The sequence below is a fragment of the Pithys albifrons genome, chromosome 2, assembly GCF_047495875.1.
Source record: "Pithys albifrons albifrons isolate INPA30051 chromosome 2, PitAlb_v1, whole genome shotgun sequence".
NCBI classification, from domain to species: Eukaryota; Metazoa; Chordata; class Aves; order Passeriformes; family Thamnophilidae; genus Pithys; species Pithys albifrons.
Window position 1 is genome coordinate 55732540 of NC_092459.1, and position 131103 is coordinate 55863642.

The 131103-nt window shown below is 38.3% G+C and overlaps 2 protein-coding genes across 4 annotated transcripts; one reads left to right on the forward strand and one right to left on the reverse strand.

Moving 5' to 3' along the window:
- Positions 1–37504: 37504 nt before the first annotated feature.
- Positions 37505–75873, reverse strand: MED23 (mediator complex subunit 23). 3 transcript variants are annotated; one of them, XM_071549092.1, is made up of 31 exons: positions 75737–75810; positions 75123–75321; positions 74247–74278; positions 74055–74142; positions 73157–73281; positions 72908–73019; positions 72053–72151; positions 71427–71528; positions 70591–70660; positions 67028–67140; positions 65755–65850; positions 65202–65219; positions 58600–58800; positions 57022–57165; positions 55445–55590; positions 54638–54883; positions 54313–54455; positions 53614–53788; positions 52199–52362; positions 50966–51090; positions 50276–50481; positions 48746–48926; positions 47056–47226; positions 45639–45855; positions 44597–44833; positions 43093–43258; positions 42084–42156; positions 40799–41013; positions 40148–40268; positions 39331–39462; positions 37505–38624 (listed from the first exon to the last, which is right to left on the reverse strand). In XM_071549092.1, the coding sequence occupies exons 4-31, from the start codon at positions 74139–74141 to the stop codon at positions 38451–38453; spliced, it is 4059 nt and encodes a 1352-aa protein (XP_071405193.1). In that variant the 5' UTR covers position 74142; positions 74247–74278; positions 75123–75321; positions 75737–75810; the 3' UTR covers positions 37505–38450. The 3 variants fall into 3 exon arrangements, with proteins under 3 accessions (XP_071405193.1, XP_071405191.1, XP_071405192.1); XM_071549090.1 differs by lacking the exon at positions 75123–75321 and having other exon boundaries at positions 75737–75873; XM_071549091.1 differs by lacking the exons at positions 65202–65219; positions 75123–75321 and having other exon boundaries at positions 75737–75873.
- Positions 75874–82070: 6197 nt separating this feature from the next.
- Positions 82071–117628, forward strand: ENPP3 (ectonucleotide pyrophosphatase/phosphodiesterase 3). The gene is made up of 25 exons (XM_071549098.1): positions 82071–82299; positions 84016–84094; positions 86545–86667; positions 87851–87976; positions 89455–89515; positions 91836–91933; positions 94497–94576; positions 95116–95235; positions 96704–96813; positions 98229–98294; positions 99133–99205; positions 100560–100668; positions 100829–100957; positions 102329–102360; positions 104476–104603; positions 106339–106405; positions 107804–107891; positions 108600–108769; positions 108869–108926; positions 109672–109826; positions 111685–111820; positions 112317–112394; positions 113798–113930; positions 115517–115673; positions 117246–117628. The coding sequence occupies exons 1-25, from the start codon at positions 82183–82185 to the stop codon at positions 117417–117419; spliced, it is 2667 nt and encodes an 888-aa protein (XP_071405199.1). The 5' UTR covers positions 82071–82182; the 3' UTR covers positions 117420–117628.
- Positions 117629–131103: the final 13475 nt, after the last annotated feature.

Here is a 131103-nt window from a genome sequence, read left to right on the forward strand (position 1 = left end):
TATATTGATTGTTATCTGTGTCACAGTTTGACATGTTAGGGCATTTTGTCTTGAAGCATGTGTTATCAGCATTATGATGTGCTGATGACACATGCCAGAGTGCTCTAAGGGGAAGAAACTTCCTGGGGAATAATGACCCACAAATGGCTTTTTGGCAATTTCTCAGGGATGAAATGATGCAAGAGAGGACCTTGGACTGGTCTTGTACCAGGTTGCAATTCTTAAATTTTTAGTTCATATCTGCCTTCCTAACAGGGACAAGTTTTTAGGCAGTAAGGATTAGTATTTCAGTTAAGTATTTAAAGATAAGAAAGTTCCTTTCCTCTGGTTTGGATCTCTAGATGTGTGTCAAAATAGCTGTGTAATACTTAGAGAAATGAGCAACTCATGAAACATCATGACTCAAAGGTGGAGATATCTCACTGTATTTTGACTTGCCTGACTGTTGCTTTTTACTTTGAGGGGTTTTTGCTCAGGTTGCTGAGGACTCCAAATTTTTGTTCCCAGAAAAGACCTTGCAATCTGATAAGTACAAGTGATTTGTTCCAGTACTGATCAGACTAAACATGCACGTTTTGTTCTTTATGTTTCAACAATGAAGGCTTTGTGGTAGGCCATGGCTCCTTGCCACTCAGGGAAGAAAGAACAGAGAGAGCAAAGCTCCAGTGCAGCCGTGCAGCTGAATGCCACATCAGTTGGCACTGTCCGGGCACTCTGGGGCATGTCACTGTGCCAGACATCCATACATATTGCACCATTAAAGCTGTAAATCTGACCTACTGCTTGTGTTCAAAGGCAACTCATGAGTTTTTGACAGATCGAAGTGTGATAGGAGGAAACTGTACTGACTTCCTCACAGCAAAATTTTTGTATAAGGAATTGTCAGTGAAGTCTCTGAAATCATCAGACACTGTCATTGTCACCACTGCTTCCAGTTGCTCTGTAGTGCCCCAGTGGAGAACAGCAGACTCCAAAACAGAAGGTTGCTATAGTGAGGGGCATTTACAGCCAAACCTGGGGGAGAATCTTGGTGGAATCAGGCAAAACTTCCCTCCTTTCTACACAAACTGATCAGGTACCATAACATAGATCATTTAGATAGTCATTTGCTGTAGGTTCTAGTCCTGAGGACTTCACTGGCACTGTCCAAGCTCGCTCGGCCGTGGCAGATGAACCTCAGGACTTAAACGGTGGGGCCAGTTCTGTGCACGCTGAGCCTCACCTAAAACATCCACTGCGCAGGCTGGAAAGGCACACCCACGTGGGGACAGCCCTTCCCAAATCTTCGTTCAGCGAAGCTGAGCCACACACACACTGATGGGGTCTGACAAAGAGAGACCATTAAAAAAAATTATTAGCCATGTTATAATCTTTTAAAAAAACACCAAGCAGACCTGCTTATTTTCTTCAGACTCCAAAAAAAGAATCAATGTTTTTCACCTGCCCAAAAGCTTTCTGATGGTGGTAGGAGCCTGACTGGGTTACTCTTCTCTACATGGTGGAGAAGAAGGCTTCCTATGCTGTTTAGGGTGTGCCTGTGGAGGTCCTAGTAGCAGAAGAGAACTAAGGGGGAACACTTACTTCCAGATGTTCAAGAGTCCTCTCTGTTGCTAAGCTCTTCAGGACATCAACCCTCTCAGTGTACACGGGAAGTGTGGTGGACAAGTGCATGCCTGCCCACCCAGGGACAGGACAACTTGCCCAGCCACTGTCGCATCCTTCAGCTGCATCTGTGCTCCCTCTTTGAGGCAGGGAGGGAAATAGGAGATGAAACTCAGAGACCCGCAGGCAAGACATGTTCCTGATTTGCTGCAGGGATCGTGTAGGTGGTCCAGGTGCAGCCCACAGCAAAGGCTCTGCCTGAAGGGGCACCCATCTGGTAGAAGTATGCACGTTAAGAAAATTGTTACTTTGAATGACCAGTCTTCTGAGATGGTTTATGATGTTTGATTTTTGAACATTTACACGAAAAGACAAGGGAAAGGAAGGAAAAGAAGGGAAAACATTTTAATGTCAAGGCTTTTTTGACAACACTGATGAACATCAGCCTTTACTGAGCTTCAAGCTCAGCATCAAAAAAAATATTGATTGCTTGAGTTTTCCTGCTGGAAAGACTAGAACCTTGTAGTGTGCAGGGAGCCTGCCCCCACCTGCTGGTTTGGCAGGAGAGAGAACAACAAACCACACAACAGCATAAATACACTTCTGAAAAGGCTCTTAATCAAAATAAGAAAAAAAAGGATTGTATATTTCATCCACATGACACTGACACATTCCGATTTGTATTATGTGACACATATTTGGAATATTTACATGACTGATAAGCACATTAATAAGCAAAGCTTTGACAGGAAAATATACTTCAAGGCTTGGATTTCTTTGACATAGAGTACTTCTGTTCTGGAGATAATTAGTGCTGCCTGCTTTCCTCTTGTTCACAGCAGAATTTTTTCCCATACTAGAAAGATTATTCTGAGCTTTTAAAAATCCTATTCAGTTAAATGTAACTAGTAAAGAGTGATAGAGCACATGTCAAAGAAGAGACAAAGAGAAAATCAAAATAAAAACTGATTAAGGAATCATTTGAAAATCAACTCTGCATTTTGTCTTGATTCTGAAATAGCTTGTAATGAATATTGATTTTGATGACTACTTTTACTATTTTTACTAGACTATGAATTGTATCCAATGTTCACCTTTGAATAGGAATGAGCCAACCAGCATGGAAAAAGATATGTTTGCTACTCCAAGCAATCTCTGGGTCCTTACTCATTTAGAGGATGATACCCAGATTGTATCCAGCTTGAGAGTCTGAACTTCATCAACCATGGAAGCTTCTGGTTTAGTCCCCATGAACTATATCCACGCCTCTTTATGCATAGCGGCCTTTTCACTCCATGTGCTTAGCTACAAGAAAGGTGGATCTTCTGTCTGTAATCTGTAGGGTGTGATAAGTGTAAATATGTCTTCAGAGACTGAGCTGGGATAGTTCCAATATCTATTGTTTCATCTGTACTAGTGATGAAGGCATCCCACCTTCAGCGTGATTTTTCTCTATTGCAGTGTTGTGCAGTGCGTTAAAGACAGAAGAGTTCCAATGTCGGATTGCATAATTACTTTTGCAAGGTAATCATATTTTCATAGACTTTCTGGCTTGTTTGCTGCAGTGTAGACTGGAAGGGCCTACTCTTGGGTTGTTCTGCAAACCCCAAAGGGATTGTGATGGAAGAAAAGCTTACATCAGAAACATTTCTGCAGGTTCAGGTGAGTATAGATACCACTAGCAGAGTCTGTGGCAGAAATCAGCAACAAGGTGGGAAATCCAGTGGGAAGGTAAAAAGAGTTGTTCTTTTTTAGTAACTTTAAATCAAGTTGACCTAATTGTCCTAGTTCAGTGGGTGGGACCAGTTTATCACTGTGTGGGTGTGACCAAAGCTATATATTCTACACCCAGACTTGATTCAGACTTGATTCTCCATTAATCAGACTTGATTCTTCATACTTCATAAACTTTACTTGCAATGTGAAGGTTCGTAATGCCTTCCTTATTATAAGGTGTAGCCATTTTTTTTTTTTTTTGAAAGTGAAGAGTCACCAGTGTTTTTGCTCATCTGAAGTGTCTCAGGACCATTAGGGCTGGAAGGGACTGCAGGAGGTCTTTGGTTCAATCTCTCTAAATAACCTGCACCCCTGCATGACTGTTCTCATGGTGAAAACTCTTTTCAGCATATACCCATTTTCACTCAAGCTCTTGCCATACACCACTGAAACCAGACTGGATCCCTTCTCTCACCCGTTGCCCATAGGTGCTAGCAGGGCTGCTGTTAGGTCCACCTCAGGTCTACCTCAAAAGCCATCTCTTCCTCAAGTTTAACCAGCCCCAACCCCAACCTTATCCATACAGCACAAGTGCAGCAAACCCAACCAATTACAGGTCCCCCGTCTAAACTTAGTCTGGTTTATTGATGTCTTTCTTGTCATCACATGTCCAAAACTAGGCACTGCATCTCAAGGGAGTTCTGTAAGTGCTGAGTAGAGAGAGCTTATATCTTCTCTTAGACTCATTTCCTGCCAGGGCACACTGCTGACTTGTGATGAGCTCACTGCATAAGGACCCCAGGGTCTTCCCCATAGAGTTGCTCCCCAGCCAGTCTGTCCATAGCCTACACCATTGCCAAGGGTTCTTCCTTCAAGGTGCAGGACTTTGCATTTGTCCTTGACTGATTTCCTAAGATTCCTATCAGTCCATTCCTCCTGCCTATCTAGGTAGGTGCCCCTGAGTGGCAGCTCTCCTTTTGCAGGTATTGATGGTGCCCCCAGTCTGAGTTCATCTGTAGATTTTATGAGAGTGTATACAGTCACCTATTCCAGGTGACAAAACTGCTAAACAGGACAGGTCCCAGGTTAAACTTCTGCAATTTTCCTCTTGTAACTTGCCTCTATGTAAAGTGCAACCTGTTTCCTGCTACCATTTGAGCACAATCATTCAACTACTTTTTTACTCAGTTGCCTGCCCATTCAGTTATTCATAGCCTATCTTGGATGCAAGGTTATTGTGGGAGACAGAAAGTCTTGCCAAAGTCAATGTAAATTACATTCAGTGCTCTCACAGAATCATGGAATCATTTAGGTTGGAAAAGACCTCCAAGATCATCAAGTCCAACCTTTGACCAAACACCACCATGCTCTCACCTCATCTACAAGGAAATTGGACTGTTCAGACCTGATTTATGATTGGTAAATCCATGATGACTTTTCACAGTCATTTTCACATTTGTATGCTCAGAAATGTGTTCCAAAGTTAAGTAAGCTTACAATATAACAAGCAACTCTTCCTCCATAGGAATTAAACGTCCCTCTGTCTTTTCAATAAAGCCTTCTAGGAATCCACCCTGTCCATCGGGTGTTGTCAGGAAGCTCTATTAGCATTTCCAGAAATATTCTTATCCTTAATGTTAATCTTCCAGCTTGGTGCTTTGGTTGCAACTTTTCTAATGCTTTAAATCTCATCACTTGGATTGTCTCCAGACTGTGCAGGAGATTCATGCCAAGGACATGGCAGGAACAGATGTGGCAATTTTTTCATTTGATAGGAACCAAGGTAAGGGATGGCAGGCAGAGGCTGGAGCATGCTCAGTTCTTGCTCCATTGCAGGTCAGGAATAACGTTGATCAAGTTGGATGCCAGGACATGTGCATTCATCCTTTGGACCCTTTGGAGTCCACCAATGTAGGTGTAGGTCCTGTAAAGCCAGATAGCTGAGAAAAGTCCATGTCGGTGCCTGAGTGGGAGAGATTTCAGAACAATGTTGAACCCCAATGGAAAACCAGGTCCACTTCTGGAGAGATACCAAGTCCATGCACAAGGCACGTGCTGTTTCTTTCTTGGGAGACTGACATTAAAATGTGGTTAGGCCCAAGCCTCACACACTGTTAACTAGCCCTTGTCAGGTGAGAAGGTGGGGTGAGTTATATGAATGAAGTAAACAAGATAAAATCTGACCTGGCCCAGTCACAGGGGTTAACAATGTTGACAAAACACATAGCAAGCAGTGGTGGCATAAGAGATCGAAGAACTGTAGACTTAAATAACTTCTGAAGTATGTCACCAAACTCACCAGCAGTGTGAGCCATAACCAGGAGAAGGTAAGAGCACCATCTACTGAATGGCAAAGGCAGTTGTCACTTTTCTTATTCTTTCATAGAATCATTAAGGTTGAAAAAGACCTCTAAGATCGTTGACCATTAACCCAGCACTGTTGAGTCCACCACTAAACCATGTCCTCAAGTGCCACATCCACATATCTTTTAAATACCTCCAGGGATAGTGACCCAACCACCTTCTTGGGCAGCCTGTCCCAATGCTTGACAACCCTTCCAGTGAAGACATTTTTCCTTATATCCAATCTAAAACTCCCCTGGCATTTAAGGCCATTTCCTCTTATTCTATCATTTGGTACCTGAGAGAAGAGATTGACCACCACCTTGTTACAACCTCCTTCCAAGTAGCTGTAGAGAGTAATAAAGGTTCCCTTTGCAACTCCCTTTCTCTGGGTTAAATAATCCCAATTTCCTCATCTACCAGGCCAGTAATTTCATTATATCAAGTTGGTCAAGAATGACTTCCCCTTGGTGAATCCATGCTTACTACTCATGATGATTTCCTTGACTTTAATGTGCCTGAAAATAGTTTCCAGAGTCAGCTGCTCCTTCATATTCGCAGGGATCAAGGTGAGGTTGACCAGCCTGTAGTTATCTTGCCCTTCTTGAAGTCAAGACTGTCTTTTACTTTCCTCCAGTCTTTAGGCACTTCTCCCAGTCTTCATAATTGATCAAAGATTACCAAGACTGGTCTAGCAATGACATCAGCCATGTGGACATATTCCAGCCTTATCAATAGAAAGAAATTACAGGTCAAAGTATCTCCTTATTTAAAGGCAGAATTTTGCTAAAAGATAAAACATTTAAGTGTGTCATAATGTTTTGAAAAGTGATCTGATGCTCAAGTGTATGAGTTTGTGAGCAGAGTAACCAGGCTTTGCAACTGGTCTCAGTGCTGCTCTGTCTACAGTGGTTTTAGAGCTTCAATTTTCCTTCTCATGTTATTAAAAGGAACAGCCATAGCACTTGTTCTATCCAAAGCACCCTGTTCTTCAAGACTAAAAGATTTTTCCTCTCTTCTCCAGAATGGATGGACACTAGATAACATATGGTGCTGGACAGCAAGGTCATCTCATACTTTGCTCATACTTTGCTATAATAGTTAACTCTTATTTGATATGACATATCTCAGTCAACATGTATATCTCATTCCAAACCTGGAAATTTCATGCTGATTTCTCTTTTCTGATGTCCAGTAAAACACAGTGGTGTGTCTGCAAAATGTATGCCATAAATAATTGTTAAGATTCAAGCTTTTCACAGGGCCCACGAGAAAATGAAGAAAAAAAAGGTTTCCTCTAAGGATAGACTTTGTGGTTGCTGCTATTCCTTTTTCACCTAAAATCCTCCTAAAGATCGAGATCTTTCATAGACTTCCCAAAACACAATAGGGTATTTAAGGATAATTTCTTCAGAAAGAATATTTTTCTTCCCTGTAAGGAAAACGTAGTCTTTTGGGATCACTACTGCGTTACCACACTTGTGTGTTCTGTTATCACTTTAGATTCAGCTCCCAGCTGCCTCATTAAGTCATGTCTTCATTCTACTTGCAAGCTCTGCAGAATGTGAGCTGTGGATGGGCCCCAGCTGCCAGCACTGCTGGTGGCAAGGCCCTGCTGGCTCCACTGACCACTTCAACAGTGCTTGCTTGGGTTGTCTTATTTCCTCACTGCTTGTACACAGGCAGGGCTTTCAAAATCAGAGCACAGTCTGCAAATCACTGTGAGCAAAATTTTGGGGCTATTTCCTGCCCAGACCAGCTAGAATCTGTACTTCCAAAATTAATTTCAGTGAACAGCTAGCCATGCTGGGTTTCACACTGAAAGACAAGATCTTGCTTTATAAGGTGCAGAAGTAAGTCAGTTGAGTTAGCTGACTTCTGACTTTGCTGACTTCTGCTGCTGAAGCATGTGTGTTTTGTGTGTGCAGACTCCTGAGACACCAGCTGGCATGGCTCAGCTTTCTCCAAAGAGGAATATCTTTGGTCAAGGCTGATTGCTCTTGGAAAGGTCTTCACTTTCTAGCTCAGACAGGTTCTGGGGTTCAGCATAGAGCCCAGGATGGAGCCTGGTTTTCCCTGTAGTCCCCAGGTCCATGAGGCACTTCAACGAGGGGCTGCATCCTGAGTGATCTTGGACAATAATATCCTGTAACATCCATGCCAGTTCTACCACGTTTGAGTTGTTTCATGTCACTGGTAACTAAGGAAAGATTTGTTGTAACAGAGGGCTCCTTAATTTTTTAAACTGCAGTTTAATCACAAAAACAAAGCAGCTGCAGCTGCAGCTAAGGTGACCACATCACAAGGGGAAGATGCTACAGCAAAGTATCTGTTGTACCTATCAATTACCACCCTCTTAGTGGTAATAGAGGTTAATAGATCCTCTTGCTAGGTCTGTTCTGACTCAGTGTACACTTCTGCCTACATAGATCAATTGCTGGTTCTTTCACAAAAAATATATAGTAATGAAGACACTTCCCTCATCCCTGGAAAGACTTTGGCTTCAAAGGTGCTAATTTTCTTTACATAGAAAGAAAATTACTCACTTCACTGAATTGTTCTTGGCAATCATCTTGAAGAACAGTGGCAACATTAGCAGTTATGTGCCATATGTGTGTGTCTGCTTTGTCTGTGGATGCACATTTATCAAAGTCAGCTCAGTGGCAATGAACAGTAAGGAGACGATCTTCCTGTAAGAATTTTTTTGCTGTGATGTAGCTTCACCTAGTAGTACAGTGAAGTGCAGTACTCACTCCTCAGAAGCAGATGACCGTTTGATTTAGCTTTATGATCAGTCTTTCAGTGCACCTGTCAGTGGAAAGGATGGGAAATAATCTTGCGGAAAATTTTCAACAGAGAGACCTTCTGTGCCTGTAAATAAAAGCATACAGTATAGATATGAAAGAGAAATTTTGGAGCTTCACAATCCTCCTTTGATGTTTTAATGCTGATACTTTGTCTCCTGGAGACAATTTACTACTTGACTTCTCTGTAGTGAAAGTTGTGAGCAAATTATTGCTTTTTTCTGACATCTCCCTTTTGAAGTACATGAAGACTTGTGTCATATCCTTTCTGCTTCTTTTATTAACCAGGAAAAACAATTTATGTTCCTTCCAACATTTTGTAGGTTGTGCTTTCTAGACCACTGATAATTCCTGTTGCTCTTTGGCTGACCTTCTCCCATTGCTCAGTTCCTTTCCTGAAGTACCAAAAGTGGACTTGGTTCTACAGTTGACTCTCACCAGTACTGAGTAAACCAAAGGAATTTTTGTATTACTGTAGTATAATAGATATGTGGGGTTTTTTCCCTAAGGATGATGGTTATTTTTAACTTGCTCTCAGACTGTGATAAACTCTAGGATGTTAAGTTTTCTGCAGGACACCCTCTAACCAACGTCCCCTACTCTGTACTCGGGCAATTGCTTTCCTGTGTATAATTTTTTGTTTGTTTTCTATTCTTCTCATGTACACCAGTGTGTTTCTACTCTCCTTGTGGTGGAGTTGCTACCTCTGTTCAATCACAGAGTCAGGAGTTTTACTCACCTGAAGTTTCCTGTGAGGGTGGAGAGCATGTGGGCATGTTGCAGGTGTCTGGAAGACTATAAAGCAACTGAGTTTTCAGGGAATAGATCTACTTAGCTTCCACAAGAGAAGAAATTTTGTGCAGATACCAATACAGAAAGGTAAGCTTCAACAGGACAAAGTTAGTTAATCCTCCTTTCCCGTGTTACGGAAATCAGAATATCACAAGTGTTTGCCCCCATCCTCTGAGTGAGACCATCAAAGCCTTGGGCTACTAAGCTATTTGACAACTCCCATACTGGGAGCTGAGTGCCATTTCTAGCCATGTGCTTTACCAGTAATACCAACAAGAGTTCAGCATGGCTAAAGAAATGGTTAAATGCAAATTGACTCAGAGGTTTATCAAAGGAAGAATGAAGTGCACTTCTAGCATCATAGGTTGCAAAGCATAGGTTATACATTCTTCTGCCTCCATATGTTGTTACTGAAAAAACCCAAACTGCTACAATAAATACTTCTGTGGCAACTGCCGGTTTTAATGCAGTTCTCCGGTTTTACAGAAGGCCACATCAGGAGAGGTGTCTACATCTGCCTCATGACCTTCTGCAGATCACAACCCATAAAGATCAGTCAATTTCCCTCCAAAGAGCTCAGAGGCGTGACCTGATACTTCATTCTTTCAAAAATAAAATAGTATGTGCTAAGCTGAGAGCCAGAGACACCAGACGGTTCCAGTGCCCAAAGGCACCTACAGTTGCAGGGGTTTATTGTGTTCAGAGATCCCACAGACACTGTGCCACACTGTAAAGATTTTGTCAATCTAATCCAGAGAAAAATGTGATGTTGGAGCCATTGCCAGCAGTTTGTAAGTTTTGTGTATCCCTGCAGAGAGTTTGTCCGCATAAGGACTTACCTTAATAATCAGAGCACATTTGCTGTCATCCTGACAGTAGAATTGCTGTGTGTGAGAAACACAGTACCCAGCAGGACATGAGAAGAGAGATCACAGGCAACTGCAGAAGAAGGTTGCTTCTCTGTCAGAAGACAATTATTTCTCAAAAGAGTTTTGTACTGGATTGATTTCAACAGAAAGAATAAAACTATTCACCATTATTATTTTTCCTTTCAAAATGGGGTTTTGGTGTAGTTTTTAAAATGTTGTGTACTTGTTAGGCAAATTGAAATTGGAATATTTTGTTAAAACAAAATTACTGATAGCCTTAGGGGGTTGGGTTTTTTGGATTTTTTGGTGTTTTTTAACTTTGATTGTTTGAAGTTTCTTCAGACCTCTGGTCAGACTTGTGTTCTGATTTTGTGTGCAATCTTTGTGCAATGGGAAATTTATTTACTGTTTATCCTTGAACTGACCAGCTGATCAGGCTTTGTCCCTTGTTTGCCTATAACACTTAATCTGATACATTTCTGTACTTTTTAAAAATTTGCATGCATTATGTTTCTGAAAGGTAGAACTTTGATAGAATCCTACTGTTTGTTCCTGGTATATTTTTTTTAGTATATATTTCCAAAGCTAACAAAGTCATCTATTTGGTAATCCTTTATTATAATTTCAAAATTACTTCCAAGTAAAAGAAAAATAAAGTTATCATGTCGTTTGTTGACTTCATTTGAGTCATGGCATAAGTGAATCAGATATAACAATGTAATGTTAAAATGTTCAGTGAAGTAGCAGAAGCTAGAGAAGCACAGAGGTGGGACTTTTGATGTGATTATGCTGTCTTTGGCAATGGTTGTGTTGTAGAGATCAGCACTTCCCACTGTGCAAGTAACACATACAGGCTGGACTTTATAAATAAAATGGTGTCATCTCTGGTTCAAGATCTGTTATTACTTTTTTCCAGAGCTGATAAATCTGTGCTTCTTGAGCTGGCCAGTGTTCAGAAGTGAATTTTCAAGAAGGTTATATCTTGCAAAAACAGAATCAAACCAGTGAGATTATCTCAAGTGTCTTTGTAAAGGGGTAGTTTTTTTCAAAAGACATGGTGATGTGAACGTGCAGTTTTGTCCTGAGCACAGAACTGAGTGCTCAGAGTGTCTTCCCATTTTTAATTTGTAGCCTTTCTTTTCCTTTTGAATCTATTTTAGGTGCTTCAATGCACAGTTCCCACCCCGTGACAGCAAAGGAGTCTTTATGTGGTGTAGGCTGGAACAGACTGCAGTGTAGGAGGATAGTGGATTACTGTAGCTTCATATTACAAGCAAATTTAGCAAGTGCTTTAAAAAGCCAAACTAAGAAATAACATCAATAAAATCATGACCAAAAAGTGCTAGAAATATAAATCTGAGGTTTATTTTATTTTAAGAGCCTACCTAGGTGGAGAGAAAAGGATTGGGGATGAGTGGAAGAGCACACTATTACAATAGTCAAAAAGAAGGTCAACCCAAATGAGTGACTTCCTGACTGGCTCACAAGCCATTACATTAATAGTATTATTGATCAATCTTTAACTAAATCCCCTTTTGTCCTTTGTTATTTTTTTTAATTATTTTAAAATATTTTTACAGTTTAATGAGTTAATGTAGGTAATAGCATGGTGAAACAAGGATTCAGATGTTATGGCTATTGTGAATTTCTGAGTTCTAGAAAGGTCTGAAAGGTTTGAGAGGGATGTAATCCTTTTGTCTCCCTGATACGATCCAGCCAATTGTTAATACAGGTTAAGTATCATCCCCAGTGACCCATACAGTCCCCGGTAACTGCTGGTTTGTCTGTGAATGAGCAACTTCTACTGAAAATGTTCAGTTTTGGGTCCCTCACTACAAGACAAACATTGAGGTGTTGGAGCATGTCCAGAGAAGGAGTTTTGCTGGTGAAGGGTCTGGAGCACAAATCTTGGGAGGTTATTTTCTCCCTGGACTTCAGTAGGAGTTTTGGCACTATCTGCCATAAAATCCTCATAGAGAAGCTGTTGATGTGTGGTTTGGATGAGCAGACAGTGAAGTGGATTCAAAGCTGACTAAATAGCCAGGCACAGAGAGTGGTGATCAGAGACATGAAATCTGGCTGGCAGCCAGTAACTAGCAGTTGTACTCTAGGGGTCAATACTGGGCCCAATCACATTCAACAGCTTCATTAATGATCTGAATGATGGAGCAGAATGTACCAGTTTGTTGATGAAACCAAACTGGGAGGAGTGATTGATATGCCAGAGGGTCATGCTGCCATCCACAGGGATCTCAACAAGCTGGAGATATGGGCTGACAAGAACCTCATGAAGTTCAACAAGAAAGAGTGCAAAGTTCTGCTCTTGGGGACTGGGACATGCTAGAGGATGAGCAGCTGGAAAGTAGCTTGGCATTAAAGAACCTGGGGGTCCTGGTGGATGACAAGTTAAACATGAGCCAGCAATGTGCCCTTGGGCAAAGAAAGCCAGCAATATCCTAGGCTGCATTAGGAAGAGTATTACCAGGAGGTCAAGGGAGGTGATCCTTTCCCTCTACATGACACTTGTGAGGCCACACCTGGCATTCACTTTGGGGTTGCCTAGTACAGGCGAGACATGGACATAGTAGAGGCAGTCCAGTGAAGGGCCTCAAAGATGATTAAGGGACTGGAGTACATCTACCTCAAGGAAAAGGTGAAAGAGCTGGGACTGGTCAGTCTGGGGAAGTCCCAGGAGGATCTTAGCAATGTGTACAAATACCTGAAAGGAAGGTGCAAGGGATATGAAGCCAGGCTTTTTGCAGTGGTGCCCAGTGACAGGATGGAAGGCAATGGCACAAACAGGAAATACAGGAGACTTTGTCTGAACATTAGAAAACACTTTTTCACTGTGAGGATTACCAAGCACTGGCACAGATTACCCAAAGAGGTTGTGGAATCTCATCCTTGGAGATATTCAAAAGCCATCTGGACATAGCCCTGGGCATCTAGCTCTAGACAACCCTGCTTGAGCAGTGGGTTGAACCAGGTGACCTCCAGAGGACCCTTTCACCACAACCACCTGATTCTGTGATTCTGTAGCTCATACTAGGTAGGAAAGATCTCTGCTCTGACCATATATTGGGGAGGACACTTGAACATCGAAGAGACCAAGGAAAAAAAAATCATGTGATTCTACTTCTGCTCTCTGTATGAGTCCCTATGAATGTTTCTGAGGTGTTTCTTAGAGACCAAAAGCCTTTTGTATTACACCAAGGTGTGACAGAGTTGTAACTTGAGTCAGTTCTCACTAATGTGCCTTTTTAAAAAAAGTACTTTCTTGTAAAATTGAAATAATATATTATGATAATAATAACATTATTATGAGTGAGCTGGATGGTATTTTTCAATGTAGAATACTTACTTTAAAGTATTGCTTTCCCCTTTTTGTGTTTCATTGATTGCAAAATCCAAGCTGTTTCTTAAGAACAAAAGTCTTCATGAAGTTGATGGATTTGTTGCTTTAAATTTCTACTGACACCAGCAAAACTCTCTCACACCTTCCAGAGTATGTCCCTTACCAGGTCTTCACTTTCCTTCCTGCCAATCCCCCTACTAAGGTGTTGAATCCTAATACACGGGTGCAAAAATCCATTGCAGAACAGGTTTTGAACAGCAACTATTTCACACAAAGCACTAACAGACACAGGTGACTGAGTAACAATTTTCACCCAGCAGCAGAAGCATCAGATCTGCAACAGAACTTGTGACCTCTGAAAAATTCTCCACAGTTATGCCACCACCAAATGATTAGCCAAATAGTCCCTCCTTTCTTCCATATCAAGAGCATTATCTCCTGATGGAATAATGATCATAATTGTGATAGCAGCTGTGACAATTACAGAAAATGGAGGTCACATTGCATCATTGCTAATTCCCCTGCAGTGTCTGTACTCTCAGTTGTTTGCTTTCATTTCAGAAGCTGAACATCACCCAATGAATAATAAGTATAGCTTTACTACTATCCTCTGCACAGTGAAATGGTTTAAACTGAAATCCCTGTGATCACTGTTTCATTTCAGGCTTTTGACCAAATGCCATCTGAAAGGGCTGGGCAAATATCATGGTTACTAAAGGTAGCATTTGGATGGAACAAAATGTCATTGTATATACACAGAAGTTCATTCAGATTGTCAGCTAACTACATTTTTAACAATGTCCTCAGAGCACTTAGAGTCAAGTTGCTTTTCGAAACCCCCCTTTGCCATTCTATTAAATGAATTTTATATCTTGGAAATGAGTCAGAGTTCTACTTATCTGGAAATAATGTGGCAGAGGTCAACATACTTGTATGAAACTTCCACTTATTAACTCTGACCTCTAAAGCTCTTTTCGGTTCCTTTTGGTGCACCTGCCCAATCAGATTATTTTCAGTCGCTGTGTTTTTGTCCAAGCATCAGTCTGGCTGGATCTGGGCTTCCGCGCAGGTATCTCCCTGGGCTTCTGGGAAGGCTCAGGCCACTCATTTTTTTACAGCAGCAAAGATTAATGAAAAGTATGTGCCTTTGGCTCATCTAGTCTGTTGTAAGAACTTTTCAATCCCACTCTTTACCTTCAAAATTTCTGCTGAGAAATACGTTTCCTTTCTTCTGTTCTCGGTGGTCATCATTCTTTTTGGAAACACAGCTCTGAAAGAGAAGCTCATATCTCCATGCTATGTGCTGCAGCAAGACAATGTGACCCATATAAAATAATATTGTGGCTGGGGGAATTAAGTGTTTGTAGCCAGAACCCCTTTTGGATTGCCATCTAATTGGATGTATTCTTAGCCAAAGAGCTCTGTACTTGGAAATTCTGGGAAACCTTGAAGATTGTACGTTTTCTAAATTAATTATACATTTAGATGTTTACTACTAGTACTTCAATTAAATCCTTCTGGTCTTGACTCCTTTCTCTCTTACCACTACACAGATTGCCCATCAAAACGTAAGACCTGATGATGGCACCATCACTCTGTTCACACAAGTAGAAATGCAGAACTATTTGTGTCACATCTGGGGACTGTGCCCTTGGGCAATAACCCCCAGTGAACTCTCAGCAGTTTGGTGACTCCACACACCCCTCTCATTGCATGTAAGATGTCCGTGAGTGGTATAAATGCTGCACTGGGAGTAGGCCAAAATCCTAATTGTACTTGAAGCAGATGCTGCCAGAATTCGGGGTGGGGTTTTTTGTACCCTGAAAGCTACATCCAAGATTCAGAAAAGGTGCTGTAGAATCTGAGAAGGCTCATGGTGGCTGCAGCCAGTAATAGGATAGGAAATGTTTCAGCTGATGCCAAGGGATGCAAACATGGTGTGTCTGGGCAGGGAATACAGGATGCAGAGTGGGGAAGACTAGGACCCTTGAAGTATCTTGAAATAGCCTGAATTATCACCAGAGTTGTGGGCCATGTAGATATACCTGCAACTGTTCTTGGAGCTATCCCCAGGTTTTGTCCTTTTGGCAAGGTGGATCCCATTGGGAAAAGAGAGTAGCCAACAACTGAGGTGGAGGGAGGGGGAAGGAATGAGAATGAAATAGAAGTGAAATCCATTGTCTCACTGCTGGTTTTGAGCTGTGCAGATGAATTTAGGTTTAAGTTAGTGGTCCCACAAAAGTCCCCAACCTTACCTATAGCAGAAATGTCTGTGTTGCAGATTGCAGTGCTCTAGCTGAACAGCCACTGTTTCACAGACCTAAAGAGGAGAATAGACTCCCTAAAGGTACAAGCAAAGGGTAATGAATTGTGGGGGCCTTGAGAGACCTGAGAGGCATCATACCAAGGGCACCCCAGCATGTAATTATAAATCAGTCAGACAAGTGCAGGTCATGGAAGGGATACAACCTTGAGAGCTGAATAGAACAAATTTTGGGTCACAACAAAGGCAAAAAAAGAACATATATCAAGTGCATATGTGTGAAAGCATCCCTCTGTGGTGTGAGCATTAAGGAAATAACAAGATACTAAAAATGTGAGCAAAGGCAGAATAGGAAGATAGTAAAGGCTTCGGTATAGTCATCTTTGTTAAGGACTCCACTGGTCAATGCCACTACTCACCTGCAGTGAGTCTCCTTCATCTTTAGTAGAGGTAAGGCTGCTTTTTAAATTTTCACTCACCATGTTTTGTACTCTTTGTTGTCAATATGTATGTGAAGTTATATTTTCCTCCACATTTGGGTTAAGTAAATTATAATTTCAATTCTAATTTAATGCCAAAATACCCTTCAGGTACTAGAGTTTTTACCAAGAGTAACACCCTGTTTGGCACGTATTGAACACAACCATCTGAAAATAATCCGTATTAAGTTTACATATACTTGCAGCAGCTGTAGGATCTCAGTCTGTAGGAAGGTTTTTCCCTGGGCAAAGAAGAAACTAATACATTTGTCTCACATGAATACCTTACTAATGGCCATATTTGTAGTGCACCGAAACCAGAAGCCTGAGGGTTACTGGGTGTGGTGGTCTCTGGATTGGGCTTCTAGCTACTGAAGTCTGAGCAACCTGTTGGAAGAAAGAACATCTGAGCCCTCTGAAACCTGCTTTAATAAAATCTTGTAATAGTCAAACCATCATACATACTACTTTCTAGTTTGCACTTGACATCTGCACTTCTAATCACCATGACAATGTAGCAATGTGACCTATTGTAGTTTCTTCTAAAAATTTAGAACAAAATATTTCAGCTTGTTAATTGTCACTTAAACCTTTCTAAACAAAGGGAACAGCAAGGCTTCTGTTTGCTAAACTGAAGGGCAAACACACGGGATTTCCAGGGTTCATGGTAACCAGAAGTCTGCAACTCATAAAAAAAATGTTGATCAATTTGAACTACTTTCTTAAGGGTTTACTTTCTTTTTCTTTCACTCTCTAAAATCATTGCTTTTATTATTTAAGCTTGGGGCTTTCAGTTTCAAAACCATAAAAGAGTCCTGCATGACAGCATGTTGGAAAATATCCATCAGTTTAAAAGACAAACATGCAGTTGAATGATTAATGGGTTTTAAATATGATTTGACTAAAATTATGCAAGATTTAAAGACTGTGAGGTTATTTTTTCTCCCTTGAAGCCTATGTTATGCAATGTGATTTAAGAAAAATATTCTGTTTATTTATCTATTGATGTATATAATAGACAAGTTCCTTTTCAAACAAGGAGACTGACTTCTCAGATGGATTTAGCTACCTACTTGTTCCCAAAATATGTATGATCTTCAAAACCTTCCTTCCTGCAACCTTTCAAGTGTCTCCCATTCCTGGATTTTTTGTGCTTCCTCTAGTAAGTTCCTTGGGCTCCTACATGAGGCATCAAGGCCCCCAAAAGCCCCTCCTAAGGTAGACACTTCCCTCCTCACTCTTTCTCTGGGACCTGCTGGGGTTGGTACAAAGTGTCACTCTGTCACATCTGGTGAACAAAAGCTATTGTGCAGCTGTCATCCTGTCCTATTTCCTCCTTAACCACTTATTAGAAATCTCACCTGAGACAGGAACCAAAATTATTCACTTCATTTTTTGCATGGTATTAGGCCGACTTCTCCGATGTACTTATAGATAACACAGCCATGAGATACTCTGCAGTTTACCAGAGAGTTCCTTAAGCCACATGGTTTGAACTATAACATTTTGCATGGGAAGAGGAATTATAAGTATTAGCTACCTTACAGCTTACATGTTGTATTATCTTGAACTAGGTCTTAGATATTTTATTAGCCCAGTGAATTCAATAAGGAATTTAATGGCCTAAGGAGAAACATGATTAAAAATTAGATATTACAATGATCTGTTTGCCAGAAAAACTTGTAGGTGCAAAACCTCCATCTGGGTTCTTACACAAAGCTGATTTTGTGTCATTCTGGCATCAACAATTCTGCTTTAGGGCCTCATCTGAGGAGTCTGCATGAATCCTATTTCCTGTGTTACTCTACTGCCTTTGAAAAACAAGCCTACACAGGCCCTAAAAATACCTCTGCTTGGACTCACCTGCAAATTGCCTTAAAATTGGGATTAAATTTAGGACAAAGGTTGGACTTGATGATCTTGCAGATCTTTTCCATCCTTAGATTCTATGATTCTGTAATAATGAGTAAAAAATGGATTTATATTAAAGATCAGTGAGGAAATAGTTGAGCTATCCAGTTGTTCATTTCCAGCTGTTGTTTAGTAAAGAGAATGTAAAATAATGAGTGGGTTCCTCAAACGCAAGTCTCCATCTGCCCTGTTGTTGTTCCCATTTTTCTCTCATTTTTACTTTGTGTTGTATCCTCAAATAATATTGTAATATCTCAGTGCTGAGATTTCAATACATATGGATTCACATAGCATGGTAGTTTAATATACAGGAATTTTGAGATTTTATCCAAATAATTCCCATTTCTGGCTGCTAAAATGCATGGCCCACTGCTGAGAACAACAGGCCACAAAAATACCAAAATCCTAAATCATGCCCTATTTACAGCCAAATTCTCATGTCTAATATTTGCCCTGACAGCACAGAGTGAGTCAAGAGGAAATTAATCTGGTGCTTTACATGGATTTTTGTCTTCTGAAATCTGGACCTAAAGTGCTGGACTCAAGTCCCACTTTGGTTCACAGGAGGTCTTTCTGCAGAGGTTAACTCCATGTGCACAGGAGCAGACCACCATCACAAAAAGGAATACAGGATGAGAACAGTGGGCACCACTTTTCTGTGCTTGCCTCAGAAGCTACTGTGCTGGGTTTGTCATTATTCCCTTAAAATAGGATTTCTGAAAGAGACAGGGTACCTGGCACAAACAGGAGAAAAGTGGGTAGAAATGAGTAATGACACAGTCTGGCTACCCACAAAAAGGAACACTGCCTGATATTAGGAAGCAGTGAGAAGCCTGGATGTGTAGGAGTCAGAGCACCGTACTTTTTTAAAAAGCCTGTGAAGAGAAGGCTCAAGGGAGATGTTACGACTGTCTGCCACTACCTGGTCAGAGCATTTAGGAAGACAGAAGGCATGAGACATTCCTGTTAGACATTAGCAAAATCTTTTTTGGCATGAGGGTGGTCCAATACTAAAACAGGGCCCAGGAAGGTTGGGGAAACTCCATCCTTGATGACCTGATTGGATACAGTGCTGAGAAAGGTGATCTGGATACACCTGCTTCAAACAGGAAGTCAGAGTAGATGGGACCTTGGGAGATCCCTTCCCATCTAAACTATTCTGTGATTTTTCTGAAACTATGTTTCAAGACACACAGACCCTGTCAGGGATAAACCTTTGTTCTTTAATCACACATTGGTATGATCCCTCTCTGAGTAATCTGGTCTAATAGAAGGTGTCATTGGAATTAGGTGATCTTTAACGTCCCGTCCAATCCAAACAATTCTATGATTCTTTGATATGTTGAACACACAAATAATTTTCAGTGTCCATATAAACAACTGGACAATTGTGTAAGGGTGTACCTGTACTTCTTTCTAGTTCTCTTTTTTTTTTCTGTAAAATATATGTAGTTTTAGCATAAATGTAGTTTGAGTTTTTTCCCCTTCCCTCTTTTTTTCTTCAGCAGGCAGAAGACAGCTTTTCTCTCTGTACTTGGGGGGAAGGGGGGTTAGCAGTTAGCTAACTCAAACCAAGACAGATAATGGTGGAGAATGCAAAGTTACAAGGCTTCTGAGGCCAATTACACCCCTATGGAGAAGGAAATCTTAGCAGCGCACGAAGGCATACAAGCAGCCTCAGAAGTCATTGGTACTGAAGCACAGCTTTTCCTGGCACCTCGACTACCAGTGCTAAGCTGGATGTTCAAGGGGAAAAGTGCCCCCTACACATCATGCCACTGATGCTACGTGGATCAAATGGATTGCTTTGATTTTGCAACGTGTTAGAATTGGGAGCTTGAATCGCCCTGGAAGTTTAGAAATCATAACCAACTGGCCTGAAGGTGGGGACTTCAGTCTGTCAGAGGAAGAAGGGGAGGAGTCAGTGAGTTGTGCTGAAGAAGCTCCACCATATTATCAGCTGCCAGATGAAGAGAGACACTACGCCCTTTTCACCCATGGTTCTTGCCATATCACAGGGTTTTTTTCCTTTCTGGGATTTTGGTTGGTTTGGAATTTCACTTCTTGGTTGGGGCGACCTCGGTGAAGGTGGTGGTGTTTCCTTTCGTTATGTATTATTTCATATTCTGTTTTAAGTTTTCCTCTTTTCTGTATAAATATAAAAACCTCAACATGTTCAAAGCCTTGTTTCTGGTTTTTTCCCTCACTCTCCTTCTCTGGGAGTGGACTTTTTGACTGGGTACCAGGCAGTTGGTGTTTTGTCAGCTCAAACAATAACAACAATCTAGATAAAATCATTATTTATTTTCTTGAAATATGTTCAGTGGAACTAATTAGGAAAATTTGTATTTCTGACCTTCTGCACAGTACTCCTGCAGACAATTTTGGAATGTTAGTCCACTTTTTGAAGGTAAAAAAAAAGTAAAATTCCCAAGTCTAGATTCCCCAGATTGAGATTTGGAGCCTAATGCAGACCTCATTAATTGCAATACATGGGTTTATCATTATTTTCAGTAGCTTTTTGTTTGAGGAATTTCTAGAGGTAATTTCGATAAGGATATACTCAAGGTGGTGTGGGGACATCAGCACATTATGGATGAACTCCTGGTTATTTTCCAATGACCACTCCCATTTACATGCAGCAATATAGGATTTTGTCTCTTTTGCCTGTTACTTGCAGGTTCTTGTTAGAAGCTTAAAGAAAATAAATTATACTGAACATGATTAAACTGCTACACTTTTGAGGTCTTCTCATTGTTCATATGGACATGCTGCAAAAATCTGATCTAGAGATAGACATCAGTACAAAGAAGGCTGGTACTCACTTTACCCCCAGCCTGTACTATGAAGGAACTTCTAGCCCTGAAAGTGGCTGTGTTGCTTGTGATTCAGGCATATAAGCTGTGCCTGAGCTGTGGCAGACACACAAATCTTCATGCTCTCATCTGTTCCCATTCTGAATTAATAAAGCCTTAATTATAGGAACAGAGGAGCAGAAACTATTTTTGAACAAATTCAAATACTCCATCATGTGCTTTGTGCTTTTTTCTAAGCAATAGAGTTTTTTCCCCTCCTCATTAATGCTTTTCACTGAGGATGCTAATGACTAATTCAACAATGATGCCATTGCTTTTAGTTAATCAGGGTGTTAGCAGTCACTGCCAGTGTCAAAATGAGACCAACCTCGTTGTCTCCCATTGAGTATTATTCACGCAGTGAATTTTAAGCAGTGAAAATGTCCACAACAAAAGGTGTGTTGTAAGGTAGCTTTTACCCAGACACTTTTCTGTTGCAACTATTGTATCAAACTCATGATGAACTATTAATATTTATTCTCTTTATAAAGAATAAAAAAATCTGGATGTTCTTCTCATCTGCAGAGAGAAGCAATTACACAAATAGAAAGGAGTCAACCTTTCAATGAAATGTAGAGAAAAGTTTTCAGTGGACTAATTTACCTAAAGATTATATAGGCCAAGCAAGGAAAGAGGCTACAGTACAACCTTTTAAGGAATTGTCCATTCACATGTTGGTATTGTCAAACTTTGACAGCTAGTCTAGGGATACAGGACTTGATAGTCTCAGTTTTTTGCTGCTGTTTAGGTATCCATTTTCATAATAATTTGTCTTTTGCAAAGATGAGAATAATGTGGGTTTCAGATTACGAAAAGCTTGGATAACCCTCTGACAGAATATTGTGAGGGCAATTGGCAGGTACCGACATCTTGTCTCACTGTCAAGGTAGACAGAGGATGTGAAACAAAAACACAAATCAGTGACGAGCTGACTGAATTTTTGCCATTTGGTTTGTTGGTTGTTATTTCTTTATGTAGATTGGCAATAAACCATTCCGAGTACTGATTTTTACTGGTTCTTTATTTCAGATTTTATTTTTTGCTTGCCCTCTACTGCTGTATTTTGGACACTTTGTGCTTGACTTCTTATACATGTCTTTTCCCATTGAAATCCCTTCTTTGACTCCAAGATGAGGCAGCCAGACAGATTGCCCACAAGCAAGGACACTGACCTGGGGGATACAGAAACTTTTAAGAATTACTTTTATTTTGATCACTCTCTCTTATTAGAGCCAGTGGAAAGACGGCCATGAACTGCATTAGTTAGGAGACTGGGTCCTTACTGAACACCTACTATGACAATTATGAAGACAGACAATTTCTATTTAGCTAATATAAGGGTAAAAGAAGTGTAGCGGACATAGATCAACACTATTGACTCTTTCTTCAGAAAGGAATAAAAAAGGTAGTTTAGCATCTCAGCTTAGGAAGAATTTGGAAACATCAGCTAGAATTCCTCCTTTTTCATTATTTGTGGTTGGCCTGGAGTAGAGGATGCAAGGAGGTATTATAGGAAGACCCTCTGAATTTGTCAGGGCAATTAGCTGAGGTTACAATTTTTACTCAGCTTAATTTATAGTCTTTATGCAGTGTCTGATCAAATGTGCAAAGCATTCTTCCAGACAACACTCTTCTAGAACAGACATATAAGAGACAGGACTGCAGGTTCAGAGAAAGAATAAACAATGTAAGCAATCTCTTCTGAGTTTTGATCTAGTGCCTTAATGCAAGATGATCCACCTCCTCCAACCTGTGCCATGAAAACTTTCACAGTGAAGTTATTGTCTTGCTATCAACTTGATTCCATCTAGATGCGCAGCACTGAAAAAGCATGAAACTGTCTTATCACCCTGATATTCACAGAATCATAGAATATTCTGAATTGGAAGGGACTCACAAGGATCGTCAAGTCCAACAGTTAGTCCTGCACAGAACATCCCCAAGAATAATACCATGTGTCTGAGAGCATTGTCCAAACACTTCTTGAACTGTCAGGCTCGATGCTGTGACCACTTCCCTGGGGAGCCTGTTCCAGTGTCCAAACACCCTCTGGGTGAAGAACTTTTTTCTAATATCCAACCTAAACCTTCCCTGACACAACTTCAAGCCAATCCCTTGAGTCCTGTCACTGGTCACCATAGAGAAGAGATCAGTACCTTCCCCTCCTCTTCCCCTCAGAAGAGAGTCGTAGACTGCAATGAGTTCTCCCCTCAATGTCCTCTTCTCCAGGCTGGACAGACCACGTGACCTCAGCTGCTCCTCACGTGGTTTCCCCTCAAGGCCCTTCATCACCTTTGTTGCCCTCCTTTGGACACTCTGCAATGGCTTAATATCTTTCTTACATTGCCATGTCCAAAACTGCACACAATATTCAAGGTGAGGCTGCCCCAGTGCAGAGCAGAGCAGGACAATCCACTCCCTTGACCTGCTGCTGATGCTGTGCCTGATGCCCCCCAGGACATGGTTGGCCCTCCTGGCTGCCAGGGCGCTGCTGGCTCATATTCAACTTGCCATCGACCAGGACCCCCAAGTCCCTTTCCATGGCACTGCTTTTCAGCATCTCATTCCCCAGTCTATATGAACATCCATGGTTTTCCTGTATTGAAGGAAATAATGAGGAGATTCTTAGCGTCTTATGCAAGCAAGGTAAATGCAATAAAAATTCCTATCTTCTGTGGTATTTTCAAAAGAAGGCATCAGAGAATTAGAGTTCTTCAGGAAAGAAGGCAATTTACACCTGATCTCACCATTTGCAATGGTACTGAGTAAACGAATATATTGATACTTACTGTTTGCAAGAAAGTGTAAATCACTATTTATCACTCAATTCTGTCTGAACTTCCATAAAAAATTCTTTTTCACAACTAGCTTTTGGTCTGCCTGAATCTTTGGAAAAAAAACCACCCCACACAAAAAAGTGCCATACCTAGGGGTTTGTTGTCAGAGCATCCTCTTATACAAACAGGCAAGTCTTATGCACTATTAGGTCAGTTTAGTATAGTTGAAACTATCTATTTAGAAAGAAGACCTATCATGAGGATTGTGTGGGAGCCATTTGTCATCAATTCCTTTTTCTTTACTCAGATACAGTATTTATAGGAGCATTTGGGTCACTAAAGTTTTCTTTCCCTAGCACGTATTATGTTTTCATGCTGGGACTTCTAAAGCATCAGTATGTTATCTATCTTCTTTCACACACTCCTGAACCTCCACACAAAGTTTGTGTGACACCACTCCCAAAACCTTTTTCCCTCCACTACTTGCTCATACAAACAGCTGCTGGTTTGGAAGCTGTAACTTTGAAACGGCTCTTCAGCACTATGCAACCAAGCACTTCTTCTGAATGTTCAGAATGCTCATACGATAGAAGAAAAAGTTTCTCTGCGACAGAGTTTCTGACAAAAAAATCCCATTGATACCTGTTTCTGAACAACTGGTAACAGTGAGATGAGAAGACACTTTGCAAACACAGGTGAAATCAAGTGTCACCTCTTCATGCAATCAGAAGAGATTATTTCCAAGTCACTGTGATCTTGCATATTTGCACGTGGGAAAAACACAAACTCCAGCTGTGTAGGGGGTAAGGACAATGAAAAGGAGAAACAGAAGGGGAAGGGGTAAGATAAGAGGCCTATGTGCCTAAGTTTGCCTTTTTTCCTCCTTGGACTCAGCTGGGAAATACTCACCCAGAAAAAAACACTGGCTGGGGAAACAGGGACAGTGCAAGCCAAAGTGTGACCCCTGTGACCTCTTAGATTCATGTGGAGAAATCCTCTCCTGAATACCTTCTTCACCATAATGCATGATAAGAATACAAGAAGGACTATTATTATCCATTTTAAAAAATCACAATTATTGTGTTGAAATAAGAGTAGATGTCTATATTGTCCAGTTGTGACTGGTTTGGCGGCAGTCAGAGCCATTATGCTGTTCCTATGCCTGACACTGGGAAGGGTCTACAGGGCAGTGTTAAGTCACAGCCTGCCCATGCTCACAGTTCATATCTGCTTGATTGTCCATCTTATTCACTGGACTCCTGGTAGTAGTATCAGAGAGATGTTGCTTACCGGAAAAACAGCTTGATATACAGCCAAGCAAATGATGAGAGTCCAATTTTTCCTCATTTACAGCTGTGATGTTGCGTTATCGCTTTGTAAACAAGGTGGTGAAAGAAGCCTGAAAGTGTCTTGGAACAACATGTGGAAAGACAAGGACAGAAACCTCACTGCAAGGTGGAAGAGCTTAATGAAGGACAGAATGTATCAGCCACTACATGTGTTATGGAGTTGCACCACTGTAACACACAAGCCTGTCTGAATGGTACAAGCTATGCTATAAACAAGCTCTTTGTTCTCTTCCAGACAAATACTTTCTAACAGTTTCAAATGGAGAAGCTTGGCTAAGTTACTACAGGGATGAATTTACTTGTTTGGCTGTAGAGAGGTTGTCAACAGTCTTCCCATAAATACCTTCATGAATTTTTTTTTCTCCCCTCTGGCATTAAGTTTTTGTCTTCCCTCTGTTACCTGGCTGCAGGATAAAGAGCTCCAGAGTGAAGGAGATACCGTGCAGCTCCTCTTGCTGAGTAAGGCTTCCTGTTGCAGCCTGAGGCTGAAGGAGGTGATACAAGTTCTGAGGGTGATAAGTAGGATTGTGGACAGTGATTTCAGCAGCAAATGCCACTCACTTAGATGGACAAGGGGTGTGTAGAACTGCTCATAAGAAAAAAAAAAAAACAGAAAAAAAATCTGTAGAATAAATATGACCCTGTCCTTCAAAGGCTTATGTCTCTATCTAAGACTTCTTTTTCTACCCTCCTTTCTCTGGGGAAAACAAAATCCACCTCCATCTTGATGATCATTCTAAATTTTGACCTACTTGAGTTGTGGTAGATTTGGTATGGGGCACTTAAACTATGATTTCAGATATGATTTCAGATACTACAGATGAAACAACTGAAAATTTTCTGTAACCCACAGAAACCAGGGCAGCAGCTGACAGTTACAGAGGTAACAGCACAGGAGCACAAGTTTGAGAACCTCTGCAGAAGCCGAAGAGGACAGTACCAGGCTCAGGGGAAAAGGATGCACTTAGCAGTTATTTCACAGTTTTCCTTGTTATTTCCCCATGGCTGTCACACAGCTCTAATTACTACTATGTATGTATGAGTACTTTACAGTCTCCATGGCCCAAAAAGGAGGTAGGGAAGAAGTCTTTGCCAAGTTTTAAGGGTGAATTTCAGAGCTTTGCCTAAGGTCATTGGGGAAGTCTGTGACAGAGAAGAACAAATCTAGATTCTTGCAGTTCCTTCATGTAACTCAGCCATGAGCATTGATGGTTTGTCAGCATTTTATAGTTTAATTTCTCAAATACTCCCACTCCGTAATGTTTCATCCTAATGCTTTTTTAATGCTGTCCTACTTTTCTGTCTTTTAGCTTGTCTAATTTCAGGGGAAAAGATAGACAACTGATGCCAAGGAAACCTATAAATCACTTTATATATTCATAACACTACTGAAAAATGTTTGGGATTTATGTCACTGTAAATGAAATATGTCATTTGCAAGCTGCCTTTTATAATTTATTAAGCAAGCTGAAAATGTTTGTTAAAACAAGCTTTGTTAGTGTGTCATCTACTGGAGCAGAAGAAATAGTTTGCTGACATCATAAAAACTGGATTTTTATGGTCTCTCACCTACTTCAAAAGGCTTTCTTTTTTCTGACAGGGTTGACAGGATGCCACTTAAGAAGCATTGCACATGCTCTAGAGGACCAACTCTGTTTTTAATTCATACAACTATCCATCCTGCATTTTCCTCCAGTTAGCCACATACTATATGTTCCAACACCTTAATCTGAAAAAAATAGGTATATAGACACACAAATGTTTAAGGGTAATGTGATGCACACTTGAAAAACTTTAAATAAAGCATTTGTGTCACATAATCTGATTCGGGCACTTAATTGCTGTGAGCAGCTGAGCAACCTCAGTGGGCAAACCTGGTGGCTGAGATGCATGTGCCAGTCTGGGAAGGAGGCTAAATTCCATATCCAGATCCCAGTGAAGTGATATCAAGATTCACCTGGACTTCAGTGAAGCTTGACAGAGGACCTGAAGAAACACATCTGAGCAACCTCTCTATTTCAAGATTCTCTTATAGCCAAAAGATTGGGATGGTGCCCACAGCAAAGTCTATCCCAAGGGATGTACTGCTATTTTGTGATGCAACACTAGAAAAGCCTTCTGTGCTGGACAGCTTGAACACTCTGCATACAGTTTCCAATGTAAATAAGGCCTAGATCAGAAATGTGTATATAGAAATCTGCTTCACAGCTTGCAATGCTGCAGGTTCTGCTTGCACACTGGCTGGAAATGTTATCAAGCCAACATCTTCTTGAATTTTAATTTCTCACACTGAGAGGAAAAAAGAATATAATTATAGCACCCTGTTATTTTCCTTTTGGTGAGGGGGCTCATTTTGAAGAGAAGAAAGAGGTGGCCCAAACTGCATGTGAGAGAGGCGAGAGCACCATCAACACATTCAATATAACCCTTGGCAGGCTGAGAGGTTGGACTCTGCCACAGCTCATGTGACAGCCCATTTTCAAAAAGCTATGGAAAATAAAATTAAATAGCGACATTCCTTTGCAGGTGGCAAATATCCTAATCCTACTCACATGTGAGGGTGACTGAGTGAAGGTAAAAACATGACTAAATAAATAATTTCTATCAAAGTAGCATGGCAAATATGGTTCATTGCATTTCCAGAATTCTCAAGGGATTTTTATATTTCCTCTGAAAAAAATAATGTGAAATTATAGTGACTGTGCTTATTATTTTCTTGATAATTATAATTTCTCTTGCTCTCTTTTAAAGACAAGAAGTCCTGTGTCTTCACCAAATGGTTCCTTCTATTTGTGATATGGCTGCATCACATGCTTTCAGCGGTGATGAGCTCAGAGCTGGGAGAGGATGAATCCAGTGGAAGTCATGGCTGGTGGCCGCTGAGGTTCTGCAAAGGAAAGCTCTGATGACAGCAGTGAGAGTGGGAGCATGGTAAAGTGAAAGATGTGGGATATTGCCAGCATGGAGGCTGTGGAAAACCAAGAAACTGCATTGCAATGGCTCATACACGACAGGGCCACCCTTCGTGGGCTGGTCTGAAGTCTCTCTCTGTTCACTGGGTGAGTGAGGAGAAAGCTCAGGGGTGCAGGAACTGAATGCAGGGGAGCCCAGGAAAGTAGGCATAAAAAAATGCCATGTGTTCCCACTCTGCACAGCCCTCTCTATGTGTGCTTGCCCAGCTGTGCCCTATCCATGCCTGGGGCAGAGCTTTTTGCAAGTACTGGAGCATGGGAATTTTTCTCTGAAATGTAGCAATGCTGTGGGGAATCACAAAAATCCTCTGGCCTTGATTTTGTGTGTCTTTTCCTTCAGAAAATGCTGAGAAAAAAAAAAAAAAGGTTTAAAACCCCCAAGAAGATCTCAAAGGGAATTTAAAATAGTTGCCAGAGTGCAGAGGTGACAGAGTTGTTGTTTGTGAAGGGTTATGCATCGTATTAAAGCAAATGCCTCAGTCAACAGTAAAATTAAGCTGTTAGGAAAAAAAAATAAATGAAAAAGAGAAAGAAAAAAAGATTTGACCTAAATTATAAATAGCAACATGAATCATACTCTGTGAAAGCTTTTTTTGCTTGAGATACTCCAGAGTGCTGCCCAGAATTGTATGTCATGGAAACATACATTTCTTAAAAATTGCTGAAGTAGCACCTCAGTGATATGACAGACTGCAAAACAACAGTCTAAGGAAACAGTAAAACAATTACTGCCTTGCGAGAAGCTCAAGGACAAGAAAACAGTAACTGCTACTGCTGGGCTTGTGCTTTTGTTTTTCCTGTGGATGGAAAGAAAAACAAATTTGTCTTTGCAGCAACTTCACCTCTGTTGCAGGTGTCATAATGAGTGTCAAGCTGAAGCCATGAGCTGGAGTAATTGGAGCTGCTCTTTCAAAAGTGACAGGCAAACTAGAAACACTTTTTCTTAGAGGATGTGAGGCCAAAACCAATTAAATTGCCACTGACTCTGACCTTTCTTCAAGGTTGTTCATTCCTTTTGAGCAAAAACACCAGAGCTTCGTGGAAAATGTTTTAGCCACATTTTTTTCTAGTGGGAGGATAAAGAGTTTTCATAAATGTTTCTTTCAGGATTGACATTTGTTTTCTTTGTTTTGAACTTGACACAGGGGTTGATTGGGGAAAATCAGAAGTTAATTTTGTCCACTGTTCAGGACAATTGAGCCTCTCAGCAGTGTCTCATTGCAGCCCTCTCTTTTGGCTTAATTCTCCAAAACCCAAACGTTGCAGAGCTCAAAACCAGCTATTAAAAGTGTAAAACTGAATCTAAATATTAGAGGATGCTTTTTATTAAGGAAAAAGGGGAAGTGAAAATAAAATTACTATGGTGGCTGTTCTTTCCTATACTTGTTCTAATTAGTAAAGAGAGTTCAAAATTCTCCACTTGAAGAGTGGAGACTGACACACAGCTGCCCTAAGATAATAAAATAAATTCATTTGAGGCTACCTGTTGAACTAGATACAGCACATACAGTGCTTCAGACATATTAAATTTGAGGCCCATAGGACTCCAGACCATAAGGCAAGGTCTGGGTTCTATTCAGGCTTCCCTCAGTTGCTCTGTAATTTTAGAGGTGGAAGGCTCAGAAAGCCTTTGTTCTGAGAGGTTGAAATTTAGCTTGACCTGCAACGTGTGAGGTCTTAGTAAGCTATTCCCTGCACCTGCAGCCTCTCTGCAGTTCCCTCTGAGGAACAAGCAGGGGATAGTCCATCACACAGGAAGTAGCAGGAGAGGTGAAATCCTCTCCTTCCTGTCCTGTCCTTGGGAGAGCCATGATACTCCCAAAGTATCACAGGTTTAAATCTGAGATCATAGATAGGAAGAAGACTATAAGGACTCTGTTTTCAGCTGTTCCTGGTGCTTGCATTCAACATGTCAGAAAAGGGCATTTTGCTGGAAAAATCCAATTCTCCAGCCAAGCTCTCATAAGGAAAACAGGCACAGAACCATCAGAGAAGAGGTGACATGGCTATGTGACCTGCACTTCCGAAGTGTGGGTGCGTGCATGCAGGCTAGCAACCTGTTACCAGTGTGGGCTTGGTCCTTTGCAATTCAACCAGCAACAACAGTCTGTGCTGTGGCATAGTTAGACCAACACTGCACAGCCCCCATCTCCGTTTCCATCCTCCCAGGAAGGGTTCCCTCTTTCCCAATCTACTCCTACAGTTACTATGTAGCCCAAACATATCTGTTCCACACTGTCCTAGTTCAGCAAGCTGGGATTAGTTTATCACTGTGTGGGTGTGACCAAAGCTGTGTATTCTATATCCTGTATGCCATTTCTCATTAACTGTTAACAATGGACAATTTGCAGCAGCTGCCCAGGGCACACCTGACCCCTCAGGATGTAGGGTTTGTGTTAAAGAAGCCTGTGAGATAAGAGCTGTGATAACACCCCTCCAGGAGTTGTTAGCACCTCCACACCCAGCCTGAGGTGTCATGTCTGCTAATGGGCCAGCAACAATTCCAAAATACCCCCTGACTCACAGAGTTAGAACATCCACTATGGAACTCCCTGCCCTGGGGGAGGTAGTGGGTGGTCCCACCTAAACCAGAGGGTATATAATCTGGGGGTTTGGGGATTTAGGGGACCACTTGGTAGTGGATCCATAGGAGAACCAGAACCAAGACATGACTGTGACCACCACTCTCGACCAGACTGCAAGCATCATCTGCACCAACAGGTTTTTCACCTCCTTTTACTTTGGACTCAGGGGGAACTACGTGGGGCTCAGCACAGGGGCTAACTAAGTCCACTGTGTTTGTGTCCCAGGGGGGCTGGGTTATACTTCTGGGTTTTGTGGGTGAAGACCAATTTCTCTTTGTGCCATTGCATTTATTTTAATATTTTTATTAAATTGTAACTCTGACTTATCTCTCTCATGTTGGGTTCGTTTCTCCTGCTGCTTAATGTTTAAACCAGCACAAACACTTAGGACTTAATTTCATGTGGGTATCCCTCCACTAGCACATTCACCGTGTTTACCGCAAGTTGCATCTCCTGCAGTGTGGAGGCTGGGAGATCCTCCTGATGCTGATCTTCCCCCGGGCCCTGGTGCTCATCCAACCTCACCCACAGCAGCTCCCAGACAGGATCCACTTTCAAAACGGAAAAGCCATTTTTATTTTCACAGGGCAGTTCTGCAATTAGGGAGGAGAGGAGTCACTGAGGGCACAAATGAATAGGATAAGTGGGAAAGGAGAAGTATAAGACAGTGTTGCTGCTGAACTTTTTATCATGTAGTTCAATATAGCTTTCACTTACAGAATAATGCTAATTCTGCAGTGGTAGAGAGGATACATTCTCTGTCTTTCCCCTTTCTATCCATAGTCAAAGCACTGCTGCTGCTTAAGTGGATACATGTCTGCTGATGGCAGAATACAATCAGACTCTGCTCTCATGCATGGAGTCAATCTACACTCCTCTAGTCATTTCATCACCTTTTAAAGAAAGACATCACAAAAATAGGAGATTTACTTCTGTAGGGGCCCTTAAGCACTAATTCAGCCAGGGCTTGATAATACAAAACAACAGAAAAGATACTGGTGTGATAAGCTATGGCCAGGACTTCTTTCTGCTAAATTATGTCTTAGAAATAGCATCAAGGAAGGAAGGAGTCTATGAGGATTTTCTTAGAGAATTCAACCTCACACCCCTTCAAAGAACATTAACAGTTTTCTGTTCCCATGTTTATCCCATCCTCACCTCTTAAGGTTCTTCTCTATTTGCCAAATACCTCCATAAATTCACTCAAAGGTATCACACATGCATCCAGCTTTTGCAGCACTCACAGGAAAACTGATATGCTAATAAGAAAACTCAACAAATTTTTTCTTCCTCAACTACACAATTTTTCTCTTTCTGCACCCCTTCATTTATAAGTTGTAAGTTCTTTAATGCAGGGACCAGTTCATCCAGGACCTTGTTTTGTGCTCTATACTTTGACATATTTATTAAATAAGGGCATGCCTGAGTTATAGCTGCAGTGGGAATCAACACTGAATTTCTGAACTTCAATCATACAGATAATGCTACGCTGTCACTTCATACTGAACATGTCAATTGTATTTTATACAACTTTCAGTAGAACCTCACTAATTTTAAATATACTTGCTGTTGATGTCGTGACAGATACATTCCTCAAATTAGTGTGGAACAGGCCCCTGCAAGACTTGTTCCTCAGTGCAAATGTTACACAGGACTGTCACACTGCTCTCTGTCTGCTCATATTCCAATTTGTAGCCATCACTCATCTGTTTAGAATGATATGAGTTAAATAACTCACTGACACTTGTATGTCCTCTCCTTGTTTATCTTGCTGTATTTAACATGTCCTAGAGATCACTAAGTATTATATCCCATCAGCACTAGGCTGGATGGCATTCAGAAATCCAGCATCCTGCACCTAGCTTGGCCAGCCAGTCTTCCTTGACTAAATGAGAAGTAAATGGGGAGTAGCAGGCTCCCTCCCAGAGGCCAGTTCAGAGCAGGAACTAAACCATAGAGGGATGTAGCCATCTCTCCTCTGGCTCCAGGACCCCAACATTACTTCCCGTACTGATTGCTTCTTTAATGCAATACCAACCAACCAACCAACCAACCTGTTCACTCTCATTCATCTGCCTTGTGTCTTATGTCTAGTACTGGAGAGGACGCTTTCGTGGCTAATCCAAGTGTGAGGTCACCTGCAGTGTTGTGTTATCACACATGTTCCAAGGAATGCAATTCAAGCCATAGCCTATACCCACCCAGCAGCACAGATGGAACAATATTCCCTCACAGGCCCCCAACATTACACAGACATACATTAAGAAGGGAAAGGTCCATACTCCTGGGGACCATAAAAATATGAAGCATATGAAAATTGGCTCATACATGTGATGAAGAAATCTGAGAGTGACTGTAAGACTGGCTCTTCTAGATGTGCAGGCTGATTTAAGCTGACTCAGCCTACAATGATCTTGCTTCTGTGGGCTTACAACCCCACAGCTGTTTCGGTCCCCAAGTAGGTCTTACCTCTAATAAAAAGCAGCAGCTTTACTGCAGAGAAATTATTTTTTTCTTTTCACTTTTCTTTCTTGAATGCTAATGTCAGCCAACTGTAATTTGCTATTGCATCAGTATTCTCTGCTTTCACTTTCCAAATACAAATACCACCTCTCTAGTCTTCAATAAACAAATGTGATCCAAACAAAGCTTTACATTAGTCTACATAGCTCTACTCATGAGTGAAAATCAATAATGGAGCCTCACCTTAAATCTGGAACATCAAACTTTCAATTTATTTATAGAACAACAATATGATCAGATCTCTGCACAATGTGTAGATTATATACCTAGGAACTATTTAATAATGTTGGGGTTTTTTCCTGTGTCTGTATGGCCTCCCTCAGTCTTTTATTCTTCACGCAGCTCAGCCTTTTGCTTCAAAGGCATCTGGGTTACTTACGAATTTCTCATGCAGCACTGATGTAGGGCCAATTAGGTGCGGGGACTTTTCAACTTTTAATTAAAGTTAACCTATAAAGCAGCCTGGGCCTGCTTGGGGCTGAAACAGGGTCGGTGCAGAACTATAGATCCTCTGTCTTTGATGGCTGACAGGAACCCACTGCGTTCCTCTCACCAGGACACAGGATTCTCTCACATTTCAGCAGAAAAACATTAGAGGGTGTCCACTTATCTTTACACCAACTCACTCCTATTAAATCTGATATCACATGCACACCACCAAGTCATAGAGTGGTCTCTGTGTGAAACACTAATGAGGTGAAGGACCAGACCTGAACAGCAATACAGTTCATGAAAGGTTATACAGAACAGACATACAGGTGAAGGGAAAGAAAATGGAAAAAAAGAAAAAAAGACAAGGAAAAAAAGACCCCACTTCAGCACCTTTCAGAAAAAAAAAAGAGGATCTTTCTTTCTTTTGACCGAAATGGTTTAAAGAAAGGATACAGAAGCACAGTGGTATCTCTCTGATCATGGCTAACAGCAGATGTGCCAGTGAAGAAATAGGGGGATTGGATGGGAACCTCTCCATGTTGGATTTCTGGATCCTAAACCAGCACTTTACTTGCTGAAGGAACAAAGGCATAGGGAAAGCCAAAAACATTCACCACCTTTTAGACCTGAAGAAGATATTGTTAGTTAAAGATTGCATAGTCATTTTATTCAACTATTCCTTCACTATTGTACCATTACTTACAGCACCTAGTATGGTGGGGGTAAACTCATCTTATGGAGAGTCAGAAGAAAAAGTTAATTCAGCAGCCAAAGCAATGATTCACACTGATATTATGCTTGTTTGGTTCACCTCCAGAGAAAGCTGCACAGTTTCAGGTACATCCTGCCAAGCCACCAGTATCCATTTATGTTCTAAGAAGTCTTACTGCTAAAAGTCAAAGTCAAATACATGGCCCTTACGTATTGCTTTTTTTTTTTTAGGCAATCAAGTACAAAAATCTGTCATCAACTCTGGCAGCTGTTGCATGCATCAACTAATTGGCCTTTTAAAAAAAGTAATCGGTGACATTTTGAAAGATTAAAATATTTGTATATTTTTGGAAGATTTTTTCAAATCCCATAGCTCTGTGGAGTCCTCCAGTAAACTTATGAGGAAGACAAAACACATTTCAAACCTCAAGGACAACAGTGTAATACAGCCTCTAAGTTGTCAAATCTTGAATCAAAATGTTGATAGTTCCAAGGCAGATCTGGGTATTTAGTATGTTGCATTATACTCATAACCAACAGTAGCTCAGATTAAATTTTTTGAAGAAATCTCCCTCCAGTGGTTAAAAAGGGAATTAAAACTTTTCCTAAACTAAATCTGGGGCTTTTTTAGGTTTAGTAATCTACTGACTCTGCCAGTCATATTAGAATACACTGTTGAAATCTTACTTAATAAATATTCTCTATGAGAGTCAGATGAAGTGGAGGAAGCCTGGTATTATTGCATCTATTCCATTCTGGCTACCTGTAATTTGGAATAGAAAACAAAAACCAAAAGCCAAAACCTAAACCTCAGACTTCTGTTATCCATCACTACTCACAACTACTTTGAGTTCCAGCAGACTGACAAACACAGTATTTTGAATTTTAAAACACAACCATATGACAGCCATAATCAATTACAAACATATGTCTGAAATTAGACTGGAATTTCGTCTTGCTGTGCTAGCATTTTAGATTTGGAGGGCAAAGCAAGCATTATTAAGAATTCATTTTTAGACAAGTACTGCTTAAAATGCAAATGTAGATTACTGCAAAAGATACCTCATTCCAACTAGTGAGCACCTTCAGAAACCCAGTGAGTTTTGCATGCGAGCTGAGAGGAAGAGACAGTCTTCCCTTTGCACTTTGTAACATGTAATACATTTAAATCACTAATCCTATTAGATAAGCAAGGGTCCTGATTCACAGCAGTGTTATGTAGGATGTACAGCCATTAAGCTCTAAGTCAAAAGTTCAAATGTAGTCAGTCCAGTATTGATAAAACACAGCTTTTCCAATGATCTGCCAGTCCCAGTCCATCTGAGGCAAATCTCGCCCACATAGTGCCAGACCAGTGCAGTGATACATGGGGCAAAGACACAAAGAGGAATGAGGGAGCTTTAAAGAATTCCAAGCTCTCATGATTTCTTTCTGAAGACAGTTATCCAACTTCCTCAACACTCTCTGAAATCCCAGTGACTGAAAACAGGTGCTAGTTTAAATATTAAAAAGAATAATCTGTGTCCCACATAAAGCACCAGAATGACTTCAATATCAAATAAGACAATTCAGAAATATGCTCAGTTAGAATATGCATGCAGAATAGCCATAAAACATGTTTTTTTACTGGCTTTTCCATAGAAATTTGCAAACCCATCACCAGAATTTTGTATCTCAGGTCTGTCCAGAAAGCCTATGGGAAGGCCTGTACAGAACAGTTCACTGTATTTTTGGAAACTGATTATGTTCATCTTGTTATCAAAATCAAGCCCAATGGCATTAGAGTGACTTGACTTTGGAATTGAATACAGGATGTTTAACAGCAAACACAGAATCATAGAATTATTAAGGAGTGAAACGACCTTTAGGACATCGAGTCTAACCTTTGATCAAGCACCCCCGTGTTCACCACTAATCTGTATCCCCAAGTGCCATGTCCATGTGCTTGTTGAACATTTCCAGAGATGGTGATCCAGTCACTTCCCTGGGCAGTGTATTTCAATGCATGAAGAACTCTTTAGTGAAGGAATTTTTCCTAATATCAAATCTAAACCTTTACTGACACAACTGGAGGCCATTTCCTCCTGTCCTTTCACTTGTTACTTGAGAGAAGAGGCTGATCCCCCTCTGGCTACAGTGCCCATTCAGGTAGTTGTAGAGAGAGATAAAGTTCTTCCCTGAGCATCCTTTTCTCCAGGGTAAACAGTCTCAGCTCCCTCAGACACTCCTCTTTAGGCTTATGCTCCAGACCCTCCACCAGCTTGGTTGCCCTTCCCTGGACACACTCCAGCACCTCAATGTCTTTGTAGTGAGGGGCCCAGAACTAAACACAGGATTCAAAGTGCAGCCTCACCAGTGCTGAGTACTACTGGCACACTTGTATCCTAATATCCTACCGAGTACTGTTGGCAACACCATTTTTGATACAAGCCATGATGCCACTGGCCTTCTTGGCCACCTGGGCACACTGCTGGCCCACAATCAGTCAGTTGTGGACCAGCATGCCCAGGTCGTTTTCTGCAGAGCAGCTTTCCTGCCACTCGTGCCCAAGCCTGTAGTGTTGCATGGGGTTGTTGACCCAAGTACAGGACCCCACACTTGGCCTTATTGCACTCATATCATTGGCTTCAGACCATTGATCCAGTCTGTCCAGATATCTCTGCAGTGCCTTCCTGCTCTCCAGATCAACACTCCCGCCCAACTTGGTGTCATCTGTAAACTCAGTGATGGTGCCCTCAATCCCCTTGATTATTGATAGATACCAAGCAGGACTGGCCCTAGCACTGAGCTGTGGCAAATACCACTTGTGACCAGCTGCCAGGATACAGCACACATAGGCAAACGTGTTTTTCTGTCAGACTACAAGTTCATTCTGTTACCCAAATTACATTTGGCAGAATTTAGGATCCAAATCAAATACAAACGACAGCAAAAAAACCTTCCACCCATTGAATCAGCAACTCCTTTTCATATCTGGTAAATTTTTAGAGAGAGATATAAATCAGACTTGAGCTTACTAATCAGGATTCTATCTGTAATAGGTTAAAACTGTCATTAATGTAAAGCTGATAGAGAACCTAGGACATGGAGGTATACTTGCTATGGTCAATCCTTATTTTTAAGGTAATGGGTATAGAAAATAAATAAACTTAACAATACTAATATGGATTTTTAAAGTGTTCTTTAATTCAAAAATTTGTCTGAAAAGATGAGTATTTACAAAACATTGAGCCTTTCAATTCTGTTATAAAAACCTGCAGAGCCCAGTACACATAAACCTTATAGTAGAATATTATACAAATCCAAAATATAGTAAGATCAATAAAATTCATCTGATTGACCTAATAAAAACCACATCATTTCCCAAATAGGAAAGATCAAATATGAACCAGTGCAGCTTGAAATGAATATGCAGACTTCCAATTGATTCATGAGAGACGGCCTCTGGGCTGTAACCTAACAGTCTAGTAACTGAGACTAGATCAAACCCATTGCTTGTATGTTTAATGTAATCTGTACATACAAAATTTACAAATATTTTCAAAGATTCATTCTTAGTCTTTGAAAAGATGCCATATTTAATTCAATAAAATTAATGCAATCTCTCTGTCTAGGAGTGTTTCTATATATGGGCTTAAATGATCTATCCAAAAGACAAAAAAAAATTAAATTCTTCTGTTAGACAAAAGAACAGAAATGTTTAATGAAGGAAAACCCAAATTTTAAAAGGTCATTGTTTAGCAGGCTACAAACACTGAATGGCCTTTCATATCACAGACAGAAAAAAATAAAAGTCCAGATGACTCAACCCAGGATATGGAGCAGGGTATGGTAAATGTTTCAGAAATCCATGTATTTGCTTGCAGAGAATCTTTACTCAGTTCTTTCAGAGAAAGGCAACATACACTTCATCTAGTGTCTAGTATAAAGAGCTAAAAAGACTGACAGACATAGAGTTAAGCAGCTTCATGACACAAAGGAAATCAAAGCAGAAATCTGTACATGGTTCTCTTTCCTTCTACAAAGCGTATCAGATTTCAGATCAGATGATATTTCACCTTGGTCAGTAACAGAAGGAAGCCTTCACATCAAGGTCAGCCAAACACTTCATTTCACTGGGTTACTGGCAAAGCAACATTGACAGGCACTTGGCTGGGCTGTTGTGCTGGTGACCCATTACTGAGAGGTTGTTGTGAAACAGCAGCTGGTTCCATTTTGCTGATGTGTGTTATGAAGCGTAATCGAAGTTTCAAAGCTGGTCTTAAATTACAAATTATTTTCTCAACCTGTTAAAAAAAAAGGCATTCAGTAAAAAACAGGAGTATTTTTACATCTGTCACTACTGTACACAAACATCACACTAGCACAACAAAAAATGGAAAGAGATAAAGAGAGGCATTTATAATAAAATTTTATTAAACATGCTAACTTTTGGATCTCTTCTGATAACTAATCTTAAAAGACCCTCCCTGGTAGAAGTTATACACCTGTGAAACAACAGGTTAACTCTATGAAATAAGCCACAAAACTGACACTTTTAAATGTACATACTATTATAAACTACACATAAATTGGGTGAATTATTTTTCCCTGAACGTGGATGCAGTCTTGCTTTTGTAACATGTGAAGATACATTAATGAATCAGAAATTATATAAAAACTTACAAGTTATAGAATGAAATGAGGAAAAGTTATGAAACATTCAATAGCTTTATTTCTAGTGATTGTTTTAATAATAGTATTTAGAGCACCCTAGAGCTGTATTTTAAATTTCAGGCTACCTAAATTAATCTTGGAATCTGAGATACCTAGTCTATTGCATCTGAAGCTTTTAAGTTTGTGGAAGTGCACCAGTTTCTTAATTTCTATACAAAGACTAGTTGACTATTAAACAATTGCTGTACTGCTACCTATGAAAACAATTTATAAAAAGATTAAATTACTGTATGGGAAGAAACATAATTGAAGTATCAATATGTACTGTTTACTTACTTGGTCTTTCACACTGTCACCTGTAAACATATACTTCATATGATACAAGAAATCACATATAGGATCCATGTAGTTCAGGTGAGAGCTGTACCGATCTGCATTCAGGAGCATTTCATAAAATGCCACACCAATCTGTTTCCATGGACACAAAGAGCAGCCCAAATGAAAACAAGTTTTTAAAATGCTTTAGAGGAGAAATACAGTTAAAAAGTATGATAAATATGTACTGTTTTTTAGGTATCTGTGATCCCTAACAACTAATTTTCTTACAAGAACAAACAGGCAGGTCTAAGTTATCCCACTATGCTTAATTACATGATTCCTAAGTTAAGCTCTTCTTTCTAGAAGGGCCTCTGCAATCTGATATTTTTCAGCTCATCTGCCTACTGGCCAGCTCAATCTCTTTTCTCCTCCCCTACCCTTATTCACCCTGACATGAATGTAAGAAACAGCTTATATTTGTCCATCCTCGCAACTCAGGTCTTGCACACTTCCTTCCAATGCACAGGGGCTTTCAAAATAGGCAGAAAGTCTGATGCAGATTTTGCATGCAGTTTGAGAGCTGAAGAAAGCACGTACTGCTTGATGTTTCTGCACTGTATTTCTTCTCTTGGTTAAAAGTTCTAGGTCTTTTATCCAACAAGATTTCAGTTAACTGGGTAGCTGAATACCAACTCAGCAATTCAGATACCTGAAATTACTCTTTAATTTGTATAGAATTTAATTCCAAATATTTATTGAAGATTTTTATCACATTCTGCTTCATAATATAATTGCAAAGCTAAAGAAATATATACTTCATAAAGATACACTTTACCTCTATCATGCATCGTGTCCTCTCCTGCTGGAACCGTTGCAGAAAAGGACCAACAAGGTGGTAAACGTAGAGCAACTGGAATTCTGTTTTTACTATGGGTATCAATGATTCTGTGAGGAACCTGCAGTATGTCAAGATATTTACTACTTCAACTGTTTGGTTATTTCACATTTTTTATTTCTTTCCTCTGCTCCAAATGCTAGCCAAAACATCAAATTCTCTCTCTCAGATTTAGGCCTTTATTTTAGAAAAACCAGTATACATCTGTAAATATTAGTTATTTCAAATATTAGTTATATCATGAAAGCTCTAGAATTAAGAATAACATTTACAGTTGATACTTTAGGAATATGCTAGAGTCAATGCTTTAAGAGAAAATTAAATTAATAAAAGCATAAAAGCTAATCAAGACAAAAAAGGCTCACTAAAGGCAGTCACACTCTATATTATAGCCCTGAAACCTACGGACAACAAAAGTCATGCCAGGGTAACAGGGAGCTGGAAAAAAACTTGTGATCCATCTGGCAAGTTTTGAAGCTCCTCTGTACACACTTATTTGCTGGTATAAGTGCTATTAAGTAGAGCTTTGTTACCTTGAATATGTATGGAATTTATAAGACAAATTATATGATCAAATATAATTGCACCTACTTGGGAATGAGAGAAAGCTGTCCAATGCTAGAATGATGCCACACAGCATGTGCCAAAGCCAAAGTGTAGCTACAACTCATCTCAGAGTAAGACTGGTGACACGCTGTGAAGTCAAACAGCTGGAATGGGTAACCAACCCACTCTGTCTCTGATGTCAAGCTGGGACTGTTGATAACATTCACAATGCAATCATGGAGAACAATCCAGTATGGTTCCTGGAAAAAACAACAACCAAAAAAAAAAAAACCAAACCAAAAAGTCAAAATTCCTTCTAAAAAGAACACTACTATCTAAGACAATGTTTCCTCAGCTCTTTCTACTATTATTGCATTTCTAAAAAAAAAATATCTATTTATATGTTATGACATAGTGGTTTATAACCATGTCTGACAAAGGTGAAAGTTGAAGCAGCATGATATAGAAAGCACCTGTGTTAGCGGACTTGAAGGTGTGGCATAATCAAGATATATTTAATGAATTTAATTATTTAATCAGCTAATATAAAGGTCTCCAAAAGAAGCGAAGCAAAGGCAAAAAACCCTCATGGAAGGGGACCAAAAATTTTCTGAGTGCACGCACAGACCAAAAATCCAAGATGGAAACAGGAATAACAAGAGGCAAAGAATATAGACGAAGATGCAAGGAGAGGGAACAGGAAGAATAGTAAGAAATAATATAAAAATAATGATTAAATTTATGTTGGCTTCCTTCCAAGAAGAGGAACCATTTTATTGGGGAAGAGAAGTCACAAGGAAAAGATAGCTGCAGCACATATAAACAACAGGTACAGAACATCAAAATTATTCAGGCAGTCTTGGTCAGGTACCAAGAGTCATGATATTCAGAAGATCAAGGTGTCTAATGATACATGAACTGCAGTACTGTACATGTTTCCTTTTGTGATTTTAGGCGCATCTCATTTATATAGTTCAAGAACTACAGGACATGAAAATGCAAGTATTAATAAAGAATTAGCTTTGCATCAGAACCCTTAAGGATCTTCGTATTACACTGATCCAGTTCTCAATAATACACATAGGGCATTCAGCTGCATATTTAAATAGAAGTGATTTACTTCTTTTCATCCTAGCCTCAACATCTAATAGAAAAACCAAAAAAGTGGTCAATGTTTCCATGAGTACGTTACAAACATGCACATAGCCTTCAGAATAAGTCTCTGTGGAATTTCAGATGTTGGCTATAAATTTTTACAACATACTCTAGAAAGATGATAACCTTTCATGAAAGAAGACTTTTTAATTTAAAATACAACATCCTGACTCACTGGTAAGGCTGTAATAATTAGTCCAATTGCATTCATCCAAGCTGTGATGTTCTCTCTTGGCACCAAGGGTTGACTAAACACAAAAGAAAAAAAGAAAACTAAAGCTCTGAAATACACAATTGCAACTTGTGTTTCTTGTGCATCTAAAGGCAAAGAATATTTCTCTAGTTGAGAGAAGTATAAAAACACACACAGGTATTTAGAAAAGCCAAAAGATCATAAAAAATGCTACTGTGATGTTGTGCAAAACTTTGTTTGTTTTGCATTAGTAGCAGGTTTCCTTCAAAGGCTTCAGACTTTCTTCCTTAAGCTTCAGTGCTTACGAGATTTTGGCTCTTTATTGACTCCTTCCGTCCATGTGCCCCACACAGAGCTACTGAATGAGGCTAAACCTGAATCATTTCAGTTTGTCACTGCTCAAAGGTGTCAACTGAATGACTACAAGAGTACTATGTCCTTTTTCTCACTGCACTTTTCTTCACACTGGCTGAGCAAGAAACAGAGCTGTGGGTCAAATTTAATGCATCATGACAAAAGGTTAGCCTTGGCATACTACTGTTACAAAGCACCCCTGATTTACATGAGCATCTGGAGGATTCAGAGTCCTGTCAATGCTTCTTTGCACTCAAAGATATTAACTGATGAAATGCTCTCCTTTCAGCACAGCTGAGAGAATAACAGACTTTTTCCAGTCTCTGCTACGGAACCCAAAGGATAAGACCTTCACTTGTGTGAGGTTTTCCCTCTAACTTTTATGGGCATCATGCCACATCAACTGTTCCTGAAGTACACACAATTCACTACAGAACATAAATCTAGCACATGATTTTTCTGCTTGATTCCTACAGTCTTGTTTGCCATCCGAAAATACTTTATATATGTAAAACTTAACCTAGGTACACTTACTTTACAATTTAAAAATAAAAGACAATTAGTATAATGGACTACCTTAGCAATCCCTAATTATGTCTGTTATAGTGCAGAGAACAATTTCAGAGAGCAAACATACCTCTTCAGCACAACATTCAGTAGAGCATTGCCCACCTCCTTCCCTGGAACAGCCAGAGCCATAAGCTCCACACAGGTAACATGAAGAGCATGGGCAGCTGGGTTAGGAAACTCATTGAATCTCCAGTCACAGTTTGGAAATGGACCAGGTGATTTGCCTGCCATAGGTGACAATGATTAAGGAAAAAAAAGCTGTCCCAACACAGACTAGTATAAGCAGCACACTGATAAAAAGAATAAAAATTGATGCATATACCACATACTAAATTGAATGAAACTTACTGAAAACAAAGAAAACTGCATTTCATAAAAAATAAGACATACAGAACAAAAGTATCAATACTCAATGACACTGAAGGACTGCATGAGTACATAGCTATAAATATACTACACACACACACGAGGCTGCACAAAGGATATATTTCCCTGATTAAGAGATGGACAAAACCCACCAACTATCTCATTCACTGTCTGCTTCCAAGATGAGAAAATGAAAATAACAGGAATTTTCTATTCTGCATGATAAGAAACCATTAATTTGCCTCTCTGTAAGATCTTTTAGCAGACTTCTAGTGTGATAGCTAATGCAAAAGGAGTATCTGAAAATATTGCACTTTCCCAAAAAAGACTAACTTACTTGAACTACACAGACAAAAGGTCTCCAAACACAGTTAACATTTACATAAAAGAAGGGGTTTATACAACTGAGCTTTCTTTGGAGAGATCCAATGAACTTCTTTCAAGTTACATACAAAAGAAGGGAAAGTTTAGAAAAAGGAGTCCAGGAAGGAATATGTAAAATCCTGAAAACTGGTTAACTCTTGTAAATCTGCCCTAGAAAGAAGTCCAGGGAGCTTCCAGTAGTGCTAGTTTGCCAGCTATTCTCACAGAATTTTAAATATGCTCTAGTCATAAAGGCAAAAATTAATAAAAGGCAGCAATTAAGAAAATGTAGGTTTGTGTTAAATAAAGAACTTCTAGCTTTTCCTTTTTAAAAAAAATAACCAGCAGTTGCTAACAGAACATAGATTAATTTTCAACTAGACAAAACTAATTATATATCATCTTAAATGTGGCATTGCTTCCAATATTTTATTCTTAGTAACACTGATAATGGCATTAGAGAACAGTAATCTCTTTTAGACAATTTTTTAAAATACATATGCTTTGCATCAAGATGATTTTTTTGTGGTAATCAGTATTACATTTAGAATGCGTAAACGTCAGTAATTCTATTTGCCAGTGATGCGTTAAAGAGTGAAATATTTATACAGCTGTACTGTATTTTGTTTATCTTTCAAGATGTTCACTAGGGCAGTCCCTCTGTAGAATAATTTTAAAAAGTACATGGAAGTAATCTAATATGAATTTAGACTGATACATGCAGCTAAATGACTCCAAGCTTTATTTCACATCTGAAGAGACAGAAATGGAATTTTTTTTTTATTGAAATGAAGCTGTAAGACATTGTCACAGCTTTCGTAATGCAAACTTCTGAAGGATATTGTCTACTAGTCTTCCAATGAGCTTGCAATAGTAAGTGTCATCAGGAACCCATGGATTTTCCTCTCGAGGATTCATAGCACATTTGAGGTAAGTATCACTGAGACACCAGCCTAGTGGGCGATTATCTTTGAGAGAGCCAATTATGGCATGAACAAGTTTTCTCTTAAGGTTTGTGCGCTCTCTGAGATGTCCCTCGTAATAGTGAAGAGTGTTGTATAGATAAGTCACTGGTCGGTCTGCCAAGAAGAAAAAGAAAACAACAAAAACGAGAAGTTCCAGCATCACTTATGTTTATGGTGGCAAACTCAAAATTAAAATCAAGAGCTATACAAGACTGAGTTGTATATATTTAAAATCAGCACATATGAAATTGATTCATATTCTTTATTTCAATATACTCTACAAAACTGATCTTCCTTTGTTTTGTACATACTTCAAGGTGTGTGCAGGAACAAAAGAAATGGAACAAAGAAGGTCAGTATTACTAACAGTTCACATCTTAATGATAATCTAATTGTAAACAAATCAACTAAATCATCTCTTCTTATAAAAGGTATTAAATGAGAAGGACTCAGGCCTGAAGTCATGGTAAAGAAAGAATATTGTAAATTGCCTGAGCATAACATAGAAATAACATTTATTAAAAAACCCCTTATTATAAAACGGCTGTTATAAAAGCATTAAAAAACCCCTTGTCATTTGAGTCGTAAGGAAGGACAGAGGGAGCAACTGCATTTCAATTGTTTCAGTCTTGGTAACAAAGTTTGTTAGGACACCAATCTAGAAGGGAATGAAAAGGAAAGGTGTGAAGGAAGCAAGAATTAGCAAGAGACACCTGAATAAAAGCAAGTTCACTGTTATTAAGCTGAAATTCACTTAATAGGGAATGCACGTCTCTGGGTAAATGCACACAGGGTTGACAGAATAGAAAAGGAATAAAACACTGCTGTACTAGTACATGAAAACTATGAGTGAAGGAGATGAAGGAGAATGGAATGACTGCAACAGGAATATATCGATCTGTGTTCACAGTTAACTTACCATGGAATTTGTATAAACCTCCCAAATGATCCAATAAAGTTTCTAATGATTTGGACACTGGAAGCAATTCCAGAAATCTATGAATTACAATATCAAACACAGGCAGAAAGCGCAGGCATACATTTCCAAAATAAATTGGTAAGTACTGGGGCTGGATCTGAACTGGTGGATTGACTTGCTCTGCCAAACCTTCGAAATACAGCTTTTCAGGATATTTCTGGAGGGAAAGAAATCCAACAAAATCAAAATCTCTTTCCTTAGAAGCAATGGATTAAACATTCAGCATCAACATTACTTTAAGAAGACACTTCATAATGCTGTTTATCACGTTTGAATTCAGTGAGATGATTTCACTGTAAAGCTTACTGAAGAAAATCAGCTTCGACTGAAATTAGGTATTAGAGCAGTAGATAACAACTTCTTAAAAAAAAACCAAACTAAAGTTTCACCACCACTCAAAATGGGCATTAAGAGAACACTAAGCAACCCAAGGCGAAACTGAAAGCACCCATCACTTAAATGTCCTTTGTCAAATACTTTAAGAGGGGAAATCGGCACTACTGAAAGTTTGTGCATCATATACTGAATTAGAACACTAGAAATAATATGCATGGAATAAATTCCCTGGGGATGAACTGAGGTCTAGTCAAATAACAGATGGGTCCAGCTGAGGGCTGAGTTTAAGTTTTATCTGTGACTGAAATTTCTATATGCCAGGTTGGGTCTAGAAACTGTGCAGCCATGTCAGAGCATTTCCTGGGCTGCTTTGCTTCCCTGCTACCTTTACACTTTTAGGCACTGCTAGAACACTGTATGGCTAAGGCAGAGGGCTAATACAGACCAAACAGCTTCTGGATGAGAGCCAGACAGCACGTATTGAACTACATGAGAGTTTTCTTGTATCTGATCCATCTCAGTGTTAATTTATTTTTAGACAGAACAGTCCTTTGGTATATCATTTTCTACCCAGTGGAAGCCAGTATATTTACAGCAGCATTACAATCTCAGTAATTTTCTTCCCTGTCACTTCAGGCTACCATGTTCTTGCCACACTGAAGATGGAAGAAGCTTTAATATTTAGAAGAAAATGTAGGTTTAACTACTGGTATAGTCATGAAATACCAGAAAGAAATACTTCCTTCCTAATGCACAAAATCTCTGTTCCAAATCAATTTGAGTAAAATAAAGACTTAAAATTTGATTTAGAATGAACCTCCAACCAATTCTTAAGCTGCTTCTTTGAATATTATTGCTTGACAATTTAAAAGTTATTGCATATAGTGATTTATTATTTTCATACTAGCCCAAACAAATTATGACTTGCTAGGCACTCCAAAAATTGATAAAACTGTCCTGTAAATGATAGCTGATCTCCACAGAAATTATTAAAATAAAAGAATGTTATTAGCTTTGATACCTTGTGGTAACTCATATGCTTTGTATGCCAGTCATTCTGCAGCCAGTGTTCTGGAGAATTCTCCTTCACAAAATCACTCACTCTGTTTCTGAAATCATTAGGCTTCAGTAGGAGTAATTGAATTATGAAGTAACAGACTTGAGCTTCATTTCCTTCATGACTACGCATAGCCTTAAACAAAATGGATCAGATAACATGAAAGTACAGTTGATGCTGCTGTCTTCTTTACAGCCCCTCAGCATTGCAATCACATTTGCTAGCTACACTGGGTACATCTGCCCACAAATTCACACTGAACATATGGTCTTTCAACTCTTTTCAAAATGGATACACACACAAAAAAGGGCAGGTTCAAGCTATGTCCCATTCTTTATTCCATAGGCAGAAAGTCTTATAAACTCTCTGGTGTTAGGACTTTCTCAAGAATTCCAGCTCTCTTTTATCTGTGATTTGTTTTAATGACAATGAAGTTAAGATTGCTTCAAACTTTTGGCCACTCTATATGTTAGGACTTCAGTTTGAAAATCAAAATAGAATTCAAACAATCATCTTTACATTAAGAAGAGATTTTAAATTACATATAAAGTATAATTACTGGATGACAATCTAGTATTTTCTAGGTGAATGCTGCTGTATTTTGCAGGATAACATGAAAAGACAGAGAATGCCATTTCTCTCTTACTTTAATAATGAAACAGGTAGAACTCTATGCAAAGAAACATATGTTAATGGGGGTACAAGATTTTCCACTGGCATGCCACATCCCTTCTAAATCACAGGACCATAGAATCATTTAGAGTAGAAAAGACCTTTAAGATATTTAAGTCCAACCATTAACCCAGCACTGCCAAGCCCACCACTAAACCATCTGCACCACAGCCATATCTACAGGTCTTTTAAATACCTCCAGGTATGGTGACTCAACCATGCCCTTAGGCAGCCCTGTCCTGATGTCTGACAGCCCTTCCAGTTGAGATATTTATCCTAATATCCAATCTAAACCTCTCCCAGCACACTTTGATGCTGTTTCCCCTCTTGTCCTATAGCTTGTCACCTGGGAAAAGGGGCTAATGTCACCTGGCTACAACCTCCTTTCAAGTAGTTGTAGAGATTGACAAGATCTCCCCCAAACCTCCTTTTCTAGAGAAACAATCTTTTCTGGCTAAACAACCCCAACTCCCTCAGTCACTACTTATAAGACATGTACTCTAGACCCTTCACCAGCTCTGCTGCCCTTCTCTGGACTTGCTCCAGCACCTCAGTGTCTGTCTTGTAATGAGGGTTCCAGACCTGCCCAGCCTGTAGCACTGCATGGGGTTGTTGTGACCCAGGTGCAGGATCTGGATCTTTGCCTTGCTGAATCTCAGACAAATGGCCTCAGCCCATTGATCCAGCCTGCCCAGATCCCCCTGCAGAGCCTAAATAATTACACAGCTCTGAGATAGAGCCCAAAGCACTAATCACAACATTTAATAATATCAGGTCATTAAATAACAAAAAAATGACTCTCCTGAAGGCTCAGAGAAGTACAAGACTTGGAATTTTACACTGTTTAAACAGGTAATCTATTATTTCACTTGATTATTGGTTTAGCAAATAGTGTTTAAGACCAACGCATTTTTAAAAAGATTGCTCCTGAAAGCAGACTCTGCATGAAGAACTTCCTCTTATATTCTGAAATGATACTTACCAAACACAGTATCAACCTATCCAGCGTTACAATATTGTATTTCCACACCATGTCATTGAGAATCTCAATACATTTATTGAGCTGCTGGCCTCCTGCAGAGGTAGAGAATTCATACACCAAGAAATCTGCAAATGTCCTGACATGTGCCACCAGAGCTCTGGCCCCAATTCTTTCTAACACTCTAGCAGGGAAGAAATTAAAAAAAAAAAAGAAAAAAGGCAACAAGTTGTTACAGTTCTTTATACATTTTTACCTGGTCTACTTCATATGAGTTCGTGGCTTTTAACACAATTGCCTTATTAAAAAAAAGACAAAACTCTCTCCCTTTAGTAAATGAAGGAAATCCCAAAGCAAAGCAAAAACACCCCAAAACCCCAAAAAACCAAATCCCAAACCAAAACCTTAGAGTAAGAGAATTCCTAAGTCTGAATAATAAATCAGAAGAAATGCTTCAAGTTCACCAATTCCATCTGCAGTATTCTGCCCAGAATCCATGCTTTACTTATGCAATTGTGGTTATTTACCTCTTAGGACCACTTTCTGCACCTCAACTTTATTTTCCTATGGTATGTGCTTTAATACAGCTATAGCATTATAATACTATTTCCTTACTGAACAGAAGAGTAACACATGCTATCATAAATACTGTTACAACAGACCTAACAAGGACTGAAAAGAAATAAATCTATTTTTCACAACTGGAGCTGATGCTGTTAATTACCAAGAACAAATAAAAAAATTACTACTTCCATAATGAATGTTCACTTTAATCCATTGTTTTTTAGGTAAAATATTTGGCCTTAATTCATGTACAAATAATATTAATGTATAAATTATAAATAAATGCTTTATATTTTGTTTACTATTTAAGATTGCCTGAAACACTGCTAGTGTAGGAATCTGAAATCCAGCTTACAGGAAAAAGAGCTAGAAATCTTAAAACACCAGGCCTTAGTCAACAAAGGCTGAGAGAAATTCCATCACCAAGAACAGAGGAGGCTTGGTCATGCTCAACTTGAGGATAAACTGTCTCCTGCCTTAACATAAGAAAAGAGTCTAGAATGAATGCTATCAGATTGTGTTGTAATCCCCAGCTGTCTTCCCTCCATAAATTCCTGAAATTACCATAACCCTTCCTACCTATTAGCATATGTCTCCATGAAACCTTAAAAAGTGGTCAAGTGTTCAATAAAGTATTCCAGTTTTGTTCCCCATACTGGGATCATGTAGTGGTTTGACCTTCACACTGCTAGTACAAGCAAACTGATTAAGTCAAACACCCCCCATCTTACACCTGATGTTTCTCACCAGGAAAAATATGCACTGCAGACTACTGCATGGTGCCACCAATTTTAAACACTGCACAATTATTATGGTATGCTGGCTAGTACCTAGCTCCACTCCCTTTTTCCATGCTTTGCATGCTCTGAATTAATTAAAAAAATCAAGCTGTTAATGCAGAAGGCCTATGTTCTGAGAACTGAGAATGCTGCTGTGGTAACTTTGAAACAGCACGTCTTACAAGCTCACCTGTAGCCAATTTGATTAATGTGATCAGTGTCTAACAACATCTTCCACAGGAGACAAAGAAAAAGTGGGGATGAACCTTGTGCAGAAAAGTGTGTGATTATTTCACTCTCACTGGTCATGGACTTCCACTTCCGGTATTCTTCTTCCACATTCTTCTTCAGGTTAAAACGGCTTTCCTGAGGTACATTATTCTGCTTGAAGAATACCTGAAAAAAGCAGGCTTTGCTGTGACTGAGAGCCTACAGTACAACACTCCAACAGGGAAATGTTTGCCTGACTTAGCACCTTATGAGTGTCTACTTCCTTGTACAATACAACCTGCTAGGTAGGGCTGTTACTTCACCATGATGCCATATGACTGTTTTGTCACTAACAAAGCTATATGACAAATTACCACAAGAAAAAAAGGCTTCTCCAAGTTTTTATTTTATTTTTTAATTTTTAACACAGCTGATTTGCCTTGCACCAGAAGTATCAGTTAACCAAACAGCCTTAGTATACTCCAGGAGAAGTCAATGCATTTCTGAAGAAATAGCAATGTTACAATCATGCTGCATTCTTCAGGGACTTGAGATTAATGCAGTCTACACAGGGGAAGAATCTCACCAACTCGCAAAAGGCAAAGGATCTTATTAAGAGAGGAAATTCACTGTATTTCCAATTGTAACATCATCAGTTTTAAACTATTACCTGCAGAGGAGCTGGAAAACAGCTTAGTGTATGTGATGCCCAGTTATGTGGAGTAAAACTCATGATAGTCTGCAGTATGTCCTTGCACCAAGTTCCCTGAATTGAATCAGAGCCTGTGAAAAAGTCTAGAAAATGAATTGAGGATATTAGAATTTCACAGAAAATAACATGTCTCATTGGTATTTCTTTTGTCATATGCATCAAGGCTTTGCTAGTTCAACACAGTTCCCTTTTTGTCCACTTCACCCAGGCCATTTCTTTGACTCTTATTTTACTCTGCAGAACAAGCTGGATACCTTTTTAATGCTATTAACAATAAGAAAAGTATTTTTAGTTTTGAGTTAGAAATAAAGCAATCATGATTTTAACATTTTACATTTAATTTCCTGTAATAGCAGTAAGATAAGCTTCTGCTGATTAACTGATTAGACTTCTTAAAATTTGAGGAAGATAATGATGATGAAATTACCAGATGCCATTTTATATTGCTTTTAAAAGGCTGCTCAGAAGTACCAATTAAGCTGTAGAATTAAAACAGAAGCCTCATTCCCCCAACCCTTGTGTTCACATCATTAAAGGTTGAGACATGGTATAAAAAACAAACAAAAAAGCCCCATAAAGAAGTCCTTTTCCTTTCAAAACACTTCCACCAGTCTGTGAATGAGGTGTTCTAACTCTCCAGCAACACTCCAGACTAGAATCATAAAAAGGAGAGAAAACATTCCCCCAAAAGCTAACAAAAACCTGATCCATGTCACTGCACATTGTTAAAACATTAAAACACACAATAAAAGTTTTCCCTTCTCCAAGAAAGGAAACCCAAAACACACACTACTTTTTCTTAAATGTAAGCTGTAAAAAGGGGTTGGTTTCCACATGAGCTGCACAGTTGCTGTGAACATTCCATGCTTTTTTTCTAAATAGCATGTATCAGTAATCAATCCAAACATTTAAATTTGAAACAATGAAAGTGAAAATAAGACAGTAAAAAAACCCCAAACCCTAGTTACATGGTAGCTCTTTATAAACTTTTGAGCAATGTCTGATTTCCCTACTGCTTTCATAACAGCATTTTGCATAAATACAAGTAGTTGCAAATTAAAATTACACTTTTTTCAAAACCAGAAGTGCATGGATATGCTTTATGACTAGATCAGTTCCATGATATTCTATTGAACAGTATTTTAGAGAAATGGCTTGACTACAGCTTTTACTTCAACGTGCTGCTGTTACCTGTCACATGTGTTGCCCTTGCTAGAGTTAAGATCAAAGCCCTGTTGAGCTCTTCTGATTCTGCTGAAAGAACTGTTTTGGGATCACTGAGGAACCGTGTGAACTGCGGCTGGACTTCTGAGCTGCCCAAAGCTGTGATTAGCCTTAGAGCAGTGCTCTCAACACTGAAAGAAGGAAATAGTTCAGTTAGCAAATAACACATACTGCTGCTTGTAAGCTTCCAAACCAACCTATTTTGCCTCCATTTTCTGCTTCAAATACAAAACAAAAAACATTTGCTTTGAAAATTATGTTCTTAACCTTTTGGAAAAGAAATTCAAATAAAGTGCTCAAAAGTAGATATAGTGAAAATTCCAGGTGCAGAGCCCCTGAAACAGAGCCTGAAGTCTCTCCAGTTTAGAGCCCCTCATTGTTACCTTTTGCAAGTTTTCATCTCAAAATGGGCATGCAGATAAATAAATACATGCAAAACTTGAATTAAAAGGCATGAATAATGCATAAGAAGCTTCAAAGCTAACTACCACCTTGAAGTAGACAGCACTAAATTGTCCTTGTTAAAGACATGAGGAAGTTGAGGAAATACAACTTTTGATTAAAAGGAATTTAATTTCCAGTGCTTTAGTTGGAAGCACTTTTCACAGAAGGTACTTTGAAGTAAATGAAAAGACTTTTATAACATTGTGTCTCGAAGTATCAAAGTTTGCTCTATTCTACTTGCATGCAGTGCTTAATAAAAGTGACTAACATCTATATTTCACAGACTAAGATGACCAAACAGGACTAAGGTGAATAAAGAGAGTAAGATCTTGAATTTAAGGAGAAAACTGTCTTAACTTGCTTTATTTATGCTTAATAAAGGATAAGCAACTGGCCAATTTGAATTTGGACTAAGCCTGGTTGAGTGGAAGGTATTCCAGCCCATGGCAGAAGGGTTGGAACTAGAAAATCTTTAAGGTCCCTTTCAATCCAAATCATTCTATGATTCTATGAATTCAGTGCGGAATTAGACATTCTGGATATGAACTGATAATAATGAAATTGCTCCGTCTTACACACTCCTACAACATTTATTGTACTCTAAGAGTGAATGGACACTATTTTTCCCAACTTTTCCACAACAAATCCCACAGAAACTGAATCTCATACTTCATTACTCTAACTTCATTAACAATCAGTTAAACTCAAAGGTTTTCCCTGGAATTATCTGCATAACCACTTCAGAGCTTCTCTAACCAGCTTTTCCAGCTTTCCTGTTTTCAAATTAGCCACTGTTTTATGTGTGGTTTATGCTGATGTAAGACACACTCCATGAGGGAAGAACTCATGTCCCATTTAAGCATAATTCTCACACAACTTTCAACAGATGATACAGAAGAAATCTGAGATTATGGTTAAATATGGCAAATGTCACTCACCAGAGATGAAGCTGGTTCTGATTAGTCTGTGGCACAGCAGCCAAGGAATGAAGATGGCTGAGGAGCTGCACTCTGTAATGAGGCTGGATGTGGTGCATCCGATAGCTAAACATTTCTAGCAGAGTATGCAAAATTCCCCATGCGTGAGATTTGAACACTGTTGGCAGAAGCTGACCTTATGAAAAAAGTTTGCAAAGTAAGTTTTGCAATTGATTACACCTTAAAAGACAACTATAGAGTACAATGGTTTTATTAGGCTGCATATTTGATTTGAACAATGTACTACCTCCGAAAAGCATGTGTGCAAGTGCTGCTTGAAGATGCTGTAAATGTATAGAGCTTAATAATCTTTTGAATGAACATATACAGCAGACATGCAAATTATTTTAATGAGGCAATTAAGTATCCTGTGTGTCTAATTAAGTAACTTGGCTTACAATTTTCCATTAAGCATGTTTTGGCACAATGTAGCATAACTAGGAAGGTCCTGACCATACAAGTCATGGCATAAAGGGACAGTGTCACACTTATCTGAAATTTACTGCAGCACTAGGACAATTTTTACAATTTCTTTTATATTAAAATCATTTATACGTGCTGCATCATTATATTTTCAGTTTGACTATGGTCTCTAGTTGCCATTAAAAGAAAATACTACTTAACAAAAGGAAGGGGGGAAAAAAGGGTTTACTTTCTTACTGATAAAGCCTTTGATGCCCAAGGATTCTATTTCCATATAAACCAACAGGCGACTATAGGTTTCCACAAGAGCAGGAGCCAAGGCCACACTAGATTTTGCATGAGCCAACTTAATCACCCTTGTTGCTATGCTATGAATTAGACTGAGAAAAGAGAGAAAGTGTTTTTCAATCAAAAACATGGACTTGGAATCAAAGAAATTTATTAAGTAAGTGAACAGACCTATACCTGACATGTCCAGGCACAGGAAATCATTCTGATGATAACTAGCTATGCACAGATTTACAGCCTTATTTTTAAAAAAAACGCTAGCTGTATACTCTACCTCATTTTGGCATGAACTGTGAGTGAGTCCAAGAGGTTCATTGGCAACGGGGTAATAGACCCTGATGCCACACAATTAGTTCCTGGAAGATGTGTCCTCATGTTGCCATTTCCATAAATAGTCTCTACTAGTACACCCATTGGCAAAGTGAAACACTCTGAATTGGTTGAATAAGCATTGCACAGCAAGGCAATTTTGTAGTCATTCATCTGTAGGCTTTTATTCCTTAAACTCTGTTGCAAAAACCTGTGTGCCAAAGAGATTAAAGATTAGGCAGAAAGAATATATATCGATCCCAGAAATAGAACCACAATAACCCCCGTCAAAAATCCATTATAAAATAGTAGAAAAAACCCAAAATAGTTATTAATTGCACCACATTAAAACAACTACACCTTATGCCACAGTTTCATTGTGTTACAACTTTTCTGTATTAGAGAAACACCTTAGGAGGAAAATACACTATAAAAACCACCTTTCCAAACAAAAACTTAACATAATGCTTATTCACATTTTCCAAACCACAGCATAACAAAACCAGTCAATTTACTTTCAGATCCTCCATTAGTAATAAAGACTTATTATTCTGCAATAAAATACATAATTTCCATTAGCTGGATAATAGCACTTCAGTTTTTATGAAATATTTTGAGTTTGAACTCTGTCTTTTTAATTACTTTGAACTCATTCCTTTGATAACCTTTACACAGCATCCCACCACACGATGAATTCTGAATACAGACTTGGAACTTCCTATTTCATTATTTCTAGGTACAAATCAAAACATAATAAAACCCCCACACTCACTCATGGTGAAGTTTGAGAGAATGAGGAATGGGAATCTGTAACTTGGAGTTGTCACTATGGGCCTTCCGATTCAAATGAATCCAAATGCAGGTCATCGCAAAAGCATGAGTTGACTGGGGTTTGTTAATATCAGGTACAGGAATACACTAAAGAAAGAACACACGAATGTGACATATCACATGGATTAATGTGCAGAAAAAGCAACTCGGGCAGTATTCACAAGGTCAAGTTTTTCTTTTTTTCTGACTTGCAACACCATAAGGAACATTTTTAAAGAAGGGATTCTACCTTAAGAGTGTATGCAATTTTAAATCAAGAGCTCTGGAACAGACCTGGACCTCAGTAATTATTCTGAAAAACACCCAAACCAAACAAATTATCTAAGACCTCGGTGAAAGGAAATTCATGCTTGGAGTATACAAATTCGACATAGAGAAGTACAAAGTATATGCTCTCAGCCTCACACATACATTATTCAGAAATCAGTTATGATATGTGCTTCCACAGTAGGTACTCAGAGGTTCACCACTATTTTCTGAAAAATCTAAATTGTTCAGCTTCACAGCTAATCCTTAAAAATCCTTATGAAAAGGTACAGATACACTCCAAAATTAAAGTTTTGGATGCAGACTCAAGTATATTACTGTCATTGGAAATGGCACTCTGTCCCTCTCCTTTTGCCAACACCCACATTTTTCCCTTTGATACAGTTACTACTACACAAGCACCACTGATAGCACAAGTGAGACAGCACCAACGATATCAATGGGATACCAAGAAAGACCTTCCTAAGAGCAACAGCCAAAGGTAGTATTTAAAATGCTTGTGAAATTGAATCCTAAGAAATGGCCTAGTCACACAATGACTTTAAACAAGTGTAACTCAGAGCCATGACTACACCTAAAGTAAATAGTCCCACTGGTCTGTCTATATTTTATGCTGACAAAAACAAGTGCAAGCTCCTGACACAAATTATACTGAAGAATTTCTGTGGGTCACAACATATTGGGGGAAAAAATTGTTACATATCAGTTTGACACACCACACATCTATATTATTGTAACCACTGATATAGAGCAGAAAGCACTATGAAAAAAGCAAGCAATCTGGACTTCACACTGACAGAGGTAATGATTGAAGTTTAAGAACGTCCCCTAATTGTCCCTTGTAGAGGAACATACAATGCATGACTAGGATTTGATTTGTCCCAACAGAATGCATTTTAAGAAGCCATTCAGTTCTTTGCACCTGAAAGTGTCTTTCAGTGTACTATTCTGTTACAGCTCATATGTAACAATAAAATCACACTACTCCTTATAGTCTCCTCAGTGCTTTAACAAACTCCTCAAAAACTCAGTCAAACTGAAGTCAAGGAAGTCAACATCAGTCTTTCTTGACCCTAAAAAACCCCATGGTTACTTGGATAGGAAATCCTCAAAAATAATTTAATTATGAAGCATCTCTCTTCAACTATGCAGCCCACTGTTTCAAGAGTGACTCAAGAATGACAGTAATACTGATATATGAAAGTCCCAGCTGAATTAAAAATAAAAACTTATAGTATCAGAGATACTTACTTCTTTCTCAGGATACAGGAGGTCAAAAAGCTTCATAACTGGGAGGAAGTCAGCCAGTGCATTCTTCTGGATGCTGCCAGAGATGAACTGGAGTAGCACCCACATCAGGTGGTCTCTCCCCTTAATGAGACCGCGGCCTGCCAACTGTCAAAAACACTCAGTAACAGACAAATACTGGATGCAGAACAACAATCATTGCACAGATTCCTGTAAAAGTAGAAGGGCAGACTAAAACAATTCCAGTAGAGATCACTGGGAATTTTGTAACAGGACTTAGGCAGAAATGTACATCTTGTTTCCAGAAAGAAGAGGAAGAGGTACGTTAGTAGTAACATGCAAACATACTCTGGAAGGGCCATGACGATTAATTGTAAGATTTAAAACACATTTAACTCTTGAGGATCACTGTTTTGAAAAATAAGCAACACTTAAATACTATCTTAAATTGTCAGCCTGTAGCCCTGTAGTGAAGTACAGTACTGCCACTAGCATCAGGCCACAGGTTTTATAAACTCTTTCAATAAAGGAAGCCTCTGAATGACTTGGGCTTGCTTTATCTGGACTCATCTAGATTTTTTTTCTGTTATTTACCTTCTTTATCTGTAACAGCAATTCTCTAATACTCTTATCTTGCTTGCAGTAGTTTTATATTAGTTTCACACAATTGTTCAATGGTTTATTAACACAATTGTTTCAATGGTTTATTAAGAGTAACTACAGAGAAACAGCCCTGGTAAAACGAATTTCAGCGATAACAACAATCCATCACAAGTAAAACAAAACATAGCATACAGAGTTACATTTTTATGTAACATGGAACTGTGGGCAAAGGAAGATGGAGCAACGAGTAGTGCATGTCAGAAACTGTATCTAAGTAGTCACAAGCTCATCCTGTAGTGAGGAGAAAGAACACCCCTTTCCTACCGTCAATAGCATACAGCTCTCTCAGCAAAGAGCTCAGACTGTTGCTGACTGACTGTAACCCCTCCTTTCTCTTCTTAGGACTGGCATCACCACCCTCAGAATTCAGAGGCATTGAACACCAGAGAAAAGGGCAAATACTAGTATCCGTTTTAACAGAATTATTATTAGAAAGTAATAATAACTTGGGACTGTGATTGCCAAATATCACTGTAATGGGACAAATTACCTTTGATTAGATTGCTTTGAGTACATTGATTAGACAAACAGAAAGTTTCTGCATCCATTTACATTGCATGTTTTCTTACTCCAGAAACAGAACAGCGCGTTCACCCTCTCTGAAACTCAGATGTAAACTGGATGCAACAGCACAGTACTTAGATCTTCTGAATTATGCCAGTTTATCTCTTTATTCTAGTTATTCACACATTTTGAATCCAGGTATAAAGCAACATCCTGTAACTGAATACATTAAAACCAGACCTATCTCACATCACTAACTTGAGAATTTGACTTACTTCTACAGAGCACCATTATTAAAAATTTAATTAATTCTTGCACATAAGGTACTTCTTGCAGGGATGAGTGACTCTTTAAAAATACTAGTTTAGTTTTTTAAATCCCTCTTACCATGTGGGACTGATACAAACAATTTACCTTTTGATGGAGTGACAGGACCATATGAGGAAAACTTGCAAACTGAAAGAGCACAAAGAAAATGAGCTGGCTGGAGAGATGCTGCCACAGAAGCTGACTGGTTCCACCATCATCAAATTTCTCTTCAGTCTCAGACCGTTCCATGGCATACACCACAAGATCCACCAGCTGGTCCTCCAGCACAGGGCAACGTTGCTTGTGCTGTAAGGCAGAGATCAGATACAGTATTCCAAAAGCCTTGCCATCAACTCCAAAACTTGCACAGTTGCAGTTACAGTACAGTATTTTGACAGAAGGCTGGGAAGCATGAGATGAAGTCTGAATTTAAGTTAAGGATAAGCCAGTGTATTAAAGCTGCACTATGTTACAGGTCACAATGATTTTTACATTTTATCATACATTGCAAATTCCCTACTCAGTTCCAAAACACAGCTCATCAACGCACAGATAAAATCTGGGGATTTTGTTGATTTTTTTAAAACAAATTCAAGCAGAATGTTATTTCTTTGATCTCACATTCACAGAAAACCAAGTCCATTCTTTTAACATACAGGTGGAGGTTCTTTTGGGCTTCATTAGGGTTTTTTTCTTCCTTCTTTTCAAAAGTAGGGATCACCACAAAGAAAAAGATATATCAATTATACCACCAAATGCAGAGCAATTATCCCAATACCTAATGCAAGTATTTAATAACTATTCCCTTTTTCACTCTGATTTTGGGCTCACCTACAGCTTACAACTACCAGCAGAATTAACATCTAGCTATTACTGCTATAATTAGATGCTGTCCTATTGACACAGCACCACAAGTTACAAGGCAACATCAAAAAGGCTTGAAAATTAACCAGTGGCATGTTCTACATACTATCAATAGAAATCATGTATCACAGTGTCAAGCTGTTCAGATGTTAGACTGCCACAATCTTCACACTGAGCTATGCAAATCCAGAAATAAATAAAAATACACACCACCTCTAACGACTTCTAGCAATGATCAAGTAAGGAATGCATTACATATTCAGATACATGTGAGTACAAGTGTATGTAAAAGCGAGCCCACTAACTGTGATTTGGAATGCAATTAGAGATCTTCAGTTTAAGACCATCAAGGATACCGTCACGTGTTACAAGTTCTTTAAGGCAACAACCTTTTATTATAACCTTGCATTTTTATTGTTACAACACTCATATAACATACTATTACTAAGGATAAAAGCTTGTCGTGAATTAAACTTATTTCAGAAAGTGCTAGCACTTCAGAAATAATCTAATCTGTTTGTTACAATGCAACCTGTATTCCAGAATGGTCACATTTATTTATTCATTTATTTGGCCTGATGCCTGTAACATAATGCAGCCTTAAAGAAAAAATTATTACTTTAATGATACAAAAGAAACAGAGCTGAGCTGCTCAAACACTAAACATGAAAATGCAGTATCCCTTTCTAGAGGCAAAAAGGTGTTTGTAACAAAAGCTTTAAAATATCTTTGAAATACTAAAAACATTTTAGGGATGCCTTAGATGAGTTCTTTGACTTACTAGACAGGCAGCCTAAAGAAATCCCTTTTAATCCATAAAGATATAATAAAAATAAAGAGATGCTGAAAGGAGATGCTTGTTCTACCTTCATTGATGGTAGTCTTTTGCTTTGAAAAAGATTCTCTTCAATTTAAAACAGAATTCAAGAATTGGAAAAGTTGTCAAAATACAGTGAACAGCATCTCCTGTTGCATGCTCTTCGCCAGCTCAAAACTGCAGAAAGCTACAATTCCAGCTGTGCTTTCTTGAAGCATGCTCAACACAAACCTCTAACTAAAACAGAAAGCATTGATTATACCTTTTCTTCCAGTCCGCAATGTCATTATCACAGATCAACGGTACAGGTTTACACAGAGTAGTATTATCACCACCAGTTCAGAACACTTCAGGTCTTTTGTAGTTCAGTTTTTCCCCCTCCCAAAGCAACTAATTATGAAGCAGAGCAGGGTGCAACAGACAACACTACAGACTAGTTTATAATCCAGCATGCAAAACTACTATGTACAGGGCTTGAAATTTAATGCTAAGCACTGGGTTAATTTCAAAAGCCTAACCATGGTAGGCTATATTAATTTAGAATAAAGATATTCAAAGAATACATTAGGAAAAATATTGTTGCTAAAAAGAGAGCCAGAATTTCCAGTAGGAATTTTCACTATTCTGAATAATTTGAAGAATGGGAAAAGTTTGAGAGCCAGAAAGTTAAAAAAATTAATTCAATTTTTTATGCTGCAAGTTGTACTATTATTGCTTTAAGAACAAATTTCAGTAAGAAATATAACAATACTTCCTGTTCTATCTTCATTAATTTAATTTTCTGGCAATTTCTTTTCCTGTATTTTCAGTGAATATACCTTTTTGCACAGATTTTGTATCTACTGTTTTAAAGAACTCAGAAAAAAAGTACTGTGCTACAAAGGAATTTGCAGGATTGGGTCCTTGTTTTATTAGTTGCTCAGAACTGGCTTCTCAGTATATACTGAGATGAATAAAAATATAGGTGAGAGCTGATTATCCTCACAAATGAGTAGGAATATATGTTTTGGTATGACTTAAATAAAACAGAAACAAACAACAAAAAAACCCCGCAACAGTGTTTTAGATTACATATGGAAAAATATAGCGTTCAAAATTACTTTGCTTTTCTCCTAAAGAGAAAATTACTTAAATTTTTATAATTTGATTATGCAAACACATATTCTCTGTTTTGTCCTGAAAATAACATTTAAATATCTGACAAATAATCTCACTGGAAACATTATTAAAGCATAGAGAAACACAGGGGAGGAAAAAACCTTGATACTAAATTTCTCGAGACCAGCCCTCTGATACTGGACTATTGGTGCTTCTTTAAGTGAATCAAAGCTTCTGTTAGATGGTGGTTTGTTGTTCTTACTTGGGCTTGGGTTTGGGGCTTTTTTGGGTGGGGGGGGGGTGGGAGCATACGGAGTGGTTAGAAGTGTTTCCTAAAAAAAAAGTATTTTAAAAAGTTGGTAAGGCTGGCTAAAAACTGAGAGCTTTCAAATATTTTAGACAAACAGGATTTAGTAAATATACTTAAAAAATGGATTCAGAAGACTAAACCACAGATTTCTACAATAGTAAATGGATAAATGGTGTCTCTGAAAGTCCAATTCAAAATGCCAGAAGTTAGTCAATACCAGACAGACCTACTCCTACACTTCCATTTTCCAAAACTGCATGCTATGAAAACACAAAACCTTAAAGCTTATTCTTTATATTATGCCTGATTCTATTTCTACCAAATTTGGTAGCCATTCTCAAGTTTTCCTCATTAAAAAAATGGAGCATGTTTCAACAATAAATTTGTACTTGAGTGTTCCCAATGTATACCCTTACAATTAGAAATACATATAAAACAATCACACCCCTTAAATTAAGTACTTTGACATGTTAAAGCAGGTAAAATTAGATAGTAAGATTCCAGCATCAATCTACATTTTAAAAATAAAAGCAAAAGTCAATTTTTGAATATTGCATTCTGTCATTCCTCTGACAATGATTCTGCTTACACAATGCAGTGACCAACATGAAATAAACAACAGCTTTCCCAGCTAATTATCCTGGTTTGTAGATAGGAGAGAACACAACTGCACATTCACCTGAACGGAGTATGGCATAGATAACTTTCTACTCAAACCTGCAGATCATCACTGCTGGTTTAAAGGATGACCAACCAAATATACTACTTAAAGAACAAAATCAATAATACAACTGCTTCTTACTAAAACTTTGTATAACATTACAGAAACAAGACATCTGAAACTTACACCTCTTTCAAATACTCCCCAAACCAGAGAAATGAAAGTAACAAAGTTTTTTGTTTAGAAGACTGCAATAGGTTTCTAATTGCAATTATGCAAGCTAAAATGGCTTTTTGTTTTTCATGAAAGTCTGAACATACAGAGAAAGTAAAGATATAAACCAAAACATCCAAAGTGACTTCATGTCCTTAAGATAAGTTCCATTTTAAGAACCAACTGTAGGATCCCTAAACTGAATCTCAATTTGGTATCAGTGCACTAAGACACTTTGAATCATTTTCCAAAAAACAGACTGTTACATGGTTCACAAAAATTATTTAAAAGATAACTAAGAACTGGAAGTAACAGCCCAGCGAGCAGCAACATATAAACTGGCATACAATTGTAGAATCATTTAGATCCTTAAGATGAGTCCAACTGCAAACCATGATAACATACATGATAAAATACAATTTAAATCTCTACTTCCTATACACAGATTAAACAGGTATACAAGAGTATGTACTGTCCCACAAAGAAGTATACAGTAGCAAAAACTCAAAGTCCCCAGAATACCAACAGAAGCAACATTTTGAAGTTGGTATTATTACATCTGGACTTAAAGCCTTATACTTGATAAGGGCATTAGAAAACCTCACTCCACAAGAAAACTTAGAATCCTCAAAGAAACACATGAATCTATAAATGTATGAAATTTTACCTTCATTTTCTCCCTGCAAGGTTAACAGGACAGATGGATTTGTATGTTTTTTACACAGCTCAGAGATGGCTTGAGTGAACAGTTGTCTAACACGTATCTGCTTAGTTAAGACTGAACATAACATTTTGTTGTTCATCTTCAAGAATATTTGAGAACTAGGACAAATCTGGCTGAACCATACCTAGATTTTGATGCCAAAAGATTCAAATGAAGGCTCCAATCCTGCAACTGGATCTGTGTAAATGATTGACAGGGCATACAAGCAACTTCACATAAATAATTAATGATCATAAATAAATAATGATCATTGCTTTGCAGTGTTTCTGTATTTATTTTGAAACAAGACTTGGCACTACTACTTGTACTTCTATTATAGTGACAGTTCATTTCTGCAAGTTATTTCTCTAGTAACAAAATACAAAATTATGCATCATTTTACTGAAAGCATTGATACAGTTACACAACTGAAAAGCATGCTATTATTTTTGTCAGGTGGCTACATTAACAAACTCAACTATAACATGAAGTAAGTCCATACCTAAAAGCGAGTAAAATTAATGTTTTCCATAGTTGCAAGTAGAGTACATTAATGTTTAAACAGAACATATTTCCTGTTCTATATGACTATACCACCCATCCCTGTATTTGTATTTTTAACTCACATATTTTCAACTCACAAATTTTCAACAGCCCAAACATCTTTATGCTGGTGTAACTGTAGCAGCACAGCTATAGTTCATGTTCTGTCAGCATTTCCTTTATAAGCTACATTCTTCATATTTGTTCCTTGGCCATAAAAATTCATGCCAGGATGAAACTTTGTGTAGGCATCCCTATACTTGTAAACAAATTTTAAGAAGTATAGTTTAATATATTTCATTACATCAATTATTTTTAGAGGACAGTAAAGTAGGAGTTCCAACCCAATAGTTTTAACATAAATGTTTTTTGACCTGAAAGCACAGACGATCCATAGTTAAAAGAACAAAATTGGTTCAACATATTTTTAGTCTAGATCTTGTATAATTTACCAGATACAAGATGGGTAGAGGAACAGTTTGATTATTAACTCAATGCAGACACAGAAATAGACACACAAATACTATTCATTAAAACAGTAAACCTAGCAGCCCATTTCCAAGGTTTAACATTTCAGCTGCTTTAAGTCTCAAGTACAAAAGATTGTCATATACAACACAGAGTACTGTTTGCCAAGATGTAGAAATCCGCTCATTGAAAAACACTGTCCCAATTCAGAAAAAGCAGTGGTGTACTTCACTTACAATGGGAAATATACACAAGGTTTCAGGATCATGTAAATTTCATAGTCAAGCTACAAATCTGAAAAAAGTTTCTTAAATGGAAACACTGACACAACCTTCACTATAGTATTGCAAACAGCAACGCTATTTTATAAATCTTTAACACTGTTTTTTAAAGTAGGTGTGGAAATTATTAGTGTAACAAGGGATAAACTGTAAATATTAACACCCTTAAGTTCGAATTTCAAGCAGAAGTCCACTTGGTTGATTTCCTCAGACATTTATTTATCTAAACAAGTAGTTAAAATTTTAAGGAACTACTTTTTGTGTGGTATTCTGCATGACTTTTCTTTCCCCTAGCTCGGGGAATATTATAACTGTCTGTTGGGAAGTTTTATAGAGGCTTCCTAAAGATAAGGAAATTCCACTAGTAAACCTTTTCTAAAAAAAATTATGTATTTACAGCTTTATAATTTTACAATTAAGTCCAATGGATGTTTTTCCACCTGCTTAAGGAAAGAAATTTTGAACTAAGAATCTCTCCTCATCTGAAAATTCCAGCAAAGTAAAAAGTTATGACTGGTAGAGGAAATAGTCCATTCCAATGAAAATTTTAGGATCAAAGGACCACTGACTATTAAGCTTTGTGCTACATCTCTCATATTTCTAGAGATCTGTAGTGAGACTCTGCCCTTGACTAATAGTCCTGCCAATTTCAAGCCCTGACTGTACATGTATTCTCTAACTGGAATCAGTGGCTACAAAGCGGCCAGCGTATCGTTAGTCACAATACAACAGTAAGGTTGTGAACATACCTGAGCAATGTTCAAGGTCTAGAGCATTGGAGGATGGGCAGGACAAGACAGGACAGAACAAAAATAAAGGAAGAAAAAAAGAAAAGACAAAACAGTGACTATGAGGCCAGCCTCAAGGATCCCCAAGTCAGACTAAGCCCTCCCATTCTAAGGTATAAAAAGAAAAAATGTTAACAAAACAAAACCCAGCTTTTAACTATTCTAGTACGATAACATGCCAATATAACAGAGAATAACAATGCTTTAAAAATAATGAACAATAACCAGTCTCCTACTGTCTGTCAAAGGTGTACTTGAGGCTGGCCTTATAGGAAAAAAAAGCAATGCAAAAAAAAATCATATTTTAAATTTCTATTTTTCAATTTAACATTCGTAAAGCAATATACAAATGATAGGAATAACAGGTCCAATTAACCTACTATGATCTTATTTAAAAAAAAAATCACTCTCTGTACCTAAACTGTTTTGCTTAGTTAGCTATAGCAAAGAAAAGAGAAAAAGAATAGTGCAGATTCTATGCAGAATTAAATCATGTTACAGCACAGTACAGTACCTGCTTATTCAGACCTAGCATATTGCAGACCATATCCCTTGAATACGGTTGTTCCAGCACATATCTCAACAAAGCAGTCTGTGGTTCAAACAGATCCTTGAAAAAGAAACAAGCAATCACATACAAACATATGTTGCCTCAAGATTATGTTTAATACTGAGTTTACATTTAAGTGAATTAAGTAATGTAAGAATGAATGTTTAATTTATGCAGATATGTATTATCTGGCAAATTGTCTCTGGTAACCAAAAGGAGGAAATAATCACAGCTCTTAGTAAGTGGCAGATTCTGTGAGGATCAAAGTACACTCTTCATCCAATAAAAGGATGGCACACTTCTTGGATCAGCCTTGAACTCAAAGGAAACAAGGTAAGACAACTGAGGACGTATACGACCAAAAGGCAATAAAATCATGAGTAGTGTGAAGAAATCGGATCTGGAACAGCTGTTCACTGCATCTTCCAATAGCTGAATCACTTTAAAAAAACCATACTCTGAAGCTGAGTTTCAAACAAACAGAAGGAGCTGATTCCTCAAAGAATATGAAGTTGAATTGTGACACTCCTTGTCAAAGGAATGTTGAAGATGACAAAAGTTTAAAGAGGCTCAAGAAGAGTCTGCTTTGAAGGATTACTAAATACACAGAAACCACATCTGTCTCAGGAAACACACAAAATGGTAATTGCTGTAGATTGTGAACACTGTACATGTCAATAGATACACTATCTTTACATCCTTCCTTAGACACTAAGGATACAGGGAATGACATGCTGGACAATGTGGATTTTTCTCCTGATTCTTTAGTTTTTAAAGTCCTTCAGTACAACACTATTTGACATCCAGAGTTTTAACTTTAAATAAGCTAACTTATAAGTTTGAATTTTAAAATTATCTTTTCCATGAAATAACAAAAAGTACAGAAAAGATGAAATTACCTTCCCATTCTCTTCCATCTAGCCACTGTTTAATTACTTTTTCAATCAATTTTCTGCTCTCACTGGCTCTCTCACATGCACACACTTGCAAAGTACGTTAAATTATGTCTCATGTCATTCAGCATCCAGGGCAGCAGTCATACCACACGACTTTAAAGGTCCTCTGTATAGATCTTGAAATCATTTAAATACATTACACAGTGAAAACATCTACACCTTCAACATTAGCCTGACTGGAAGAATTGGATATTCACAGCTGAAATTTCCTCCCTGCAAGATGATACAGAAGCTTCATATTTGTTGAATACAACATGTTTAAGAAGTTTAATAAGGCATACCTTATCATACGGTAAGAGACCTTTCAAAGGAAAACGAAGGGTTGTAGGATCCAACTTCCATGAGTTACACATGGCACCCGAGTTATTTACCACAGGAAGGAGACTACAGCGACCTATGCAATGAAACATAAATTCTAAACCAATGAAACTGACCTATTCCCTGATCATTTTGCTGCAAAACTGGCCTCCAGTCACTTTTACACTCTCCTTAAATTTCCACTGTTTATAGTTTTTTACCATAGGATTGCTTCAGGCTGATTTCTTTTTGCTGATATTTTTTCTAATCAATTTTCAACTAATAAAATACCTATTGAGTAAAATCCCCATTTATTCAGATTTGGTACCATAAAAATAGAAGTATTTGCAAATATCACTCTAAAAGTACCCTTTCAGGTTACCAGAACTGTTCCCTTGACATTGCTTGACCTAGGGATTTGATTTTAGTACACTGATCCTTTCCACAAAGAAAATGCTATTATAAATCTAAGTACATAACCTAGTCTTTCAATTTCCCTTGATTCACCCTGTGGGCAAGATTCTGTTCAGTAAACTAGTGAAATACAAACCTGTGTATTCCAATTACAGTCAATGGAGATCCAGTCAATTCAGTCAGCATAGACCAACGTGATCCAGCTGATCATAAAGGAAGAGTGTTTTACAGGCTAAATTTACACATGTGCGGGGTGATGGCCCCTGATAAGGCCCATGGGTTGAGGGAGACTCCTCAGCCCCTGGAGGGGTGCTCCGGCAGAGAACAAAAACCTTTCAAACTGATGAGATTAACAAAGGGTGGAGTGTTAAGAAACAGCAGAGCCTCCCTTTGCGGTATCTTCTATAACTGCTCAAAGGAGCCACCTCCCCTTGGGCATCTGTATCACTCCACCACAAGATTGACTTTTAGTCACACAAACCGCATGAAAGAAAAAAAAAGTATAAAAAGTGTTTCGAGTTTAAACCCCAGTAGGAGAGGCAAAAATGCCAGCGTCTCTGTGAGGGTAACTGCTGCAGCTTGTCCTGTCTCCTCCTCCTCCTGGAACAATGTAGGGGTGAGAAGACCATGTGCTTTCTATTTTTTCTAACTTTACTTTCTTAACCTTACTTTCTTACTTTATACATTCTATCTTACATCGTATGCTAACAGCTACTTTGATTCTTACTTTATAAGCATTTCCTTTACTTAATGTGTTTTGCTACCTTAATACTAATAACAGTAACTTGCTTCACACTTTGCTACTTTATATTGGTTATTGATTTTTGCTATTCTTACTTTTTAAGACCAGCTGTTTTGCAACTACAGTAACTTGCTTTACTTTCAATATGCAGTTTCTTTTTCAACATGTGTGTTGATAAAAAGAAGCTCTGTTCTTTCCTCTTGTTTTTTGTTACAGAGAGTGGTGTGCAAGATATTTTATTGTTCTATGTTCTTGAGTGTCTAGATAAGTGTTTTAGGTGGCTGTGTTTTTAGTTAGTAGTTCTTTGTTGCTAGTTTCTGTCTGTCGTGAAAATGGGATACATTGGTGTATTGTAACTTGAGTTTAGTGTGTTTGTCTCTGTAGAATGTGTTTTGTGCTGGTTTCTTTTGGGGTCTTTTATTATCAATTAAATACAATCTTGCAGCTGAACGTTATCACCGGCAAAGCAAAACCTACAATAACTGTCACATATTTGTATTAATAAATGTTATTTCGGGAGTGGTTGTGAGAAAAGTTCTTTTCTGGCTTAAGTGTGGCTTCATGTTAGAAATCAGAAATCCTTCCAACCTGTGGGCTGTCCGTTAGTTCACAGACTGTGTTGAGGAACATAAGGCTCTGATTGTCTAAGAGCGCTTATAGCTAATAACTTCTATTATTACAGTTAAGAGTACAAACCTTTGCATTTCTGTCTCCCTCCTCCCTTTCACGTGACAACTTGTTAGTGTAGATTAGACACCTGGGATTTATTTCAGTTGCTTAAACATAGGCCCCAAGCACACTTGCATATATCAGCATCTAAATTTAGGTGCCTCAACTTTGACCTCTCACTAACAGTTCAAATTCCATGACTTCTATTATCCAAACTGGCCATATTATTATCAGATAAAACAAGAAGTAAAGAAAAAATTATTTCTTCCCTTCAACCATATCTATATAATGCTTGGAAAAACTTGTGTGTGATCCCCATGAGTCACATAAATAAAAGATATGCCACACTTTCAATACAAGAATAACTACATGCTTCTGAAACAAAATGCTTTGGAACATTACAGATGAATTTACATTCTTAATCTCTGCACTGAAAAAGCTCAGTTGCAATAAAATCTAAGAAATAATGCAGCTGTTATTCAACTACTTAATTCTCAAAGCAAACATAAGACAGTTTTATCTATTGAAGAATAATACAGCAAGCATCATAGTAACAACCAAATTTTGATAGTCAGATTTCTAACAATAAACAAAGATGAGCATTTTTTTCACAGGAAAGTAGAACCAGTACTCATATGAGCTAGAAAATGTTCACACAGAAGCCTGCAACAACAGAGAGAGGGCTGAGCAGCTACAAAAGCTGCAATGGAAATTGAAGTCAGAAAACACTCCATGACTAACACATCAGTAGATATGTATTAACTCGAAAATCCTTGAGCACAGAAAACTTACTATTTTCTTAACATCTACAGTAGTTAGAAAATATATAATCATGTAACAGGTAGTACACTTCCACTACCAGCTTGTAGCAAAAAATTATTTCAACCTTATCAACAGGAATTTTCCCCTTCAAAGCTGTTATGGGTTTAGCCAGGTGGACCTAAACTTAGGTTTTAAAGTTCAGCTAGGCCTAGGATTGTCAGCTGACTTAAGCTGGGCTGAGCTAGCTAACAGCTGACTTCTTCCAGCCAATAATATTGTATTCCATACCATACTACGTCATCTCAAAGGGTGTAAAATCCAGTGTGTGGGAGTGGCTTAGTTAGTTCCATCATGGCTACACTAAGAGGAGGACATCTAGCAGCTTCTCTACTATGCTAGGCCCTGCTCCTGTTGCCTGTGCTTGCATTTTGTTTGCATTCAGGGAAGTAGAAATACTTTGTTGTTATACTTTCTCTTTCTTGCTGAGTGTCTTTTGGAGTGCTTATGAATTTAGAGTAATGGGCTTTGTATTAATTGGGGAGTGGAAAGTTATGCCTTTGTTATATATATATGTAACTTGTGTAAGTGTGTGTTATATTGTAGTTTCCTCTTAATTTTCTCTTCTCTGTATAAATACATGTAGTTAGTTCCACCATAAACCTGGTTTTGAAGGTTTTTCTTTTCTCTCTCTCTTCTTTTTCCCTTGGTTGGTTGGGGGGAGGAGGAACCCTTTCACTCTGTCCTGGACAGTTGGCGTTTTGCCAGCTCAACCCAGGACAAAAGCAAAAACTGAAGGGAACCAAGCCTGAGAACAGACAAGAGTAAAAATACTACATGAAACAAAAGATCTGAATTATTTTAACTTAGATTATATATATATCCCAAAATGTTTTAAGAAACAAAATATAAAATAGTTAAAAATAAATTATTTTAAAGTCATTTATTAAGTCATTCTCTTACCACAAATGGAATTTATCCTTGCTGTAGGTCTGAAGGTATCCACAAAATCCGACACTAAATTACCCAGTAACTGGGTGAGAAAAGGAGGAAAAAAAGAAGGATTTAAGTCCCAGATACTGATAAGGACTATTTAAGACTTAAGAAAATTTGACACATTTTAATAAAACTAAAGGATTCTACTAAAATAACTGGCTTACTACCATTTCAACGAGTCAGAAAAATCATCCAGAACCTAAAACCCCAAAAGAAAATATGATGTTAGAAAGAAGGTGTGGGAAGCACTCTTCTCAGCTTGCTCTCAAGTGAGTTTACCTAAGAACTGCTTCTCCTATGCAAACTATACTATTTCGATACTTAACACGTGGTAATAGGTGACTTAAGACAAGCTATAACTTTCATTCACAATATATCTCTGTCTGCCTCTGAATAACATTTTCACACAGACAATGGACCCAGGCTAGTTTAAATCTTGTCTGAAAAGTCGCTAACAATTTTCCCATTAATTCAAGGGAGTCCAGATTTTATCCTTTTCCCAACACCATTTTATTGTAACAGAATACAAAATTAAAAACTGGATCAATATTACCTTTTTTTTTTGAAGCAATGATCATTGTCATGGCACCAGAACCCCAAATATTTTTGTGTAACTGAATTTAAACACAGGGGGCTGCTGCCACAACCCCATCAAGCCTACAACTTAATTTATATGATTAAACACAAAGCTGACTGTTAAATACAAGACTTTAAATCTTCACATAAATTCTGCTATGAAAAAATAAAAGTAATTTTGTTTTGTGTGCAAGAAAACTTCAGATTACTTGATATCAGAGCATTACCCAGTGAGGAAGTTTTCCTTCAGGGTACAGTTTTCTGATTTCGGTAACTGCAAAGTAGGCAGGTAACAAACATGCATTTCTTTCCAAAATGTAGGCTACCACCTATAAATGAAAAAATACATTGGTCTAAAATACTTCGGATAAGGTAAATGAAGGTGCAGTCTGTCTATTAATCTGAGATAGCCCATTACAACAGGCAAAACAATGAAAATACTTCTGTTAGTGTAAAACTTGTTTTTAACTGAACAAGCATAAATTAGACTGTCCAAGCCTAAGTAAAACCATGCCTCTATGTCTGCCTACAAAGTACTGACAACAATTACTATTTTTATTCACTAAGAAAAAAAATTAAAGAAATTAATCTCAGTATTAAATCCCATACATCTCACCTGAAGTAAGTCAAACATTGGGCCTGACTCTCCTGTTAAGGATTTTAATGCTTATTTATGATATTTACAAAATTGCTTTGCTAACTGCATAAAATGCAATTACAGTACAGAATTAGAGCACAATGACTAAGTTTTTCCGTTTGAACTATACCAATGCTCAGAGCCATTCCAGCTATTAGAAACTCACTGGTAACAACAGCACGAGGCCTCTACAGTGGTATAACATTCGACAGTTACCTCTCTTGCTGCTAAAAGCTGCTGTACAACAGCTGAGCTCACAGTGTTTGGAATTGTTAAGATTTTTTCTAGGATCACTTTCAAGAGGTCTCGCACACCCTAAAAGAAAGCATATAAAATTAACATTCCCAGACATTCTTTAATTCTGACAGAAAGATTACAGAATCAGTATGATCAGACAATATTTTGACAGAATTAGCTCTTTGTTGCTACGTCTCAGAAGACAAAGGGCTACTGAGAATTTCAACACTGATGACATAAAACTCCTTCGGAATGTCTCAACCTTAGGATGCCCCAGACAAGAAAGTAACTGTTGCTATTTTGATGTGGATGCAGAGACATCCAACCTACAATGCCTTGCACAGGCTGACATGCACATATGTTGTACTTTATTTTGCTCTAACACGATCAACAGTGCTGGTGAGGTGATTCTCTGCAAGACATGCATGGTTTCCTTCTCCATCCCTTGGAGATATACTCTGCCAAAGACTAAGCTTTCAGAACCTAAGTAGCAAGAGAGGTTAAAGCAGATGACAGAACTTCAGCCATGCTGCTTGGTAGTATTAATTTCATGCCTATACTGCTTCTGCAACTGCATTAGGGTTATTTAGCTTGCAACTGAGAAAGGAAAAAAGGTGACCATAACACAAAAAAAGAGTAAGAAGAGTTATATTGTAAATGCAAAATTACCTCTTAAGGTAAAGCTCAACAATGAAAAAACGGTCTCACTGAATTTTTTTTTCTCTTGTAAGCCAAGCAGACTTTGAATGATTGGATGTCTCTGACATAAAATCATAAAAGCAAAGCTACAAAATAACATATTTTAGCACAGAGAATGGAATGGGTGGAAGATACCTTGTAGTCTACACCTCCAATAATCTTCCGGACCAGTTTAAATGTTAATGCCCACAACTGAGTCCTTTCCCATTCAAGCGTATCGGAGTTTATCAGAGATTCACAAACCATCCTAGAGAAGACAATGCAAGAGTGAATGACAGATAATAAGCACATGTTTTCCAGTACTAATTGTATAATGTCATTATAAAAATACATCCAATATTACAACTCCCATGAATCTTATCAAGTCATTCCAACATAGCTTACCTGGGTGGCAAAAGTCCAGTTTCTACTGCCATTGCTAGGCAGTCATAAAGAAAAGAAATTCTTTTAGGACTGTGTTGGCTATGAATGAATCTTACTATCCACTGGACGCACTGTTCATGGGACTCCTGAAAAAGTGGTAGGGTGGAGAAAGAATATATTTACAAATTAAAAAATGCATAGAGTATCCTACTACAAAGAAATGAAACTAACACAAGAACAAGACTCTGAATTGGTAGAAGTGATCCAGCTGTTCAGCCTACAGTTTTTCCTACAAGTCTTTTGGTCTTATTTTGAAGAAGTTCACTTATCTAACAGAAGCTGTTCAGGTGTTCAGTCCAGGAAACATCTCCCAGCTTAACCACTGATTTCTACAGTCAACTTTGTTTGTCACATATAAGTTAGCACAGAATAAAGTAAGATAGAAATGTTATGTATTATTTTTTCCTTTACAGTCATAATCAAATTCCATGAAAACAAAGTTGACCAGGTCTCCAATTATGGAACAGTGCCTGAAATTACCTAGGTTTTGGAAGGTAATTTTTGGATATAAAAACACCTTTTTTCTTTTTCCTTAATTTTGCCTACTTATTCACTTCTGACAGACAATATGTAACAAACTACCTTTATCTGTTTATTTTGTTACTGTCATACTTCCATTTGCTTATCTTTATTTGCATTGCACACCAACCTCTGTTGAACAACTATATAATGTAACAAATCTCAAAACTAATTTTTTTCTTGCAATGTCTTCCTATATTCTTTACTACGCAATATCTAAAACCAGATTCTGAATAAGTGGACACAGACCTTACAGCTTAAGTGTCTGTCTAATGGACAGGGTATGTGTATATTAAAAGAAGTACTTAAAGTACATGTAAGCAACAAATAAAATGTTAACCTGGGAAAGACTGCTCCAGAACTGTCTAAAGGCTCCCAGGCAGCTGATCAGTTTGGTTCTCTCATCTTCAGGAGTGTCCATAAACATACTAATGCAAATAAGAACATCAGTTATTAGCAGTACACAATGAAACAAGAAGAAAAATACAATTATGCAGAAAATCTTTGACGAATAAACTAATATTACACTTACCCAGGAAAAGCTTCTTCAATCACTTCTGTTTTCTGTAAGAGAAAAACCCCGAGTGAGCTACTGTTAAAAGGTTTTCTATGAGTATCACACCACCAGAACCTTATCAGCTACTGTCAGTTCTGTGTTTCCAACCATGAGGTTCTCATATCGACCAAGATGCTCATTCATTTGTGCTCTACAAAACAGTGACTTAAGGACTCACAGACTTGGGTTCTCTAAGGTAAAGTCCTGTTTAACTCATTTAATATCTATATTATAAGATCACATGGCTAGAGGACAAAGGGAAAACAGTGGGCGTACTTTTTCTGGACAACGCTTTTAGTACCATCCCTCACAGCATCCTTTTGAATAAGCTGCTGAACGGTGGGATGAGGGAGTTCACAGCACACCGGGTGAAGAACTGGCTGAAGGGCAGAGCTCAAAGGATTGAAGTGAGTGGGTCTGCATCTGCCTGGTGACAGGTCACCGATAGTATTCCTCTGGGCTCAATTCTAAGGTCATTTGTCAATGATATGGATGCAGAGGTTGAACGAACCATTAGCAAATTTGCTGATGATACTGAACAGAGAGATGTGTTGACTCTCTGAGGGACGAGAGGCTTTACAGAAGGATGTGGCAATCAGTGGCATGAAATTTAAGAAGTGCCAGATTCTGCACCTGGGAGAGAGTAATGCTGGGCACAAGGATAAAGTGGGAGAGGATTGGGTGGAGATCAGCCCTTTGGAGAGAGCTCTGGGGGTGCTGGTTGGCAGCCAGCAGGGAGCACCCGCAGCCAAGAGGGCAGACCCCAGTGTTTCCAAGCAACAAACACTGTTGTCAACCAGCTGGTAAAAAGAAGTGATTATCCTGCTATATTAATCTTTGGTACAGCTTCACCTTGAGTACTGTGAGCACTTCTGGGGCCAGCAATTTAAGAACGACGTGAAGGTCCCTGAATGCACCCCAAGAAGTGGGCTGGCGAAAGGGCTGGAAGGAACGTCCTGTGAGGAGCAGAGAACTTCGGGCTAACTGTGCTTCATTTTGCAGGCACCATTGTGCAGGTGTATGTCCACTATTTCTTCATGCCTTATGCTGGCTGGAATAAAAAACTCTCCTCATGACATTAATCTTTTTCACAGTCTGCTTCAAAACATTCCCTTTAAACCATTTATTCTACAGCAAACTCAGTGCAATTTGGTGTTGGTAAGCAACTTGTTTTATGCCCTTTTAATGCCCAGTCCTACTCCGTATCAGCCTTTCTGCAAAAGGCAGCGGAGGGCGATTTCACTCCGAGGCACTCCCTGCCTTCCCGGGGCAGCGCCAGGCACGGCCGGGGAGGCCGGCGGGGCTTCCCCGCAGGACCTGCGGCACGAGAACCAGTGGCCCCGCTCCCTCCGCGCCGCTCTGCACCTCCCTCGGGATGCTCCCACCCCCGCGGGGTGCCCGGCGGGCTCACGGACCCAGCCGAGCCCCAGGCCTGCCCACACCGCTCCCCGCGGGGACGGACTCACCACCACCTCCTCGAAAATGCTCTGCAGCTGCGTCTCCATGGGCACCATGGGGATCGCCATGGGGCCGGGCCGGGCCCGCCGGGCCCTTTGTCAGGAGCAGACGGCGGCGCCGCCGTCCCTTGTCCCCGCCCGCCGGAAGCTCCGACCGGATCTGCTCCCCGGGAAGCGCCCGCTCGGCGCGCGAGTTCCGCGTGGCTGCGAGAACTGGGGGGACAGGGGGATAGCGGGGACAGGGGGATAGCGGGGACAGGGGACAGCAGGGACAGGGGAGGGAGTGGCAGCATCCCCCTAAAACCTGGGCGTGATTTGGGTTTGGGTTGCTTGTCTTGCCTGGTTTTGCTTTTGATTCAGGGGCCCCTCCAGAAAAAGGATTTTATCCCTTCTCCATAAAATCATAAGGTCTTTACTAATTTTTAATCAGAACTGTACTAATTTTGTATTTTATTTTAATTTTTTATTTTAGCTTGTGCCTTAGTGTGTCAATGATCTTAACCATGATACCTTTAGACAAAGAGGAATATAACCCTGTAAGCTGTACTTTAAGAAGTAAACGGAAACCTTGTTTAGATTAAAGGCTAAGCTGTAAGAAATAAATCAGAAAACCTCTCCAGGTTAAGGCTTGAAGCTGTGACATTGTTAGTTAAAAGGAAATAGAGGGCTGCAGAGGTAAGAGCAGCCCATTAGATCATTAAAAGTCACCCAAAATATCCTGCTTAACTTTGGGGAGGGGTTATCAGTTGTAACTGAGTATATAAACCTGGAAACATAAAAGTCTCCTCGAACATGTGTTTGGTGGAATTGTCCCCCATGTTCCCACCGCTCAATAAATGGAACAATTTTGTTCTATTCTATTGGGTTTGATTGTTTCTTAGCTCACTTTCGTTTTGTTTTGTTGGGGGTTGTTTGTTTGTTTGTTTGGGGGTTTTGTTTTTGTGGGTGTTTGGTTGGTTGTTTTTTTTTTGTTTGTGTTTTTTTACAGAACTATTTTCTTAGCCTTCTTTGTTTTTTGAATAATGCTTTCTTAGCATAATTTGGCCAAATACTGGTTCTGGTTCTTAGAACAAGGATCTTGTGTTATTGTGGGACCACAGTTTGCTGAAATTACTGTGTGGCTCTGTGTTACCTAACAGAATCTGACAGCGTTCATGCCTTGGCAGAGACACCTGGGTGCAATCCCACCACATAACAGCAGTGCCCTTTCTCCTCATGGACACTTAAATCCTTTAGGCAAAGCAGGATGACCCTCACTTAGGCCTGACCTGCTGTGGCATCCCTGGCCCTCAGCTCCATCCCAAGAATGCCTGCAGGGGATGTGCAGCCCAAAGAGCACTCACTTTTGGATGGGTGAGTAAAAGTACCAAAATGCAGTCACATACAAAGATAAAATCCTAAAGTAGTTCCATAGGTCCTTTGACGCTTTGCAGGCATCCCTGCAAGAACGGAGGATCTGCCTGGAAATTGTTGCAATCTTGGGAGACCAGTTGGCCCAGCTGGCTCAGCCATTAGCAGTATTTTAAACACTTTTGCAGGTCCAAGGTCTATGGAAATCATCACAGCTCCCGGTCTCTGGAATGCATCATTATGCAAGCATCCAGACAGTTCCTCCTGCAGTGCTCACTGTGTGTTCTTACCTTAGTACGATTCTCACTTGTTGTTATCTTAGTATAAATCATATTTCCCACCAGAGACAGTTACAAAGGAGAGGGGGGTGTGTCTGTGGGGAAGGACGCACTCAAAGGCCTGACTATCTTATCTCAGTCACGCTTTGGCATTGAATCTAGTTATTGGGATGGAGCTGAGGGCCAGGGATGCCACAGCAGGTCAGGCCTAAGTGAGGGTCATCCTGCTTTGCCTAAAGGATTTAAGTGTCCATGAGGAGAAAGGGCACTGCTGTTATGTGGTGGGATTGCACCCAGGTGTCTCTGCCAAGGCATGAACGCTGTCAGATTCTGTTAGGTAACACAGAGCCACACACCTCACCAAACAAGAAAGAAAACCAACATTTTCATGGGGATGAAATGACCCTCTTCATCCAGACACAGAAAAAGAAATACACTTTTCAAAATTATTGTAAATATCATACTACTCTAGGAAAAAGATCTTCATCAAAATGGTTTAAGGATGAGAAATTTATGAGAAAAAATGGTTAAGTTTTAGAGTTTTTTCGTATTTAGATTAGAAGATGGATGACAAATGAGTAGGAAGATGTCTTTGAATTCATGGTATGTAAGGCTTGTCTATTTCTTCATGGCCTTAGAGAACTTTCGGCTCCTTAATAATGAAAATTAAAAGGGTCTACAACACAATGCTATTCAGAAATTACTCTCCCTGTTTTTCTGACATGTTTTTTAACATATATATTGCAGAGATGTCCTGTCTGTATTCTTTGAAAACATCTTTCTGTTTCTTAAAGTGCCAGATGAGCAGAGGACTGCAATTTAGCTATAGAGAAATAGGTTTGTTTGTACCCTAGCCCTGCTTTTGTATAGTGTCACTCTGCATACAGAATGGTCACTTAAATTTATGAATTAGTAATTGAGAACAGAAAGGATAATTGATAAGTATTTCCTTCTTCCCTGTTTTCTTCAATCTGAAGTATTGACCATAGCAATAGCTTTTTTTTTATGTGAATTTTCTTTTGCTGGGATGAAAAGAAGTATTTTTAAACATATAAGGCCCTTGATCTTTAAACAGAAAGTTTTGTATTCTTGGCCAATGTTTATTAAGTTTTATAATCTTATTTTATTCGTGAGAAATGTCATAAAAATTCATCATGTGGGCAGTAAAGTATGTGAAATTTGACAAAATGATAATGTAAAATTAGCAAAATGAAGTATATGAGATCACATCCTCTTCATTTCAGCTATGGCTGAGCAGCCCTTAAAAAGCCGTAAAGCCTTCTCTGTGAGTAGCCTGGAGGTGCACGGGAAGTTGGAAAGGGGCACAGCCAGGACTTCTCACCCCAGCTGACCAAAGGGATATTTCACATCATATGAAACAGTGCTTACCAATAAAACCTTTGGAGAAAAAAAGGAAGGAATAGAGAATGGTCAGAGTGATGGTGTTTCCCTTCCCAAGTAGTCATTACATGTGGTGGAACCCTGTCTTCCTGGAAGTGGCTGTACACCCCCCTGCTGATGGGAAGTAATGATAAGCTCCTGATTTTGCTTTGTTTATGGAAACAGCTTTGTTTTTTCTATTAAACTATCTTTATCTCAACTCACGAGTTTTCTCATTTTCATGCTTCCTGTTTTTCCCCTCTTCCCACAGCAGGGTACTGTGTGAGTGGCTGTGTGGGGCAGAGCTGCCTGCTCAGATTAACCCACAAGTGTGCTTTTGGGCATCCAGTGTGGGACAGAGGGGGGTTCAAGATAGTGACAGATTTGATAGGAATGTGCTATGCTGGATTTATACCCGGTACCACTGCTTAGTTATTAATTGGCATGCTGTTGCTCTCACCACAGAACTTTCTTGCTTTGCTGTTTTAGAGTGCAGGGATTGTTGTGGCTGCCATTTGCTGTAGTGCTTATCATCTTACCTTCCTGTCCCGAGGAACATTTTGATAACGGCACTGGCCATGTGCCTGGGCTGACAGATGGCCCGGACACTGCTGCTGTTTCCGTACTGCTGTGGTGGGTGTGCTGTAGCTGCAGTCTGAACTCTGGTTGAAGGGACTGTGATCTGTGAAAATCTCCATGCAGAGATACACCTCAAAGTGTCTGTTGCTGTGTACAGGTCTATAGTGGAGCAGGTACACCTCTGAATCATAGATCATGGAATCATTGATGTTGGAAAAGACTGCTAAGTGCACCACTAAACCATGACCTAAGCACCACATCCACGTGTTTTTTTTGAATGCCCCCAGGGATGGTGACTCAACCATGTCCCTGAGCAGTCTGTCCCAATGCTTGACAATCTGTTTTGGGAAGAAATTTTTCCTAATACCCAATCTAAACCTCCCCTGGTGCAACTTGAGGCCATTTCATCTTGTCCTGTCACTTGTTACCTGGAAGAAGAGGCCAATCCCCACTTGGCTTCATCGTTCTTTCAAGTAGTTGGAGAGAGCGATAAAGTTCTTTCCTGAGCCTTCTTTTCTCCAGGTTAAGCAACCCAGTTCCCTCAGCTGCTCCTCATAAGACTTGTGCTCCAGACCCTTCACCAGCTTCAATGTCCTTCTCTGCATATGCTTCCATACCTCAATGTCTGTCTTGTGATGAGAGGCCCAGAACTGAAAACAGGATTTAAGGTGCAGACTCATCAGTGCTGTGTACAGGGGGACGATTGTTACCCTAGTCCTGTTGGCCACACTATCACTGATACCAGCCAGGATGCCACTGGCCTTCTTGGCCACCTGGGCACACTGCTGGCTTATGTTCAACTAACTGGCTGTTGACCAGCACTCCCAGGTCCTTCTCTGCAAAGCAACTTTCCAGCCAAGGGAAAGTCTGCAGCCTGTGAATAAGTCCATACCAGCATAGCAAAGGGAGGAGATAATTGCAATATCAAGTCTTATAGCCTGGTTCAAAGGGACCAGGTGTGGAGATTGGAATGGATATAGCTTTAAACTCACTGTTTGAATTGTGAGTCATAAGAAGTATTCCAGCAGAAACCACTTAAACACAAGGCAAGTCTTACAGGAATCCCTGCAAGTGTGACCCAACCAGAAAAGGTTTTGGAGGTACAGCTCCACATAACACACTGCCTCTTCTGTCCTGAGCAATCACCACAACAGATGGAACCCCAGTCATGGAAGAAGGGAATTCAATGGGAATTTTGTGGACATTTTATAGGGGTGGTCCGTAGAGTAAGGAAGTGATATCTGTCTGTAAATTAAAGGATGATGTGTGTGTATGTGATTAGTGGGGATATACTGGATAATGTGGGACTTGAGCATTACACAAATGATATAGAATAAGAATTAAATATTGTACTGGTTTGGGTTTCAATGGACTTAATTTTCTTCATACCAGCTTGTGTAGTATTGTGTTTTGGATTTTTTTTCGCAACTATAAACACTATACTTAAAAGTTGCAGATCATGCGGAGCTCAACTTTAGAATCAGATCAACCACTCAATAGTTACATATGCATAGCCCTAGTAGGCTATGAAATTACATTTTCATAACAACCAATCCTTCTGTTAAACACTAAGTTGAAAAAGAAATAGATTTTAAATTGTAATTAAACAAAACTTTAAATTTTTTTATTGACTTTCATTTGGCTGTGTGACATTCATATTTAATCAATACATCTACAGCTACTGAAAAAGTATCCATGTGTACCGGTAATTAAAACTGTTGACATTTTGGTCTGTGTTTTTGCTCATGCCACCTGTGAAAAGATTTATCCTTTTCCTTCCAAGTTCTGGGGAACAAAAGCTGATAGAATGAAGGCTTTGTCCTTGAAGACAGAGTTTGCATAATCTAAAGTTACTTGGGTCTCTCCTGTTGAGGTTGACAGCCTTTGGAGGAGAGCTGAGGGGAACAGAGCAAGGAGGAAGAAAGGGAGCAGAGCCTGAGACCTCTACCTTTGGGGTGCTGGCCCCACCTCCCTAGGTAGAAGTCTCTAGCAGGCTCAAAAAAGGTGAGAGGACTCCTGCTCTTGGAGTTGTTGGTGGTTTTTTTCCCCAAAAAGACAGCAGGGATGCCTGCTGTCGGCCAGCGCCTAGAGGATGTAGCCTCTGCCTTCGGGGAAGTGTTCTGAGTTGATAACACAACCTTAGGTGAGTAACTCTTTGGTGATTGGGGTGTTTACAGGTTTGGGTTTATTGCTTCAGTCTCCCTCCTTCTCTCTCTCCCTTATCTTTTGGTTCCCGCTATTCGGTCACTCCTGTTAATAAAGATACTGTGTTTTTTGAACTCTCAGTGGTGCTCACCCTCACTTTTCCAGCAACTGTAGAACCCACCCTGTTACACCGTGTAAGCTGAAAGAACTGTGGGACAACGATGGACTGAAACTAAATGGGAAAAATCCCCTGTGCTAAATAAGGGAAGGGATCTGTAAACATAGGCGTGACACAGAACACAAAGTGAGAAACTGTCTCCTTTCATATTGGTTTCACATATTCAACACGTTCTATAAAGATAACAAATTCTCTGGAATTTAACCAAATGGTTGAGTACTTGGCTTTGCTTTTATTGCTTAGCAACATATTACTTCTAATCATCACTTAAGAATTTGCCTGATGCCGTTCTTATCTTGAAGAACACACAGGTTCCTTGAACACAGATCATGCTTTTCAGCCTTTGACCTTTCAAGAGTCGTTTTCCTGCTTACTTTGGCTTCCTGCAAACCTAACACTGATGCAAAAGCTGGGATCTCATAAAAAGCTTACGAGCAAAGTACTAGGAACCCTTGAAGCTGGAGTAGTATCTCACTCGCAGTTAAACCAGCTGGGGAGCCTGAGGAACACAGAACACGCGCAGCCGAGGGGCAGATCTCGGCAAAATGGAGCTTGAGGATGGTATCATGAAGGATCACGAAGGATCTTTGGCGGAGGTGTCTTTAAAACCAACTGAGTATGTGAAGAAGAAAAACGTCCTGAAATACAAAATCATCTGTGCTGTAAGTAGATGCTGCTCTTCCGTTCTGCTAGTTTAGCAATTCTCAAATCTGCAGGATTTTTAGAAGTTTCATTCCATCAGTATTCAGGGTAACTTGGTAATCGGTGGTTAGAGTTTTACTGCATGAGTGCACTAGCTTCACTGGCAGACTTCTAAAGTTCTTCTGGTACCTGCCAAGCAATTTTTTTTTTCCTGGCAGTTTTTGTTTCACGTTGTTAACGTGACAGCTTTTTTTGCACAGCGGACATTGCTTCAGTACTTCGTTTTAGACTTTCACTAAAGACAGATGTGTCTGTGACCAAAATAGCCACAGATCCTTTTTGCTTAATTTTTTTACCTGTAGATTGGTCATTAACCAAACAGATCACGTAGGCAAGATGCTGGCAAAAAACACACAGGAAGCAAGACATGGGAAAAACCTAATTAACCGTTTCATTCAGCATTGTCAGTCCCACATCTCCCACGTAGTGTCAACTTTCTTTCCCAAGGCTGTAAGAGTCGTGCAGCTGCCTTAATAAATAACAACGTGTAGGGTTTTTTTATGTTTTTAAAATCTTTTGTTGTAGCTTCTGTTTGTGACCACACAAGAAACAAACTTTAGATATATGTATGTGTATATGTTTGCACATATGTCTTGCATTTAGAGAAAACTACAGATACTGATTTTAGGAAGACTCAAGACGTAATTTTGAAAACAGCCCTATGAAAAACGAGAATCAAGCTAGTATGCTTTTCAGCTCTATGTCATCAGAACAATTTCACATAGTATGATTTCCTATTTAATTCTGCATTGTGCAAGGATTGCATAAAACAAGGGAAATAGTGGAAATTGTGAAAAAGAAATAAGATAAAATAGGATTTTATCCCCTTAAGTCTCCAGTAAAAATAAATGAATCATGAAAAACAATGTGTGAAAAATGTGTAACTGTGAAGGAAAGTAAATTATACTATCAAGAGGTACTTGGAAGTGTAAAGTGAGAAAGTTAAATATCTTAAAACATATTCATTCTTTCAGATGCACCAGTTTTCAAATGCCTGCCTATAAGAAAACCAAAATCTAAATATTGGAAGTGTAAACTGTTCTTGCTTTACACTATTTATCTATGTTTTTGATAAACTATATGCATGAAGTACTTCCTTAGCAACTTTTTGCTGAAAGCTCAGGCAGAGAATTGTATACTCACAAACAGTAACCACAATGCCTAATAAGTTCTTCAGAGAACAGAGCATATGCTTTAGGAACCACTTTTCTTTGCATAAGTAGCTGTAATCTTGAAGTTAGGTGTAGAATTTACCTTTGGAAAGCCTGAAGATCTGAATAGGTGCTACCAATTTTATTTCACCTTATGAATGAGTGTCCCAAAATCAAGGGTCTTTGAGTAAATGTTATAATAAATGCAGCATCTTCTCTGTATATCCAATACGAGTTCGGGGGTTTTACTTCAGCTGTCTCATTACAACACGGGACCAGCCACAGGTTAAAAGTGCATCATTAAGGCTTTCACTCGCAAGCATTTCACAAGGTGAACCAAATTCTTGTGCTTCTCCTGTCTTCAGGCTCAGAATGTCACCAGTTTTTGGATTAACAAGTTCAGAGAAAGGATTAGTTCATAAGAATTCGCATATTCATAGAAATATTAATCATACAGTTAATTTCTAAAAACCAGAACAGTTTACCACAGTTATGAACTTTGGTTTTCCCATGTCTGTGCAACAGGTTCTGCTGTGTGCTTTGGTGACTGTATCCCTGGGACTAGGTTTAGGACTAGGACTGAACCGTGGCAACCAGCAGCAAGGTATGTTTATGATACTTTCAGCATAGTTACCAATGAAGCTGGATCTGGTAAAGGCTTTCAGCAAATGCTCTTTTATAGTGTAATGTAAATGATCTGTGGAAATTTGCCACCTGTGAAAATAAAGTTCTTGCATTTTTCAAGCTGTTCTGTATAAAAACTGAGCACTCAAAATCTATACTTGAAAAACCTATCCTAAGCCACCAAGTGACTTGCTGATTTTTCCAGAAGTGTGAAACTTAGTTCCCAAGAGATTTGGAAGTTTTATTGCATTGATACTTTTGGAAAACTTGAGATCCATTATCTTATCTTATAATGTCTTTCAATTAAATTAAACACTTCCTTTAGAATCAGAACAATAGTAATCTCACACTGGAGGAATTCAATGAATTACAGTCTCTTTCTCATTCCTAAACAACACATGTTGTAGCTGTTTACCTAGTAGTGCATCAAGTCTTAGCACCTTCTGAGGTCTTTCAATACTATGGGCCTCACAAATAAGATGAAGTGGAATTGTAATTGCTTTTTGATGACGTGTGTTTGTATTACTACTTTCTGAGTAAAATACATAGATGCCCATGGGTAGATTCCCTCAACATTTTTACGTGAGGAATGTGCCTATAATTGAAGTAAATGAAAGATGGCACCAAATCAGCACGTTACCATTTTAGTGTCTCTGAATGCAGGTGTTAGAGCAACCTAAAGTAGGGACTGACTAATTTTATTTGCTATTTTCATAACCAGACCTACTTGGGAAAGATGAACTTCTACAAATGGTATTGAAGTGCAGAGTGGGAGGTACAACTTCAGCTCTGAGCATCATGCACTTTTGTCCAGCTGCATTTGTTATGAGGGCAGTGGGAAAGAGTGTTGCAGTTAAGGAATGGAAGGAGTGATGGTTGAGATGGTTGCTGAGGTATTGTGGTCTTGGGAGACTGGACCTAGAAAGGTATCAGGAGGACCTGTCATTCTGTATGCTTAAGAATTAGCACAGAGTTTGTATTTGGTAATATTACAACTGATTCTGTTTATATACTCAAGGTAAATTTCCTTATAGCTCCTGTAAGAATATTGACTTTATTGAGTGAAAGTTAATGAAGTACTAAATTCCTGACCTTGCACAATTATGTAAGTATTGTAAAGAATTAGAGACATGGCGTGAAAATTATGATGGGTATGAACAGTTCCATTACAGACAGAAGAAAAGATTTATGTTTTTGTGTTTATTTTTTTTCTGACTTAGACTCATCATTCTGTGTCATTTTAAATCAAGTAGACCACCTGAACAACTTTGAGTTGTTCTAAGGCCAATGGATAGAGAAAAAATAAAATTAAATACTCTAAACTTTAGCCAAAAGAGCGCAGCATATATTAATGTACATTAGTGAAAAATTGTAGCTCCGTCTTGACAGAACAGACTCTGGTCATAAAACACTTACCTGTCAATTACTTCTGTCCATCCCTACTTTTGACAGATCCATTTATGATCATTACATGTATTGTTTCATATTATTGTAGTTATTTGCAAGGCTCTCTCACATTGACGAGTAGCTATTGATTTAAGCACTTAAAGTGCAAGGTACAACGTGAGAACTTTCTACATGTGAAACAAGCTGTCTAGCTTGAACAAAATTATTTTAGCTCTGCATGGTTTCTACACAGTGGCTATGAAAGGCCAAATTTTGTAGGCAGTGCACCCTGCAAAAGCATGAACCTTTTGGCAACTGTAATAGAATTATACCAGCAAGCCAAAGTAGTTACTTTTATCTATCCCTGTCTAACAGTGTGAGTGGAGAATAAAGCTGGAAATGGAGGTGCTCAGCATGGTTCAAACAGTATTTCTGTAGTACAGAGAATGTGTGTGCAAGGCTTGTCCATGTGGAGGCTAGTGTGGACCTGCGGATGATGTTAGGACATTTGCTCTGCTGTCCCTCAGCTGCCCTGCCCGTAGCTGGGGTGGTGGGATGGGCCCTGGCTGCTGGTGCCTGTTCAGCTGCCCCTGGAGAGCCCCCATCTCATGCAGCAACCTGGCAGGTACTCTAAGGAACTTCCAAAGAGGTACTCACTCCTCCTCTTTCATCTCAGACCCAGAAATCAGCAGGGGAGATGCCAGTCTCTCCTTCCTCTTGCTGGGAGTATGGAACACACAGGCATTGCCTCCTGTGCCACTGGCCCTGGAGAGATCTGTTGTAGAAACAGGCCTGCCACAGGCTGTGGTCCAGCAAGGACCCAACAGTCATCAGGATCTTCAGCACCCAGAGGAATTCCTACAGTTTCCGTTTTGCCTCGCTGGCTCATGTGCTAGTGACTGCATTGAAAAAAATGACTTAGGAAATTGATTTGAGAAACTATTCAGCACGTTTCTCCCTGTAGCCCATGTCCATGACCTATTTAATCGACCTGCCGGGGACAGGGTTATCTGAGCACTCAGATTCACTGCCTTCTCCTTACAGTCAGCTGCAGACACAAGTGCAATGAGCCACACAGGAAAGGTGTGCCTGGCTGCCAGTGTGACAGTGGCTGCAAGGAGCGTCGGGACTGCTGCTGGGACTACGAGGACACCTGCGTGGAACCAAGTATGTTTCCCTACAGGGAGTACTCACTCGTGTCCATTTTATTTTGTTTGTTTTTTCATATGATGGTAATAGGAAAAGGGTAATTCTTGTATTTATGCAGATATACAGAAATTATGTCACATTCCCTCTGGGCAGGAACAACAGAATGACTGCTGGAGGTCATCTAGTCCAACCTCCCTGCCCAATGAGGGTCCTCTAGAGCACACTGCTGAGAATTGTGTCCAGATGGCTTTTGAATGTCTTTAGGGAAGGAGATTCCATAATCTCTTTGGGCAACCTGTTCCAGTGCTCTATCACCCTTGTAGTGAAGTTCTTCCTCGTGTTCGGGTGGATGTGACAGTGTCAAGCTGCCTCTGCAGTCAGATGGCTAGAGGGCCATATCTTGGTGACCTGGCAGGACACAAAATCTTCTGCCTTTCTCAAAACAAATTCCTGTACTTTTGTCCCCCATGGAAAACCAAAGTATATGCAGTGCATATTTCCTGGCACATATAAAGCTGTAAATGGGCATGAGCAGAAATCATAGGTTATCTTTAAACATGATTCTTGAAACAATTTCACTGTACTTTTGGAAAAGATTGAGGGTTTCCCAGTCAGTTGTGCTCTCCAGCCTCATGCAGACCTTGGAGGGGGCCTGGGACTTACCTTCTGTGGAACCAGCCTGGCTCTGCATTAAGACCAGTCTCCTCTCCAGCTACTGGTTCTGCTTTCTCAGCAGCTGCTCAGAGATTTCTTCATCCTTATGTCTTTTTCTGCCTGCTTCAGCCCTTATTTCTCTTTTTTTTTTTCACTCTCTGCTGGGAGTCATGTCCAAGACCAGCAGAAAGATGTTTCCTTCTCTTTGTCCTCTGTAGGAGAAATATGGGGTGTTCTTTTTTTCTTCGGTTGGGCTTTTTCCCCCTAGATCTTCCTGGAAAGACAGAAGGCATTGAGGAGGATGACTCTGGGGATACCTTTGTAAAATAAATTCTATAACTCTGTGTTAACATTCAATGACCAAAGAAATAGGCTTTATGCGTTACATGAAATCTCAAGTTTTCCTTTCAGAGAAAGCTTCTAAAGCAACTCAAGCAGTATATGTAAATTATATTTTTTTCCTTTATCTGTCTGGGGGATTTCCACACAAAGGAGTTTACATAAGTTTCTGTGAACTGAATCATAATATTTTTCTTCCAATTTTCAGCTCGATCTTGGAGGTGCACTAATTTCCGTTGTGGTGAGACAAGGATAACTGGAAGCTACTGTTCTTGTGCTGATGACTGCTTGCAGAATAAAGACTGCTGTGTAAATTACAACAGCGTTTGCAAAGGTAAATCAAAAGTCAAAAAGTTTTAAATATAAACTTTCCCATGAAATATATAGATGGGCAAACATGGAAAATATAAAGGTAGATGCATTTTTTTTCTCAAGACTATAGTCTGACAGTGATAGTTTGGAAAACTAAGATGTTTTGAAGTAAAGCTTTTGGTATTTTTGAGTATGAAAAGTGAGTTTCTGGAGAGCAATGTGAATGTGTGTAATTCATAAGAAAGACAAAATTATTTGAATATTGCAGAAGTATACCAAATTTGGGGGTTTGGGGTTATTTCTTTTTCTTTTGTTTTAAATTTTTTTCCCAAGAATAGATGGAGACATTTTTCTGCTTCAAACGTCATGCAATCCAAAGTACATACTGTAGTCATCATTCCTAATTTAAAATTTCCCATCCTTTTTTTTAGATATCTATTTTCAGATTATGCTTCTTATATCTTACTGATTTCTGAATATATTTGTTCATGGCTAATTGTTTCATAAAGGCTCCAGCTAAACACATAAAGAATAGCACTGGTATAATTCGATTACAGGAGTGATACCTGAGGAGTATACTAGTGACATGGTACCTGTTGCCAAAATTTCTTTATGTTGTGAAGTGGAAAAGATTTAAGGCAAATCCTGCAAAGTTATATTTGTTATCTAAATGCAAATTAATTTAAAAGCAGTCAGGCATGTGACTAGGTGCTAAACTGATTGAGCTGATTGTACATCCCTGCCATTGGCTACTTACTGGGAGATAAGTTTTCTGTGGTGAACTGATAACTTCAACAGCCACTGCTTTCTCTTTTCTTTATAATTGTTCCTTTTAAGATGCTATCCTTTCTTCTTCTGTTGTTGACCTCCCTTATTTCTTCCAAGGAGATAGACAAAGTTCAGAAATGAGCATAGCTGTGATACACATGGGAAATATTTGAAGGAAACAGAAGGAATTACTTGAAATTTGAAAGCTACGGTCAACAAGGAAAGATTGGAGGAGTTTGGGCTCTTTACAGTGTACTGGTTTTGGCCACCTTGGTGCTTAGTTTCCAGCTGGGATTAAATCACAACATACAGAATTAAAAAGAATGCCAAGGGGAGCCCTTGCAATCCTCTCTAAGTGTGTAAGTGGTGTCTGCAAAAGAAAAATGCAGTAATTCAGAGTGGGTAGGATAGAGTTTGAATACTTTTCCCTTAAAACCAGAAAAACACTAAGCTAGACTTTTATAGTGATTTCTTCCCCATTTTGTTTGTTTGCTTCTCTCTGTAGTATATGTGTTTTATTTTTAAACTACAGTTATAAGCATTAGCCCTTCCAGGGTTTGAAGGCCTAATAGGTTGCACTATATGATTTCCAAAGGTATCTTTAGCTCAACATTTCTGTATCAAATCAGGAAAAGTTCCAGGAAGAGCTCCAAAAGGATAATCCAGAAAACTTTGGTTTTTTGGTTGGTTTTTTTTTTCAGTGCTATCTCAATATTTTCTTTTTTGTTTTAGGTGAAGTATCTTGGGTAGAAGAACCATGTGCATCACTTGAAACACCTCAGTGTCCAGCTGGGTAGGATAAAATAATTTTGTCTGCTTAGCAAATAAGATCTTTGTGATGGTCAGAAATACTGCAGTATTCTGAAGTAGGTTTTAGTATTTACTGAGAGGAAGGTCCCTGCCCTGGGGAATATTCTACAGAAGTGGTTTGTGATTAGCAGTGTTTTTTCTTTCTGAAACCTTTGTCATTTTGTTGTACATTCATCGATCATTTACAGTTTAGAGCAGAGTGCAGGAGTTCAAATCCAGACTGAAAGTCAATTTGCAAAGACCTGGAAAAATTGTTAGCCTTATCTCAAGGTTCATTTATCATAAATTGTTCATAGTCCATTTTATGTTACCATATTGTATCTGTGACAATTCAGATAAATCACCTTATACAATCTGTTAGAATCTGTGATTGCAATTCTTTAAGCATCAGGCTTGTTTGGGATTTTTTTGCTTCAATTACTTGTGGGAAAAAAGATGTGTGAAAAAGGAAACTATGAAAGTAGCTCTATATCTACAAATGCTAAAACAATTTTGCTATTTGTGCTGTATTGCAGATTCATAGGTAGAAGATAGGCAGAAGCATAAATTAAAAGTTGTCCTTAAAGAAAAATGACTGAATTACTGATTCAGTAGTGGTATTTGTGATGTTATCAGTTATTGTATTTTACTGCCAATTTAGTTTTATTATAGCAGCAAGATCATTAGCATTGTGGCTTCTTCATGGGTTCCTGCATGCACTTCCCACCATAGGTATAAAAACATACTTTTTAGATTTACAAATAACCTGCTGAGTTAACACAATTTCATAGACTAAAGCTTGGAAACTACATGAGGGGGGTTTCTTTAAGTGCTGTAAGCAGCATTGCTCTACGAAGGTCCTTTTAATTTCAGATTCAAATCAGGAAGCTGTTTTATGCAAACTGTTTTTATACAAACTATTGATGCCAGTATAACTTCTGTGTTTTGGAAAGACCACTGTGAAAGAGAAGCAACCTGGGATAGTGATTACTGCCTGATGTCAATATGTAACGTTTTTCAACAGTTATGACTCAAAGTATTACTTCAAAAAGTAGTTTGAAGTCAGTTATCAGTAACTGCATGTTATCAATCAACTTCTCCACTAATATTTTCCAGATTTATTTAGTGACCCATTCCTATAAATTACAAAAAGGATTTTTAATGGCTTTTCTTTGATATTATGTGTAGTGAAGTCTACTTCAAACTACTTTTTAAACTTAATTTAATGTTTAAAATTTTTATGTTTCTTTATATGTTTCTAAGGAGACTGTGGAGAATATAATGATGGTTAACATAAAGACTGAGTTTGCGGAACTACATGACTTGATCTTACTGATTTTGCCACTCAGTATTATAAAAAAACCCCCGTGCTATAGCACCAGTACTTCATAATCACTTTTTTCCACTTTTTTAACCATTTTTCTTTAGTTGTCCTCTTACATTGATTAAGAGAAAGCATGCTTAATAACTTTGAAGATAATTTTCATAGCTTTCACCTCCTAGTTAGAATTTTCATAACAAGAATTTAAATACTGTTCTAGAGATCAGCTGCAGCTTGTGTCTATGTTACCATACTTAGAGTGTGAATTCAGATCTGAGTCTTTTATCTTTGCTTCTTTACATACAGTTTTACACTAAGCACATTGGCAGCTGCTGCTTTCCTTTTATACCTTTAAGTTCAGTTTGTCAGGGGTCTTGAGGCAAAAAAGTGTTCTCCAGCTCCATGAGAGCTGGGAAATTTGAAAGATACAATCCACAAAGAGTACAGGTGCTTAGTGATGTCTTCACAAGGGAAATGGGGTAAGGTAAGTGCTTAGCCAAAACTCACATTGCAGATGGATGACGTTTCTCAGCCCTGAGCCTAATTGACCCTAACTGCTTACTGGGAGACTGCTCTGCTTTTGCAGTTCTTGTGCAACTATCCTGAAAGAGTTTTAAGTTGAGAGACAGAATGTAACCCATTACTATGTACAGATGTACTCTGGCTGTTCTTTAGCCTGGGTTTGTATTTGGATGTTAGTCTACAGCATTTGTATATATTTGTATTTGTAGTTAAATATTTTTAATTAAAATATTAACAAAACCCCATTTCTTTTTCTAGACTTTCTATATTTACTGATAAGCTTGTATTTTATTGCTCCAGTGTTTCTTACGAGGTGGATTGTGTATTTGCTCTCAATATTGAACTATTTGTCTCACACTGTGATATTAATTTTGTGAAGTACCTGGATATTCTGGATCCTGCTTTTAAAAGCAGAATTTATATTGTTAAAGATCTTAAAAAGTCACCAACTCTGCAAACTTCTTCTCATATTTTCTTGTAGATTTGATCTGCCACCACTTATTCTTTTTTCAATGGATGGGTTTAGAGCAGAATACTTGCAAACTTGGAGTTCTTTGCTGCCAAATATTGAAAAACTCAGTAAGTTATCAATAGCGCTTTGACTATATTCTTTAAAAGTCTAGATGCAACCTCTCCAGTCTTTTTTGCTACTGTCATGCATATGTGTTGCTAAAAAATAAAAAAAAATCACAAATCAGGTCTCCCTGATCAGTTCTATGTTTTCGTTATTACATCTTCCACATTAGTTCTTGTATTTGCCTGCAGAGGATACATGACTTATTATTAACAAGGGCTCTAGTACTGATCAGGAGCTTTTTATTAAATAAACAGTTTAAGACTGAGAAAAATTCCAGAGAAGGATTTCCTGCATTCTCTGTACTGCATTGAAAAACAGTTTAATAGCTGATGAGGAGATCCATATTGAAGTATAATCCTAAAAGAAAATACATTGGATTATTGGGAAATTTTCCTCAAAGATTCATTGTTTCAGGTCAGCTATTTTAAGGTGTTAAAGAGAGGCTCCATGTTTAAAAGTATGCCAGTGAATATTATTATATTAGACTTCAATGCAATATAATTTAAATATTGGTATAATTTAATATCTTGATATTATTGCAGTAAGTCTCAACTAACAATTTTTCAGTATTGCTGAATATTGGAAGGAAAAGTAAATTGAAGATCTTCAGCTTGTGCTAAAAAAGGCTGACCCATTAGTGTACAGTTGGCTAAAATTTCCTATTTAGACCTCAGCTCTCAAGACACTTTGTACGTGGATAAAATGTCTTCATATTTATTAATTTCTTCTCATCTGTAATATTCTAAAATGACAGTATATGTACCTCTTCTGAATATGTCATATTATGTTTCTGTTGTGCTCATTTGAAAACTTCACATGCACGTTGCAAAGTACTACATTTTACTGAATAGTTAACAATTGTTTGTGGATAAAGACAGCATCTAGAAGCCTGAGCTTGAAGCATTGTGCAAACCTGAATTCTTGTGCAATTGGTTTATTCTTTGATGTCATTCTGACTTGAAGAAACCTGAATCATTGAAGAAATATGTATGCTGAAATAGTGCTCAGTTCCAGTCTTTTGAAATGAGTGGAAAGGAAATGCCAAATTGACAAAAGGCATGAATACCACGCTATGTTTCCAAGAAATCTTTTCAAACAAGAGCAGATCTTATTCCGCATTACTCTTATTTGTGGTCAGTTTTAGCAATTGCTTATGCACATTCATGCCTATATTTCTCTGAAATCTACAGGAAAGAGAAATGCCTTCCCTTGCAAAATAAAAAACATAACATTGATTTGTAGCTTAAAGTGTTTCCTCTCTATTAACTCCATTAACCTAGAACTTTAGGTAGAACTAATCAAGGTAATTGTTAGAGAATATGTATGCTATGAATATATCACCTTTACTGTACAAAAGATACATGAAAAAGTATGTTGTTTTTCCCATGTATTTATCAATTATTCAGCCTTTCTTCAAACAGTCTTAAAGCCTTTTTTCTGTACCTACTGGAATAGTTTTTTAAAAAGATTTCAGATTCTCATTGTTTGGGTTGTTTAGTTGAAATCATCTTCAATTCTTTGACTAAAATGCTGTACATCAAAGAATAAATTATTTGAATGAAAATGAAGTAATCATCTGGCTGTAACTTAATATAGAACTTTGTCCACATTAGTTAGATTTAAAAAGTGCATTAAGATGTCTTCCAGTCTTCACACTTTTCTTTTGTCGGTAAATGAGTTGGCTACTACAGTGAATTTAGACATTGCAGGTGTTCAGGTGTGCTAAGTACCTTGGATTGATGAAAAATAATGCAATGTTTGGAGATACAGGTAGGACACCTGGGGTGGGATTCACTACAGGTCAGGACACCTACGTTTAGACATATTCTTGGAGGTGTCTGCATGTGAGATGCCTACATGCTCATTGAAGTCAGAGCCTTTATTGTTAGTACGATTTGTACAGTGCATTGCAAGAGCCTAGAGAACAAGTCAGCTCAATTGACAGACAGACAGGACAAACTGTTGCCTTAACCTATGTGTTCTTCAGAGTGCCATGGACTTAATCAGCTGTGTCAGGAGAACACACGTATCCCAGTGATTTGCATCAAAACTGCCGACTGTCATGCAGATGTCTTGGACATGAGAGGGTATCTCGAAAGGCACTCATCTCCAGTGCTTAAGCAACTGGGTCCTTTTCTGCTGGTCATCAATCAGCTCTTGCTTGGTCTGACCTCAGGCTTCAGTCTCATTGCATAAACATGTATGTCTAGGCCATTTTGGAACCCAAAAGTGTCTGAGAAACTCATTTGTGTTGACAGACAGGATGTAGGAGCAGCATCTAAGGCCAGACACGATCATTAAAAGACTTCTCAAATAACCTTAGACCCCCGGGATTTAGGCAACTGAATTGAGCATCCAGATCCACTGACTGCAATGGAGCAGTAGGCTTAACTCACAAGGAGACACTCACTGTGAACGTATGCATCTTAATTTGGAGTCATATTTTTCTATCTAATACTACGGCAATAGACTGTGAGGATTTTTTGTTTATTTGTTTTTAAGATTGTTACTTTTCGGTTAAAAAAACAGTAAGAAAATTTATATTACTACCATGATTTGTTGCAGAAACATGTGGCACACATTCAAAATACATGAGAGCTGTTTACCCCACAAAAACCTTTCCAAACCACTATACTATTGTCACAGTAAGTGAGAATTTGCTGGTTTTCCTTTTCATTATCTAGATGACAGAGAAAGGATTTTGTGGTGCCAGTCTTTTTGTGGGACATGGGAACCCAAACCATAGGTATAAAAGAGAGATACAAATGCTGAGACAGTGCATACAGGCACAGTCTATGTGGCTGTGTATGTATGCCATCTGACCCTGGCCTGTGAGCCCATTAGTCTTGATGTTCGTCAGTCTAAGTGGATATGGGTTAGTATGGGTGAGGACACAGCCTTTGGATAATAGTTGTGTGTTAGGATGGGTTTGGCAGCTGAGATACAGCCATGGGACACATAGGGTACTTAATTTATAACACGTCAGGTTTTAGTGAGGCTGAGAAGAAAATATGGAAATGGAAGGGAACTTGACAGGTGCCCTGATTGCATTGGCAGGAAGTTGATGATCTGTGTGGATTAGTAAACTGTGTTCTGTTTCTGTGATAATACAGTCCTAAAAAAATGCAGTGCTTCATTTGATTTCAAGACTAAGCATTTAATTTTGTTTATTTTTATTTTGCAGGGATTGTATCCAGAATCTCATGGTATCATTGATAACAACATTTATGATGTAGGCTTGAATGAGCATTTCTCACTTTCAGGGATGGAAAAATTCAATCCTTCATGGTGGAAAGGTCAACCAGTAGGTTTCTTATATGACATTTCCTGAAGTCCAGAGTGGCTCATGTGTCATGTAATAAAACAAAACAAAAAGGGAATAAATTACATAACTGTATGATATATTTGCAGTATGCACTAAATAACCTCTAGGATTTGGATTACAGGCTGCCTACAAAATAGTTTGCTTCTTATGAAAGTAAAGGAACTGTTAAAATGTTAATTCTGAGAGCTAATATAGTATTAGTAAAAAAAGACTTAATTATTTTGGCTAGTATTGGAATGGATTTCTTGCCACAGAGAGCCACAGCACATTTATAGTATTGTTTGATTTTGGGGAATTTTTTTATTTGTCTTTTGACAACTAACTACAAAATGAAATCTGAAAATCTACTTCCAAATAATATCCATTTACAAATACAAATGTCCAGGCATATAAAAGCAAGGAAGGGAATAGCAAAAAGTTTAATTTTTAGAAAAATGAGCAATTGTATATAACATACAGCAGATTTCATAACAGCCCCCAATTGTACCTAAGGCTATGATTAGTATTAATAATTTAGTAGAAATATCAGGCTCTAATAGTGGTATTTTTAAAAAAAAAACATGCACAGGATATAGTATATCTATTTAATATACATTGGTATTTGTGTGTGTGTGTATGTCTGTGTAGTCAGGCTCGTAGTGTATGCAAATACCTAGGGTTTGGTGCTATTGCTTCTTCAAGGATTCCATCAGGTGTGTAACAGAACCAGAGCTGCACTTTTTAGAATTAATAGAAATATGCCCTCTTATAATAAGATAACTAGAATCCATATCTAGAATAAATATAGAAGTAGAAATAGAAGTACAAATAGAAACAGACACAAAATGAAATTAAACAAATAGAATAGAATAGAATAGAATAGAATAGAATAGAATAGAATAGAATAGAATATTTCACTTTGAAGGGACTTAAAATGATCTTCTGATCAGCTGCATGATCAGGGCTGAGCAAAAGTTGAAGCATGTTGTTAAGGACACTGCCTCTTAAACACTGACAAGGCATAGGGCAGCAACCACCTCTCTAGGAAGTCTGTTTCAGTGTTTGACCACCATACCTGTAAATAAATGTCAAGTCTGAAAATTCCTGAAGCAGTTCTGAACCATTCTTCCATCTTCATGATCCATGCCACTGGCATTTGTCACAGGAAGAAAAATCATTGCCCATTGCCAATTATGGGAGTACCTCTATGATTTTTTTCTATGCTGACAATATCCATGAAATTACAACATCATGGCTTCCGTCCTACTAATTTTTCTTGAGAATGCACATGTGAAAAAAAACTTCGAATCAGATATGGTCATTAGGCAACTGTGTGATGTGTGAAAGAAGAAACAAAAATGCATGCTTGCAGCACTTATTTCTGATCCAATTACTTATTTCTACTCTAGTGACCTGAGGTCTTCCAGTGATGTAAATGACAAAAAATTGTTTGTATCTCCACCCATAGATCTGGTTGACAGCGATGTACCAAAATTTGAAAGCAGGCACCTACTTTTGGCCAGGCTCTGATGTTCCAATTAATGGAACATACCCCACTTTGTACACCGTATTCAACAGGTAAGATTTTGTAGGGCTTGTACTGAATTCCTGCAAATTTCTCCAAAAATCCAAATTGCTATTTGACACTTGAAGGAAATTAAGTACATGACTTTTAAACAAGTCTGACAGATAAGTGCCATGTCACGTTATCCTGGTTTTGCCATGGAACTACCAAAAATATTTGAAATTTTCAAAACCATTATAGGGATTCACAATGAGAAAGTCAAAGGGTAGTGTATATTCTGCTCTCCTAGACAGTTCTGGAAGTTTCAGCCAACTGTATAACATTAGGAAAGCATCCCGGAACTGATCAGTAGCCACTGCTAAGCAGCACCAATGACTACCTTATTTCCATGTATGAAATCTACACACATTATATAGCTCTTCAACACTATTTGCACTAGAGAATAAGCTTTCAGATAACCTATACTGTAACCAAATGAGCACAGACTTAGAAGTCATGGCAAGAGGCTATCAGAGACAGAAATTAACTGAAGAGAGGGTGCTGGATAGGGAAGCTACTGAAGGTAGATGAGCTCTAGATCAACTCCCTCTGGTCTTGTTTGCATGTTTAATATGCACACTGCTGCTGAATCATAGTTCTCTGTGTCTTTTCTAGCTAATCCACAGGTTCCACATTGAAGGAACAATTATGTTCATAGTTTTCTGAGGGTTTTTTGTTCGTTTTTAGTTGTTGTTGTTGTTGATGGTGATGTTTGTTTGAGGTTTTTGATTTTTTTTTTGTTATGGAAGGCATTGATATTAGTAAATTATTTCTCAATTTTCATTATTAGTTCAGTAAATTTCCTATGATTCTTCATATTTTCAAAGATAATCTAAAGCAAACATACAAATGTAAGTCTCTAAATATTAGGCTTTGCAGTGATGTGTAGGATTGGTACTCAGAAAACACTGAGTACTGTAACTAACATAAAGGTTGTGCATGACTTTGAGGGAAAGCAGAACTGTTACTGGGTGAGTCTTTTCACAGGAGAGAAGGCATGACCTCACAAAGAATTTGATAGGCAAATTACTTACTTTTAAAATATGAAAGTCCAAGGTTTACACATACTGGAAAAAATAAAAATTATTCTGTCTTGTACTTTTAGGTTTATTTCCTAAACTTGAGATCCCCTTCCCCCCCCCCCCCCCCCAATGTATTTATAAACATATGAGTAGTCCCATCACCATCACATGTTTGTGTTTGCAAAATCAAGATCTGTCTAATTTATCATTAGAAGTGAGTTACAGTCAAGGAAAAAGGAGAATGAGAAAGCTGGTACCTTGTTAAAATGCATCATTCTTGAATTCCAAATCTGTGACTTTAATATTTGACTGGAGTATGGATGCTTTCTCCATGTCTTGGAATTATAAGCACTTATCAGAAAGTCTTGTTAACATAAACCTTTTTTCTTCCTTTTTTTTTTTTTCAGTTCAGTTATATATGAACAGAGAATTTCAGGAATATTGAAATGGCTTGATAATATCAAATCTCAGAGGTAATGCTTAGTAATATCTAGCAGGTTTGTGTGACTATACCTTAGTAAGGTTTAATGCTTAGCAATTGAAATATCTGCAGGTGTTTCTGAAACAAAGAGTCTTCCTAACCATCTCAAATGATAATTTGCAAAACTTAAACCTGTTCTATAGATAATAATTTTCAGAATCAGGCTGTACATACGAAAAAATGAAAAAATGAACTTATGTCTGAAGGGGATGATCTGTTGTAAAAGTTTGATTTCATTGTTGTGTCTTTTTATTTGATGCATGGCCTAGAGGAAATGTGGAACATCCAGTTTCTAGTCTAAGTCTGGATAAAAGATTTTATATGAAAGATACTGCACAAGAAAAGTTAAATATTTGGAAGTAATTGCAGGAAATAATTCAAGATGAAAGTTTGATATCTGTACTGATTGTGGTGTTACTTTTGTGACATGTAAACAAGTAAAATATTTTATATGATAACGTGTTAAAAATTCCTAAAGTGCACTCAATCAGGAAGAAATCCTTTAGATGGTAGTTCCATTTAAATCTCAAAAAGGAATAGTTTGTTCTGGTGTCTAATATCTTGATGTTTTTCAGAGTGATTTTTGGATACCATTAAAAACACTAGATAGTGTTTTGAAAATGGTAATAAGCCTGTGTTGATTAATTACAAAACTCAGAGGAAGGTGAAGGATTTTGTTTTCTGTATGAACTTTTATTAAGGTTTAAAATAGTTATTTATAATCCCTTTTGAATTTTCATTTAATATTTAAACTTCAGATGAAAGTGTTAATTTCAAATGTTGCCTCCAAATTCTCTTAATAAGCCATTCTTACTTATTTCTAACTTAAGGCCTGATTTCTACACTTTATATATTGAAGAACCAGATTCTTCTGGACATTCATTTGGACCAGTTAGTGGTGGTGTAAGTAGTTTATACTTTCCTTAGACTAAATCACACTAAAAATGTTGTTGTACTATGAACTTAAACAATTTATATACCTGGATAGTAGATAAAAAATTGCCATGACTGTTTTATGATTTGTTTTTTACTTTACTAAGAACTTAAGTTTGTGATTGGGCCCACTGTTATGATTCCAAGAGCTGTATCCAAACAGACTGACAGAAAATACTTTCAGCTCATACTATTAGAAATACTATTAATGGTTAAGTTTAGACTGAACTTTAATTAAATTGGTAAGTGATATTTGGAAGCATATGGCCTGACCAATTCTCAGAATTGACTTTTATTTATTCCTAACACTATACTTAAATGTTTGTTAATTTGTAACACAAAAATACTACATTTTTACTTGCATGAAGGCAAAAAACGTTCAGCCTTTAAGGATGTTAGGACTTACTGTATCAGGTCCTTCCTGGAATGACCTTGTTTAATATATTTGAAAATGTTCTTTAGCAGAAGGCCTTGATGTAGTGGACAAGGTCAGAAAAACTGGTCTTTGTAGATAGTTTTAGGCTCTCTAAGTGGAAGTAACTTCATTTTTTTTTGTTCATAAAGGACTTACTGTATGTGTAATTGTATATATGCCATCATCCATGCACAGAAAACATTCAGGAGTGCAGCAGTCAGGGCAACAAGAGGGGTGCAAATGCTCAGACATGGAGCTCTCAGATTCAGCTGACTTGTTCTTGCTGTAGGACTTATAGAAGAAATGTAAATTGGCTGTGTCAACTCGGAAGAGACATCCTCTGTGAACGGCTCCAGTGTGGGTTGTGCTGCATTTCTCTCCTGTTGCTTCAGTGGGGATCAATGGTTTTCTGTAGGAAATTCAAAGGGACTGTACGCCTGAGAGAAAGGCTCCATGCTTCCTTGGGTGTTATACTGGTCTTACAGATAATACACATGTTAATATCTATTGAATGCTGCTTATTGTTAGTACAATGACAAGGTCATACTAGAGCAAAAATCATATTTAATGTTATAAATCTGATATTTTTATATAAATTCAGGAGCAAGGAATGAATTGGCTCTGAACGTGTTCCTTTATTCCTTACAACAAACATTTTAAAGCTTAGTTTTTCTGAGGTAGAAGAAAAAATTAATTGTGAGTCTTTTTATTTAAATTGATTATTCTGTGGTAAAGTAGTGGAAATGTGCATACTTATACTCTAATGCTGATGGAAAAAGAAAAGAGAAAGCAATATTAAGAACTGGAAAACTGACAGAAAAACTCACTTTTTTAGACTTTGATGATTGCATTTAAGTGAGAACTTGAAATCAGAAAGAAAAATTCTAATGCAACTGGTTTATCTCACAGGTAATCAAAGCCTTACAGGTAGCAGATCAAGCACTGGGGATGCTCATGGATGGTCTTAAACAAAGAAACCTGCACAATTGTGTAAACCTCATTGTTTTGGCTGATCATGGTAATGTATATACTTTTTTCAATCTAAAGTTTACTAAGTCACTATTTTCTTCCTTTGTGTAGTATGTGTGCTTACTAGTTTTAATCCATTTCATAATTAACTTTATCTTCCTTGTCATATATTGCATATCAGAAATAACTGTTTCTATATTGTTCTTTAGGGATGGAGAAGACCTACTGCAAACAGTTAGAATACATGACTAATTACTTCAAACAAGTGGATTTCTACATGTATGCTGGGCCTGCAGCTCGCATTCGAGCAAAAAATGTTCCAAGGGACTATTTTACCTGTAAGTGTGGATCAGTACTGTGATTGCACAATCAATATATCAGGAAATAAATATGTAAGTAAGGAAAATGGATAATCAGTAGTAAACAGCAGAGTGAACAGCTGTCTGTTTCACCTTCTCTGGCTCAAACATCCATGGAAGTTGTTTGGGTATTTTTTGTATGAATGACCTCATTAGATGAGATTGAAGGTGAGAAAAGCTCGTTTCAGACTCTGATTTGTATTTTCTTAGCATGGAAATATGAAGTCAAGGCAGTTCTATTGTTTTGAACTGGAATTCAGGTCTTTTGTAAGTGCATTGCTCTTCACAGATTTCTTGTGCAACATTGGTAGAGTCGGTCTCTTTGAAGAAGTGAGTATTTCTAACTGTGTGTAAAAAGTAACAGAATCTAAACCTTAGCACAGTGTAATCTAAGCCTTGATCGAGCCCTTTGGCTAGTATCATAAAAGAGCAGAAAATTGAAGCCATCTGAGCTGACTCTGTCTTGAAATAAATCCCATGCTACCAGAGGTGAAAAAAAAATCCCAACTCCTTCTGTATTAGGAAAAGGAATGAATGTAAAATCGTGGAAGTGCTCTGTGTATTGACTTTATAGAATCTGTAAAATATTCATAAAGGCATATTTATTGCAGATCTCACAATGGGACCCCATTGTACTTTTTGTTTGTCCTTTCTAATTGTATTTATACTTGTAGGCACAATATTTATGCAACATAAAGCATCCTTTCTTTAGTTTAAACAGAAAACACTCTAAGTCAGACAAGAGCAGAGGAGAGAATAGTGATGTTTTGTAGGTGTCTCAATCTCAATATCATTGTTGACTCATTTCATCTAGCAGTCTTACTTTTCTGAACAAATTTTCCTTCTGTGAAGTGTTCAGATTTGTTTTTTGAAAGCTAATGTCAAATGCTCAAAGCTGATCTTGGTAAATGTGGAAGGTAAAAGTACTAAGACAGACTGAATTTTTTTCTGTGACTGTTGCTGTAAGTGGAATATGAGACAAGTGCTCCAGATCCAGTACAATGCATAAAAGGTTATAATATTTCAAACAGAGGTTAGATCAGAGAAAAATCCTTGGGTCTGATGATCCATCAACTTTAGCTGTAGACAGTCATCACCATGGCTACAGTCTATTTTGATGTGCCCACAGGTACTTCCACAGGCACAATTACAGGCAGTTACCTTTTGAAATACAACATTCTTACCTTACTGACAGACACCCTTGGAAACATAACATTCCTGCCTGTTACGTCTTCACAAGCTAGTAAAGAAAACCAGTTTTAGAGAGAGAAAGCATGTTGAAATTTTTCTAATGAGGCTTGAACCTTCAGCTGTTTAAATGTATGTTAATTCGTCTTCTCTTTTTAACAGTTGACTCAGAAGGAATTGTTAAAAACCTCACAGTGAGTAAATGTCTTCATAACTTTTCCTCATAACTACTCTTAAAAAGAATCTGATCAAAAAGCACAATTTGTAAAAAAATGACACTACAGTGCCAGTTTAAATAGTACTGACTCCGGTGTACTATGGGATGCAGTTCTGGAAATTGTTCAAAGATGATGCACAAAGGTTTGCCACAGGGGATCTCTCTTCAGAGCAAAAGAGTTTTCTGTATTTTCACTTTGAAAGACAAGTGGCTGACTTCACATGGAAAAAGTAGGGTATATCTTCATTACAGAACAGAATACAGCACAGAGATGCTTCAGATAATAGGCATCTTGTTAGCACTGGACCACCAGTGCCAAACCCAGTCTAGGTTAAAGTAACTTTTTTTAGTATTTATTTGTATTTACAATTTGCAGTGAATTAAACACTTAAACTCCCTACCCTCTGTGTGTTGGCATAAATTCCCCTTTTTTTCTTCATTCTCTTTTGTGACTTGTCCTAAGCTAAGCATTAGACAGAAGTTCTGGTACTTTTAGAATAAATGCTCTCAGTTTGGAAAAATTCTGGGCTCCCAGTTGGGTGTGTTTCTAATATATCACCACTAGAGGTCTACCTCTAACCTGTTGAGCAACTCAGTTGTGCAATATTACACTTCACTTTGCCTGTGTCTGAAGTCCAAAGGACAGTGAACCTCTCTGTTTAATTTTTTCTTGATTCTGAATGCCTAAGAACATACTCTTTATTTGCCAGCATTCAAAGAAGATGTAGGAGTAGGTTATCAATGGTTGGGAATAGCAGAGGGAGCTTTTTCAGTGCTACATCCCCTACTTCACTGTATGATGTGGATCAAAGAACATCAGTGTGAGGGTAATATCTATCACAATTTGCATGTTCTCAAATTCAGTTGAAACTCTTACTGCTAATAGTTACAGAGATGTGACGTCTCATGCCTTATGGAAATATCTGGTATCAGAACATGTCCTCTTTCCTTTTCTGTTCTTAAATGTTTACTGTATTTTGTCCCTCTTAAGTTCTTAGAATTAGAGTTTGGGGCAGAGAAGGGAGTTGTGTGTTGTATATTAATTGCTGATCAATAGACATGAAAGTCCTATGTTGATTTCCTCTATTTTTTCTTTTAATTAGACCTCTTATCCTGGGCTAGCAAACACATTGAAACCTTATTTTTCATGTTCATGGATTCCTCTATGCTTCTTTGATGACTATTAAGCCACACTCATTTCACATGTTAATGTCATTCTGTGTAGAGCATGCAACTCTAGTACTTGGAGGTAAAGATATCAGATCACACTCCAAGAATCCTATGTGGTAAACCAAACCCAATTCTGTGGTTTATCCATCAGCATTTTAGATGTTCTGTGTAGTCCCAAGTGCTGGATTCCTTATCAGGAGCAGCACTTCTGAAACTTGGCCATGATGTTTGCAGCCAGCTGGAATGGCTTCTATTTGCCACATATAGTTAGGTCTTTGCAGTATGTCATATGGTTATCATTAGGCTCTCAATTCCGAGGTCATTCATGGCATGCCTGCTAACACTACCGTTTTAAATGATATTAACACGTTAAACGTGGATATAAAAACTAAGACCTTTAGCTAACAGCTGAGCAATGGACATTTACATAGCATCACAGTACATGTTCAGGCTTGGAACTGAAATGTAAGACTGTGCTATATTATGTATACTTGGCTTGCTTTGTTATTTACTGAATGGTAAAGTAACAGATCATGTCAGAAATTAACTGCCAGGGAACTTTCTCTTGTAACGTGTAATCTTACCAACTAGGTGCCAGTGATATTAGTACAGACAAATAGACTGAACGTTACTACTGAATGTCTTTCAGGTCTAGATATATTTTCACTACAGTGTTGTATTTGTGGACTTCATATACATATTATATATAGTGTATTTTTGAATAGTCCTGAAAAAGTGTCATTTTTCCCCCCATTGCTTCCTGGGCCAAAAATGACATCTGCAGGTTATCTGAGAAGCTATCTGTGAATAATGGGCTCTGTGCTTACATTCATTTCACTAAGATGTTTGTAATAATTTTGAATGATGGGCATTTTTTTGAAACTGAGTGAAACTCATGACTGGACTCTTTGCTCTTACACAGTGCAAAAGATCTCCTCAGCACTTCAAGCCCTATCTGACGCCTGACTTGCCAAAACGATTCCACTATGCTAATAATGTTCGTATTGATAAAGTTCATCTTTTGGTGGATCGACAGTGGCTGGCTGTGAGGTAACCTAATTTGTGTGACTGTTTCCCTATTTTTTCATCCCATTCTCATCCTTCTAATTTGCTTCACAGATGCCTCATTTCCTTTAGACTTGCTACATTACCATATTTGTTACTTTTAAAATCTTACTATGAGTAAAAAGGATGCATGCCTTACACATAAAGCCAAGAATGTGTTATTAGTGTGATTCAAACCTTAACAGTCTAATACAAGAGTCATTACTACTCCAGATTAAATTTTTACAAAAACCAAAATACAAAACCAAAATTGAGGAAAAAAAGAAAGTAAAGAAATGAATACTACCTCACAGAAAAATTCTCAAAAATCTCAGAATCACAGAATATGCTGAGTTGGAAATAATGCAATTAAAATTGTTATACAAAACATTCTAGGATCTAGGCCTTTGCTTGGCGTTGCAGTCACCCCTCCACTGCCCTTCTAGGTCCTAAGGTTGATGGCTTCAGTCTGGTGCAGGTGTGGATATGGCCAATGATCTGTATTACGAGTCTTTCATCAGGAGGAATATATCAAAATTTCTTCCTCACTCTGTGATCTGAATGGGGTTCTTCCTATTTGTATGCTAACACTACAGCTCGCTTGTTCTTCACTGGTCTGCAAGTTAACATGACATCTCAGTTCACTAGATATGGTACATTCTACATGTGTTAGATGTACTTGTATTATCATGCAAAGATAAGCTGGTAAGGTAACAAAGTAGACATAACCACCAGGTCATTACAAAAAATTGCTGTAAGAGTGAAACTTTAAAAAAAAAATAGCTCTGAGCAAGTCAGGAGAAGTTCAGACAAGCCTTAGACCTGAGGCTTTGAAAAGTCCATACAAAATCTGTGGTGTTTGCAGCAATACTATACTCTGGTATTGCAGTAAGAGAAACGAGATCCAACTTGGACTCTCAAGACTACTAAAATAGTAGAAAATTCCCAACCTAAATGAATATATCTCTTGACTGTTTGCTTTGATGCAGTCCAATAATTGTCCTGGACATATAAAAAGAAATGTTCACTGAAAAATCTTATAATAACCCTTTTTTAAACTGTGCTCAAATGTTCTTGGGACTCTTAAAAACAGGATGCACATGCTTGATAACTTGTGCATTGAATCAGTATGGGGTAACTATCTCTTTATCTTTCCAGGTGTCTCAGCAGTGGGTAAATAAAAATAAGTGTTAATCACTATGTTAGACTATTTTGACATATTATTAATTCTATAACCTAACCCTACACATCCACATCTCTCCTTCACCCTTCAGAATTCATGATGAAAATGCCTTGTCTTGTAAGGCACAATCCCTTGCAGTGTTATTATTCTGCAAAGGCTAATAGCACTGTTCTCCCATTATAAGTCTGCTGGTAAAATGCAGATACCACAGAATATAACTGAAGAATTCTTTTTAAGCAGATCACACTTGTTCTGAAACTTCTCGCTAGGTGAAGGCCTCAGTACAAAACCAGCAATTTTTTCAATTTGTTTTCAAAACATTGTTTCACTGTACACTTGTAGCCACCTAGGATAATTTATTTCTGTCCATAGCAATTTCTGTTATGGAGAAAGACATCTCCAGAAAAAGTGAATACTATGATGAGCAATAAGTACTGCAATATCATGCTTGAGTCAGTTCATAAGATGTGATCCGGAGTCCAGTGAGTCACGATGACTGTTATTAACTGGTTCTATTTGTGCTATTTTTATTTACATTTTATGATGGTTTCTCCTTAGGGATAAAAGATACACATCTTGTGATGGGGGTAACCATGGCTATAACAATGAATTTAAAAGTATGGAGGTAAGATGATTTCTATTCAAGCCTTGCACTTTATTATGTACAAAATCATGATGTGCTAGGCAAAGCAGCAGAATACAGAATATATGATAGTTTTTGCAGTTTGCTTTTCCTTTTGAGCCAACAAGACATGGAAACTGTTAACACGCTCTGGGTCCACATGTTTGTATTGATTTTCATCAATCTGTACTAGGCCTGCTTCATTGGGGTCCCATATTAAAACCTCTCTGGGCTTATTTTACCTGCTTGGAGCCAGGTAGACTACAGTAACCAAGTATACTGTGTTTAGCTATGGGACACTGAATTATTTTGTTATTTCATCCTTCTGTTGAGGCAATGACTGAAAAATCTCCACAGGCTCTGGGAGTTCACCTGAGTACCTGAAAGCCAGTATACTTAAAAAAGCTAAATCTCATTGTCTCTGCTTGTCTTACAAGAGTTAATCATATCATCAGAACAAAAAAGTTAGTATAGTTTCATCCAATTTTCACTTCTGGTTACAGTGAAAATATTTCGAGGTCTTGAGCTTTTGGTTTTTCATGTACTTTCTGTGATGTGACCTTTTAAATAAAGTCAAGTGTGCCACTACATGTGCCATATTCTGTGTCCAAGAATCAAATTCTACCAGATCTTCACAACTGTATTAAAAACAAATGTCAAAATACTGTTCAGAAGGATGCTGAATGTTTGTATGGAAAGGAAAGGTAAATTCTGGTTACCATGGAAACTTTAATCATAGAAAATCTTATGCTGGTGGCACAGTAACTGAAGCAATTTGTTTTGCTTTATAAAGACACAAATGTTATCTATCTAATATAAATTAAAAGTTCCTTTTCTCTTATGGAAACATAATATTGCTTTAGAACAGATAATTGTTCTGTTTAGTCATGTTTCCTGTGTCTTACCACAGGCAGCTCAGGAGGCTTATAAAGTAGTAGAAACTACTGTGAGACTGTAAGTAGTATCAGTGTTCTGCTACCATGTTTGCAGACTCTAGCGAGGGTCATCCAGCTCTGTGTTGTACCATTGGTGATACTGATGCAAGTGTTTCCTGACCTTGGAGTGGGTCTCTGCAGTTCCCTGCTTACTGCTTTAAACATAGCTATAGGCCCTTCAGTGACTCAGACTTTGGAATAGAACAGGTATTAAGAAAAAAAGCCCCCAAACCCCAATCAAGAGTCATGTATTATTTAAACTATCCTTCTCAATGAATTTGTTTTGCAATTTCCTTCAAATTACATGCCATGGCAAAAATTTGCCTTCTTTAGCAGAACAATCCTGTATCTTTAACTTTTGTGACTGCAAAAAGATTATATTTTCCATTTTCCATAAAATGCAACTGAATTGTTTTTGAATTTGAATTCCTTTCGATAATGATATTTTTTTTAAATTACCATCTAGGCTATATTCTTAGGATATGGCCCAGGCTTTAAAGAGAAAACAGAAGTGGATGCTTTTGAAAACATTGAGGTTTACAACCTTATGTGTGGTGAGTATAAACAATCCAGTACTTTAGATGATAAACTGTTTCAAATGCCAGTGCTATAAGTGCTAAAAGAAGAGTAACTAAAAATTCAGTGATTTCATTCAGAAACTAGGTTTTTCCCACAAAACACTGAATTGATGCTTTTATGCCTTCCATACAGTGCTAAAAGGCAAACTGGCAAAAGCTGTTCTGCTACAAAGTTTTTTTCTGATTGCAGAAGAATTCCACTAAAGAATCAGAGAGAACAACACATGCCATGTGGGCTAGTTGAAATGAGGCCTGTGAAACTGTGGGATAAGAATCTTGTAACTTGTAACATATAATGGACCATTGCAGTTCCAGCAGTGAGCAATTAGGAAGGATGTGTCTCAGAAAATATGGATTAAAGCATCACACACTAGCAATAGGCTAGGACGCTTCAGAATATGGTGCAGTTGCAATCACATTCGTACTCTGCATTAAATTAATGTTATGGAAATATATAAAACTGTATCAACAGTACTCAAATCTATAATTACCAAATCTTGATGCAGTGGAAGATAGCAAAGAACGCCCCTACTTAGAAAATTGCAGGTTGATGAGAGTAGTTATCATAATAGTTTAGATAATGGAATAACTATTTCTTCTCCATTTAGAATGCCTAGGAGAATGACTTTTTAAAATGCCGGTTTGGTCTTAAAACATGTGTACAAATTTCAAATATTTCAACAGATTTGCTGCGTATAACACCAGCACCAAACAATGGAACTCATGGCAGCTTGAATCACCTCTTAAAAAAACCTTTTTACAGTCCTTCACATCCAAAAGAAGACTCTCCTCCTTCTTCATGTCCAGTTTCCAGTCTTATTCCTGAAGACGGACTGGGATGCTCATGCCAGAATGTAAATAAGGACTTCTTGTATCTTTTTCAAGTGTGTTCTGCTTCCTTTGCTTTTTCTAAACGGTGGATTAATTCTGAATGATTCTCTCACATTTTACAGGTGTCAGTTGAGTTAGAAGGAGTACTAAATGGGAGGTTAAATCTCAGTATAGAAGAAAGTAAGTAACAAGATTGAAAAGTACAATAATATTTTTAAATCTATACCTGGTTTGTATTTTATGTAATTGGTTTCAGTGGGGATTTTTCCAATGTTAGTTACAGTTGAATGTAAAGCAGGAAAGCCAAGTAAGAAGCATATCTTTTCTCCTTTTTCCCTTTGCATTTCTTTAAAAAAAGCTAATGGACACTGTTATAGCAACATGTATATATAAGAATGGGATCTGAATTTCATTAAAATATTGGAAAACACTATACAGGTTCCAGTGGTCTTTGGAGAAAGCCTGAGTGCCTCTAGGCTATATGTCATAACTTGTGATTCCTACCTTTTATCCATAACTTAGTCTTTCTCTAATCATAAATCCCCATAGATATTTCTGTTTGTTTTTTATGTGGTTTCTGGAAATTTTAGGAAATATTGTATTGCTTCCTAGCCAAATAAGATGTAAATTTCACTCCACTGGCAAGATAAGTTTAAAATTTTGGTATGAGATTTCAAAGAAACAAGAATATGAAAATCTGATAGACTGGCTTTTGTACATTAAACATAATAAGAAAACTATTTTCTACATTTTTTTATTCCACTCATAAACCAAAAGCTTAAAGAAACACATGTCCATGTTTACTGTTTGTTTTATTTTTATTTATTAAAGTTTTAATTTAAATTTTTATCTCTGCTCTCTCAAACCTTTGTGCCATCCAAAATGTTATAGAAGAATAAATCCATAATTATTGCTTAAATTTTAGTAAAGAAGGCAAGTTCGGATCATTTGCCATATGGGAGACCCAAAGTTCTTCAGAAGAGAAATGTGTACTGCCTTCTTTCCCATCATCGGTATGTGAGTGGATACAGCTCTGATGTCTGGATGCCACTGTGGACTGCCTATACTGTGAATAAGCCTGTAGGTTATCAAATATCTTTACTATTTTTAAAGAACTGGTTGAAAATGTGGTCCATTCTTCAGGAATCCTGGTTAAGTACTAATGGCCTAAGGCCCTTATGTCTGAAAAAGTGTCTTGATATCATTCAAATTTCAGCTACCTTAAAATACAGTTTTAAAAATGTGGGAATGGCCATTCATTAGACACACAAAAGACATAGAAGAATAGAGCTGTGGGTAAGGTGGTTCCCGTAAGCCTGTTCTGTAAAAGGGGTATGCTGTCAACACAGTGCTCCAGCTTGTCCATCAGTTCCTGAGGAAAAGGAGGCTGTGATTTCCAAAATCAGAAGCTTTTAAGCTTTCCCAAGAGTATCATGATCTTTTCCTATTTGTGCAACTCTTGAAGACAGTTTGTATTAATGCATATTTCTCTATGTTCTGCTTATTTGCTCTGTTACATGATATAATTTCTGAGAAATGGAATTATGGTTGAATGAACCTCTTAGAGTTTAAAGATACGTGGCTCTGGAATAAATTGTTTGAGTTTTCAGGGTCATTAAACTAGTGGTCGGTCATGGACTTACTAGCCCCTATAATTTGATCCTTCTAAGTTGCCTTGAAGAAATAACTTCTACATTGATTTTTCTGTCTGAAGAGGACTGTTATTGATGTCTATGTGATTTCTTATTTTATCAGTAAAATACGAAGAAATAAGAGATCATAAAAAAGTTAAAGTTGTTGTTGTATACAACAGCCTAATTATTAAGTTTAAAATAATATTTTCTTCAGTGACCCTGACTCATTAAGCCTGCTTTATGGATTTGGGCAGTATAAAGGACAAAATGCTCAGATGAATTGGATGTCAGATTTGTACTGGGATTTACATTTGCTTGACAATGACACATGATCTGCTCAGGTGGCAAAGAAAGATTTTTGTCTTTTATGTTTCAATCCATGTGATATATATGTTTTCCATTAATATACAACCTGATCATAATATGGGCATTTAGAGGAATTTTGACAAAAGAAAGTAAAAAATTTAAATCCAGGAGTAAAAAGAGGCACAAGAAGAACATTCCAGTTCTTTGTTTCTGCTCAGTTTTAACCAAAGAAAATCCACTGAATAATGCACTGAATAAAACAATTCTATTTGTATAAAACAGATATGTTCCATTCTTACCAAAATGAAAATAAATTACATGCAATTTACATGAACAGGATGCAAAAGAAAATACAGTTAAACACAGAAAGCATGTTCAGATGATTTAGTTAATGCTTTAGTAAAATCATAAAAAAAGATTGTAGAAAAGGTTATAGGAAAAAAGTGAAGGTTATAGAACAATTATACCCATCAGAATCACTCTTGGCCAAATCTTAGCTGGTGTGCATGTTAACATGTCTCAGTGAAGTTAGTGAAGCTAGCCAGTAAAACGTACTAAATTTACTATGACTTTCTTTGGATATAACTCTTGAGCAGCACAGATTCTTATGGAGACAGCATCCTCAGATGCCAAGATGAGGTGATAGTGTCATTTTAAATACCAGCTGCTTCCCAGGAGGATGTGACATCAAGTTTGTGTTTCCAGAAATATGTAAAAGTGACTAATGAGTCAAACGTCATCTGTTTTTGCCTAAGGTATAACCTTATTTTGCTACTACAATTTTACATGCTGCATAAGGATTTCCCTGAATTACCTAAAAACAGAAGTAGAGGGAAAACATTACCCAGAAAACATTAGTATCCATTACTTGCAGTGACCTGATTCACTATGAAAATAGGAGAAGTTTCAATGAAGTCCATTCTAGAAAATTGAAACCATACAAAGCATAGGCTCACCCACAGCCGTGGGTGTAATACCTTTTTTTTTCCTTTTCACAGGAAGACACATCTCCTCTTCCTCCCACTGTTTCAGACTGTCTGCGGGCTGATGTTAGAATCCCTGCTGCTCGGAGCCAAAATTGTTCCAACTACCCAGAAGGGCTGACCTTCACCCGCAGTTTCCTCTATCCTCCCAGTGAGCACGGTTCTTTTTATAGCTAGACCTTAGAAAGTCTTAATCAGCTGGATGTGGGTTTATGTTTAAACATATACCCGAACACCAAAACAAACTTCTCTGGACAGTGTGTTGGGCAGAAAAAGGCTTCCAGTGTTTGTGGACTGACCAAAAGCAGGCAACTGCTACTTCCATCTAAATTTTCAGTTTAGAACATTTAATTTTTTCTTTAAAAAATGGAACAACTTGAATGTGATGAAAACTGGTTGGAAAGACATAAAGGGCTAGAGGGAAGGGCTGTCCCTCTGTATAAATATTAATTTCCTATAGTCAAATTTGATTACTATTTATTGAACAGATTGTACAAACAAATGAGATATGTTTGTAGTAGGATCATACACTCATGCTCAAATGTAAATGTAATCAAGTTACATGTACCTGCAATTTATAGTGACATATGAATCAATTTGTCTTTGTATAGTATTCCATTCATTTATACTCTGGTCTTTTCATATAGACTTCAATTCATCTGCTCTTGAACAGTATGATGCCTTACTTACCAGCAATATTGTTCCCATGTATACAGCTTTTAGAGGTAGGTTGCAAAGTCTTGATTACTTATGAATTATTTTCTGTAATTACCGCTTTGGATTTGATAAAGCTATAACAAGGACTTAAAATATTATTTCATGGCCTGCTGTATATCCAGATGTCGTGAAAATACCTTTAAAACTTTTTAAAAGTAGATGTTTCAAATTTTGAAACACACTTATGAGAGTTTTTTTTTTCTGTGTATAGTCCTGTCTGATCTCTGCGTAGGTGTACCTGTTCACTTTTGAATTGCCTCTTCATCTCCTGTGCTGTCCCAACTTAAAATGCAAGCTAGGAAACTCATGAAAATATTTTCTTGGGAAAATGCCAAAGGTGAAGGAAAATGGAACTTTTTGCAAAGTCTCAAGAGAAGATAGCTCTTAACCAGTGCCCTGATAAAATGCCTGTTTCATCAAGCAGAAACTCAAAACAGATAATAATAATCTTAGAATATTATTTCTAAAATAGATGCTTCTATTATATGTGTAGTAGGATAGATTAACTCTTCTGATCCAGCCTGACTCACATTTGTTTGTAATCATTGGTAAGAAATTTTCTACAACTGCGTATCATCCTGTTTTTACTCTGTCTAGACTCATTTTCTTAGAAAAAAAGATAAAAAGAGGAATTGTGTAATGAAAAAGATGTAGAAAAAGCATTGATATAGTGATCTTCCTAATGCATTCAGACCTCATTTATTTGCTCACTCAAGTCACATAAAAAACAGAGATACAGAGGTCTTAAGTGTTTTTTATCTTCCAAGTAAATCAAAGACAGTACAAAAAACCCACTTCTTCCAAGGAAAACTACAAGCAGTTACTCTAGACCATAAAGAAGAGGAAAAGCAATAAGAGATGTACTCAATCCTCCAAACAAATCTGTTCTTTTTTGCCATGTTAGTTATAAATATTTGAATAGTCTCACTAGTTTATATTCTATAAATTCTATTTTCTCTAACAACGTCTGTGAAATAAGCTGAATGGTCTAGTGATATTTGATACCAGTTCTGTAGAGTTAAACTAACTCTCAGGTGGTGAATATTGCTCTCACAAAACCATTATCTCAGTTCCTGCTAATTGGCACACTGGAGGTATTAGCAAATAGGTCATAACTTAATGACCTCTTATCTCTAGAATTGTAGCTTCTGCTTCAGATTGTGTCTCCAGTCATGCAGTTTGCCTTGCAGAACTGTAACAGCATTTACTTTGCCTCTTTCAATGACAACTGGGAGTATCTTCCTTCTGATGAAATCCAAATTTTATGTAACAAAGAGTTGATTTTACAGGCAGTTTACGTCTGAACTTTTTTTATTAATCTATAGTGAAAACTGAAATATGTTCATTTTCTTTATTGGTAAAATAACTTCAAATTTATATTAATTATGGTTTTATTTTCTTTTAATGACAGACATATGGGACTATTTTCATAATGTGCTTCTTCAGGAGTATGCTAGAGAAAGGAATGGTGTAAATGTTGTCAGTGGACCAGTGTTTGATTACAATTATGATGGTCATTTTGATAGTCCTGATGAAATTAAGCAGTAAGTACATGGAAAAGCCAGAAGTCAAACTCTACATTATTTCCACTGTATTTCCACATCAACAAATTATTATTTAAAAAGAATAATAAACAAATACCATGGAGGTATAATTTATATATATTATATATATATATGGAATATTCTCTTTATTACATCCACTGTTACTTATACACCAGCAATGCCCTACAAACAGATACAGTACCGTAGAATTGGAAGTTCCAGTAAAGAATAAAAAAGCTTTACGTGTGTATCTCTGTACACAGACACAGATGCAGACCAGTAATTAGTAGCTTATGCCTTAGATTTTGGGCCTCTGCAACAGAAATACAAGGACCACATATGGCATCTAAACAGGCGGAAGATATTCTTAAGCATAATTTTCTCACTTTCATATTGTTCTTGCTCACCTGTTTGGGTTTTTTTTTCCTGTTCTATCCAACTGGTGTGTTTTATCAAAGGTCTGATTTCTGTGTTTGCCTTCACTGAATTGTGTAACTGAGAATGCAAAATGTAACATTCCTGAGAAGTACTTTTGCATAGCTATGACTTACACAGCTCACTTCAAGATCTGACATATTTGAGGTACACATAAAAGATAGACTGATTATTTATGTTAGTAAGGATAGAAGGAAAAAAAAAACAGAATTAGAACAACATCTTAGATTAGGGAAAATGCCTTGTGACAGTAAGAGCATTTATGGAGTAGAAAGGTGCTGGGAAATCCGCACAGCTGAATTTGTCACTAGAGATGTTTTATTCAAGGTTAGACTTATTACCACATCTGTTAAAAATGGTTTGAGACTGGGAAAGTCAGCTCTGACACGTAATAGGAGGGTGGAAGGGAGGAGAGACTACAACTTCCTTCCAAGCAGAATGCTGTAATACCCAGCTGACCACATAATGTTGCCTACAGTTTGGAATAAGTATGTTTTATTCAGCATGGTTATCCAGTTATACAAAGCAACATAATGATTTCAGGGATGGTGTTTTTTGGGTACTGAAGATATACTAAAAGCTTGAGAAGCATTCAGCTCCTCATCAGTTTATACACAAAAGTGACCACATTCACAGAATAGCCAGAAAAGGATGGCAAAGACATTTTCAATTGGGTATCCTAAGCTGGTTTATAAAGCACACAGCCACAAGTCTTAATTCTGTCATTTCTTGATGGCAAGGAACCAGCACTTAATTTTCTCATCACTCTTCTTCAATTCACCTGGTTGAAATTCTTAATGTAATGAAGAGCAAATATGATGATCTTCCAAAGCCTCTTCCAGATATGGAGATCTCTGGCTTTGGAAAAATAAATATTGACCATATAAGCAGTCCTGTTGGTTTCAGTGGGACTTCTTGTAGCAGAAGGACTAATCCATGCATGTTTGGCTCTTCATGGACATAGATAGTGAGGCTGTCTATCCCATCAGGTTTGTTTCTATTTTTTTTTTCAATTATAAGAGAATTTAAGACATAAAGTGTTGAATAATCTATGCTAAGGTCTGTAATTGCTAATGGCATCAGTGATTGTAATATTTGATGCCTCAATAAATCCCTTAATTAATGTGTTTGGTTTTTTGGTTTTTTTGTAGGTATGTAAACAATACAGAAATCCCTGTCCCAACCCATTACTTTGTCATTCTGACTAGCTGCAAGAACAAGTCCTATACTCCACTGAACTGTTCAGGGTCCTTGGATGTTTCATCTTTTATCATTCCTCATCGACCCGACAACACTGAAAGCTGTGCTGTAAGTATAACTCTATGCTCCTGTGTGCCAATGAGCTTTGTGAACTGTTTCCCATTGGAATCCAATCATCTGGAGAATCTTTAGAATTCTTTTAATTAATTCATTCTGAATGGATTGAGAGTGAGTTGAGAGTTAAAGCAATGACTGGAAGAACAAGAAGCTCCAGGAGAGCTAGCTGGAAATTAATGAGCTGATAGGAAGCAAGGAAGGAGAAAGGAAGGTTTGATAAGAGGACTCGGAAATGCTATCATCTGGAAGAGCCAAGAACAGGAGTACAGGCAACATGGTAATGAAACAGCTTTATGGAAGGCTACAGCATAAATTTACTCCAGAGGTATCAGAGGACTTTGAGTGTTATTCCCTTCAGTGCAGCTGGAAGAATTCCTTCAGTCATTGTTCCATCTCTATGAGAAATTAGACAGCAGGCATTTAGATGGATGGTTCTGCAGTTGAAATTCCTAGTTGGATTAAATAAAATATCTGTGTTTACCACTAACAGTGTAAATCTCATGTTTTGTAGCAAACAAAACAAGTTTTCTGACCGTAATATGTATTGTTGTGCCAGCCATAAACTCGGGGTTGTAGAAGGTTCCTTTACTCACTGTGTGTAATACAGAGTCTTCGCACACAAAAGTATAGCTGCACAGACTTGAACTGGCTCTCAAAGCCAGTTTTTAGTTTATTTATAACTTTGAACTGGTAACTTCAGACAGGTGCAAGTTTGGGCTACTTGGAAACAACTTCCGTGTCTCCTCATTTGTGGTCTGGGTAATCCACAACTTTCCAGTGATCCTTTTGGTAGTAAAGAGTTGACTAACCATACAAAATAAACAATTAGCATGAATTAATTAGTCTTTATACTTTGGAAATTGACCATTGTTTCTAAAGTTTAGCAGTAACTCCCCAAAATTGTTGCACTTCATGTTCATCGTATCATGCAGTAACATAAATTTAATGAGCCTTTTGTTTCAGAAATGGATACTGTTAATGGAAAAGCAAATTACCATCTGTTGGCCAAAAATAAACAAAACAAAACAAAAAAACAATGAAAAACCAAAAACCCCTTTATAGTAAAAGCATGGAACAATAACATTTTTGATTGATTAGTGGTTACATTTCCGTTGTTTTCCCTGTCTAGCTAGCAACTCTTATTGCTGTACTAAAATCAAGATTGAGCTGCTGTAAGGACTTTGTTCGCTTGTTCAGGTGCTTGTTGTTGGACTAGCCTGAGCACTGCAGCTGGTTTATACTGTAACTGAAACAGTCCTTACTTGTGTGTTTAATACATGACTCATATGTACTTAGTTAAAGTCATACTTACCATTTCAGCCTAATTTGCTTCTTTGTTACCTTGAAAGTGGGAAAGTGGGAAGAGGAGACATCCGTTTGATTCTGTTTAAATAAGATACCTAACAGCAAGGTTGTAAAGATGCCTTGAAAAATCTGAAAAGTTTTACCAACTCATGGCCTTTAGCCTGTCAAACCAGTTCAAACACTGGTAATTGTCTAGCACCACTACCAAACAACACTGCCTTTTGTGTGTTTCAACATTTTTCTTGTTTGCTTTGACAGGAAAATAAGACACTTTCCGAATGGGTTGAAGAAAGAATTCAGACTCATTCTGCACGTGTTCGGGATGTGGAGTTGCTCACTGGGCTTGACTTTTACCAGGAAAGAAATGAACCCATTTCTGAGATCTTAAAGCTAAAGACATTTTTGCCAATATTTGAGACTGAAAATGACTGAGTATCTGTGAAAAAGTGTCAGTGCCTGGAAGAAAGAACATTTTTTGTCTTGTTAAAGTATGTGGGAAATAGGCCTCCAGCTCTTCTGTAGGAAAACACACTTAGAGGAGCTGCTTCCTTTTTTATAAATTTGTGGTTTTTGGTCAAGAGTTTTGTGCCAATAAAAATTGAATAAAAATTATGAATAAAAATTACCTAAAGCGAATTAAATCATCATTGTTGAGCCAAGCTTTAAAAATACAGATTATAGTTTTCTTACATAAAAATTAATATACATTAATATATACAATAAAAATATTAATATAGATACTGTATTAGTAGTGAAACACACACACACACATCCACCCACCCACCCCAAAACTGCAAAAGGAACATATTTTATAAGGGACACCAGAACTGTAAACTGTAAAGAAAATACTGTAAAGAATGGAAAAACTGTAAAGAATGGAATTGAGAGGGGTGTGTGTGGTTTTTCCCTAGCGTTTGTCAGAGAGGTCATAGTTATCTAATACTAACATTCCCTGGAATGTTTTGAGTTTCCCTCTCTCACCTATTGATTCACATGGAAATATATTTGCACTCACGAAAAGTTTGCATGTATTGGAAGTGTCTTGTGTAATCATCCTCCATGTTTTCCACTTGGGTTAGTTCATTATGCTAGTAAAAAGTGAAGTCAAAGAGCTATATTGTGTACCTTTCAGAAATCTCAAAACACTCTGAACATGAAAAGGTAAAAGAAATGCTCTAGCCAGAAGAATTTTGCCTGGATATTTACATGTATTTTCAATGATTTCAAAATGCCTGGTGAGAAAATATTTGTGTCTATTTGTAAATAGTTAAACTTGAGATTGGAGCACAAAATTAGTAGAAAGAAAAGAAAAAGAAAAAAAGAAAAAAGAGAAAAGAAAAGAAAAGAAAAGAAAAGAAAAGAAAAGAAAAGAAAAGAAAAGAAAAGAAAAGAAAAGAAAAGAAAAAAACATAAAAGAAAAGAAAAGAAAAAACAAAAAAGAAAAGAAAAGAAAAGAAAAGGAAAAAAATAAAATAAAAGAGAAAAGAAAAGAAAACAAAAAAGAAAAAAGAAAATAAAAGAAAAGGAAAAAAGAAAAGAAAAAAGAAAAGAAAGAAGAAAAGAAAAGAAAAGAAAAGAAAAGAAAAGAAAAGAAAAGAAAAGAAAAGAAAAGAAAAGAAAAGAAAAGAAAAAAAAGAAAAGAAAAAAAGAAAACCTGCTTTACACAGGTTATTACTGACAGCAGGTAACTAGAACAAAGTGGATATTCCCAGACTCGGCTATTACATAGATGTCACCCATTAATAGAGTGTTGAGCTGATTTTCTCCACTGAAAATGCTGCTAAATGTAGGTAGGAATAACAGCAGACAATTGATCACTTGTCTGATTTATAGGCACAGTGGAGACATTTTAAATAAACATGTCAAAGACTGTTTCAATATGTAACTAATTGTGTACTGAAAGAGGTATGTCTGTTTAAAGAAGGAAACTTTAAAAGTCTGAACAAAACCCCAAACCCACCACAACATAATTATTCCCCCACCTTAGATGATCAGTGCATGCACTCACACTCCAAATATTGCTTAGCAGTATTGATTTTAAATCATGGTGTGGGACCAAGTTGAATGTAAAAATTTTTATCTTTGGTTAGGCTGTTACACTGTCCCCTTGAACATGGAATTTTATTTCACCTCCCTAGAGCACTGTTGCATCTAAAACTGCCCATCTGAATCAGAGACTCCTGTCAAACTGACCCAATTAAGAATACAACTGATTTTCACTGGATGGTAAATCATACCCTAACTCTAGTCAATAAACCTACACAGCACATACTTATTTAGGCATGTACATTAACTAGTCTAAATCATAAAATTCATTTCAGAGATAAGAAGAAACTGCTTCTTAAGACTATATTGTTTGGTATGTCTACATTAGCAATTTGAACTAGCTTGAATGGTGTGATGTTCTTGTGACTTGATAAATTTTAATCAACTCCTACGTTACTAACCATGGCAGCATTACAAGCTTCAGGCCAATACTCTAGTTCAATTATGAAGGCAAATTTCTAGTACAGTTAAGCCTTTATGAACAGTTACATTCATGTTTGAAGTATGTTTATATGTGAGTACATGCCTGATGAAATAATATCTTTGAGGTTTGTGCAGACTTCTGAAAATTAATTTCATCCATATTCTCACACATGGCAGGCACTGGATTTGGCAACAAAATCCATAGCAGCAAAATTAATTCATTTTTCTCCTTCACAAAATTCTTTAATATTCTTCCTTATCAAAATGCCTAGCCTCTCCCCAAAAGCGCCTGCTGATAAAAGTTGAACACTTCTATGTAAAGATTCCTGTCTATCAGGGTGACAAAAATTACATATTTTCAGTATTTGTATAGCATCTAACACAGGAGAGTCTTGATCACATATTTACATTTTACACAAATTTTTGTGGTAATGGTGTCTGAAGCTGCAATTATTTCTAAGAAAGCAAATATGGAAGTGATTTTCCTGCAGTCATGTTTATATCCCCCTGTTATTCATTCAGCTGTCCTAATATCTAGTGTTCAAAAGTCTAGTGGGTCATTTACAGATAAAAGTGTGGAGATTACACAGGAATATATAATTGAAACTTTTCTATAAGTAAAGGTCTTGGTTGTTAGCCCTTTATCCTTCCCTTGACACTGATGGCTGGGTACTGTCTTCATGCTGCAGAGCCTCCAATGAGCACTTTCCCTATTCAGTTCAATACAGCTTCTGCCAGACCCCATAACAAACTCTGCTATAAACTGCTTTTGGCCTTCTTAAACCTGATGACTTTTTTATTACATAGAGGAACTATCATGGAAAATTCTCTTTCCCCCATCATTACTAAGTTCAATTAGGGTGTCAAGTCATTGACTACTTTACACCTCAATTTGTGACTGATTTGGTAGAAAACTGTGGGATAAGTTTTCTCATTTTCCCTTCCCTAGTTACATGAGTCAGTCTGTGCACTGGGGATTGGGAGAACTACTAGTGAAGTTGATAGAATGGTGATCAGATGACAGATTTGACGCTGTGTACCATCATTGCATCACATAATTAAAGCTGCTTATGGGAAGAGCTACTCTCCCAAACCCAGGAGATTTGTGCAAACGAAATTCTTAAGGGCTTTGTGGACCTTATTTAAAATTTGAAACAAGTTCATAGCCTTGTACAGTTTGTTTAAATGGGAAAATATATTCAACCATTTATAGAAATAAAAAACCTTTTGAGTTCATAAGAAAACACCCTGTACTATGTAGATATGGACACATTACTAGTATAGATATAGCCTGAAACTTGTGCAGTTTCCTAAAGCATTTCCATGGAACTTTTCCTTTTTGAAATAGAATAACTTCTGTAATTTGCATGGAGATGGAAGTGAATGGATGCCTCAAACAGAATTCATGTGCCACCAAAGCTACAATCTACAGCATAGTCATTCTGAAAATCTAAAAAAATTATTCAAATAACAATGACCTGGAACATTTCAGTCACATTTCAAGACTCTCAGCCAAGAGCCAAGCATACTTTCAAAAGCCAAGAATACTTATTCTTCATTAAACTTATCAAATATATGGAATTTCTGGTATGTAGAGGAGAGTAAGAGAGGAATAACTTTTCTCTTGCATTTCAAAGGCAGCAAAACAGTAAGAAGTTTACTTGGGACATATTCCTTACTACAGAAAAGCAGGACAAAAGGACAGTGACTCAATGTATAAAATGGATTATTTGTTTTACTCTGAAATGCTGAGAAATATGAAAGTTAAAATAAACAAAAAATAGACAATAACACATAATAAACCCACCATATTTAATTTAAAAACACTTTTCCTTTGATAACTACTCTGCTTTGTCCTGAGAACTAAGAAATAATGCTGCTTCTGAAAGTTTCATAGTTCTATTTGCTGGGATGTGAGTATAGCTTCCCCAAAATGGCAAGTCCTTTGTTTCTGTAGTTTTCAGCCACTTTTGAATACCCTGCAGCTAAAGTGGAATAGGCATAAATTAATCTGCTGACTGTAAAAGCAGATGCTGAGGAGTCACAGCTCTCATAGTCACCTTATGTGTGAGAATTAAAAACGTAAAAAATTCTGTAAAATGTGATTTTTCACAGACCATCATTGAAGCTGAGAAACTGAGTGCTCCTGCAGACATCGAAAATCTGAACTCTGGAGGACCTTGCTGTTTCCCTCTCTTATGCTGGGGTCCTTCTGAGTTTCAGACTATCAGAACCAAACCTCTAAGCAAATATAGAAATTTGGCACTACCTATATATAGTCTTCTCTCTGTAACAAGACAGAATAACAATGAAGGGAACACAGCCTACTTTGCTCCAGAAAAGGGAAAGCAAGGGAAAGCTTAAGTGGTACTTTTTTATTAAGTGCTACTGTTTCCCTAACACCACACTCTGGGTCTGTGAGACTGCCATCATATAAAAAGACATTTTTTGTGTGCTTAATATTTAGTATATAGATCACTGACTTTTTGTCAGTACCTCACTGACAGCTACTTTCAAAGCTGAGTGCAGACATTGAAGTGCTATGGAATACTCTTTACTCCTGCCTTGGACATCCTAGTATCAATGCATATAGATAGAAAGGGTTGGCTTTTTAATTACCTCATGCACTGATCCTGCCATGTTTGCACGTAGGAGATGGACTTTTTCTTATTCAAAATGTGCAATTTTTGACAAAAGTACAGATATTTTCTATCCTAACTGTGCCATTTCTCTGCAGTGGGGAAGTTCCTACCTCTGGGTGAAAGGCTATCAATGTATGTATGGCTTAGCTTCACAAATGAAGATTTGGGAAGGGCTCTCCCCACGTGGGTGTGTCCTTCAAGCCTGTGCAGTGGATTTTTTAGGTGAGGCACAGCGTGCGCAGAACTGGCCCCACCCTTTAACTCCTAAAGTTCATCTGCCACGGCCGAGTGAGCTTGGACGATGACAGTGAAGTCCTCAGGACTATAACCTACAGCCCCCAGTATTCCCAGGAGGTCTCCCATCCAAGGACTAACCAGGCTTGAGCCTGCTTAGCTTCCGAGATCTGACGGGATCCGGTGTCAGGGTGGCATTTAACTGCCTTAAATGCTGTCAGTAGGAGGTAGGCAAATGTGTCATGTGTCTGGCCGCAACACCTTGACAAAGTTGAGGTTCAGAAGTGTCCTCTTAATCAAGCAGCACTTCCCTGTCCCATTACAATTCCCCTTGGGAAGGGGATGTGAAGACTAGCGGAATGACTTTCTTTACTATAATCTGAAGGTAGTAGGAAATCCTCTCCAGACTCTCAAGCATGAACCAAAGAACAGGAATGTCCTCTGAAGGACGAAAAGTCTAGGGTCAAGACTTGGGACAGCTTTGAGTTTGAGATAAACTAGACATGAAGTGGGAGAAGTGCCAAGCACAGAAATTGCTTATGCATGCATATTAAGGAGATCTGGCAAATGATGTGTTATATAAACCAACTGCCCGCTGTCCAGGAAACTCAGCCACAGCCTGCTTTGCCTGTAGTGGTTGGAAGTTGGAAGGAGAGCAAGTGCTTCCCAAGACTAGGTGCAAGGAAATGCAGATCTCCAGGTCCTACTCCATGTGTGAGAAACATGGCTGGAGGAAAGAGGCCATCAGCTTTCCAGAGGCTTTCCAAGAAAGGACAAACTTGCAGAGCTTTGTTTGCCATCTAGCTTGCCTCTTACGGGTGAGTCAGATTGTTGTTTAACAGACAGAACAACTCCCTGAAGGCAGGTGTGGATTTGCACAAGATTAGGGATTGTATAGAGTGGCTTTGCAAGCCAAGAGACAGGGTGGCCTCATCTGGGGAGATGGTGGGCACAGTCTTTCTTTCCTACCAAAGAAGAGGCTGAACTACTCTGATAATTGGCTGTAAGGATGTCATTTTTCTGGCTGGTCATACCTCAACAACAGATTGAGAATTACAGTACAGTGACAGCAGGAAATTATTTAGAAACCATTCTCTCAGGAGAGCCATGGCTAGACAAGTGAATTTTGACCGCTTCATGACTTCAGTGAGATCAGCAGTTTACAGATTTGCTAACCATATCAACTCCAGCTGTGCTTGCAAAGCATACGAAAAAAGGCAACTGAGGGTTTTTAATTATTTGCATAGCTGTCTGTGGTGCCACGTAGCTGAAAGGAAAATGAGCTATTGGTCTGGCTCCATACTTTGATGGGAGCATAAGCCAAAGTTAAGTTCTGTCATTTTGTTAAAACAAAACTCATTTTTTTCTCCTCATTCTGTCCTTTAGTAACCTGTGTTCTTAGCCAGCTCCAGAAAGGATGTCGACAGTAATTCAGGAGGATCTCTGGGTACTTACAAGGACCACCTACAGGCTAAGATGGAGGCAAAACCTGTGAAGAGTTGTAATTGAAGGTTACCCTAGATTCATTATACAGATCATTGCAAACATAGTGAAAGAATTTTTTCTTATGTTTAAGTTGAATCTTCTGTGTTTTAGTCTGTTCTCATCGCTTCTTGTCCTGTCACTGGGCACCACTGAAAATAGCCTGGCTCCATCCTCTTTCTGCCCTTCCCTTAGGTATTTGTCCACAGTGATTAAGACCCACCCTGGGCTTTGTCTTCTCCAGGATGACCAGTACCAGATCTCTCCCAGGGACTTCTAGTCCATTTTCTTGAAGAAAAGAGTCCTTTATTCACTGTAGTAGCCCATCACTGGACTTTCTCTGGTATATCTGTACTGGGCTCCCATGGTGAGGAGCCCAGAACTACACACAAGACTCCAGGTGCAGCATCAGTCATGCAGGATCACCTCTCATCCTGCTGGCAACAAGCCTCCTAATGCAGCCCAGGGTACCATTAGCCTTCTTTGCCCCAAGGGCACATTGCTGACTCGTGCTTTACTTAGTGCACAAGGAGCCCCAGGTCATTTTCTGCCAGGCTGCTTTCTATCTGGATGGCCCACATCATATGCTGGTGCCTGGAGTTGGTTCTACCCAGGCTCAGAACTTTGCACTTCCCCTTGTGGAACTTCATCAGGTTCTTGTTACCCACTTATCCAGCCTGTTGAGGTCCCTCTGAATGAAGAATTGCCCTCTGGTTTTAGCAGTCACTCCTCCCAGTCTGGTGTCATCAGCAAACTTGCTGACGGTGCACTCTGCTTCATTGTCCTGATGATTAATATATTGGACACTACTGGATGCAGTACAGACCTCTAGTGACTACTCAACAATGGGAATGCCTCAAAGGTTACAAGACTAAGATCTATGCTTTTTCAGGAACGCTTTTTGAAGGTGGTGGTTTTATACATTCTGATGATTTTTTTAATCAAAAATCCTGCATTTCAGATGTCTGACCATTTTGTATGAACAGCTTAACACTCATCAGCACAGATGGAAGCTGTGTCAGTCAGCTGTAAATACAAAAGACTCGATTTGATTGACCAAAAAACTTTACATAACGGCTATGGGAACTGACAATCTTTGTGTCCTTCTCTTGTTATCATAGACAAGTCATGCCACAGAATTCTCTCAAATTTCAGGATTAACCAGGTCTCCAGGGCAAAAAAAAGATGACTTACATGGAATGACTGAGAAAAAGCATTTTGGAAAGGAATGATCCTTTTGCTATGCAGGCAAGACAGGGAATATAATTTCCATCTATTTAGCTGTACTGGTTTGGACTTTATTCTTCACTGGTATTTGTTTTCAGGGGAAAAGCTGATAGATTTCTGTCTAACTACCAAAACTGTAATTGTGAATACCATTTCTATCATCTCTAGAACATTTGAGGATATTCCCATCAGCCAAGAATGCAAAACAAGATTCAGAAATGATAGCAGGTTTTAATTGCCCCTCACAATTTCTCCTTCATTTGAGGCAAAAGGATGGTTTTCCTGTATCTGGGAAAATGTTTTCATGCAGCAGCATATTCCAAAGAGGGTAACTTGCAGCTAACTCTTCCCAAGGGGCATTGTCCACATCTTTTCATCTCTCCAGATTATAGTCTTTTAAAATTTTTATTCAGATTACAGATGCTGGATATCTCCCTAGCACCATTTAGCATTCCAGATCAGTCTTCAATTACAAGGAGGAAGAAGGGCTGAAAAAAAGCACTATCTGAAAGCAGAAAAAAGCATGAATATTCAAGTTTATGTTCCTTCACATTTTTAAAAGCTTAACTGCAAACCCACGGGAAAGGTGAGTTCAAGATGTTGCTTACTCTAATTCTTTCCACAGAATGAGAAATTTTGCCTCATTTCCTTTACTCAGTTATGAGTTACATCACATTTTATGTGGTGTGCATCTTAATCTTATGAGTAGCACATAATTTTGGAAACAGTTTAACTGCATGGGCTTAGGAAACATACATGAATAGGAGCTCATATTTTTTTCTGTAAATTTAAATTTGTGAACATTTTCGACAACTGTCTGCGCTGTTTGGTCTATCATACTTGCTTTTGGTGGTTTGGCAGCAAATAATTCTCTATAATTCTGGTTTCTGAAAACACTGTTAGAGGGAGTGACAGCAAACAGGATGCTGTCTGGTGGGAAAGCTGAGAAATGAGAAAAGGGGAGGAGATGGCAGCAAAGCATGTTTCTAAAAGGACTGGTAATGTTTCCCTAGGAGACTGTGGGCTGTGGAGGGTACAAGGACTGGTCAGTGACCTCCTTTGTAGTTGACCTGCAACACTGGGTAGAAGCAACCACATAAGTTTCTATTTTTAATTAATTAATTTAATTAATTAAGTGTGTTGATAGCCCTATTTGCTGTCTAACATCTTCCTTTTCCCAAGGTTACATACAGGGTATAACTTCTCTTACTCCAATGTGTTTCTTCTTCTCTTCCCAGCCCCAGTCATGTTTCTTCTCAGTACCTGTCTCAATGTAGTCTTTGGCTTCTTCAGCTGCTGCCACTTGCAAGGCAAGGAATCTCCATTCCTTTCTATGACTTGGCCCTGAGCATTTGGCTCAGCTTTTCATGTGCCAACAGTACTCCCTTAGAGGAGATAAACCACTCTTTCTGGCTGTATTGTTAGGAGTGATAGTAGTGATGACAGATTCTCACCAGTAAGCTTCTGGAAGAGCTACTCTATGAAAATTGCAAGGGATGAACAAAAATACTTTAAAGTAAAGATCTTGGTCAACCTCTGAATCAGCCTGAATTACACAGTTACCTGTGAGAGCAGGCAACTGTCTCAATGTCCCAAATGGATCTGTGTTCTTTGCCTCAGTGATTAAATGAAGAAATGATTAAATGAATGAAAAAAAAAGGGCATTTTACTTTAGAAAGGTAATGCAAGATCTGTTTGATTGAGACAGTACTAAGTGTTGTTTTAATGGAGAATAATACCTCAAGTCCTTACAAATAGGAACTGGAGAATCTTGCCTGGTTTTATTGCAATTTAAATAAAAAATATCTATGTTGCCAGGATTTGTATGAGCACTGCTCATGCTGCTATTTCATCGGTCCTATTTCCCGCTCTGCTTTGACTGCTCATGAATCATCTTCCTGGACATGTGTATAGAAAAACTGTTGCCTACTTGCTTTACTTCTAGCTGTGTTTGTGAGGTTGGGAAGTATGTTTGTGGATGACTGACTAAAGGAAAAGGCAGTGGAGAGATAGAGGGGTCCTCTATTCCAAGGTTGGGGTTGTAATGCAATTCATCAATACCTCCTTCGTGTATTGACTTTATTGACTGTTTTGCATAGCATCCACAAGAATGTATGAGAAAGCCTCTCTGGAGTGACATCAGGAGATGTCATGCTGAGTCAGAAAATATCTGTACAAAGTGCTTTTGACTAGTTAGGGGAAAAATAACACAGACAGAGTTGGTCAGAAAAATCTTAATCAAACTAAATTGGGGTTTGGGTGGAGTTTGGGGTTTTCTGGGCTTTTTTTTGGGGGGGGAGGGGGGTTTGTTTGGTTGGTTTTGGGGTTTTTTGTATGAATTAGTCAGATCCCTGAAATGAAATAATTTTGCCGTGTCTGAATTTGCTTTCAGTGATGTCCCTACACAACCTTGTCAGCCAAACAATTTTCAGAACAAGGTTAGATGCCAACACATACTCTTGATGACTTTTTCTTTCAGACTTCTCCTGAGCTGACAAACAACCTGAACTCATTGAATCCTGGCTGGCAGCCATACTGCTCCATGGCCTGCTGAGCTGACAAAATTCATAGCTGGAGCAGCTTGCAGGCATGAGCTTAATGCCAGATTTTGTACAACTTGAGATAGTCTTAACCAATCTGCTACTTGTTTTGTTGTTTTGTCTAATATGTCTCCATACCTGAAAGATGACTCTGACCTGATGTGGAATGTGAGAGTTTTTGATGTTGTAAAAATTCCCCAAGGACTGAACATTTTTTCCAGTACAGCATTTCTACTATGACTTTCCTCTTCAGCACATCCAAAACTCATGCTGTTGTTCTTGCTTTCTTTGCCAAAATCCTAATCCAACTCCTCATAAGAAAAAGATGTATGAATTTTTGTTGGAACATATACAGAGACTCAGGCAAGGCAGCCTGGCTAAAAGGAGACCAGACACATGACGGAGGATGTGGTCTGCTCAGAAGCTTTAATTTCAGAGAAGCTGCCTTGCAGGTCATTTCCATTTATATCCACTGAAAGCAGTCAATCAGAAGACAGAGAAGAAATGCAAGAGACCAAAGGCAAAATTAAATTACTTAGATATGAGAGATGATGACTGACTAGTACATGACTCTTCTCCGGGGACACCCCCTTGTCGCGGGTGAGAAGCTTGCGTGCCCTTATGAGGTTGAGAGCTATGCTGGAGGTGGTTTGTGCCGCCGTTAGGGTCTCCCATGCCAGACAGGTCTCAGCTGAAGGGTCAGACAAAGTGTGTCCATGGGCAGGATGGGCTCACTAGCCATCTGGCAACCATCCTAGGAGAAGGACAACTCCAACCCCAAACCCGGGCAGATGGAGCTCGTTTAGCCCTGTAGTGACAGGTGAGGGTCGAAAACGGCAGGTGATAGGAAGCAGCTGGAAGCCGCAGACCCAACCCTGCATGCAGGCGGTTCAGGATATGGGTCATTAGAGACTTGACCTCGGAGATGACAGTCTCTTGCGGCAGCATCCTGAATGACCAAGCAGCCTTTTCTAGGGACAGCACTGCTTGCTCCACACAGAGAGGGGCCTAGCAAAGGTGGCCTAAACAAAACTCGCCACCAGCTGCCGCAAGAGAGGAGCCCCGAAGAAGAGATACAAGGACTCCCTGAAACAACACCTCAGCCTTGGCCATGTTGACTGCCACCAATGGTCCACTCTGGCCTCCAATCAGGATTCATGGAGACACACCATTCACGACGCTGCTGCTTCCTTTGAGAATGCACGGAGAGTCAGTCTTGAGGAGAAAAGACAACGCAGAAAGAACCGTTCCTTGCCAATGTCACCTAGGGAGACGTTTCGCTGTGCCTTTTGTGACCAGACCTGCCTATCCCGTATCGGCCTTTTTAGCCACCAGCATGCTTGCAGCAAGCGTGGGTAGTGCCCTTCTCAAATCTTCGTTTGCGAAGCCTAGCCATGATGAGTATATGACTAGAATATCTGCGTTGCTGTGGTTTTTGTTGTTTTGGATGCAGGATGCAGCAGTTGATCACTATTAATCAGTACCATTTTTTCATCAGGGACAGAAGACTACTCAGCTGTTGTCCTAGGATGCTGGACAGTGAAAAGACCTACATATGTTATATTTTGCAGTCTTCCAGAGTAGCTGAAAAAAACATCTACTTTTCTGTTCACCTTTCAGTTATCTAGGGGACACACAATGCATAATATAAACACCAATGGCTGATAAATATCCTCAGAAAAAAAAATCACAGTGGAATTTGTTTCTATGCTTGAGCCAATGCATGTGATAAACTGATAGGCTGGAGCTTCGGATTTTTATACCATAAGGGAGAAGAATGAGCAGATTTAGTGCCTTGTAGCTCTTACCCTTAAAAAGGTTACTCTAAATACTTTTCATGTTGGAAACCTTGCAAGGATTCAGTATTTATGTAGTTCATAGGGTACAATCAGTGCTTACTTATTTCTGCTCTTCATATAAAACTTGTAAAAAGATCCATGTGTGGCATGTACTTTGAGACTTTAAGCTCACAAGAAAAAAGCATAGCAATATCTTTCTTGCATCCACAAAACTCATTCCATTAATATCTATCTTCCAATAATTAGTGGAGAATCTAAAAGATAGTACTTTGCTAGCATGTCAGCTTTTGTAAGCAAAGTACAGGCTAGATGGAGTATAAGAGCAGCAGCACAGCTGGAACTGACTGTGAGTGTTTGGGATTCATTCCACCTTATTACTGGTGCCAAACGACTAGTTCTGTTTTGAAACTGGTGGTTGTGATAAGAGACCCGGTCACAGGGCGTTGGTCCTGTGTAAGTCAGCCTCCTTAAGAGGCTGGTCTTCCTGATTAGCTTCAGGGTTGCTGAGATGGATTTCCTCATGTTAGAAAGATGAGATACATGGAAAGTGAGAGGGTTGGGACTCCTGTAAGTTTTACTAGTAAAGAGGGCTGTAACAAAAGCTAGAGGAAATGTTTCTCTGAGGTATCAGGCAAAGAAACTATGGTTTGTCTACATGGAGAAATAGTTTGTGTTGTTTCTATGAAAAAGTTAATCTACATTTACAGAATCCTCTTGGATACTCCCACTGCCCTCTAAAAGTGCCAGAAAGAACATGGAGCTGTGCCCAAAGTTGTCCTTGTTTCATAATTCTTTGTACATGATTTGAAAACCCATGGGGCATGGTGAATTGCCAAACCAGAAGAATATGGGCAGTGACTTCTGACTCTCAGTTAAAACACATTGTTACTTCAACTTGAGAAATTGGTTGCCTTACCCCTCTCCTCCAGGGAGAGCAATCAAAAGTATACTCTTCACCTTCCTCTAAATAGACTAGATTAAAAACATATTTGGAAGTTCAAAATATAAGACCTTGTCTAGCTCTTCAATTAGCAGTTCTAATCCTGTGCCACAGGGCATCACTATGAGCTGACTTGCTGTCAATGTGTGCTACCATGATTATCAACACTATATGTGTCTAAAGAGTAACTAACAAAGATATGTCTTAGCACAAACGCTTTGGCATCTTCACTACTGTTCATATGCTTCCTCTGTAAATTACCCTGCAATTCAGAAGATGAGGGTAACTACCAGGATAACTGTATTCAAGTGTGATGAAATGCTATTATTTTGGTCCATGTCTATTCTTTTCTTGCTAAACTATGGAAAACAAGAACTGATAATTAGGACTATGGCCTTGAAGGAAGAACATCTTGTGTACAGTGAAACTGTTTGACACCCAATCAAGGATGAGTCAAGGAGAAAAAGGAGGATGATGAAGTAATAACCACTGACCCAAAAAGGGAGACCCTCGATATACACTGTGCAGTCACAGGGGTTTTTCCAATTACATAACGGGGGGAGGGACTGAAGGCCTCTGCCTGGGCATGTGCTGGCTACATATGTCTAGATAGACATCACAGATCAAGTGTATAAAAAACCAGATACTTCTTGCTCTAAGGTGGAGATGTGTGCTGGCACAGAGGACAACATTACCTCCTGCAAGGACACCCACGAAGTGTGTTGAGCCTACCAAAGCCCAAGGACACAGCAGCTGGTCATACTGGGGATCTTGAGCACGTTG

Excerpts from the sequence above, each read along its gene's own strand:
- MED23 (XM_071549090.1), bottom strand. The coding sequence starts at position 75,796 with ATGGCGATCCCCATGGTGCCCATGGAGACGCAGCTGCAGAGCATTTTC. Across the intron at positions 74,143-74,246 it reads ATTGAAGAAGCTTTTCCTGG|TATGTTTATGGACACTCCTG; the intron begins GTAAGTGTAATA and ends TATTTGCATTAG. Across the intron at positions 52,363-53,613 it reads CAGAACCAGCTTCATCTCTG|TGTTGAGAGCACTGCTCTAA; the intron begins GTGAGTGACATT and ends TCCTTCTTTCAG.
- ENPP3 (XM_071549098.1), top strand. The coding sequence starts at position 82,183 with ATGGAGCTTGAGGATGGTATCATGAAGGATCACGAAGGATCTTTGGCG. Across the intron at positions 82,300-84,015 it reads AATACAAAATCATCTGTGCT|GTTCTGCTGTGTGCTTTGGT; the intron begins GTAAGTAGATGC and ends TCTGTGCAACAG. Across the intron at positions 91,934-94,496 it reads GCCAAATATTGAAAAACTCA|AAACATGTGGCACACATTCA; the intron begins GTAAGTTATCAA and ends GATTTGTTGCAG.